The sequence below is a fragment of the Selaginella moellendorffii genome, unplaced genomic scaffold, assembly GCF_000143415.4.
Source record: "Selaginella moellendorffii unplaced genomic scaffold, v1.0 SELMOscaffold_0, whole genome shotgun sequence".
Taxonomy (NCBI): domain Eukaryota; kingdom Viridiplantae; phylum Streptophyta; class Lycopodiopsida; order Selaginellales; family Selaginellaceae; genus Selaginella; species Selaginella moellendorffii.
In genome coordinates this window covers 1,452,363-1,575,991 of record NW_003314261.1, presented here as the reverse complement: position 1 = coordinate 1,575,991, position 123,629 = coordinate 1,452,363, and the positions used below count along the sequence as shown (strand labels likewise).

Genomic DNA, 123,629 nt, shown 5'->3' with positions numbered 1-123,629 from the left:
CAAGGACTTTAACTGAGGACGAGCTGATTTACTTGAGAGCTCAGTTCTTACTATTGGAGCCCAGTAAGAATGGTCGCGTGTCCCTAGAGAACTTCAGAATGGTACTTATTTTACATTTTTCGATTCCCTCGCGTTATAAACTTTTTCTCATGGTGCGCAGGCTTTGGCTAAGCATTCCACCGATGCCATGAAAGAAGCGAGGCTGTTTGAGATGCTGTCTTCGGTTCGTGTAGAATTATAGATTATGCATATTCTTTTCTCGGACTCCTGTTAACCTTTCACTGCTGGTCGGCTGCAGATGGATGCCTTGGCTTCAAGAAAAATGGATTTCTACGAGTTCTGTGCCGCAACCATCAGCGTTTACCAGCTTGAAGCGTTGGATCGCTGGGAGCGACACGCTCGATCAGCATACGAGATATTCAACCGGGAAGGCAATCGATCACTTACAGTCGAGGAGCTTGCAAAGGTACGCTTAGCATTCCTCTCGTGTTTGCGAAGTAAACTCCGCGTAACTTTCACAGGAACTGGGACTATCTCCAAACTCGCCAGCGCACGTTTCACTCCACGAATGGCTCAGGCCCGTGGATGGCAAGCTCAGCTTCTACGGGTTCACGAAGCTCTTACACGGAGTGAGCCCCCGCTTAAGTTCCAGGCCGAGATAGACGACGCCTCCCATTTCGATTTTTTCTCCGCAATTTCTGACACACTGGAGCAATGGTGGATCGTCAAAGATACCATCCCAAATTCACAGGTTCTTCGTCCTATTTTCCAACTCTTTGATTTTTGGGAATGTAGCAACTGTTGAGAGCTTTCCTTCCTGTCCTTACGTTTGCTCTCCATTCAGAGCAGTGGAATATCCAGCAAAACTTGTTATCTGGGGTCCAGTCCAGGAAGAGCGTGGCACGAAAAAAATGGTTTAGATCCGCCCGTGTTCTTCACTTTGGATTCAACACGGAATTCACAAACAACTCTCGGCAGCTCGACTGTGTCAAGATATTTCTCTTTTGACTTGTCAAATGATACGGCGGGTTCTAGACCACAGCCGCACGATCGAATTTTTATCGTACGGACGTGGACATCGTGGCCGTTGTCTAAGTCAAACCCCGTCTCTTCAAGGACTACGAGGGCAAAGTCGAAGCACACGCGATTGGGTTCCGCGTTGTGAGATCCGGTCATGACATGGCCGCCACAAAACGTACGCGTAGAAGGTACAACGACAAAGTTTTGAAAGGGCAAATATCTCGACAGGAGTATATTCCCCGGCGCACTGGAGTATATGCCCGTAGGGGGACCTCCTTCCTGGGATAAGACCTCGGGATCCACGATGGGTTTGAGAGGGTGCGCGTTCTCCAGGGCTAGGCTAGGCTAGGGATGCCGAGCGATCGATCGATGCGCGAGTAAGGCGGCGAAATCTGGGAGCGCGTCAATCGGCGTGGCGGAGCTGCATTGTGATCCTTGGCAGAGCAGCGGCGGCGCTGGGTATTTAGGGGATTTGGCGCTCGATCCGGCCAGAGCATGGCCGGGAGCTGGGGCAGCGGCGCCTATCTTTTCGCAATGCAGATCCTCGTCGCCATTCTCGCCATGTCGGTCGCTCTCTCCGCCGCGGACGCTGGCGCTGCTCCTCGGCACAGCAACGCGTACGCGACGATGATGTACATGGGGACGCCCCGGGATTACGAGTTCTTCGTGGCGATCAGGGTCATGATGCAGTCCCTGGCGCGGCACAAGGCCGATGCCGATCTGATCGTCATCGCCTCGACGACTGTGCCGCCGCGCTGGATTCGCACGCTGTAAGTGTCTATCGATCCGATCCCTGGCGAAATATCGCTCGATCTGGCAGCTGAAAATCGTTTGCTCTCCCTTTGCCAGGAACAAAGAGGGCGTCAAGGTTGTCTCGGTCACCGATATCCCAAATCCATACAAGGGGATGGATGGATTCAACGATCGGTTCATGTTCACGCTCAACAAAATCTACGCGTGGTCTCTCACAGACTACGAGAGAGTGGTGATGCTCGACGCCGATAACATGTTCTTGCACAACACGGACGAGCTCTTCCAGTGCGGGGAGTTTTGCGCGTGCTTCATCAATCCCTGCTACTTCCACACGGGCCTTTTCGTTCTCAAGGTACGCAAGCGCGATCATAAATGCGTTGGAGGCAGTGAAGTTTGCTTCTTAGATCTCTTTGTTTTGTGTGTGTGTCTGTGTCTGTGTCTGATAGTTTCGCTTTGGCAGCCTTCCAACGAGACGTTCCAGGACATGCTCGAGGTCATAAAGGAGGGAAGAGAGAACAACGATGGCGCCGATCAGGGGCTTTTGACAGCCTACTTCAGTGATCTTTTGGAAAGGCCACTGTTCACCCCTCCCCGAAATGGATCGAAATTGGACGGCTTGTATCGTCTTCCTCTCGGATACCAAATGGACGCTTCATATTACTGTAAGTCCGGCTGTGGTTGTTTTTTTTTTCTTCTCTAGTTTTTTTGTTTGGTGCGCTGGCTGGCGTGCTGGATCTTTCATGTACTTATCCTTTACGTTACCAGATTTGCGTCTCAAGTGGAATGTCCCATGCGGGCCAAACAGCGTAATCACATTTCCAAGCATTCCACTACTCAAGCCATGGTATTGGTGGGCCTGGCCGGTCCTTCCTCTTGGACTATCGTGGCATGAGCAGCGAAGAAAATCCATCGGGTATGTATGGAATTTTTTGTCAATAGTGCTGGTACTTACACCGATACGATATATATCAGATATGGTACCGAGATTCCGATCCTGGCAGCGGAAGCCATTTTCTACCTCATAACCATGACTGTCTCGTTAGTCATACGCCGCAGATTTTCGTCCTCCGAGAAAGTCCCCCTCAAATCGTGCCTAGGTAGGTGTCCTTGTCCCGATCTAACACAATTCTTTTATCGCCTAGTTGCCAAGCTGTCCCCGGTTGTCGCCATTGTTATGTGCTTCGTCCTTCCATTCTTTGTCATCCCGACTACAGTTCATCCTGTGATGGGCTGGAGTGTTCTCCTTCTCGGTTCTCTTTCCTACTTGGTCATCACTGCAAACGTCTTCCAGTTGCCAGTCTTTCCCACCATGACTCCCTGGGTCGGTATCGCTGGTGTCCTCGTCGTCATGGCCTTGCCGGTCTACGAGAATGGGATCGTGAGAAGCCTCGCCATTGGAACTTATGCGTTCCTTGCGGCGCCCTTCTTGTGGTGGGCTTTGAGAGAAGTCGTGGCTAGCAGGGAGGTGGGGTTTGCGAGAGAGCCGCTCATGGCCTATGGGAGGCAAGAGCCGCAGCAGTCAGCCGAGATGATGAAGCTTTGTTGATTGATGGAGTGAAGAAAAGGCGGCGGCACGACGACGAGAGCGACGAGAACTGCTGCTGCTGCTGCTACTACTACTACTACTTCTGCGACGATCAGAATTATATCCAGGTTCGGAGGGAGGTGTGTTTTTGTCGTAGCGGCATTTTTCTTTTACTGATTTTCTCTCTAACCATTTTGACACGGCTAACTACAAAGTGAAGGGAGGAGATAGAAAGAGAGAGAGAGGGGAGAGCTCCCAGCACTGTACGTGTGCTCGCTGGTGAGATTTGCTCCTTAAAGAGCCTGCTTGCCTTTGCAGGGGAATGTTTCAGGCACTTATGGTCCGATAGCGAAAAGAAAAAGCTTTAATTTTGTTCTCTCTCTCTCTCCGTCTCCGTCGTTGTTTGGTGTTTCGGAAACAATGCCGCGACTTGCGAGGTTGGTTGGCTGTTTGTTTGTCCATCTAGCTTTAACAATTGTTTTGTGTGTTTTTGCTTTCTTTTTTCAGGGAGCGAGAGCGTCCTCGATGCGCGGAAGAATCAAATAAGACTTAGTACCAGTGACAGGTATGGCACGCATTTGATCCGCTCGCTCGCTCATGAGATTCAAGTCACGACGAGATCGTGATCCTTGCAGGTACGAAGTAGCCCACGCAGAGGGAGCTCGGAACCAAGGCAGGCTAAATGTAAGAGACGAGAGACCAGCTCTTAGACTAATTGTTTTCTCCAGGAAAGCACAGCGTTGCTTGCTTGATGTAAGCCGTGGAATATAAATCGGTAATCGCGCGCATGCGTGGGATGAGACGGTTGGAAAACGACGGGAGGAGCGACTGCCGTATAAGATCGCCGCCCCCGGCTGCCACGCTGATCTCTCCTGCTAACACTGCTTTTTCCTTTTGGCTTTTCTTCAAGTTCTAAACAGTGAGCGATAGCGTGATCAGTTTTCACGATTGCAAGCTTGATTCAGACGAAAGGATGAAGTTTTTAAGTCACATATTGGCAGGTTTCTAGAGCTGTTGTTATATAAGTTCCTGCATCATTTTCCGTCCTCTGGGATGTTTGGAATTTTCAAATTGAGAAAAAAAGGACATATTTCCATAGCTTTTGCCATTGCTTTTTTGGGTTAGGTGTACTTTCCAGAACAAGAAAATAGCATTAAAGACAAGGAAGTGAAATGTTTGAGGTGAATAAGGTTGTGTATATGTTAAAAATGGCAGTTAATAATCTAGATTGCAAGCTTTTACTAATAAATATTTCAATTGCAAAATTTTTGGAGGTTATGGAGTATTCATCTTAAGAATTTTCATATAACTTACTTGTGGGAGAAGGTTAATCAACAATCTACATACAAACTCCATTATCACATTTGAGTTGTTAGGTTTGTTATAAGCCCTCGAAATTTGTTTGGAGATGCAATAGCACTAGGGATTGTGGGAGCCAATCTTTGTATACACCGACAGCTATGATCCCCTCACTCTGCTAGAGATGTATATGCAAGACCTAATATCCTTGGGTTGCCACCTGAATGCAAATATCATCCAAACGATTGTTTGGCTTGTGAGAACATCACTTATTCCAGTTCATTTTTGTAAGGTCAAAGGGCACTATGACATCATTGGAAATCAAGTTGTAGATGAGTTAGCAAAGATTAGTGCACATTTACTTGTAGGAAGATCACAATTTATTAACACTATAGTTGAGTCACCATATAGTCAAAAACAAAGTTATTCATGGCCTTAACAATTTGTGATTTATTAAAAAAAAACAAACAAAAAAACAATTAAATATGAGGTCCAATTATACGGCTATAATGCCGTATACTAATATTAATGTAGTGGGATTTTGGTAGTTGTCAGATTGGTTTCAATCCAGATCACTTATTCCTCTATATAAGCTAAGATTTTTGGGTTAATTGATATACACATTTTTTATATTCTGTTTTTTATATTCTATACATTTACATTGGTGGAGTTGAATGGCACCTTTGATTGTCCTTAAAGAGTGCTTGAATTTGGGATTTTTGTTTAAATCTAGCTTTTGCATTATTTAAATCTCCTTTTCATTCTAGCTTGTTCCATTTCATTTCTTTCACTCTTTTCTTTTCATACATCTTCATGGCAAAGCATCAGTCTCCTCCTCCTTTGACTTTGGAGTAGTAGTTGGTGCAATTGTTCGATACTAGTTGCATAACCAAACTTAGTTGATGGTGGCATTCATGGCACGTGGTATAGCTCCTTCTGCTCTTGGTGCCGATCCTTGGGTTCGGCCAAAGTTCTTTCATAAGAATCCTAGGGAGAATGTGCATCATTGGTTTGATCACTTTATGGTGATTGCCACATATAATTCTTGGGATGGTGTTTAATGTTTGTGTGAGTTTCCCACTTGTCTCCAAGGGACAACACTGTAGTAGTACAATGGTTTGAGTGCAACCACTTGTAGGGATTGGAATATTCTCCTAATACTTTTTCAAATGCGCATTTGGACATACTGATGATTGTGATGATGCCTTCCAACAATTGCATTATCTTTATCAAAGATCATTTGAGTTTGTGATGCAATTTGGTGTTTACTTTTGAAGCCTCTTGCTTCATGCAAAGCTAAATATGTTAGAGTGGATTAACCTGGGAATGTTATGGCCAGCACTTCATCAAGATCTTGTACAACTTATGCATGCACTTGTTCTAGCCACCCTTGACAATGCCCTTTGTTTGACACAACATTATAAGATGTCCTTACCTCCATTTCTTGCTACACATCCTTCAGCTCCACTTCATGTGGGAGATGGTCTTATTCCAATGAAGGTTGATGTTGCTACTGCTTGAGTTCAAGGATAAGGGGAGGATATAGTCATGGCTATGATGTTTGTTGTTGAGTGTGTGATAAAGTTGGTCACATTTATTGACATTGTTGGCGTTTTTTGGATTGGCAGCCTCTATTTCCTAGGTGGAGACTTTGGTGTTAATAATGTCCTATTGATGCTGTTGTAGTGGAAGGTTTAAACACCTAAATGCATCCAAGAAATGAGGTGTCGTACAAGTAACAAAGGGACCTTGCATAAATAAGTCAGTGACCCTTTCATCTTTCTTTCAGAAGTATCATCAAGGGGTTCACTCGGCACAAATTCATTTAGTGTTTACTTTCATAACTCATTTTTATAACAAGAGATTTCCTATTATTCTCTCCATTTTAGTTAATATAAGTTCAAGTTTATCTTCTATTGCTCTACCTGTTGCCACATGTTTCCATCTACATTTGCGTCATGTGGTAGAGCCAATTTTTATTTTTTATGGAAACAGTCATACACATGCATGTGCATGGGATGACGTGGATCTAATTGTGTATAAGCGATCTCGAACTTGAGTTGCAGTCATTGTAAATGGTGCTAAGTCAAAGTTTTGACTTTATCCTTGGTATAGATTGGTTATAGTGCACTCATGCCAAGTGTGACTTTGAGGCTTCTCCCCTTTGTCTCATACTTCTTTATATTTTATCCATTCCTCTCACTTTCGTACCTCTTTATCCCTCTACTTTTACTTTTATTTCCATTACTTTTGTCTCCCTATTATTTCGTCCTATATTTTCGTTTTGTTCTGCTCTTCCTTTTTTTGATCCCTTCAACTTCACCAGCTCATGAAGGAGTATGCCGATCTCTTTGAATTTAACCTATCATCTGGGGTTAAGATTGCCATACATCATTTGATTCTAACTAGGGATGTGTCAAGACCCCCAACAAGATTAAGACTGGAAAATGCAAAAGATAAAGAGAAAAGCTAGTGGAAACAAAGAAGAGGCCTTAGACTGGTGTTGATTCAAATTGTGGAGAAGTGGAATAAGACTAACCTATATATACTATATGTTGATGAAGCTCCACCACTCTTGGATCGAGGACGGCCTAAATATAGCTGAGGTCGAGGAGGTGCCACATCATCATTAGGAATGTGGCTCAAGACTTAGGAATCGTATAGGAAATCAGAGAGTTAGGAATAGGGAAGAGTCTCGAGAGTCAGAAATAGGGAAGTGTTTCGAGAATAAGGAATGTAGTCTGCAGGTCAGGAATCCAGTGAGATTCAGGAATGTGGTATGAATTGGGGAATTCCTAACAGCACCCCCTCCTCAAGAACGAGTGGAACGAGGACGTGAATGAGAATGAAGAGGAGGATGAGATGGGCGGCCAGAGACGGGAGATAGAGAAAAAGAATGAGGGCTGGGACGAGAAGGATAGCGGCGGTGGAAGTCTTGAACAAGGTCAGGAGAATGAATCAGGTTGTCCGCAGGTTCCCAAGTGCATTCTTCAGGTTCATAACCTTTCCAGTTGACCAGATAGTAGAGTTTAGATCGTGAGATCTTGGAATCAAGGATGTCCTGAACCTCGTACTCAGACCCATCCTCGAGCTGCACTGGTGAAGGCGGAGGAATGACCCAATTTGGAATAGGACTGGGAATATAAGGCTCAAGGAGAGAGGAGTGAAAAATGGGGTGAATTTGATAGGAGGAGGGAAGTGCAAGGCGATAAGTAACAGAATTAATGATAGTAGTGATAGGGAAAGGACCGAGGCGTTTGAAATCGAGTTTGGGACATGGCCTGGTGGTGGAGATATTTTGCCTGAAGAGCCAGACTTTATCCCCAATATTGTAAGGGGGACAATCCTGACGATGGGCATTGGCAAATGTTTTATGAGATTCCTGAGCACGATGGAGGTGGAAGGAGATGGAGTTGTGGATTTCCTGGAGGTTGGAGACAAATGTCTCAGAGCGGGGATTTGAATGAGCGGATTCGGATGGAGAAGGAAGTGAGAGATTGAATTGGGGATTTCGGCCAGAGTTCGTAAAGAAGGGGGAAACTCGAAGAGAGGAGTGGACAGAGTTGTTATAGGAGAACTCAGCAAGTGGAAGGATATCGAACCAGTCATGCTGATGATATTTGATGAAGCACCTCAGGAATTGTTCTAACGTCTGAATCATTCGCTCAGACTGTCCATCAGTTTGAGGATGATACGCCAAAGAGAGGTTGGCCTTCACTCCAAGCAGCTGCAAAAACCGTTGCCAGAAATAAGAGATGAACTGAGGTCCCCGATCCAAAACCACATCTGCAGAAATCCTATGAAGTCAGAAAATTTCCCTAAATACTAGTTTTTCCATGTCCTCGCCCGAAAACTCCTTGGTACACGGCAGGAAGTGCGCCATCTTTGTGAAGCGATCCACCACGACTAAAATGCTGTTGAAGCCTCAAGAACTCGGAAGATCACTCAAGAAATCCATGGAGATGAATTCCCAAGGACCTGAAGGGACCGGGAGGGAATGAAGCAAACCTGAAGGAAGGTGGCGAGGTACCTTATTTCGGGCGCAAGTGTCACAAGAGGTAACAAAAGTTTTGATGTAGCCGTCTATGTGAGGCCACCAAAAGTCCTGTGCAACCAGCTGATAGGTCTTTGTGATGCCGAAGTGACCAGCAATCGGGCTATCGTGGCACGCCATCAGGACCAACCTTCGAGCATCACCTTTAGGAACGTAAAGCTGCTCCCCACATTACAACAAGCCATCTAAGAACTCGAACTCGTCAAATCGCCGGCAGTCGAGAGTCACTGGCTGTCCAGCCTGAAGATGGGGAAAAATGTCGCTGGCGAGGTCATCCGATTGAAGATCGTTTCTGATCGCATCCATCAAGGAGGAGTCCTGAGGGGCTAGGGAAATTGCCATAACTTGAAGCCGATCAGGACCAAGGATAACTTGATCCTGTTGATCGAAGGCAGGATTACCAGGCCTGAGACTAAGATAGGAGAGCCTTGAAAGAGCATCAGGAAGGCCTTGAAGCTTTCCAGGTCTGTACTTGATAACAAAGTCAAACCAACTTAGGAATTGTGCCCACCTTGCTTGACGGCGGCTCAAAACTCGGGAAGTGGCAAAGTACTTGAGATTTTTGTGATCCATCCAGACTGTTGTTTGATGGCCCGCCCCCTCCAAGAAACGGTGCCACTCTCCAAAGGAATCCACGATGGCAAGGAGCTCCTTGTTGTGGATTTTGTAATTGATCTCCGCAGGCTGGAATTTCCGAGAATGGAAAGCGACTGGATAAAGTTTGTGATCCGCTCCGAGTTGAGACAGCACAGCATTGATGGCAAAGTCGGAGGCATCAGCCTTGATGAAGAAAGGTTGTGAGGGATCCGTGTGGATCAAGACAGGAGCAGAACTGAAGGCCACCTTGAGTGTGTCAAAGGCCTGCTGGGCAGCAGCAGACCAAGAGAAGGGAACATCCTTGCAAGTGAGATGTGTGAGAGGAAGGACAATGTTAGAGTAGTGATCAATGAATTTGCGGTAGAAGTTGGCGATGCCAAGGAAAACCTGAACGTCTGACATTGATTGTGGAGGCTCCCATTCGAGAATAATCTTGACTTTGGTAGGATCCATCGTGATACCCTCAAGAGTGACAATGTACCCAAGGAACTCCACAGACTGCTAATCAAAAAAACATTTCTCAAGCTTTGCATATAGGCCGTGTTCTCACAACTTTGCCAGCACCTTGCATACATGTTTGTCATGCTCCTCCTTAGTTTTTGAGTAGATCAGGATGTCATTGTAGTGCACATGGTTTTGACCCTTTATCCTATGGTGATTTACCATAGGATAACACCACGAAGCGGAACCTAAACCCTCTTTGTGCCATGTGACAAATGCCACGAGTCACATGCCATGTGTCCAAAGGAACGTGGTGTGGAACCCATTCAGGGCCTTGGGCCACTGAATGAAGGAACGGTGCCAAACTCCCAAGCATGGAGCCAAGGAGTGACGGAACCGAACCACGGAGCAACTTTCAAGCGTACAGCCCAAGGAGCAAAGGGACAGAAGCCCAGAGCGACTTGGAACGGTCCTAGAGCAACCAGCATCCCAATGCCAGGACCAGCACGCAAAATGGAGCCAAACGGAGTCTGGCACTATTTCGGCATACCGGTGGCCTAACGTGAGGATATGGGTACTCCACCAGCTAACATGGAATGGAACTTAGGCTTAGACCCAAGCTGGATGCTGAACAAGGACAGGCACGCAAGTGGGAGCTAAACTATGCCTCAGGTTGGTCGGCCATGCTCGGCCTACCCACTATCCCTACTATACATTTGGAACCCCCCCCCCCCCCTTATGGAACACATGCTTTGGGCTTTCACCCCAAGCATCCCTTAGTACCAGGAGTTAGTCTCTGGGACAAGTTTCAAACTTACGAAATATGGAATGTCCTTAGATTGTGAATTTGGATACGGGACGAACACCATTGTGTTCAGGCTGATCTCTACATTCCGTAGATATGCCAAATGAGCAAATCTGGACACTTTCCATAAATAGCATTTGGGACCGAAATGAGACTAACACAAAAGGCATGATAGCGAGGGTGTTTGGTAGACACGGTAAACTATTATGTAGCGATATTGAGGGACCAATCTCAATACGCGACTGTTTTGTCAAGCCAGTGCAAGATAGAGCAAAAGAGAACTAACAAGCCGGGCCAAGTATGCTCAGCTAAATAGACACTTAGGAATTCCTTCCTTATGCTCATCCGGCCAAGTACAAATGCAAAGTCCAGTTTACTAACACTTGAACAAGAGGGACTAATAAAGGGTCTAACAATACTGACCTCCTGCTATCGTGGCAGTAAGGTAAGAGTGTCCGTAAGGACTGGTCGACAAGTAACTTTCGATACCCGAAGTCACATGCGCGACACTCTCCCCCCCTAGGGAAGATCGACGTCCTCGTTGATACATACTCAAGTCTAGAATACTGCCAAGGAAATAACTCCAGAAAAAGTTCACGGTACTCACACTATGTGAGAAATGCACCAACTTAAATGAGTTAGGGGGCAACCTCTTTGTCTAATGCAGATGCACTACCAACTCAGACACCTTCCAGCTATCGCCGACAAGGAAATGACCAACGGAATCAGCCACCCTTGCTGCTCTGGGTGTCACCCAGCTACAAAAGTGTGATACGCCCCTACCCACAGGTGGCATAGAGAGAGAAGCCAAAGGCCCCAATCCTTCTGAGCAAAGAAACCAAACCCGTCGGTAAGGTTTAAATAGACTACTGTAAACAGGTAGTTAGAGTTGTTTACATGGTCACGCCCTTTCAACGAAATAAGGAACATCGACAGAGAAGCGGGTTATGTGACTAGTCGACAGTAGCTACCCCATGACTAGAGATTTCACCATGCACATGAAGTGCTGAAGCCAGTTTGCCCATTACTGGCCCAAACTCAAATATCATTATATGGACTATATCAAAGTCATAGATAATGATATCGTAGAGTCGTAATTATCAGTGAATAAAGCTTAAATTAGAACACAAAAGTATTCCAAGTAAGTTATCATCCAATAAACCAGTATTATAGTATAGGAACCACCAAGATCACTATTATTGGACAACATAGGATTCACCATCCAACAAAATTCAATAGCAAGAATATCATTAAGTAAAGTCAATGATGAAACTTAACTACCAAAAATGGCAGATAGCATGCCAAACAACTCACAAAACACAACTCAAGGAACACAAAGTATTATTGACTAACAAGCACAAAGCTTGTGAATGTATCACCTGAAGGAGATAACATCCTAATCTATCAGAACTAACTCGAGCAACAATCAATAAAACATAATGAATGTGGTAAAACCAACAAACACTTAATTATCTAACCATTGCACCAGCCAAACTGAATAGATCCTGGTCAACAATACCAAGGAACTTAAGTTGCCTAAGTAAGTGCCAATAACATCCTACTGATGTCTTAAACCCAAAAGACCAATCCAAAGCAAACCACAAAGAACATGTGGTATTGCATAAAAGCCATAAGCCATTAAAAAGATCAACTAACCATCATGAAATATCATCAATCATCCCATCAATAAAGAGATGTAGAATCATTGGCTAAGAAGGAATCCACCATCCCAAAGAACGGCAAATCATTCTATACCAACAATAATCAAGCAAAATTTTTTGACAAGGATAATCAACTATCCTAGATGATAGTCAATCATCACTAATGATTGTTAGATGCAAAAGCTAACTTTAACATTAAAGCTAATGAGCTAAAATGCCTTTCCTAACAACTTCAAACAAATGGAATAATGAGCATAAAAACTCAAGGAACCAAGAACTTGAAGAAGCCTATAGCTAAGTCTTGCCTAACAATGATCACAAGTTCCGCATAAACTAACTTTAATGCTAAAGAGAAATCATGGTACAACCCACAATATCCCCCTCAACACATCCATAAGTTAAACTTCATAATGCCAAAGCTAATGAAGAGTATGTCTGCATCAATCCAAAAGCTAAGTACAACGAAGCTATGCTCAACAAGTGATCACTAAATGATCCTCCATGAATCCATCTATAGAAAACGTAACTCACTTTATAACAAGCACAAGAAGAATCATCAATGATCAACATATTCTAATTCAAATCCAAGGACTCAAATTTTCTAATATCAATCACTAACTCTTTCTCTCGTAAAGTTAGTATAGTCCACGATTAAATCACTTTTCAAGGAAAAGCCAAAACTCAACCTCTACTAAATAATCTCGTTTAGAATATAACTAACTCAACTTGCCACTCAGTTCGTTTGAACATCAACACAGTTGCTAACTAGCAAATGTATGAATGCCAACAATACAAAGAAGCCAAATCATCAACACTATCTTTATCAAGACTAATGAAACTCAATGTCAATCCTTCGAAGAGATATCTCATTTCACTCGAATCTTAATATCAATATTGTCAACAACAAGGCATCACTTCAGTGCCACCAACACCATAACAAAGTTAGAAGAAAGCACGAGTGAATCACCACTCAAAGCGCTCTAACAACCAAGTTAACTAAGGTCAAAGATACCTTAATCAGTATTCGAGACCAACCCTTTAGCAAAACTCAGTTATAGATAACACTTCATCAAGGAGTGATTCACCACGTCCAAGACTCAATGAAATCCAACACTACAGACTAGATGTAACCAAATGATATCAACAGAGGTAGAGTCGATATGTCAATATGAAAAACTCATGTAAGTCTAACGACATAATCCTCCGCAACACCATCCGATAAAGCAAGCCCATCTTTGCTAAATCATCATCGAGCAAAGCAAGTGTCAAGTAGTCCTCGACAAAATCTACAAGCATTCATTAATTGTAAAGCAATTAACAATCACTCCTCAACTTGCCTTCACAAGTCCCAACACTAAACTCATGTCATCAAGTTATATACTTGTCCAACATGAACGTGATACCCCAGGTACGAGATAAAAGTTCATAGACAAGCACAAACTAAATGACCACTCGAATCCAACTTAACCGCAATAAGCTCACTAATGCATTTAGCTAATAGCTCTAAGCATGCCTTGAAGAGGCTAGCTATGCGTAATCAACACTTAGTCGAAACTAAAGTGAAGACCACAAGATGGACTTATACCGGTACACAACCTCCTCATAGACAAAGCTTTAGTATGGGTACCAACATCTCAACTCAAACAACTAAGTTAGACATCACCATCTTTAGCCAAGGCATAGGGCCACCAAGACCAAGTCAAGATTAGTGAGAGCTCACTACTCTCATAGAGTTTATCGAAATGCAAGATGCAACCTGCCACTAAGCACAACGCTACAAAAGAAAGGCACAAGGGTCACCTTTCTTAGAAAAGTGCAACGGCCACTTTTCTACACCAACTCCAGACTCTATCCAACTTATTTGCTTTAGCTTCAAAAGTCAGCATCCCTTTCGGGTTGCATCATACAAACTACATACTAAGGTCTAAGTTAACCGAAGTCAACTCCAACCTTTTCACTAGTTTGTACTGGCTTACGAAAACGGAATGGTTTTTGGGCAAAGTGATCAATAGATCAACCATTGGAAAAGTCTAAGAAAATTTGTGGAAAATTTTCCATCCTAGAGAAAGAATGACTCTCAGTCCAGGATTGCAAATTTTTAAGATTCAACTAACATCCTCTTACAAACAACTTCACATAGGTTCACCTCAACACAAACTCTCATGACTCATAGTATGCTTAAGCTTCGAACATCTTTACCCATACTTCCGACATCCAACACAGACATCCGCAAATGCAAAGTGAACATCCAAGGCTTAATCACGAAGACCACATCTCTAGATATCCAAATTGCATTAACACTCTTCTTTAACCACCTTCAAGATCCAATGTGAAGCTTAATACACTAACAAAAAAAATGACATGGAAAATCAAGGTCTAAGGAAAATTCCTCATTACTCTAAATAACAATGCCACTTCCACTAACACAAGTGCTAGTGATCTCAATGCCTCAACTACACACCTTCTCCATCTAACAATTTACTCCAAGTGTTAACGGATCAACCGATGAGCTATAGCAAATGAATGCTACAACCCTTTTCCAACACCACATGGGCAAACTCTTAAGGAGCAATAGCAAAATTCCACGGAAAAGAATTGAGCATTGTAACTGTAGCGCACGTGGTTTTGACCCTTTATCCTATGGTGATTTACCATAGGATAACACCACGAAGCGGAACCTAAACCCTCTTTGTGCCACGTGACAGATGCCACGTGTCACATGCCACGTGTCCATGCCACGTGTCCATAGGAACCCGAGGTTCAGGGCCTTGGGCCACTGAACGAAGGAACGGTGCCAAACTCCCAAGCGTGACGCCAAGGAGTGATGGAACCGAACCACGGAGCAACTCCCGAGCATACAGCCCAAGGAGCGAAGGGACAGGGGCCTGGAGCGACTTGGAACAGTCCTAGAGCAACCAGCATCCCAATGCCAGGACCAGCACGCAAAACGGAGCCAAACGGAGTCTGGCGCTATTTCGGCATACCGGTGGCCTAACGCGAGGACATGGGTACTCCACCAGCTAGCATGGAATGGAACTTGGGCTTAGACCCAAGCCGGACGCAGAACAAGGACAGGCACGCAAGCGGGAGCTAGACTATGCCTCAGGTTGGTCGGCCATGCCCAACCTACCCACTATCCCTACTATACATTTGGAACCCCCCATAGCCCCCCCCCCTTGAGGAACACACGCTTTGGGCTTTCACCCCAAGCCTCCCTTAGTATCAGGAGTTAGTCTCTGGGACAAGCTCGAAACTTACTAAATATGGAATGTCCCTAGATTGTGAATTTGGACACGGGACAAACACCATTGTGTTCAGGCCGACCTCTACATTCCGTAGATATGCCAAATGAGCAAATCTAGACACTTTCCATAAATAGCATTTGGGACCGAAATGAGACTAACACAAAGGGCATGATAGCGAGGGTGTTTGGCAGACACGGTAAGCTATCATCCAGCGATATTGAGGGACCAATCTCAATACGCGAGGGTTCTTGTCAAGCCAGTACAAGACAGAGCAAAAGAGAACTAAAAGCCAGGCCGAGTATGCTCAGCTAGAAACACATAGGAGTTCCTACCTTATGTCCATCTGGCTAAGTACAGGTGCTAAGCCCAGTAAACTAACACTTGAACAAGAGGGGCTAATAAAGGGAACCAGCAATACCGACCTCCTGCCATCGTGGCAGTAAGGTAAAAGTGTCCGTAAGGACTAGCCGACAGGTAACTTTCGATACCTGAAGTCACATTCGCGACACTCTCCCCCCCTTGGGAAAATCGACGTCCTCGTCGATGCATACTCGAGTCTAGAATACCGCCAAGGAAACAACTCCAGAAAAAGTTCACGGTACTCACACTATGTGAGAAATGCACCAACTTAAATGAGTTAGGGAGCAACCTCTTTGTCTAACGCGGATGCGCTACCAGCTCAGACACCTTCCGGCCGTCACCGACAAGGAAATGACCAACGGAGTCAGCCACCCTTGCTGCTCTGGGTGTCACCCAGCTACAAAAGTGTGATACACCCTGCCCGCAGGGACATAGAGAGAGAAGCCAGAGGCCCCAACCCTCCTGAGCAAAGAAACCAAACCCGTCGGTAAGGTTTAGATAGACTACTGTCAACAGGCAGGTAGAGTTGTTTACACGGTCACGCCCTTTCACAGAATAAGGAACATCGACAGAGAGGCGGGTTATGTGACCAGTCGACAGTAGCTACCCCATGACTAGAGATTTCACCATGCACACGAAGTGCCGAAGCCAGTCTGCCGATACTGGCCCAAACTCAAAGAGCAATAGATGGACAATATCAAAGTCAGAGACAATGATTTCTGAGAAGCTTAATTACTAGTGATCTTTATATCTTAGAGTAGAACACAAAAGTATTCTAAGCAAGTTATCATCCGATAAACCAGTAGTATTGTAGATAGGAACCACCAAGATCATCATAATTTGGCAAACACAGGAATGACCATCCAACAAAATTCAATAGCTAGTATATCATCAAGGAAACTCAATGATGAAACTTAACTACCGAAGATAGTAGACAGTAAGCCAACAACTTACTAAAGAGAACTCAAAGAACACAAAGTATCATTGACTAACAAGCACAATGCTCGCGAATGTATCACCCAAAGGAAATAACATTCAAATCTATCAAAACTAACTCGAGCAACAACCAACAGAAGAGAATGAATGTGGTAAGACCAACAAACACTCATGCCTGCCAACTATCACAAAAGCCAATCTGAATAGATCCCAGCCAACAATACCAAGGAACTCAAGTTGCCTAAGCAAGTGTCAGCAACATCCTACTGATGTCTCAAACCCAAGAGACCAATCCAGAGCAAACCACAAAGAACATGTGGTATTGCGAAAAGCCAAAAGCCATCAAAGAGAACAACTAACTATCATGAAAGATCGTCAATCAGCTCATCAATGTAGTGATGTATAATCATCGTTGAAGAAAGAATCTACCATCCCGAAGAATAGCAAATAATTCCAAACCAACAATAATCAAGCAAAACTTGTGATAAGGACAATTAACTACCCTAGATGATAGTCAATCATCACCAATGATTGCCAGATGCAAAAACCAACTTCAACATCGAAGCTAATGAGCCAAAATGCCTTCCCCAACAACTTCTAACAAATGGAACAATGAGCACAAAACTCAAGAACCAAAAGCTCAAAGAAGCCTATAACTAAGTCTTGCCTAATAATGATCACGAGTCTCATAGAAGCTAACTTCAATGCTAAAGAAGAAATCATGGTGCAACCCACAATATCTTCCTCAACACATCCATAAGCCAAACTTCATAATGCCAAAGCTAATGAAGAGCATTTCTGCATCAATCCAAAAGCTAAGCATAACGAAGCTATGCTTAACAAGTGATCATCAAACGATCCTCCATGAATCCATCTATAGCAAGACGTAACTCACTTCATAACAAGCTCAAAAAGAATCATTAATGATTGCTATATTCCGAACTCAAATCCAGCAAGGACTCAACATTCTAATATCGATCACTAACTCTTCTTCTCGTAGAGTTAGCATAGTCCACGACTAAATCACTTTTCAAGGAAAAGCTAAAGCTCAACCCTCTACTAAATAATCTCGTCTAGAACACAACTAACTCAACTTGCCACTCAGTTCATTTGAACGTCAACACAGTTGTTAACTAGCAAATGCACGAATGCCAACAACACAAAGCTATAGCCAAATCATCAACACTATATTCATCAAGACTAATGAAACTCAATATCAATCCTTGGAAGGATATCTCATTTCACTCGAATCTCAATGTCAACAACATCAATGACAAGGTATCACTTTAATGCCATCAACATCAGGACAAAGCTAGAAGAAAGCAAGAGTGAATCACCACTCAAAACTTCCTAGCAACCAAGCTAACCACAGTCGAAGATACCTTAGTGTGTATCCAAGACCAATCCTTCAGCAATACTCAGTTTCAGATACACATCATCAAGGAGTGATTCACCACGTCCAAGACTCAATGAAATCTAACACTACGGACTAGACGTAACCAAATGATATCAACAGAGGTAGAGTCGACAAGCTAATATGAAAAACTCATGTAAGTCTAACGACACGATCCTCCGCAACACCACCTGGTAAAGCAAGCCCATCACTGCTAAATCATCATCGAGCAAAGCAAGTGTCAACAGTCCTTGATGAAGTCTACAAGTAATCACTAGTCGCAAAGCAACTAACAATCACTCTTCAACTTACGTTTACAAGACCCAAACACCAACTCTTTGTCATCAAGTTATATACTTGTCCAACATGAACGTATACCCCAGGTACGAGATAAAAGTTCATAGACAAGCACAAACTAAATGACCACTCGAATCCAACTCAACCGCAATAAGCCCACTAATGCATTTAGTCAATAGCTCTGAGCATGCCTTGAAGAGGCTAGCTATGTGATCAACACTCAGTCGAAACTAAAGTGAAGACCATGAGATGGACTCATATCAGTACACAACCTCCTCATAGACAAAGCTATAGTACGGGTACCAACATCTCAACCTCAAACAACTAAGTTGGACATCACCATCCTCAGCCAAGGTGCAGGGCCACTAAGACCAAGTCAAGATCAGTGAGAGCTCACTACTCTCATAGAGTTTAACGTAATGCAAGGTGCAAATTGCCACCAAGCACAACGCTACAAAAGAAAGGCACAAGGGTCACCTTTCTTAGAAAAGCGCAACAGCCACTTTTCTACACCAACTCTAGACTCTATCCAACTCAATTGCTTTAGCCCCAAAAGTTAGCATCCCTTTCGGGTCGCATCATACAAACTACCTACTAAGATCTAAGCCAACCGAAGTCAACTCCAACCCTTTCACTAGTTTGTACTGGCTTACGAAAACGGAATGGTTTTCGAGCAAAGTGACCAACAGATCAGCCATTGGAGAAGTCTAAGAAAATTTGTGGAAAATTTCCATCCTAGAGAAAGAATGACTCTCAGTCCAGGATTGCAAACTTTCAAGACTCAACCAACTTCATCCTACAAACAACTTCACATAGGTTCACCTCAACACAAGTTCTCATGACCAACAATATGCTTAAGCATCGAACATCTTTGCCCATTTAACCGATATCCAACACCGACATCCGCAAAGTGCTAAATGAATATCTAAAACTTGATCACGAAGACCACATCTTTGGATATCCACATTGCACTAACACTCTTCTTCAATCACCTTCAAGATTCAATGTGAAGTCAAAACACTAACAAGAAAAATGACATGGAAAATCAAGCTCTAAGGAAAATTCCTCATCACTCGAATCAACAATGCCACTTCCACTAACACAAGTGCTAGCGATGTCAATGCATCAACCTCACACCTTCTCCATCCAATAATCTACTCCAAGTGCTAACGGATCAATAGATGAGCTATAGCAAATGAATGCTACAACCCATTCCCAACACCTTATGGGCAAACCCTCAAGGAAACAAGGTACCAACATAAGCTTAGCATAATGAACCACCATCGAGAATCCAGTCAAAGCTACTACAATGCTACTTCGTGCAAGTAGACTAGCTTCTCCATCAACCACTTTGGGGGTTGATCATCGTTTATCCAAGCAACTTGGTAAACACATTGTTCACTATCACATGGATATGGTATAAATCACAATGACTTGATCATCAATCAAGCAACACTATGAGCAATGCCTATGTCACTACTACAAAGGTTTATGTGAATATCAAGTGCTAACTCGATTCGACAAAATGCAACATAAATGCCACACTTCACCAATAGAGGTTTACGACACCCAACACCACTAACTTTTGTTCACAACACAGACAAGCTCATGCCACTCTCTTTCCGACCAATCTCAAAACTAATCCAACACCAAGCTACTCAAGGAGCAATAGCAAGGTTCCCTGGAAAAGAATTGAGCACTGCAACCCCAGTCTTCCATAGCAAGCTTAGACAAAATGGTATAACGTTTCACCGCTATCCATCCCACAACTCACCATTTGTAAGACCATCATTTCCAACATGCATCAAGGTAGGGACTCTTGATTGCATAATGTAAACACAAGCAATGAGTTAACACCTCGTTGCAAATCATCTCTCCAAGAAGAGAAGATGATTTACGTATTTGATCCTCCGTCCTCGATGACTCTCTTTTCGGTCTCATCTTTGACCAAACCTCAAGCTTGCTTTCGCACTGCCTTCAGTTCAACCCAAGAAAAGTTTATGAGAGAGCACGGCAATGATTACTTGAACCAATAGACTATTCCCTACAGTCTTGATTGATCCACTTATAATCATACCTAGGAAGGATCCACTAGTGCCGTGCTAAACAGCTACGGACCAGCCTATTTGCCACTCATAGCAAACCCAGGGAGGTTTGCTTTCACCCGCGGTACATGGAACAACTCATGGAACCACCGATAGGCTAACATTAATCCTGCCAACTCAAAGTGTAACCTCGAGTTGCTAATGTGCCTCACTCACGAGCCCAAGCTCAAACTCGTGTGAACGGAACAACTCAAATCCATCTTATGAGCCCAAGAGCAAGCTCACATAATTACGGTACAAGAAGGTAACCAAATCCATACCCAAGGAACAATTGCGAAACCTTTGCACCCAAACGTGTACCCACTCGGATCATCGTTTTCATCTCTGCGTATGCAACGAGACTAGTTGCCCAATCTCATTGAATAGTACTCGCTGAGACTCATTCTCTGATACCAAATGTAGCGCACGTGGTTTTGACCCTTTATCCTATGGTGATTTACCATAGGATAACACCACGAAGCGGAACCTAAACCCTCTTTGTGCCACGTGACAGATGCCACGTGTCACATGCCACGTGTCCATGCCACGTGTCCATAGGAACCCGAGGTTCAGGGCCTTGGGCCACTGAACGAAGGAACGGTGCCAAACTCCCAAGCGTGACGCCAAGGAGTGATGGAACCGAACCACGGAGCAACTCCCGAGCATACAGCCCAAGGAGCGTAGGGACAGGGGCCTGGAGCGACTTGGAACAGTCCTAGAGCAACCAGCATCCCAATGCCAGGACCAGCACGCAAAACGGAGCCAAACGGAGTCTGGCGCTATTTCGGCATACCGGTGGCCTAACGCGAGGACATGGGTACTCCACCAGCTAGCATGGAATGGAACTTGGGCTTAGACCCAAGCCGGACGCAGAACAAGGACAGGCACGCAAGCGGGAGCTAGACTATGCCTCAGGTTGGTCGGCCATGCCCGACCTACCCACTATCCCTACTATACATTTGGAACCCCCCATAGCCCCCCCCCCTTGAGGAACACACGCTTTGGGCTTTCACCCCAAGCCTCCCTTAGTATCAGGAGTTAGTCTCTGGGACAAGCTCGAAACTTACTAAATATGGAATGTCCCTAGATTGTGAATTTGGACACGGGACAAACACCATTGTGTTCAGGCCGACCTCTACATTCCGTAGATATGCCAAATGAGCAAATCTAGACACTTTCCATAAATAGCATTTGGGACCGAAATGAGACTAACACAAAGGGCATGATAGCGAGGGTGTTTGGCAGACACGGTAAGCTATCATCCAGCGATATTGAGGGACCAATCTCAATACGCGAGGGTTCTTGTCAAGCCAGTGCAAGACAGAGCAAAAGAGAACTAAAAGCCAGGCCGAGTATGCTCAGCTAGAAACACATAGGAGTTCCTACCTTATGTCCATCTGGCTAAGTACAGGTGCTAAGCCCAGTAAACTAACACTTGAACAAGAGGGGCTAATAAAGGGAACCAGCAATACCGACCTCCTGCCATCGTGGCAGTAAGGTAAGAGTGTCCGTAAGGACTAGCCGACAGGTAACTTTCGATACCTGAAGTCACATTCGCGACAGTAACCCAAGTCTTCCAATAGCAAGCCTAGACAAAATGGTATAGCACTTCACTACTATCCATCCCACAACTCACCACTTGTAAGACCACCATAACCAACATGCATCAAGGTAGGGACTCTTGGTTGCATATTGTGAACATGAGCAATGAGTCAACACCTCGTTGCAAACCATCTCTCCAGAAGAGAAGATAATTTACATGTTTGATCCTTCGTCCCTGACGACTCTCTTTTCGGTCTCATCTTTGACTAAACCTCAAGTTTGCTTTTGCACTGCCTTCAGTCCAATCCAAGAAAAGTTTATGAGAGAGCACGGCAATGATTACTTGAACCAATAGACTAATCCCTACAGTCTTGATTGATCTACTCATAATCATGCTTAGGAAGGATCCACTAGTGCCGTGCTAAACAGCTACGGACCAGCCTATTTGCCACTCATAACAAACCCAAGGAAGGTTAACTTTCACCCATGGTATATGGAACAACTCATGGAACCACCGATAGGCTAACATTAATCCTACCAACTCAAAATGTAACCTCGAGTTGCTAATGTGCCTCACTCACGAGCCCAAGCTCAAACTCGTGCAAACGGAACAACTCAGTCCACCCTATGAGCCCAAGAGCAAGCTCACATAATATGGAACAAAAAGGTACAAAACCTATCCCAAGGAACCAATGCAAAGTCTTTGCACCAAAACGTGTACCCACTCGGATCATCGTTTTCATCTCTGAGTATGCAACGAGACTAGTTGCCCAATTTCATTGGATAGTTCTCACCGAGACTCATGCTCTGATACCAAATGTAGCGCACGTGGTTTTGACCCTTTATACTATGGTGATTTACCATAGGATAACACCACGAAGCGGAACCTAAACCCTCTTTGTGCCATGTGACAGATGCCACATGTCACATGCCACGTGTCCAAAGGAATGTGGTGTGGAACCCGAGGTTCAGGGTCTTGGGCCATTGAACGAAGGAACGGTGCCAAACTCCCAAGCATGGAGCATTATGTAGCGATATTGAGGGACTAATCTCAATACGCGAGGGTTCTTGTCAAGCTAGTGCAAGATAGAGCAAAAGAGAACTAACAAGCCGGGCCAAGTATGCTCAGCTAAATAGACACTTAGGAATTCCTTCCTTATGCTCATCCGGCCAAGTACAAATGCAAAGTCCAGTTTACTAACACTTGAACAAGAGGGACTAATAAAGGGTCTAGCAATACCGACCTCCTGCCATCGTGGCAGTAAGGTAAGAGTGTCCATAAGGACTGGTCGACAGGTAGCTTTCGATACCCGAAGTCACATGCGCGATAGTCATCGAGGTAGATGATCACCATCTGATCAAGAAACTCCTGAAAGACGTCGTTTGCCATGTGTTGGAAAACTGCTGGAGCATTTGTCAAGCCAAATGGCATGACAGTGTATTTGAAGTGGCCATAGCGGGTTCGGAACGCAGTCTTCCATTCATCACCAGGCCAGATCCGGATTAGGTTGTATGCTCCACGGAGGTCGATCTTGGTGAAGAAGCGGGCACCGCCGAGGCGTTCCAATAGGTCCGAGATCAGGGGCAGCGGATAACGCTTCCGAACAGTCACTTTGTTCAAACCTTGGTAGTCGATGACTAGCCGGAAACTCCCATCCTTCTTCCAGATGGAGATTGCGAATGCTAAATGTACCCCGAGGCAAGGTTCTCATCCACGTACTCTTTGAGGGCCTTAAGCTCGGACGGGGATAACCCATAGATAGGCCCCTACGGAGGTGACGCTCCTTCCTATAAATCAATGGGACAGTCATAAGGCCGATGAACAGGTAGTACACTAGCTTTTTTCTTGTCAAACACATCCCCAAAATCATGATACTTCTTAGGAAGACTGACAGGAGAAACATGCAAAGCAAAAAGGAAAATAGGTTCTTCATGAAGGAGTTCTTTCATAGTGATTGTGGAGATAAGAGGAGGCGTATGACTAAATGGAATTATGAGACGAAGATACTGTCCAGTGTAAGATGGAAGAGAGGAAAAAGAAGAGGGTGAAAACTTCGTAGAGTCAAGAACAGAACCCCAATTTGAGTTTAGGGAACTTTTTCTGATTCGGACTCGATGAACAGCAGAGGAAGCCGGGAAGACCGAGCACCACAGAGGAGGATTTGCTGTTGATGATGTTGAAGGCGATATTGGTGACAGTGGACCCGATTTGTACTCGAACAAACAACGTTTCCCTAAGTCCAGAAGATGGAGACACAAAATGCCCGCCGATGCCTTAAACCCTCAGATCCCGTATAGTAGAAGAAAGAGGAACGTGATGTCGGGCAGCAAAGTTTGTGTCCATGAAGCAGGAAGTTGCACCCGAGTCCAGTAGCACCAGAGCCTTGAGTCCTAATTGTTCGGTGAAAGAAAAGAGACATGGGACGCGGAAGTTGCGGGAATTGGTGGTGGCTTTGATAAAAGGTGGTGAGGAGCTTGATAAAGAAGAAAAGTGATTTTTATTCGGGGAGTCCAAACAGACAACTCCTACTCTGTTTGGACAGGGTCATTTCCCGACTGCAACAAAGGTGGATTTTGAGGCAGAGTGAACTCGAGCAGTCGGGGAGGCTTCTTGGGACACATACCTGCTTTGTGATTAGGATCAGCACAGTAGAAGCAAAGATTATGAGATATTCGACGTTGTTTCTCAGTAGGACTCAACTTCCCTTTGATGAGTTGGGGAGTACCAGAAATATCCATTGGGACCAGAGCAGTAGGTTCAGGAGCATGCCCCAAAGACTCAAGCTGGGATTCCTGAGTCTGGGACGGAAAAACAGTGGCGCGGCGACTTTCCTGATGACGCTCAAAGAGACGATTGTCACATCGAACAGCTTTATTGATGGTGTCCGACAGGTCCTTGGGATCCTCCATGGTGAGCAACAAATCCTTGACACCGTTGTTGAGGCCAAAACGAAATTGGTCAATCAGGGCCCGCTCATCCCAGTGAGTGTCCAAGGCAAGGAGTTGGAACTCTGCAGTGTAGATTGAGGCAGGACGAGACCCCTGAGAGAGATGTCTCATCTTTGTGGTAGCAGCCCGAACCCGATCTGTCTCGCCAAAACATGCTTCAAGCTTCTCTTTGAACAATTTAAGATCCATCAGCTCCGGAACCACGACCCCTTTCATGCTCTTCTCCAGAAGAGGAGAAAACCATGACAAAGCTGCACCTTCGAGCAACGTCCTAATCGCACCAATTTGAGACTTGGGAGTGGGGTACCGCCGATGTTGAAGTGCGAAGATCAGCTCCATCTGGTTCAGGAATCCGCGAAGCTCTGAATGCTTGCCTGAAAATTTCACCGGGAAACTCACCTTCGGTTCAGGAACTTTGCTGGATCCTTGAGCCGAAAGTGAAGCAAGCTCTTGCTACATGCGAAGAAGGGTCGCCTTCAGCTCGGTATTCTCAAATTGGATTTTTGCAAGGACTTCAGCAAAGAAATCAGGATGGCTTGGAGACTCCATCGGCAGAAAGAAAGAAAAAGGGGGAAAAAAGGCAATGGCAGTCAAACAATCAAAACGTGTTAAAGGAAAAAAAAATGAAAAAACACAATCTGAATCAAATTGTCAAGACCCCCAACAAGATCAAGACTGGAAAATGCAAAAGACAAAGAGAAAAGCTAGTGGAAACAAAGAAGAGGCCTTAGACTGGTGTTGATTCAGATTGTGGAGAAATGGAACAAGGCTAACCTATATATACTATAGGTACCACTCTTGGATCGAGGACGGCCTAAATATAGCTGAGGTCAAGGAGGGGCCACATCATCATCAAGAATGTGACTCAAGACTTAGGAATCGTAGAGGAAATCAGAGAGTCAGGAATAGGGAAGAGTCTCGAGAGTCAGGAATAGGGAAGTGTCTCGAGAATCAGGAATGTGGTCTGCAGGTCAGGAATCTAGCGAGATTCAGGAATTTGGTATGAATTGGGGAATTCCTAACAGGATGTTTGTCCAATCAAAGTTCTTGTTCATCGTTAGTCACCCAAAGAGATCAAGATTTTATATGCAAACGTCAAGAAGATGTTCGAAAAGGGTGTTATTCAAAAGTCATAGATTCCTTAGGCATGTGAACCTCATCTTGTGATGAAGACTGATGAGAGTATTTGTTTTTACATCGACTATCATTTGTTAAATGAAGTGATGATCCTGAATATGTACCCTCTTCCTCACACAGCTGATCTCTTGGATCGTCTAGGGAGAAGTCATTGGTTCATCAAGCTAGATCTTACTTTTGGGTACTAGCAAATACTGATAGCTAAAGAAGATATTCCTAAGACTGCTTTTTGTATATCATTTTAATTGTATGAGTTCTTGGTGATGCAATTTGGTTTGAATAATGCTCTAGTAACTTTTCAATAGATGATAGATAAGGTTTTTTGCGATATGTTGGAGGTGATTGTTGACTTCATTAATGATTTCCTGATCCACTCAAAGGGGATGTGAGAGGAACACGTCTATGATGTTTATAAAGTGCTAGATCAACTACGGGAAGTTGGTTTAAAGTTAAAGCAGTTGCAATGTGTGTTTGGGTTCAAAGACATAATTTATCTTGGGTATTGTATTTCTCATGAGGGTTTGCAAGTTTACCTTGACAAACTTGTGGCTGTTCTAAATTTCCCTACTCTGAAGTATATGAATAATGTGCAATGCTTCTTAAACATGTAATATCTCAATCGTTTTGTGGATCATCTTTTTGATTCCACTACACTATTGCAAGCATTGCTGAAGTCATCAATGTCAATTTTCATCTTGTTTATAGACTGTAATTGGGCATTCATGGATCTCAAGATTGGTGCACATTTACTTCCAGGACAATCACAGTTTATTAACAATGTAGTTGAGTCACAATATGGTCAACAGCAAAGCTATTCATGCCCTCAACAATTTGTGATTTACTGAAAAAATAGCAAAAAAAAAAAAAACCATTAGCCAAATTTTGTTTGTAAAATGAAGATTAAAACTTTCTAAATGTTAATCTACTTAAGCATTAAAGTAACAACATTAAGCTTGTTTTCACTGCTTCCTTGGTGGTAATGAATGCTTAGCCCAGTCTACTGACGGGATTGCAAAACCAAGCAATCCCATCAGTAGACCTCACAAATGAAAACTCTCACCATTGATGTGTAGAAAAATCCATCCTCGCTCATCCACCTCTTTTCAAGCGTGCTCCCGGTCATTTCGAGCGAGCGTAAAGAGCTTTGTTGAGCGTTCTGGGATCATCGACCCACTTGAGCAAGTAAGCTCCTCCTGGAGAGATACATGACTGTGAATCTCCCAAAGTAAAAAGAGAGAAATGCATGAAAAAAAGTGGTACTTTTGTGATCTCCATCTTTGTAAATGCAAACCTTGTCTCTGGGTGGAGTGAAAGTCGGGAAACCGTCCATTTGTACGAAACTGGTGCTGTGCAGTCACGTCCCCAACACTTTGATGCTGCTCGACACAAAGACTCTGCACTCTGTGTTGTGGATGCGGCTCAGTAACATCGAGATCGACTCTCCGGCCGAGAGCAGCAGCCACACAAGTACGTTCTCGCCCACTCACAGGTGGTGAGGAGGTCCGACTTTGGCAAGAACGACACTATATGGTTCAACGTCAACTCATCTCAGAAGCTTGCTGAGTCCCGGTTTTTTTTCCCCAGTTTCCTTACATTGCTTGTGGACCAGCTTGGACAGCAGCAATCACTTGTTAGTAGCCTTAAGAAATGCTCATATGCTTTCAGAGTGTGGGGAACTATATACGTGGGGAAAGAATCGCGACTACCAGCTCGGAATTCCTGGACTTAAGGATGAGCAACTAGATCCAGTTCCGGTACAATTTCCACAGGCTCTTCATGACAAAACTCCGGTAGAAGTGTTGCGTGTTTGTTGTGGAGCTAATCACGTACGATTGTCACGTGGCAGGCACTCAATACGTGGCAAGCACGAGAATCTGCCACATCCGCGACGCTTTCCCATGACGTGGCAATACATAAGGATTCTTCTTCTTCCCGGCGCGGCTGGATCGATCTCGAGGAGGTGTTGGGCGCTTCAGGTACGCTGACAGATCGACTGTCGATCGATCGCTTTCGCGAGTTCTGGGCGTGATTATTCCAGAACCAGGCGCAGCGGAAGCTGAGCAATGGCTACGCAGGTTTTATGTCGTGGCTCGCGAGCCGGAACGATGATGGCGATCCATCGGCGGTGCGCATTGGGACTTCGCGAGAATCTGGCAGGCAGGTCGAGTATCGGTTTTAGTTTTTTCCTTTTGATTCATTGATGAGTCTATGGCGCAGGGGATAATGTTGGTTCTTGTTTACGTCCAGATGATAGCTCCTGGTGATCTTCCTGACCAGCTCAGCACGGTTTTGCCCAGCACTGTTAAGCCGTGGACCAAACTTGCTCTTATTGTCCTCATGGAACGCTACAAAGGCCAGGCAAGTTTACTCTCAACATTTTCGTCTTCGCTTTGCTAAATCTTTCTCGTCAGTATGGGCACCATACATCTCGTGTCTTCCTCAACCAGCGGAGCTCGACAACACGGGTACTGGACTATCGAGTTTTTGTTTCTCAAAGTTTTCAAGTGCGTAGTTTCGTTGGGAGGACACCGAGCTAAGTTACTTGAGGGCGAGCCCTTTATACGGCAAGGCTCGTGAGCGGCTGGAAATGATAACAACTGAGTTTGGCCAAGTGCAAAACGTAAGTACTTCGGGTAGTTTTCTATTTTGCAAGCTTTCATTCACTTAGTTTTTTTACTGTTTTTTTCTTTTCCGAATGGTTTTATTCAAGGGGGAAATTTTTTACTTTGATGCTTGAAGGATTTTTGTACCTGTGTACTGGAGCAGGCACTTGATGTTTGGCCTCAACTATTCGGTAAAGTGTCTCTTGAAGACTTGAAGCATGTATACGCCACAGGTACAGGAAGCAAGCTTGTTTCTTGCTAGTTTTGTTCGTCCTGCCTTTGCTGCAGTTTTTTCTCGTTCACTAGCCATTGGAGAGGACTCGACATTAGTAATGCTATGTCTCTCTTTATTTCTGTTTACGTCCTTGTGTACATTATAACGCGGCGTTAGCAGATACCAATGCTCGATTTTTTCAACCACAACGCAACCAGCTTTGCGAAGCTCTAATTTAACGGGCTTCTCAACTACGCAGTTGTAAGATACGCCTGAAGTTCTTTCTTTTTCTTTTCCGTACCACAAGCAGGTTACAGAGGACAGAGACTATGCTGAAAACGATCAGGTAGAGGCAGTGGTCTTTGTTTTGTTTTCATGTTTCATTCGGCTTCGCAGATTTGGATAAACTATGGTGATCTTTCAAACGCAGAGCTTGCACTTGATTATGGCTTCACTGTGCCTTCACTGAAAATCCGTATGACGAGGTAGGTAATGAGCGTGCTAAGAGGTGTGGTGCTGAATCACTTTTCACAAACCGCAGACTGATCTATTGACGCAATTCCCGGAAATGAACACGATAATTGAAGATCAACTCGGCGGAAACACGCTGTAAAACACATTCCTTTTTCTTTGAAGAGACACATTGTTTGTGCTTCTCAGGGGTCAAAAACCACTTCAAGGTTCTCCTGTGTGCCTGGAAGTAGCACGGCGAATCGAGACGCATGAAAAATCAATCCTGGTTGGGCCCTTCTCTCGAGCTTGTATCGTTTTAACACCTTCTGGCAGGAACTAAATCAACACTCATGGAGGTCGAGAAGTAGACAGCTTCTAGCTGCCGCGTCCTAGATGGTGAGCTGACGTGAAGCATTTCGGCTGGATGGCACACGCCAGGCATAACTTTGGGAGACAAGATCTTTTTCTGGTTTTGTGAAGGCCTTGTTTTTCTCCAGGAAAGCACAGCGTTGCTTGATGTAAGCCGTGGAATATAAATCGGTAAGCGCGTGCATGCGTCGGATGAGGCGGTTGGAAAACGACGGGAGGAGCGAGTGCCGTATAAGATCGCCGCCCCCGGCTGCCATGCTGATCTCTCCTGCTAACGCTGCTTTTTCCTTCTGGCTTTTCTTCAAGTTCTAAACAGCGAGCAATAGCATGATCAGCTTTCCTGATTGCAGGCTCAATCCAGACGAAAGGATGAAGTTTCTAAGTCGTATTGGTAGGTTTCTAGAGCTGTTGGTCTATTGGATTGTGCATCATCTTCGACGCTTCAAATTTCCAAATTAAAGCATTATTTCCATAGCTTATATAAAATGCCATTGCCTTTTTGGGTTAGGTATACTTTCCAGAACAGGAAGAGAGCATTAAAGGCGAGCAAGTGAAATATGTTTGAGGTGGACAAGGTCGTGCGTATGCGGGAAATGGTAGCTAGCGATCATGGATTGCAAGCTTTTACTGATGGATCTTTCAAGCGCGGAGTTTTCGGAGGTTATAGAGTGTTTATCCCGAGAGTTTCTATGCGACTCGCTTGTGGAAGAAGGGCAAATGACAACTTACATACAAGCTCCACTATCATGTTTGAGCTGTTGGGTTTGATGCGAGCACTCGAAATCTGTTTGGAGATGGAATGGCGCTGGGGATTGTGGGAGCCAGTCTTTGTATACACGGACAGTTATAACTCTTTGACGCTGCTGGAGATGTATGTGCAAGATCCAATAGCCCTGGGTTGCCACCCAAATGCAGATATCATCCAGACGATAGTTTGGCTTGCAGGAACATCACTTGTTCCAGTTCATTTTTGTAAGGTGAAGGGGCACTACAACATTGCTGGAAATCAGGTTGCAGATGAGTTAGCTAAGATTGGTGCACATTTACTTCCAGGACAATCACAGTTTATTAACACTGTAGTTGAGTCACAATATGGTCAACAGCAAAGCTATTCACGCCCTCAACAATTTGCGATTTACTGACAAAAATAGCAAAAAAAAGAAAAAACCCATTAGCCAAATTTTGTTTGTAAAATGAAGATTAAAACTTTCTAAATATTAATCTACTTAAGCATTAAAGTAACAACATTAAGCTTGTTCCTTGGTGGTAATTAATGCTTAGCCCAGTCTACTGACAGGATTGCAAAACCAAGCAATCCCATCAGTAGACCTCACAAATGAAAACTCTCACCATTGATGTGTAGAAAAATCCATCCTCGCTCATCCACCTCTTTTCAAGCGTGCTCCCAGTCATTTCGAGCGAGCATAAAGAGCCTTGTTGAGCATTCTGGGATCATCGACCCACTTGAGCAAGCTAGCTCCTCCTGGAGAGATACATGACTGTGAATCTGCCAAAGTAAAAAGAGACAAATGCATGAACAAAAGTGGTACTTTTGTGATCTCCATCTTTGTAAATGCAAACCTTGTCTCTGGGTGGAGTGAAAGTCAGGAAACCGTCCATTTGTACGAAACTGGTGTTGTGCAGTCACGTCCCCAACAGTTTGATGCTGCTCAACACAAAGACTCTGCGCTCTGTGTTGTGGATGCGGCTCAGTAACATCGAGATCGACTCTCCGGCCAAGAGCAGCAGCCACACAAGTACGTTCTTGCCCACTCACAGGTGGTGAGGAGGTCCGACTTTGGCAAGAACAACACCATATGGTTCAACGTCAACTCATCTCGGAAGCATGCTGCATCCCAGTTTTTTTTCCCCAGTTTCCTTACATTGCTTGTGGACCAGCTTGGACAGCAGCAATCACTTGTTAGTAGCCTTAAGAAATGCTCATATGCTTTCAGAGTGTGGGGAACTATATACGTGGGGAAAGAATCGCAACTACCAGCTCGGAATTCCTGGACTTAAGGATGAGCAACTAGATCCAGTTCCGGTACAATTTCCACAGGCTCTTCATGACAAAACTCCGGTAGAAGTGTTGGGTGTTTGTTGTGGAGCTAATCACGGGGTTTGTAGCTCATACGATTGCCACGTGGCAGGCACTCAATACGTGGCAAGCACGAGAATCTGCCACATCAGCGACGCTTTCCCATGACGTGGCAATACATATGTTTTGGTTTTGGAGAGGAGAAATGTGGGCCGCCCAGGATTCTTCTTCTTCCCGGCGCGGCTGGATCGATCTCGAGGAGCTGTTGGGCGCTTCAGGTACGCTGACAGATCGACTGTCGATCGATCGCTTTCGCGAGTTCTGGGCTTGATTATTCCAGAACCAGGCGCCGCGGAAGCTGAGCAATGGCTACGCAGGTTTTATGTCGTGGCTCGCGAGCCGGAACGATGATGGCGATCCATCGGCGGTGCGCATTGGGACTTCGCGAGAATCTGGCGGGCAGGTCGAGTATCGGTTTTTAGTTTTTTCCTTTTGATTCATTGATGAGTCTATGGCGCAGGGGATAATGTTGGTTCTTGTTTACGTCCAGATGATAGCTCCTAGCGATCTTCCTGACCAGCTCAGCACGGTTTTGCCCAGCACTGTTAAGCCGTGGACCAAACTTGCTCTTATTGTCCTCATGGAACGCTACAAAGGCCAGGCAAGTTTACTCTCAACATTTTCGTCTTCGCTTTGCTAAATCTTTCTCGTCAGTATGGGCACCATACATCTCGTGTCTTCCTCAACCAGCGGAGCTCGACAACACGGGTACTGGACTATCGAGTTTTTGTTTCTCAAAGTTTTCAAGTGCGTAGTTTCGTTGGGAGGACACCGAGCTAAGTTACTTGAGGGCGAGCCCTTTATACGGCAAGGCTCGTGAGCGGCTGGAAATGATAACAACTGAGTTTGGCCAAGTGCAAAACGTAAGTACTTCGGGTAGTTTTCTATTTTGCAAGCTTTCATTCACTTAGTTTTTTTACTGTTTTTTTCTTTTCCGAATGGTTTTATTCAAGGGGGAAATTTTTTACTTTGATGCTTGAAGGATTTTTGTACCTGTGTACTGGAGCAGGCACTTGATGTTTGGCCTCAACTATTCGGTAAAGTGTCTCTTGAAGACTTGAAGCATGTATACGCCACAGGTACAGGAAGCAAGCTTGTTTCTTGCTAGTTTTGTTCGTCCTTCCTTTGCTGCAGTTTTTTCTCGTTCACTAGCCATTGGAGAGGACTCGACATTAGTAATGGTATGTCTCCCTTTAATTCTGTTTACGTCCTTGTGTACATTATAACGCGGCGTTAGCAGATACCAATGCTCGATTTTTTCAACCACAACGCAACCAGCTTTGCGAAGCTCTCATTTAACGGGCTTCTCAACTACGCAGTTGTAAGATACGCCTGAAGTTCTTTCTTTTTCCTTTCCGTACCACAAGCAGGTTACAGCGGACAGAGACTATGCTGAAAACGATCAGGTAGAGGCAGTGGTCTTTGTTTTGTTTTCATGTTTCATTCGGCTTCGCAGATTTGGATAAACTATGGTGATCTTTCAAACGCAGAGCTTGCACTTGATTATGGCTTCACTGTGCCTGAAAATCCGTATGACGAGGTAATGAGCGTGCTAAGAGGTGTGGTGCTGAATCACTTTTCACAAACCGCAGACTGAGCTATTGACGCAATTCCCGGAAATGAACACGATAATTAAAGATCAACTTGGCGGAAACACGCTGTAAAACACATTCCTTTTTCTTTGAAGAGACACATTGTTTGTGCTTCTCAGGGGTCAAAAACCACTTCAAGGTTCTCCTGTGTGCCTGGAAGTAGCACGGCGAATCGAGACGCATGAAAAATCAATCCTGGTTGGGCCCTTCTCTCGAGCTTGTATCGTTTTAACACCGTCTGGCAGGAACTAAATCAACACTCATGGAGGTCGAGAAGTAGACAGCTTCTAGCTGCCGCGTCCTAGATGGTGAGCTGACGTGAAGCATTTCGGCTGGATGGCACACGCCAGGCATAACTTTGGGAGACAAGATCTTTTTCTGGTTTTGTGAAGGCCTTGTTTTTCTCCAGGAAAGCACAGCGTTGCTTGGTGTAAGCCGTGGAATATAAATCGGTAAGCGCGTGCATGCGTCGGATGAGGCGGTTGGAAAACGACGGGAGGAGCGACTGCCATATAAGATCGCCGCCCCCGGCTGCCATGCTGATCTCTCCTGCTAACGCTGCTTTTTTCCTTCTTACTTTTCTTCAAGTTCTAAACAGCAAGCGATAGTGTGATCAGCTTTCCTGATTGCAGGCTCGATCCAGATGAAAGGATGAAGTTTCTAAGTCGTATTGGCAGGTTTCTAGAGCTGTTGGTCTATCGGATCGTGCATCATCTTCGTCCTCAGGGACGCTTCGAATTTCCAAATTAAAGCATTATTTCCATAGCTTATATAAAATGCCATTGCCTTTTTGGGTTAGGTATACTTTCCAGAACAGGAAGAGAGCAACAAGTGAAATATGTTTGAGGTGGACAAAGTCGTGCGTACGCGAGAAATGGTAGCCAGCGATCATGGATTGCAGGCTTTTACTGACGGATCCTTCAAACGCGGAGTTTTCGGAGGTTATGGAGTGTTTATCCCGAGAGTTTCCATGCGACTCGCTTGTGGAAGAAGGGCAAACGACAACTTACATACAAGCTCCATTATCACGTTTGAGTTGTTAGGTTTGATGCGAGCCCTCGAAATCTGCTTGGAGATGGAATGGCGCTGGGGATTGTGGGAGCCAATCTTTGTATACACCGACAGTTATGACTCCTTGACGCTGCTGGAGATGTATGTGCAAGATCCAATAGCCCTGGGTCGCCACCCAAATGCAGATATCATCCAGACGATAGTTTGGCTTGCAGGAACATCACTTGTTCCAGTTCATTTTTGTAAGGTGAAGGGGCATTACGACATCGCTGAAAATCAGGTTGCAGATGAGTTAGCTAAGATTGGTGCACATTTACTTCCAGGACAATCACAGTTTATTAACACTGTAGTTGAGTCACAATATGGTCAACAGCAAAGCTATTCATGCCCTCAACAATTTGCGATTTACTGAAAAAAAAAAGCAAAAAAAAAAAACCATTAGCCAAATTTAGTTTGTAAAATGAAGATTAAAACTTTCTAAATGTAAATTTTCTTGAGCATTGCTTCCTTGGTGGTAATTAATGCTTAGCCCTTTAAATTTTAAACCACAAACTCTAACCACCTTTGAATGTAGCTGGACTTTCCTAGGGCAATGCTGGCATCAATGCATTATAGCACAGCTCTGTCGAGGTTTCCAGGCAATGATTTTGGGTGGCGGGGTGGTGTATTAGCTCAGCCTTGCATTCTGTTGTCTGCCATCGTTTGTAGCACTTTTTCCAGCTCAGATCAATCGATCAAAGCAGCAGTGTCGACGTACACATCTTGCTGCCTAAAACTCTCAAGGAAAAGTTGCTCAATGACACCTCCTTCACTCACTACTTTAGTGACAAAAGAGACCTCTAGCTGGTTGTGCAGGAACAAGTGTGAAAATGTGAATAAGATCTTCGTAACCAAACACTTTGGATTCCTGAGAGAAGAAAACTAACATTATTGAACTTATGGAGTTTGCCTCCAGAAAATTTTCAAGATTGCCGTGCACGTTTCTGCTTGATACGTGGAGCAAGTTAGTATTCATTGTTGAATCTCCGTGTTGATCAAGGATGTTGATCAAGGAATCAGCACACATAAGGCTTGAGATATACTTGTGGAGAAGTATACTCTACCTCAGGATACAAAGCAGTGGCTTCAATATCATCCGGAGCCAACTCGAAGCACATAGCTCCATTGTAAAAAACGTGATAGATGCGCGTCCACACCTCTCTGAGCTGCAATGGAGTTTGAGCATCTGCAAAACCAAACAATCCCGTCAGTAGACCTCGCAAATGAAAGCTCTCACCGTTGATGTGTAGAAGAACCTCCTCCTCACTCATCCACCTCTTTTCAAGGGTGCTGCCGGTCATTTCTTCCCACAATGCTACTTGCTCGTTCATTGTCAAGGCGTTTCCGGGAGGGCGAACGTAAAGAGCCTTGTTGAGTGTTCTGGGATCATCGACCGACTTGAGCAAGTAAGTTGCGAGGTCCTCCTCGGAGATATACATGACTGTGAATCCGCCAAAGTAAAAAGAGACAAATGCATGATCTAGAAACAACAAAACTGGTACCTTTGTGATCTCCATCTTTGTAAATGCAAACCTTGTCTCTGGGTGGAGTGAAAGTCGGGAAACCGTCCATTTGTACGAAACTGGCGAGCATGAGCCCCATGATACAGTTCGCCATGAAAAACGTATGAGGAATTCCTGCTGCTTCGATGGCTCTCCGGATAGCTACCTTGTCCCTATACATGGGGCTCTCGGGAATGGACTGGTCCTTGCAGATCCTATCCGCGTCCATCCCAAACTCGGAGGGGTAGAACTTCTGGAGAAGACAACTGTGTAAGTCGGGATTCACTTGAAAACCGTAAACTTCACCTTGATGTTTCCAGCTTCTTTCACGGCTCTGATGAGATCGTACTGGAGCTTTAGTTGATCTTCCCCAAGAGCGCAGATCACAACATCGACTTGCTGTAATATTCGCACAAGATCCTCTCGGTCTTCCAGAAAGCACTGGTTTCCAAAAAGCAGAAATGTAAGTGAACCAACACCAAGTAACTGATGATAGCTAGTACGGTGTAAATCGTTGCTCCGGCTTTTCTTAGCCCAACCAGGAACCGGACTTTATCAACATGTTTTGACACCTGAAACTCACCCCAGAGATCAAAGAAGAAATATAGATAGCTTGAAAGTACCTGTGGACGAACTAGTATACTAGTTGGATGACCCGATTGAATACTAGCAGTAGCGATGTACTTGCCGATGTATCCCGTAGCTCCAACGATCAGAATCCTGCTCTTGGGCTCCATACTCACTCAAAATCAAAACCAAATGGAAGAATCATCACAGTGTAAGCCTTCTTCATAGTGGAGCTGACATCCAGGATTATCACCTTACCATCGCGTCTTTGTTTACGAATTCCAATGTTACAAGCTCTGTGTTACCTGAGCTGGTTTGGGTCTCGAAACAATACAAACCCCGTGATTAGCTCCACAAGAAACACCCAACACTTCTACTGGAGTTTTCTCATGAAGAGCCTGTGGAAATTGTACCAAAACGGGATCTAGTTGCTCATCCTTAAGTCCAGGAATTCCGAGCTGGTAGTCGCGATTCTTTCCCCACGTATATAGATCCCCATTCTCTGAAAGCATATGAGCATTTCTTGCAAGAAAAAAAGAAAACGCGTCCTAGATGGTGAGCTGAGAGTTTTAAAGAGCGTGAAGCATTTCGGCTGGATGGCACACGCCAGGCATAACTTTGGGAGACAAGATCTTTTTCTGGTTTTGTGAAGGCCTTGTTTTTCTCCAGGAAAGCACAGCGTTGCTTGATGTAAGGCGTGGAATATAAATCGGTAAGCGCGTGCATGCGTCGGATGAGGTGGTTGGAAAACGACGGGAGGAGCGACTGCCGTATAAGATTGCCACCCCCGGCTCCCATGCTGATCTCTCCTGCTAACGCTGCTTTTTCCTTCTGGCTTTTCTTCAAGTTCTAAACAGCGAGCGATAGCGTGATCAGCTTTCCTGATTGCAGGCTCGATCCAGACGAAAGGATGAAGTTTCTAAGTCATATTGGTAGGTTTCTAGAGCTGTTGGTCTATCGGATCGTGCATCATCTTCGTCCTCAGGGACGCTTCGAATTTCCAAATTAAAGCATTATTTCCATAGCTTATATAAAATGCCATTGCCTTTTTGGGTCAGGTATACTTTCCAGAACAGGAAGAGAGCATTAAAGGCGAGCAAGTGAAATATGTTTGAGGTGGACAAAGTCGTGCGTACGCGGGAAATGGTAGCTAGCGATCATGGATTGCAAGCTTTTACTGACGGATCTTTCAAGCGCGGAGTTTTCGGAGGTTATGGAGTGTTTATCCCGAGAGTTTCCATGCGACTCGCTTGTGGAAGAAGGGCAAACGACAACTTACATACAAGCTCCACTATCACGTTTGAGCTGTTAGGTTTGATGCGAGCACTTGAAATCTGTTTGGAGATGGAATGGCACTGGGGATTGTGGGAGCCAGTCTTTGTATACACTGACAGTTATGACTCCTTGATGCTGCTGGAGATGTATGTGCAAGATCCAATAGCCCTGGGTCGCCACCCAAATGCAAATATCATCCAGACGATAGTTTGGCTTGCAGGAACATCATTTGTTCCAGTTCATTTTTGTAAGGTGAAGGGGCACTACGACATTGCTGGAAATCAGGTTGCAGATGAGTTAGCTAAGATTGGTGCACATTTACTTCCAGGACAATCACAGTTTATTAACACTGTAGTTGAGTCACAATATGGTCAACAGCAAAGCTATTCACGCCCTCAACAATTTGCGATTTACTGAAAAAAATAGCAAAAAAAAAAAAAACCCATTAGCCAAATTTTGTTTGTAAAATGAAGATTAAAACTTTCTAAATATTAATCTACTTAAGCATTAAAGTAACAACATTAAGCTTGTTCCTTGGTGGTAATTAATGCTTAGCCCAGTCTACTGACGGGATTGCAAAACCAAGCAATCCCATCAGTAGACCTCACAAATGAAAACTCTCACCATTGATGTGTGGAAAAATCCATCCTCGCTCATCCACCTCTTTTCAAGTGTGCTCCCGGTCATTTCGAGCGAGCGTAAAGAGCCTTGTTGAGCGTTCTGGGATCATCGACCCACTTGAGCAAGCTAGCTCCTCCTGGAGAGATACATGACTGTGAATCTGCCAAAGTAAAAAGAGACAAATGCATGAACAAAAGTGGTACTTTTGTGATCTCCATCTTTGTAAATGCAAACCTTGTCTCTGGGTGGAGTGAAAGTCAGGAAACCGTCCATTTGTACGAAACTGGTGCTGTGCAGTCACGTCCCCAACACTTTGATGCTGCTCAACACAAAGACTCTGCGCTCTGTGTTGTGGATGCGGCTCAGTAACATCGAGATCGACTCTCCGGCCAAGAGCAGCAGCCACACAAGTACGTTCTTGCCCACTCACAGGTGGTGAGGAGGTCCGACTTTGGCAAGAACGACACCATATGGTTCAACGTCAACTCATCTCGGAAGCGTGCTGTGTCCCGGTTTTTTTTCCCCAGTTTCCTTACATTGCTTGTGGACCAGCTTGGACAGCAGCAATCACTTGTTAGTACCCTTAAGAAATGCTCATATGCTTTCAGAGTGTGGGGAACTATATACGTGGGGAAAGAATCGCGACTACCAGCTCGGAATTCCTGGACTTAAGGATGAGCAACTAGATCCAGTTCCGGTACAATTTCCACAGGCTCTTCATGACAAAACTCCGGTAGAAGTGTTGGGTGTTTCTTGTGGAGCTAATCACGGGGTTTGTAGCGCATACAACTGCCACGTGGCAGGCACTCAATACGTGGCAGCACGAGAATCTGCCACATCAGCGACGCTTTCCCATGACGTGGCAATACATATGTTTTGGTTTTGGAGAGGAGAAATGTGGGCCGCCCAGGATTCTTCTTCTTCCCGGCGCGGCTGGATCGATCTCGAGGAGCTGTTGGGCGCTTCAGGTACGCTGACAGATCGACTGTCGATCGATCGTTTTCGCGAGTTCTGGGCTTGATTATTCCAGAACCAGGCGCAGCGGAAGCTGAGCAATTGCTACGCAGGTTTTATGTCGTGGCTCGCGAGCCGGAACGATGATGGCGATCCATCGGCGGTGCGCATTGGGACTTCGCGAGAATCTGGCGGGCAGGTCGAGTATCGGTTTTTAGTTTTTTCCTTTTGATTCATTGATGAGTCTATGGCGCAGGGGATAATGTTGGTTCTTGTTTACGTCCAGATGATAGCTCCTAGTGATCTTCCTGACCAGCTCAGCACGGTTTTGCCCAGCACTGTTAAGCCGTGGACCAAACTTGCTCTTATTGTCCTCATGGAACGCTACAAAGGCCAGGCAAGTTTACTCTCAACATTTTCGTCTTCGCTTTGCTAAATCTTTCTCGTCAGTATGGGCACCATACATCTCGTGTCTTCCTCAACCAGCGGAGCTCGACAACACGGGTACTGGACTATCGAGTTTTTGTTTCTCAAAGTTTTCAAGTGCGTAGTTTCGTTGGGAGGACACCGAGCTAAGTTACTTGAGGGCGAGCCCTTTATACGGCAAGGCTCGTGAGCGGCTGGAAATGATAACAACTGAGTTTGGCCAAGTGCAAAACGTAAGTACTTCGGGTAGTTTTCTATTTTGCAAGCTTTCATTCACTTAGTTTTTTTACTGTTTTTTTCTTTTCCGAATGGTTTTATTCAAGGGGGAAATTTTTTACTTTGATGCTTGAAGGATTTTTGTACCTGTGTACTGGAGCAGGCACTTGATGTTTGGCCTCAACTATTCGGTAAAGTGTCTCTTGAAGACTTGAAGCATGTATACGCCACAGGTACAGGAAGCAAGCTTGTTTCTTGCTAGTTTTGTTCGTCCTTCCTTTGCTGCAGTTTTTTCTCGTTCACTAGCCATTGGAGAGGACTCGACATTAGTAATGGTATGTCTCCCTTTAATTCTGTTTACGTCCTTGTGTACATTATAACGCGGCGTTAGCAGATACCAATGCTCGATTTTTTCAACCACAACGCAACCAGCTTTGCGAAGCTCTCATTTAACGGGCTTCTCAACTACGCAGTTGTAAGATACGCCTGAAGTTCTTTCTTTTTCCTTTCCGTACCACAAGCAGGTTACAGCGGACAGAGACTATGCTGAAAACGATCAGGTAGAGGCAGTGGTCTTTGTTTTGTTTTCATGTTTCATTCGGCTTCGCAGATTTGGATAAACTATGGTGATCTTTCAAACGCAGAGCTTGCACTTGATTATGGCTTCACTGTGCCTGAAAATCCGTATGACGAGGTAATGAGCGTGCTAAGAGGTGTGGTGCTGAATCACTTTTCACAAACCGCAGACTGAGCTATTGACGCAATTCCCGGAAATGAACACGATAATTAAAGATCAACTTGGCGGAAACACGCTGTAAAACACATTCCTTTTTCTTTGAAGAGACACATTGTTTGTGCTTCTCAGGGGTCAAAAACCACTTCAAGGTTCTCCTGTGTGCCTGGAAGTAGCACGGCGAATCGAGACGCATGAAAAATCAATCCTGGTTGGGCCCTAACACCGTCTGGCAGGAACTAAATCAACACTCATGGAGGTCGAGAAGTAGACAACTTCTAGCTGCCGCGTCCTAGATGGTGAGCTGAGAGTTTTAAAGAGCGTGAAGCATTTCGGCTGAATGGCACATGCCAGGCATAACTTTGGGAGACAAGATCTTTTTCTGGTTTTGTGAAGGCCTTGTTTTTCTCCAGGAAAGCACAGCGTTGCTTGGTGTAAGCCGTGGAATATAAATCGGTAAGCGCGTGCATGCGTCGGATGAGGCGGTTGGAAAACGACGGGAGGAGCAACTGCCGTATAAGATCGCCGCCCCCGGCTGCCATGCTGATCTCTCCTGCTAACGCTGCTTTTTCCTTCTGGCTTTTCTTCAAGTTCTAAACAGCGAGCGATAGCGTGACCAGCTTTCCTGATTGCAGGCTCGATCCAGACGAAAGGTTGAAGTTTCTAAGTCGTATTGGCAGGTTTCTAGGGCTGTTGGTCTATCGGAACGTGCATCATCTTCGTCCTCAGGGACGCTTCGAATTTCCAAATTAAAGCATTATTTCCATAGCTTATATAAAATGCGATTGCCTTTTTGGGTTAGGTATACTTTCCAGAACAGGAAGAGAGCATTAAAGGCAAGCAAGTGAAATATGTTTGAGGTGGACAAGGTCGTGCGTACTCAAGAAATGGTAGCCAGCGATCATGGATTGCAGGCTTTTACTGACGGATCCTTCAAACGCGGGGTTTTCGGAGGTTATGGAGTGTTTATCCCGAGAGTTTCCATGCGACTCGCTTGTGGAAGAAGGGCAAACGACAACTTACATACAAGCTCCACTATCACGTTTGAGCTGTTGGGTTTGATGCGAGCCCTCGAAATCTGTTTAGAGATGGAATGGCGCTGGGGATTGTGGGAGCCAGTCTTTGTATACACCGACAGTTATGACTCCTTGACACTGCTGGAGATGTATGTGCAAGATCCAATAGCCCTGGGTCGCCACCCAAATGCAGATATCATCCAGACGATAGTTTGGCTTGCAGGAACATCACTTGTTCCAGTTCATTTTTGTAAGGTGAAGGGGCATTACGACATCGCTGGAAATCAGGTTGCAGATGAGTTAGCTAAGATTGGTGCACATTTACTTCCAGGACAATCACAGTTTATTAACACTGTAGTTGAGTCACAATATGGTCAGCAGCAAAGCTATTCACGCCCTCAACAATTTGTGATTTACTGAAAAACAAAAAGCAAAAAAAAAAACCATTAGCCAAATTTTGTTTGTAAAATGAAGATTAAAACTTTCTAAATGCTAATTTTCTTGAGCATTGCTTCCTTGGTGGTAAGTAATGCTTAGCTTTTTAAATTTTAGACCACAAGCTCTACGTAGCTGGACTTTCCTGGGGCAATGCTGGCATCAATGCATTATAGCACAGCTCTGTGGAGGTTTCCAGGCAATGATTTTGGGTGGCGGGGTGGTGCATTAGCTCAGTCTTGCATTCTCTTGTCTGCCATCGTTTGTAGCACTTTTTCCAGCTCAGATCAATCGATCAAAGCAGCAGTGTCGACGTACACATCTTGCTGCCTAAAACTCTCAAGGAAAAGTTGCTCAATGACACCTCCTTCACTCACTACTTTAGTGACAAAAGAGACCTCTAGCTGGTTGTGCAGGAACAAGTGTGAAAATGTGAATAAGATCTTCGTAACCAAACACTTTGGATTCCTGAGAGAAGAAAACTAACATTATTGAACTTATGGAGTTTGCCTCCAGAACATTTTCAAGATTGCCGTGCACGTTTCTGCTTGATACGTGGAGCAAGTTAGTATTCATTGTTGAAGCTCCGTGTTGATCAAGGATGTTGATCAAGGAATCAGCACACATAAGGCTTGAGATATACTTGTGGAGAAGTATACTCTACCTCAGGATACAAAGCAGTGGCTTCAATATCATCCGGAGCCAACTCGAAGCACATAGCTCCATTGTAAAAAACGTGATAGATGCGCGTCCACACCTCTCTGAGCTGCAATGGAGTTTGAGCATCTGCAAAACCAAACAATCCCGTCAGTAGACCTCGCAAATGAAAGCTCTCACCGTTGATGTGTAGAAGAACCTCCTCCTCACTCATCCACCTCTTTTCAAGGGTGCTGCCGGTCATTTCTTCCCACAATGCTACTTGCTCGTTCATTGTCAAGGCGTTTCCGGGAGGGCGAACGTAAAGAGCCTTGTTGAGTGTTCTGGGATCATCGACCGACTTGAGCAAGTAAGTTGCGAGGTCCTCCTCGGAGATATACATGACTGTGAATCCGCCAAAGTAAAAAGAGACAAATGCATGATCTAGAAACAACAAAACTGGTACCTTTGTGATCTCCATCTTTGTAAATGCAAACCTTGTCTCTGGGTGGAGTGAAAGTCGGGAAACCGTCCATTTGTACGAAACTGGCGAGCATGAGCCCCATGATACAGTTCGCCATGAAAAACGTATGAGGAATTCCTGCTGCTTCGATGGCTCTCCGGATAGCTACCTTGTCCCTATACATGGGGCTCTCGGGAATGGACTGGTCCTTGCAGATCCTATCCGCGTCCATCCCAAACTCGGAGGGGTAGAACTTCTGGAGAAGACAACTGTGTAAGTCGGGATTCACTTGAAAACCGTAAACTTCACCTTGATGTTTCCAGCTTCTTTCACGGCTCTGATGAGATCGTACTGGAGCTTTAGTTGATCTTCCCCAAGAGCGCAGATCACAACATCGACTTGCTGTAATATTCGCACAAGATCCTCTCGGTCTTCCAGAAAGCACTGGTTTCCAAAAAGCAGAAATGTAAGTGAACCAACACCAAGTAACTGATGATAGCTAGTACGGTGTAAATCGTTGCTCCGGCTTTTCTTAGCCCAACCAGGAACCGGACTTTATCAACATGTTTTGACACCTGAAACTCACCCCAGAGATCAAAGAAGAAATATAGATAGCTTGAAAGTACCTGTGGACGAACTAGTATACTAGTTGGATGACCCGATTGAATACTAGCAGTAGCGATGTACTTGCCGATGTATCCCGTAGCTCCAACGATCAGAATCCTGCTCTTGGGCTCCATACTCACTCAAAATCAAAACCAAATGGAAGAATCATCACAGTGTAAGCCTTCTTCATAGTGGAGCTGACATCCAGGATTATCACCTTACCATCGCGTCTTTGTTTACGAATTCCAATGTTACAAGCTCTGTGTTACCTGAGCTGGTTTGGGTCTCGAAACAATACAAACCCCGTGATTAGCTCCACAAGAAACACCCAACACTTCTACCGGAGTTTTCTCATGAAGAGCCTGTGGAAATTGTACCAAAACGGGATCTAGTTGCTCATCCTTAAGTCCAGGAATTCCGAGCTGGTAGTCGCGATTCTTTCCCCACGTATATAGATCCCCATTCTCTGAAAGCATATGAGCATTTCTTGCAAGAAAAAAAGAAAACGCGTCCTAGATGGTGAGCTGAGAGTTTTAAAGAGCGTGAAGCATTTCGGCTGGATGGCACACGCCAGGCATAACTTTGGGAGACAAGATCTTTTTCTGGTTTTGTGAAGGCCTTGTTTTTCTCCAGGAAAGCACAGCGTTGCTTGGTGTAAGCCGTGGAATATAAATCGGTAAGCGCGTGCATGCGTCGGATGAGGCGGTTGGAAAACGACAGGAGGAGCGACTGCCATATAAGATCGCCGCCCCCGGCTGCCATGCTGATCTCTCCTGCTAACGCTGCTTTTTTCCTTCTGGCTTTTCTTCAAGTTCTAAACAGCAAGCGATAGTGTGATCAGCTTTCCTGATTGCAGGCTCGATCCAGACGAAAGGATGAAGTTTCTAAGTCGCATTGGCAGGTTTCTAGAGCTGTTGGTCTATCGGATCGTGCATCATCTTCGTCCTCAGGGACACTTCGAATTTCCAAATTAAAACATTATTTCCATAGCTTATATAAAATGCGATTGCCTTTTTGGGTTAGGTATACTTTTCAGAACAGGAAGAGAGCATTAAAGGCGAGCAAGTGAAATATGTTTGAGGTGGACAAGGTCATGCGTACGTGGGAAATGGTAGCTAGCGATCATGGATTACAAGCTTTTACTGATGGATCTTTCAAGCGCAGAGTTTTCGGAGGTTATGGAGTGTTTATCTCGAGAGTTTCTATGCGACTCGCTTGTGGAAGAAGGGCAAACGACAACTTACATACAAGTTCCTCCACTATCACGTTTGAGCTGTTGGGTTTGATGCGAGCCCTTGAAATTTGTTTGGAGATGGAATGGCACTGGGGATTGTGGGAGCCAGTCTTTGTATACACCGACAGTTATGACTCCTTGACGCTGCTGGAGATGTATGTGCAAGATCCAATAGCCCTGGGTCACCACCCAAATGCAGATATCATCCAGACGATTGTTTGGCTTGCAGGAACATCATTTGTTCCAGTTCATTTTTGTAAGGTGAAGGGGCACTATGACATCGTTGGAAATCAGGTTGCGGATGAGTTAGCTAAGATTGGTGCACATTTACTTCCAGGACAATCACAGTTTATTAACACTGTAGTTGAGTCACAATATGGTCAACAGCAAAGCTATTCATGCCTTCAACAATTTGCAATTTACTGAAAAAAATAGCAAAAAAAAAAAAAAAAACCCATTAGCCAAATTTTGTTTGTAAAATGAAGATTAAAACTTTCTAAATATTAGTCTACTTAAGCATTAAAGTAACAACATTAAGCTTGTTTACACTGCTTCCTTGGTAATTAATACTTAGCCCAGTCTACTGACGGGATTGCAAAACCAAGCAATCCCATCAGTAGACCTCACAAATGAAAACTCTCACCATTGATGTGTAGAAGAATCCATCCTCGCTCATCCACCTCTTTTCAAGCGTGCTCCCGGTCATTCGAGCGAGCGTAAAGAGCCTTGTTGAGCGTTCTGGGATCATCGACCGACTTGAGCAAGCTAGCTCCTCCTGGAGAGATACATGACTGTGAATCTGCCAAAGTAAAAAGAGACAAATGCATGAACAAAAGTGGTACTTTTGTGATCTCCATCTTTGTAAATGCAAACCTTGTCTCTGGGTGGAGTGAAAGTCGGGAAACCGTCCATTTGTACGAAACTGGTGCTGTGCAGTCACGTCCCCAACACTTTGATGCTGCTCGACACAAAGACTCTGCGCTCTGTGTTGTGGATGCGGCTCAGTAACATCGAGATTGACTCTCCGGCCGAGAGCAGCAGCCACACAAGTACGTTCTTGCCCACTCACAGGTGGTGAGGAGGTCCGACTTTGGCAAGAACGACACCATATGGTTCAACATCAACTCATCTCGGAAGCTTGCTGCGTCGCGGTTTTTTTTCCCCAGTTTCCTTACATTGCTTGTCGACCAGCTTGGACAGCAGCAATCACTTGTTAGTAGCCTTAAGAAATGCTCATATGCTTTCAGAGTGTGGGGAACTATATACGTGGGGAAAGAATCGCGACTACCAGCTCGGAATTCCTGGACTTAAGGATGAGCAACTAGATCCAGTTCCGGTACAATTTCCACAGGCTCTTCATGACAAAACTCCGGTAGAAGTGTTGGGTGTTTGTTGTGGAGCTAATCACGGGGTTTGTAGCTCATACGATTGCCACGTGGCAGGCACTCAATACGTGGCAAGCACGAGAATCTGCCACATCAGCGACGCTTTCCCATGACGTGGCAATACATATGTTTTGGTTTTGGAGAGGAGAAATGTAGGCCGCCCAGGATTCTTCTTCTTCCCGGCGCGGCTGGATCGATCTCGAGGAGCTGTTGGGCGCTTCAGGTACGCTGACAGATCGACTGTGGATCGATCGCTTTCGCGAGTTCTGGGCGTGATTATTCCAGAACCAGGCGCAGCGGAAGCTGAGCAATGGCTACGCAGGTTTTATGTCGTGGCTCGCGAGCCGGAACGATGATGGCGATCCATCGGCGGTGCGCATTGGGACTTCGCGAGAATCTGGCGGGCAGGTCGAGTATCGGTTTTTAGTTTTTTCCTTTTGATTCATTGATGAGTCTATGGCGCAGGGGATAATGTTGGTTCTTGTTTACGTCCAGATGATAGCTCCTAGCGATCTTCCTGACCAGCTCAGCACGGTTTTGCCCAGCACTGTTAAGCCGTGGACCAAACTTGCTCTTATTGTCCTCATGGAACGCTACAAAGGCCAGGCAAGTTTACTCTCAACATTTTCGTCTTCGCTTTGCTAAATCTTTCTCGTCAGTATGGGCACCATACATCTCGTGTCTTCCTCAACCAGCGGAGCTCGACAACACGGTACTGGACTATCGAGTTTTTGTTTCTCAAAGTTTTCAAGTGCGTAGTTTCGTTGGGAGGACACCGAGCTAAGTTACTTGAGGGCGAGCCCTTTATACGGCAAGGCTCGTGAGCGGCTGGAAATGATAACAACTGAGTTTGGCCAAGTGCAAAACGTAAGTACTTCGGGTAGTTTTCTATTTTGCAAGCTTTCATTCACTTAGTTTTCTTACTGTTTTTTTTCTTTTCCGAATGGTTTTATTCAAGGAGGAAATTTTTTACTTTGATGCTTGAAGGACTTTTGTACCTGTGTACTGGAGCAGGCACTTGATGTTTGGCCTCAACTATTCGGTAAGGTGTCTCTTGAAGACTTGAAGCATGTATACGCCACAGGTACAGGAAGCAAGCTTGTTTCTTGCTAGTTTTGTTCGTCCTGCCTTTGCTGCAGTTTTTTCTCGTTCACTAGCCATTGGAGAGGACTCGACAACATTAGTAATGCTATGTCTCCCTTTATTTCTGTTTACGTCCTTGTGTACATTATTATAACGCGGCGTTAGCAGATACCAATGCTCGATTTTTTCAACCACAACGCAACCAGCTTTGCGAAGCTCTCATTTAACGGGCTTCTCAACTACGCAGTTGTAAGATACGCCTGAAGTTCTTTCTTTTTCTTTTCCGTACCACAAGCAGGTTACAGCGGACAGAGACTATGCTGAAAACGATCAGGTAGAGGCAGTGGTCTTTGTTTTGTTTTCATGTTTCATTCGGCTTCGCAGATTTGGATAAACTATGGTGATCTTTCAAACGCAGAGCTTGCACTTGATTATGGCTTCACTGTGCCTTCACTGAAAATCCGTATGACGAGGTAGGTAATGAGCGTGCTAAGAGGTGTGGTGCTGAATCACTTTTCACAAACCGCAGACTGATCTATTGACGCAATTCCCGGAAATGAACACGATAATTGAAGATCAACTCGGCGGAAACACGCTGTAAAACACATTCCTTTTTCTTTGAAGAGACACATTGTTTGTGCTTCTCAGGGGTCAAAAACCACTTCAAGGTTCTCCTGTGTGCCTGGAAGTAGCACGGCGAATCGAGACGCATGAAAAATCAATCCTGGTTGGGCCCTTCTCTCGAGCTTGTATCGTTTTAACACCTTCTGGCAGGAACTAAATCAACACTCATGGAGGTCGAGAAGTAGACACCTTCTAGCTGCCGCGTCCTAGATGGTGAGCTGACGTGAAGCATTTCGGCTGGATGGCACACGCCAGGCATAACTTTGGGAGACAAGATCTTTTTCTGGTTTTGTGAAGGCCTTGTTTTTCTCCAGGAAAGCACAGCGTTGCTTGATGTAAGCCGTGGAATATAAATCGGTAAGCGCGTGCATGCGTCGGATGAGGCGGTTGGAAAACGACGGGAGGAGCGAGTGCCGTATAAGATCGCCGCCCCCGGCTGCCATGCTGATCTCTCCTGCTAACGCTGCTTTTTCCTTCTGGCTTTTCTTCAAGTTCTAAACAGCGAGCGATAGCGTGATCAGCTTTCCTGATTGCAGGCTCGATCCAGACGAAAGGATGAAGTTTCTAAGTCGCATTGGCAGGTTTCTAGGGCTGTTGGTCTATCGGATCGTGCATCATCTTCGACGCTTCGAATTTCCAAATTAAAGCATTATTTCCATAGCTTATATAAAATGCCATTGCCTTTTTGGGTTAGGTATACTTTCCAGAACAGGAAGAGAGCATTAAAGGTGAGCAAGTGAAATATGTTTGAGGTGGACAAGGTCGTGCGTACGCGGGAAATGGTAGCCAGCGATCATGGATTGCAGGCTTTTACCGATGGATCTTTCAAGCGTGGGGTTTTCGGAGGTTATGGAGTGTTTATCCCGAGAGTTTCCATGCGACTCGCTTGTGGAAGAAGGGCAAACGACAACTTACATACAAGCTCCACTATCACGTTTGAGCTGTTGGGTTTGATGCGAGCCCTCGAAATCTGTTTAGAGATGGAATGGCGCTGGGGATTGTGGGAGCCAATCTTTGTATACACCGACAGTTATGACTCCTTGACGCTGCTGGAGATGTATGTGCAAGATCCAATAGCCCTGGGTCGCCATCCAAATGCAGATATCATCCAGACGATAGTTTGGCTTGCAGGAACATCACTTGTTCCAGTTCATTTTTGTAAGGTGAAGGGGCACTACGACATCGCTGGAAATCAAGTTGCAGATGAGTTAGCTAAGATTGGTGCACATTTACTTCCAGGACAATCACAGTTTATTAACACTGTAGTTGAGTCACAATATGGTCAGCAGCAAAGCTATTCACGCCCTCAACAATTTGTGATTTACTGAAAAAAAAAAAGCAAAAAAAAAAACCATTAGCCAAATTTTGTTTGTAAAATGAAGATTAAAACTTTCTAAATGTTAATTTTCTTGAGCATTGCTTCCTTGGTGGTAAGTAATGCTTAGCCCTTTAAATTTTAGACCACAAGCTCTACGTAGCTGGACTTTCCTGGGGCAATGCTGGCATCAATGCATTATAGCACAGCTCTGTGGAGGTTTCCAGGCAATGATTTTGGGTGGCGGGGTGGTGCATTAGCTCAGTCTTGCATTCTCTTGTCTGCCATCGTTTGTAGCACTTTTTCCAGCTCAGATCAATCGATCAAAGCAGCAGTGTCGACGTACACATCTTGCTGCCTAAAACTCTCAAGGAAAAGTTGCTCAATGACACCTCCTTCACTCACTACTTTAGTGACAAAAGAGACCTCTAGCTGGTTGTGCAGGAACAAGTGTGAAAATGTGAATAAGATCTTCGTAACCAAACACTTTGGATTCCTGAGAGAAGAAAACTAACATTATTGAACTTATGGAGTTTGCCTCCAGAACATTTTCAAGATTGCCGTGCAAGTTTCTGCTTGATACGTGGAGCAAGTTAGTATTCATTGTTGAAGCTCCGTGTTGATCAAGGATGTTGATCAGGGAATCAGCACGCATAAGGCTTGAGATATACTTGTGGAGAAGTATACTCTACCTCAGGATACAAAGCAGTGACTTCAATATCATCAGGAGCCAACTCGAAGCACATAGCTCCATTGTAAAAAACGTGATAGATGCGCGTCCACACCTCTCTGAGCTGCAATGGAGTTTGAGCGTCTGCAAAACCAAACAATCCCGTCAGTAGACCTCGCAAATGAAAGCTCTCACCGTTGATGTGTAGAAGAACCTCCTCCTCACTCATCCACCTCTTTTCAAGGGTGCTGCCGGTCATTTCTTCCCACAATGCTACTTGCTCGTTCATTGTCAAGGCGTTTCCGGGAGGGCGAACGTAAAGAGCCTTGTTGAGTGTTCTGGGATCATCGACCGACTTGAGCAAGTAAGTTGCGAGGTCCTCCTCGGAGATATACATGACTGTGAATCCGCCAAAGTAAAAAGAGACAAATGCATGATCTAGAAACAACAAAACTGGTACCTTTGTGATCTCCATCTTTGTAAATGCAAACCTTGTCTCTGGGTGGAGTGAAAGTCGGGAAACCGTCCATTTGTACGAAACTGGCGAGCATGAGCCCCATGATACAGTTCGCCATGAAAAACGTATGAGGAATTCCTGCTGCTTCGATGGCTCTCCGGATAGCTACCTTGTCCCTATACATGGGGCTCTCGGGAATGGACTGGTCCTTGCAGATCCTATCCGCGTCCATCCCAAACTCGGAGGGGTAGAACTTCTGGAGAAGACAACTGTGTAAGTCGGGATTCACTTGAAAACCGTAAACTTCACCTTGATGTTTCCAGCTTCTTTCACGGCTCTGATGAGATCGTACTGGAGCTTTAGTTGATCTTCCCCAAGAGCGCAGATCACAACATCGACTTGCTGTAATATTCGCACAAGATCCTCTCGGTCTTCCAGAAAGCACTGGTTTCCAAAAAGCAGAAATGTAAGTGAACCAACACCAAGTAACTGATGATAGCTAGTACGGTGTAAATCGTTGCTCCGGCTTTTCTTAGCCCAACCAGGAACCGGACTTTATCAACATGTTTTGACACCTGAAGCTCACCCCAGAGATCAAAGAAGAAATATAGATAGCTTGAAAGTACCTGTGGACGAACTAGTATACTAGTTGGATGACCCGATTGAATACTAGCAGTAGCGATGTACTTGCCGATGTATCCCGTAGCTCCAACGATCAGAATCCTGCTCTTGGGCTCCATACTCACTCAAAATCAAACCAAATGGAAGAATCATCACAGTGTAAGCCTTCTTCATAGTGGAGCTGACATCCAGGATTATCACCTTACCATCGCGTCTTTGTTTACGAATTCCAATGTTACAAGCTCTGTGTTACCTGAGCTGGTTTGGGTCTCGAAACAATACAAACCCCGTGATTAGCTCCACAAGAAACACCCAACACTTCTACCGGAGTTTTCTCATGAAGAGCCTGTGGAAATTGTACCAAAACGGGATCTAGTTGCTCATCCTTAAGTCCAGGAATTCCGAGCTGGTAGTCGCGATTCTTTCCCCACGTATATAGATCCCCATTCTCTGAAAGCATATGAGCATTTCTGGCAAGAAAAAAAGAAAACGCTACTAACCAGTGATTGCTGCTGTCCAAGCCGGTCCGCAAGCAATGTAAGTGCATGTTTTATCAGCCATAGCCTCGACAATAGCCGGCTCTTTCCCGTTTTCCAAAGTCCCATGACCAAGTTGGCCATTTCCACCATATCCCCATGTAATCACTTTCCCGTCCTCTTAAGCGAAACAAGTAGAATGTTACGTACCAACAAGAAAAATCCAAGGCAAGAACTTACGAGTGAGAGCAGCAGCATGGAATCCACCACAAGCTACTTGCACTAGAGTCACATCTTCCAGAGCGGCTACAACCTTGGGCTTCCAGTTATTCGCTCTCGTTCCATGGCCAAGCTCATGGTTTGCATTCCCTGAACAGAATCAACACTAGTCTCCCCAGTTTTCAGGAAAAGAAAAATATACCTCCCCAGGACCATAATTGTCCCGACTTAGTGAGAGCCATTGTGAAAAATCCCCCGCAATAAACCAAGGCGATGGGAACGTCTAGCGCTTGGACCTTCGTCGGCCTGCTCAATGCACCTTCGTCCATGATGTCCGGGTTTCCATGCCCGAGCCTTCCTTCACCCTCGTCTCTTCCCCATGTGTAAAGCTCGCCTTTACAGAAGAAAGAAGAAGAAAACAATCAGACTTGCTCAAGAAAAAAGAGAACTTTGCTTACCACTTTCCGTGACTGCGGCGGTGTGCGATCCCCCGGCCGAAACGTGAACTATCCTGTCTTTCCACGGGCCCTCCAACAATCTGGGAAGAAGCTCTCGCTCGTATGATCCATGGCCTAGAGCACCAAAAGCCCCGTACCCCCTGCAAGCTTTGGCATCAACACATCTCAAGCGCAAGAACAAGAAAAGAAGAAATCAAAAACCAAGGATGATCTCACGTACCATGTATACACATTTCCAACTTCTGTGAGAGCGATGTTGTGCAATCCTCCAGCGCTCGCCATTTGGACCCTCTTGATCCTGGGATTCACGTAAGGCTTGTACTGGTTAAACTCCGTGTCTATGCCCAGCCTTCCACCATCGCCCTTCCCCCACACAAAAACATCCTGCTCGGCGAAGAGCACCGAATGGAAGAGCCCGCAAGTCACTCCAACGTTTCCCAGCCGGGGCTTGGCCTTCTCCACAAAGAGCGATGGATCCACGCCACCACCACCGCCACCACCACCGGCGGCGGCCCTCTTAAAAACACCACACCTCTCAAGCACATCCAGCCTCACCTCCTCGGCCTGCGCGGCCACTTCCATGTCCACCGGCATTCTCCCCTGGATTGGAGCCATCCCTGTGAATGCCGCGAGCTTGAGCGTGGAGATTAGCACCGGCAGCTTCTCCGTGTCCTCGGATCCATGTCCGACTTGCCCGTGAGTCCCCCGCCCCCACGCCCATACCTCCAGCTCCGCCGGCTCGCCGCTGCTCACTCGATCCGCCAGATATCCTATCCGCCGCCGCTGGAGCGATCGAAATGCGAGGTGTGATGGCGCTGCTCGCCGCAGCATCGCGCTCCACGCCATCGAGAACCCTAAAACCCTAAACCCCCCCACTCGACGATATTCGTAGAATATGCCCTTTAAACCCTAAAACCCTTGGGGCATTTTTAGGGTTTATGGCGCTCGATGGCGCGGAGGTGGCTGCTGTGCGCGATTCTGAGGCCAGCGCGTGGCTGGATGCGTCGCCGGAGCTTGTGAGCAGTGCCAGATCTTTCTCCGAGCAGATATTCGCGCTCGCTGTCACGTATTTTCCCAGGAATCCGCTACGCCGGCTGCTTACGCAGGGATTCGACGCCGAGCAGATATGGCAGCAGATCGAGATCCAGGATCGCCAGCTTCTTGCGTCCGTGAGGAGGCAGATCAGGGATTTGGAGAAGGTGGACGCTGCCGGGGATTTTTTTGGATTGGGAAATGCTGTTACTGAGGAGCAAGAGAACGGAAAGGCGGAGGCTAGTGATGATTCTCTTAGTGAGGAGGACAAGGAAAATGAGGGAGAGGAAGTGTCTGATGAAGAGGAGGAAGAGGCGGAGGCTGGAGTGTCGAATGTTTTGGAGGACAAGTTCTTGAAGCTCAAGGATATGGATAGATTTTTGCTGGATGCTGAGGAAGACTACCAACGGGGGGACGAGGCTCCTGAAAAGGATGAAGAGGAGGATGACGAGGAGGATGACGAGGAGGATGACGAGGACGATGGTGCGGATTCTGACGACGGAGATAAAGATATAAGGTAACTCGATATTGATTTTCTCTTGCTGAGACCTTTGTAGATACGAGGATTTCTATGGAAAGATCAAGAGCAAGGAAAAGAGCCAAGTTAAAGATCATGACAAGGAACAAGAAGAAGAACCAGGCGATGATGACGATGATGATGATGAACAAGGGGAAGATGAAGAAGAAGAGGTTAATGAAGAGGACGAAGGACAACAAGAACAAGGACGTAAAAGCGAGAGGGTGCAAGAAAAATCTTCGCATGAAAAACAACTGGAGAAGACACAAAAGCGTATCGAGCTGCTGGAAAAGGCTAACATGGATCCAAAAGACTGGACAATGCGTGGAGAGGTAATTTCACGCATGTTTTTCCATGTTTCTGATACAAGTTCTCCTAGATTACGGCAGCCAAACGACCCAAGAACAGCGCGCTTGAAGCTGATTTGGATTTCGAGCATAACGCGCGACCTGCACCTGTAATCACCGAAGAAGTCACGACTTCTCTCGAAGATCTCATTCGGCGTCGTATCATTGACGTACGCCTTTCTTTTCGCAAAGGCTTCAACGCTTAAAACTGTATTTTGTTTCAGGGCCTGTTCGATGATGTTGAAAGGAAGCAAAAACTACCAGATGTGCCTCTTGCGCAAAAGATGGAAATCGTAAGTCGATTGTGTGTTCTAAGCGTACAAGTCTAACGTCGAAACTTCTAATTTCTTACAGGATGAAAGCAAAAGCACGAAGGGATTGGGTGAATTATACGAGGTATTTATCAACGTGAAACTTCCTGCAATCTTTTGATCTGTTTCGTTTTTTCTTGTTTCAGGAGGAATACATGCAATCTGCAGGGCTTGCATCAGCTCCGGAAACCGAAGCAGATAAACTGAAACAAGAGGTTTTGTTCTCTTTCACTCATTGTGGCTGTTACCTACTCTCTGCTAATGCAGGCAAGAGATGTGTTTAAAAGGTTATGCATAAAACTGGATGCGCTGGCTCACTTCCATTTCGCTCCAAAACCTGTAAGGACTTCTTCGTGATATCATGTGGCTAAGGCTGGCTGTGCAGGTGATAGAAGACATGGCTGTCAAAGATGTTCCAGCGCTTGCTATGGAAGAGGTGTGTTTGCGTTTTAAAAGTGCTTGAGACTGAGCTCTATGGTTTCTCTAGGTGGCGCCTGTATTCGTTTCGGACGCATCGATGTTAGCCCCGGAGGAGATGTTTAGCGGTAAAGGAGCAGTAAAAGACGAGAAGGAGCTCGACAAAGGCGATAGGAAGAGGAGGCGTGCCTCAAAGAAGCGTAAATATAAAGGTGGGATGGTGTCATATCGCAGGAATATGATGTTCTTACGCAAAGTGTTTCAGCTCAACAAAAAGCCCAAGCTCTGCCTAAAAGGCCTCGAACGGATGACAAAACTGAAGAACAGCTTTCCGCAGCTCCTAAGAAGAAGCAAACTTCCGACTTCGTGAAATCTGCCAAGGTGAGAATTCGCAAGTTTGCAGGCTTGTATTGAGCGTCGTGTTAATTCTGCAGGTTTTTGCGGAGCTTGACCGGCAAAAAACTCAGCCCGCTGCCAAAGCTAAGATTGAAAAATCGATGCAACCTTCCTCTTTCAAGCTCTAGCCAGTGATCACCTTTGGTAAGAAGCGTTTTTCGCTAGCAATCTGCTCTAACTCTTGTTATTCTGATAAGGCATTAAAATATACGTGGAATGGCTCGCAATTTTCCGAGGCTTTCGTCAAGCTTTCCTCTGATCACTCCTACGCTGAGTGGTCAGAACGAAAGAATTCTAGGTAGCTTTGAGCAATCCAAAAGGATCTTAGACAAAAATGTAAAAGTCACAGGATGGAACTAGATGCCAAAGTTATGCCTGGCGAGTGCCATCCAGCCGATGCTTCACGCTCTTTAAAACTCTCAGCTCACCATCTAGGACGGCTGCAGCTAGAAGTTGTCTACTTCTCGACCTCCATGAGTGTTGATTTAGTTCCTGCGAGACAGTGTTAAAACGATAAAAGCTCGAGAGAAGGGCCCAACCAGGATTGATTTTTCATGCGTCTCGATTCGCCGTGCTACTTCCAGGCACACAGGAGAACCATGAAGTGGTTTTTGACCCCTGAGAAGCACAAACAATTAGTCTCTTCAAAGAAAAAGGAATGTTTTACGGCGTGTTTCCGCCAAGTTGATCTTTAAGTATCGTGTTCATTTCCGGGAATTGCGTCAATAGATCAGTCTGCAGTTTGTGAAAAGTGATTCAGCAACACACCTCTTAGCACGCTCATTACCTCGTCATACGGATTTTCAGGCACAGTGAAGCCATAATCAAGTGCAAGCTCTGCGTTTGAAAGATCACCATAGTTTATCCAAATCTGCGAAGCCGAATGAAACATGAAAACAAAACAAAGACCACTGCCTCTACCTGATCGTTTTCAGTATAGGCTCTGTCCGCTGTAACCTGCTTGTGGTAAGGAAAAGAAAAAGAAAGAACTTCACGCGTATCTTACAACTGCGTAGTTCAGAAGCCCGTTAAAGGAGAGCTTCGCAAAGCTGGTTGCGTTGTGATTGAAAAAATCGAGCATTGGTATCTGCTAACGCCGCGTTATAATGTACACAAGGAAGTAAACAGAAATAAAAAGAGACATACCATTACTAATGTCGAGTCCTCTCCAATGGCTAGTGAACGAGAAAAAACTGCAAAGGAAGGACGAACAAAACTAGCAAGAAACAAGCTTGCTTCCTGTACCTGTGGCGTATACATGCTTGAAGTCTTCAAGAGAAACTTTACCGAATAGTTGAGGCCAAACATTAAGTGCCTGCTCAAGTACACAGGCAAGTACGTTAGAAACGCTTACAAAAATCCTTCAAGCATCAAAGTAAAAAAGTCCTTGAAACCATTTGGAAAAGAAAAAAACAGTAAAAAAGAAGTGAATGAAAGCTTGCAAAATAGAAAACTACCCCAAGTACTTACGTTTTGCACTTGGCCAAACTCAGTTGTTATCATTTCCAGCCGCTCACGAGTCTTGCCGTATAAAGGGCTCGCCTTCAAGTAACTTAGCTCGGTGTCCTCCCAAAGAAACTACGCACTTGAAAATTTTGAGAAACAAAAACTCGATAGTCCAGTACCGTGTTGTCGAGCTCCGCTGGTTGAGGAAGACACGAGATGTATGGTGCCCATACTGACGACTGGAGCTCTTGCAAGAAAGATTTAGCAAAGCGAAGACGAAAATGTTGAGAGTAAACTTGCCTGGCCTTTGTAGCGTTCCATGAGGACAATAAGAGCAAGTTTGGTCCACGGCTTAACAGTGCTGGGCAAAACCATGCTGAGCTCGTCAGGAAGATCACTAGGAGCTATCATCTGGGCGTAAACAAGAACCAACATTAAGTGGAAAAGAAGAAAGGACCAAACAACACAGACCAAGTCTAGAGAAATTTCCAGCACGCGTTCTCCCGCACGAACTGGACGGCTCGCAAACAATCCCCTGCGTCATAGACTCATCAATGAATCAAAAGGACAAAAATAAAACCACGAACTCCACTGCTACTCGACCTGCCTGCCAGATTCTTGCGATGTCCCAATGCGCACCGCCGATAGATCGCCGTCATCGTTCCGGCTCGCGAGCCACGACATAAACCCTGCGTAGCCATTGCTCAGCTTCCGGGGCGCCTGGTTCTGGAATGATCAAGCCAAGAACTCGCGAAAGCGATCGACAATCGATCTATCAGCGTACCTGAAGCGCGCAAAACCTCCTCGAGATCGATCCAGCCACGCCGGGAAGAATAAGAATCCTGGGCGGCGCCACCGGCGCCCACATTTCTCCTCTCCAAAAATATAGGTTTATTACCACGTCACTGCAATGCCACGTCATGGGTAAAGAGTAGCTGATGTGGCATATTCCCGTGTTTGCCACGTGGCGTTCTACACTTTCTTGGCGTGTAATTTAGGGCATGATGGAGAGCAAGAAGCGCAAGGCGGAGGAGGATCCGGGCGGCGATGCCGGCGGAGTTGAGCAGCCGGATCTCGATAGCGCCGACGTTCTCAAGCTCCTGGAGCCGCTGGATCGCGGCGCCATGCACTACATCCTCCAGATTTCTTGCTTGCAGCACCCGGCTGTTCTGGAAGAGGTCCGGAGGTACGTGGACAGGGATCCCGCGCACCGCAAGCTCTTCGTGCGGGGATTGGGCTGGGACACCACCGCCGAGACGCTCAAGGGCGTCTTCTCGCAATCCGGGGAGGTGGACGAGGCCGTGATCATCCGGGACAAGGCCACGCAAAAGAGCCGGGGATTCGGCTTCGTCAGTTTCAAGCATATGGATGGAGCTCTCCGCGCGCTCAAGGAGCCGAGCAAGAGGATCGATGGAAGAATGACCGCTTGCCAGTTCGCGTCAACCTCTTCTTCCTCCACTCCTTGCTCTTCGATCACTCCATCCATCAATCCTCCTCCGCCGAGGCCATTCATCGAAGACGTCTCCACCAGGAAGATCTACGTCGGGAGCGTTCCAGTGGGGACGAGCGCGGACAAGGTGCTGGCCATCTTCTCCCAGTTTGGAGAGATCGCCGAGGGTCCGCTGGGATTCGACCGCTCCACTGGAGCTTCCAAGGGATTCGCGCTCATCATCTACAGAACCTCCGAGGGAGCGCGCAAGGCGCTGCTGGATCCTTTCAAGACGATCGATGGCCACCAAGTTCACTGCAAGCTCGCCGCCGAGGGGCTGGCCAAGCAGCAGCAAATCAAGCACGATCAAGCGTCCATGGATCATCACCACCATCAAGCCATGCGGCCTTTGATGGCTCCAGCGATCGCTCACAACACCATGAAACAAGCTCCTCATCCTCTCGTCAACTATCACTACGCCCAAGCTCCTCCGCCATCTTCGAGGGCGGGGTCATACAACTATCCGGCAGCGTTTGGAGGACAAGCCGCCTGTCAGGGACAGTATTATGGGATTCACCCCGGCTATGGAGTTTCGTATCCCGCAAGTGCAGTTCCAGTGGCGAGCGTTCCATCGGGTTACAGCGGTACGTGATTTACAAACAAAGATCACACTTTCTAGCAATAGTTTTGGTTCTTGGTTCGGACTGACTTAAAACAAGTTGGTTCTCTCTCCAGTGTAACAACAATTTTATTCTTTTTAAAAAGATAATTTTAGTTCAATTTTTTGTTCTTTTGTCAAAATGCATTTGAAGATACTCTTGACGTAGTGATCCAATGCCATGTTAAACAATTCGCATCTGGAAGATCTAGCTCACCAAGGTAATACCGTTATCATCATTATTAGAATTGCGATTGCTGATTGATTTCAGCAAATACCGGGATCAAGATCTCCTCTCGCTTCCACTAGATCTGATCCAACACGCTATCTTCCACTAGGTCCAACTTGTGTTGGATCTTACCGCTCATAAGTTCATACCAATTGGAGTTCCAGAACATGGCAGCTCTCGTGGTAACTCTTTTGATTGTGCTGCTCCCTCTCCTATTGTGGTGGCTTCGCATCTATCAGAGCAAGAAAAATGTAGCGCCAGGGCCTTTAGCGATTCCACTTTTGGGCCATCTTCACATGCTGGGAAGGCATCCACACAAAGCCCTCTCTAGTCTCTCCAAGAAGTTTGGATCTGTCATGAGCATCAATCTAGGCTCTGTTCCAACGCTTGTAATCTCTTCTCCAGATGCTGCAAAAACCATTCTCTCCACGCAGGACATCGTCTTTGCATCCAGGCCAAGGACTGCCGCTGCCAAGTTTATCTTCTTCAACGCAAGGGATATGGTGTGGTGCGAGTATGGATCGTACTGGAGGACAATGAAGAAGGTTAGTACTCTGGAGCTCTTCACGGCCAAGAGGGTGGAGGAGTCAAAGAAGCTGAGGATGGAAGAGATTTCTCGTCTTGTGACCTCTATTGCTCGGGAGGGTGACAATGGAAGGGTTGCTATTGACATGAATGCCAAATTGTCAATGACCAACATGAACTTGGTGAGTTTCATGGCATTCAGCCGGAAGTTTGAGGAATCCTCGTTTGTAGAGCTCTTGCAAGAGGCGATTGGTCTTGTGACTGGTTTTGTTCCCAGTGATTACTTCCCCTATCTCGGCTGGATGGATGATTACCTGGGCACTGTTCCAAAGATGAAAGCCGTACAGGGCAAGCTTGACACGATATTCCAGGCAATCATCGACGAGCACAGATGCGTAAATGCGGAGAAACAACGAGCTCCAGATCTTGTCGATGTGCTGCTCTCGCTGGATGAAGTAGATGACAATGATCGCAAGGGCATGATCATGGTGAGTCAAAGAACATGGATCGTTGAACAACATTTCTTTGAAAATCTCACCTTTCTTTGCTTCTAGGATATGTTTGGTGGTGGCGTCGACACCGCTTCCATCACCACTGAGTGGGCTCTCTCAGAACTCATACGCAATCCAGCTTGCATGCTCAAAGCCCAGCGCGAGATTGACCAGGCCGTGGGGTTTGACCGAGCCGTGAACGAAGATGATCTCCTCAACCTCGGCTACGTTAGAGCGATTGCCAAGGAGACCTTCCGCTTGCACCCGCCGGTCCCGCTGCTGGTCCCGCACGAGTCAACGCAAGAGTGTCTGGTCAACGGACTCCGCATTCCCGCCAGAACCAGGGCCACGGTCAACGTGTGGTCAATCGGGAGGGATCCAAGGTGGTGGGAGCGTCCGGAGATGTTTGATCCGGACAGGTTTGCTGCGAGGAGTGTGATTGATGTCAAAGGGCAGCACTTTGAGCTTCTTCCGTTTGGATCTGGGCGGAGGATGTGCCCGGCGATGGGCTTGGGATTGGCCATGGTTGAACTCTCACTTGCGAGGTTGATCCAGGGATTCGAGTGGAATTTGCCAGCAGGACTGCAAGAGCTGAATATGGAGGAGGAATTTGGGGTGACGCTCCGGAAGAGAGTGCATCTGAGTGCTCTTGCAATGCCCCGTTTGAAGGCAGAGCTTTACGTTTAGAATGTAATTTGGTTTCCCATCCGTATATCTGTAACTTTGAAAGTTAATCGAGAAAATATCGAAGCTCTTGAAGATTGGCAGGACGGCTGGTTTTCACGATGAATCAAGCGCATACATAAATAATTTTCTTATGTTTAATCATTCACTTGCAGACTAATCCTAAGATATGTCCTTCTCGATCTTCTTCAAAGTGGTGTTTGAGCTACAAAACAAGAGGATACAGAAGAAGTAACAAGAAGAACCAGATTTCAAGCAGTCCAGGAACAAGGTTTTACGCTAATCAAATTAGTAAATTTGGGATTTGAGCCAGAAGCTAGAGTGGGAAATTTGAGACAAGCGTCTCTCCAAGCTTAACTGAATCATTTTATTGTCTGCGTATAAAACCCTCGTAAGTATGAGACTGGTGTATTGAGATAAGCTGCTTGGATGATAGTTGCCGCCGTTCACCGGCCAACATTATTGGTTGTGGTGGTTGTGGCCTCCCCCATTGCTTGAATCTTGTCCTCACACGTGTAATTGGGGAGTGGAGCTCCAAAGTCCAAGTTGGCGTTTCCCAGCTTGACATTTTGGAAGGTAAACTCGCCATGTTGCAAAAGGCAAAGATCAGTCATTTTCCATTTATTGGACACCTTACTTTCGTGCCATAAAAAACATTCAGCTTTCGTACCAATGGAAGACATGGCAGCCCTCATTGTAGCTCTTTTGATTGTGCTACTCCCATTATTATGGTGGTGGCTTTGCAGCAAGAAAAATGTAGCCCCAGGGCCTTTGGCGATCCCACTCTTGGGCCATCTTCACTTGCTGGGAAGGCATCCACACAAATCCCTCTGTAGTCTCTCCAAGAAATATGGATCTGTCATGAGCATCGATCTAGGCTCTGTTTCAACGCTTGTAATCTCTTCTCCAGATGCTGCAAAAGCCATTCTCTCCACGCAGGACATCTTCTTTGCATCCAGGCCAAGGACTGCTGCTGCCAAGCATATCTTCTTCAACGCAAGGGATATGGTGTGGTGCGAGTATGGATCTTACTGGAGGACAATGAAGAAGGTTTGTACTCTGGAGCTCTTCACTGCCAAGAGGGTGGAGGAGTCAAAGAAGCTGAGGGTGGAAGAGATTTCTCGTCTTGTGACCTCTATTGCTCGGGAGGGTGACAATGGAAGGGTTGCGATTGACATGAATGCCAAATTATCAATGACCAACATGAACTTGGTGAGTTTCATGGCATTCAGCCGGAGGTTTGAGGAATCCTCGTTTGTGGAGCTCTTGCAAGAGGCGATTGGTCTTGTGACTGGTTTTGTTCCCAGTGATTACTTCCCCTATCTCGGCTGGATGGATGATTATCTGGGCACTGTTCCAAAGATGAAAGCCGTGCAGGGCAAACTTGACAAGATATTCCAGGCAATCATCGACGAGCACAGATGCGTAAATGCGGAGAAACAACGAGCTCCAGATCTTGTCGATGTGCTGCTCTCGCTGGATGAAGTAGATGACAATGATCGAAAGGGCCTGATCATGGTGAGTGAAAGTCCTAAGATCTTCAGAAAATATCATCTTTTCTTGCTTCTAGGATATGTTTGGTGCTGGCGTCGACACCGCTTCCATCACCACGGAGTGGGCCCTCTCAGAACTCATACGCAATCCAGCTTGCATGCTCAAAGCCCAGCGCGAGATTGACCAGGCCGTGGGGTTTGACCGAGCCGTGAACGAAGATGATCTCCTCAACCTCGGCTACGTTAGAGCGATTGCCAAGGAGACCTTCCGCTTGCACCCGCCGGTCCCGCTGCTGGTCCCGCACGAGTCAACGCAAGAGTGTCTGGTCAACGGACTCCGCGTTCCCGCCAGAACCAGGGCCACGGTCAACGTGTGGTCAATCGGGAGGGACCCAAGGTGGTGGGAGCGTCCGGAGGTGTTTGATCCGGACAGGTTTGCTGCAAGGAGTGCGATTGATGTCAAAGGGCAGCATTTCGAGCTGCTTCCATTTGGATCCGGGCGGAGGATGTGCCCAGGGATGGGCTTGGGATTGGCCATGGTGGAGCTCTCCCTGGCGAGGTTGATCCAGGGATTTGAGTGGACTTTAGCACCAAAACTGCAAAAGCTGGATATGGAGGAGGAGTTTGGGATGACGCTCCGGAGGAGAGTGCCTCTCAGAGCTCTTGCAATTCCCCGTATGAAGGCAGAGCTTTATGGAGGGATATGCTAGTATATTCTAGCTGCCATAAGCAAAATTAAATCCATTAAAGTCTTTTAAAAGGTAAGTAAAAAAGCTTTTGTTTAGGGTTCTATTGCGGCAATGGGCTGGAAAGAATCGGACTTGGTGGTGGATTTGGATCCTCCGGATGAAGAGTGCCCGATCTGCATCAGCTCGCTCCAAGGTGATGAGGTCGTCGTCGAGCTCTCTCGATGCAACCATCACTTCCACCACAAATGCGTCACATCTTGGTTCCGCTCTCGCCCTAGCTGCCCAACTTGCCTCCGTCCGTACGGGATCTTCACTGGAACCCAGCCCCGGGGATCCATGTTCGTACAGACGCAGAGCGATTGGAGCTGTGCAGGGTTTCCATTGCACGGTGTTATCACGATTAATTACCGCTTCCCAAATGGAATCCAGGTTATTTATTCATTTTCTTTCTATTATTATATTATTATTATTATTGTTATTATAGGGGCCAGAGCATCCCAATCCTGGGTATCACTACAAAGGGACTGTACGAACGGCATTTTTGCCTGATAATGAAGAAGGGCGAGATATATTGAGGCTCTTGAAGATAGCATGGGAGCGAAAGCTGGTTTTCACTGTGGGGACGTCAATTACCACAGGTTTAAGTAACTGTGTAATGTAAGTGAGTTTTTTTCTTACCATTTAAACTTATAATTAAAATGCAGCTGGAATGGCATCCACCACAAGACTCAGTACGAAGGCACATACGGATATGTAAGGAATTTTCTTTTGTTTACTTAGGTGATGTTTGGTAAATTTTCTTGCAGCCAGATGCGACTTATCTCAGTAGAGTAAGGCAGGAACTCGCTGCATTGGGCGTTTTTTAACGTAAAACTCTAGCTGCCACGTGGACGGTTGCAATTCAAACTCAAATGCATAGTGAAGAGAAGAGAATATTCTTCAGGATTTTAGGGTTTGAGAAGGGCTTTAGTATGGAGGAGCGATGGCGCGCGCCCGAGTGGCTCTATCCGTGCTTGATCGCCGGATCGGGATGTGCTCTAGCGCTGCGGGCTTCGATCGCCAGGAAATATGGCGCCGCGCCTCGCCTTTCACCTACATTCGTTGCGTTCCAGAGGAGGTTTTTTCAAGTTTTCTTGCTGGCTTTAGGTAAATTTCCAATCTTTCTGCGAGCAAAGGATGAAGCAAGTAATCGATGTTTCTTTTGCAGTGGCCCATGGTTTCCAAAATGTGTATGTAGAAGCTCTGTACAAGAGCTATGGATTGCAGAGAAAGGAAATAGCTCGTCTTCTCCTGTTTGGTCACGCAGCAGCAATTTTTGTAGGGACAATTGTGGCAGTTTCAGCGGATTCCTTGTAAGCTTTTGTCGATTTTTTATTTTTCTTCCGGATTAGAGGAGAATAGTTTTTGCTGCCAGAGGACGAAAGCAAGTATGCCTTGCGTATGCGGTCTTTACGGTGATTGAGTCTGTTCTAAAGCAATGGGGACACCTCTACGCTCTTTGCCTTGCGAGGATTTTCAACGGGTTGGCCTCGTCGGTGCTGCCTTGCGTTTTTGAGACATGGATGATCTCAGAGCATGAAAGGGTACTGTAAACTGTAAAACTCAAAACTAGACTGTCTTTAACGTCTCGTTTCAGCATGGTTTTCGTCAAGAATGGATGGTGGAAACGTTCCTGATGATGAGTTTTGGCGGAGCTATCGCTTCACTTGGTACCACCGCTGTTGCAAACTTTTTCGTCACCAACTTGGGTTGGAAGCTAGGAGCACCATCTGTTCTCTCCGCCGGTGCCGCAGTTATTCTTTTTCTTTTCGTTTCGAGATCCTGGGATGAGAACTGGGGTGAGGAGAGTCAAGGAAAAATCTCCAAGCCGTTGCTCCTTCCATTTCGCGGTCAGTGGTTTTTCGCTTGTTTGTTTTTTTTCTTATTCGAGACACTTTTCTTACGCAGACAAAAAAGTCGTGACTTTGGGACTCGTACAAGGAGTTTTTGACGTATCAGTGGCCGTTTTCTGGCTTCTCTGGGTGCCGACGATAGTGGTATGTGTTTTGGTTTTCCTTTTTCGCTTTGTTGTAGGAGAAAAACAGTTTATTTTACAGGCCGATGGTCGAGAGATTTATGTTGGATCGATATATGCTTGCTTGATGGCCTCTGTTATGGTGGGGACTAGTATTGCTGCTTTCCTTTCATCCTTCCCGTTGCTCACACCTGAGAGATCTCTTGCTCTTGTGCTGGCTATTGCAAGTATCTGCTTATTAGTCCCGGCCTACGATTACCAGGTAGAAACTTTAATATGTTTCCATTTTCCGCAGTGGCTAAGCTTTTGCTCTGCGTTGCAGGAGATTCCAGTGTTGGTGGCGACGTTCTGTGTGTTTCACATATGCGTCGGGATAGCTACGCCTTTGCTAGCTTGCTTTCGAGCCTCGTAAGTAGTTCTCGAGATCGTCTTACGTGGCGAAAACCTCTTGCTATTCTCTGTGTAGATATATCTCCAGTTCTCGTCGAGCAGGAGTTTATGCCATTTACCGTGTTCCAACTGACTTGGCACTCATTCTTTTTCTAACTCAGGTGGGTGAAAGGTTTTATCCTATCGATATTTCCTTTACAAGTCTTTGGTGCTTTTGCAGGGCTCAATCCGTCAGGCATGGGATAATAGCACCATCCTTTACACATGCGGTTTAGCAAATCTTGCAGCCGCGGGAGGGGTGCTTGCGCTGACAAACTCTTGGAAGAAACTCTAGAAAACCATTTGTACGGTAAGAACACTTCCAAGCTTTTTTTTTCCTAGTTTTCCTCTTCCTGCGAAATCTAAGCTCCACTTATTCCGGGATTTCTTATTGACAGGAACTTCTCTCTATCTACACGGTTGCTTGACGCTGGAGAAACTGGAATTTACAGTCGATGAAGCTCTCTCTCTCTCAATCCTCGTTGAGCGGGACAAGGACGAGGATGACAGAGCTGTAACTTATCATAGGATAGATTTGAGCGTTGAGAAGCGGGCTGTACTGCGCGTATGCTGTTGCCAAATCGGGGATGTCGTCGGCTAGAAAGTCGTAAGGGGCGGGCTTGCTCGAGTCTACCACTGGCTGCCATTTGAAGCCTGGCCTTTCCGGGAGAGTGACCAGCACTGGCAGATGGCTCGTGTTAAATGCAATGTAAAGCTCTCGCTTCTTCGCATCCACCTGCGAGAATGTCAATAGCTGTGTAAGGAAGTATGAGAACTTAAGAGAGCCTACCAGTGAAAATGCGACGAAACGGCTGGTTTCGGACCAATCTGGAGTCTCTGGAACAACGCCGTGCCACTCCAGGCGCTCGGCTGTTGGGAAATCTCCAAGTCCAAGCGACTCGGATTGCCTGTGAAAGATGTTTAGTGTCTCATATGAGAATGGATGCCGCTAACTTGCCTTCTAAAGTTGAACAGATGGCGTGAGAACCGGAAGAGACCGGTTGGATCCGTTCGCAATTTATCCCACCTGAAATAGTTTATCTACACGAAGCACATCTTTTGCACAAACTCGTTAACACCGGGAGTGGAAACAATGGATGGAATTCTTACAGCATTGTCGTGGCAGTACGTGTTGTTGTTCCCTCCTTTTGTATGTGCGTACTCATCGCCCATTGTTACCATAGGTACACCCTGTGAAGCAGCTTGTTTGGCGTTGGAAGGAAGCAGCCACTTTAGCTTACCTGAGAGACCATAAGAGCTACCAGAAAATTCCTCAGCTGCCTGTGCCTTAGGCGGCGCACACGAATGCTAACGAGCTCGCCTTCCTGCCATGGAAAACCGTCCGTTATTGCAATGTTTCGCATTTGCCACCATCCCTACCTCTCCGCAATTCCAACTGTTGTTATGAGTTTCCCCATCGTTGTTGCTCTCCCCGTTCGCTATGTTGTGCTTCGAGTTGTACGACACAAGGTCAAGTAGTGTAAATCCATCATGAGCAGTTACAAAGTTGACGCTGTGCCATGGTTTTCTGCCTCCGTCCTGAAAGTAGAGAGTTTCATGGTGGGAACTATAGACTCCCAAGTACCTGATATAAGTGCGGCGAGCCACACAAGCACTGTGCGAATGCCCCAGCCAATCCATCAGTTCCTTTGATAAAAAGGCGCACAGTATCTCGATACTGAAATGAAAAATGTGGAAACGCATGTAAGAAAACCAGGGAAATCACCTGTCCATTCCATTCAGACCAGATTCCCCAGTGAGGAAAATTTCCCACTTGATAAAGACCTCCTGAATCCCATGCTTCAGCAATTAGCTGCCGGTACAAAAAGCTGTTGAGAAAGTGTACAATGAAAATTACAAGCACGGACCTTCACTCCTCTCAGAACGGGATCGTTACTTATCATATCGATAAGTGGAGGTTCACTCAGTGGCGTGCCTGTTGTCACAGAATCTCCATCCACGTCCTCGCTAGTGCCAAAAACATTTGCTTTATCCCAAAGACTAGAGGAGATTTGACAAAGGTTAGATTCTCCTGAAAACATCAAGATTGGGACGTACCTACTTGCGCGGGTTAGTATGGACGCTAGATCAAAACGAAAACCATCAATGTGCATCTCCAGCACCCAGTACCTAAAACATTTAGATTTGTTACTTTGTGATTCACGTCGTTCAAACCATCAAATACCTCAGACAATCAACAATAAATCGCCTGACCACAGGATGGTTGCAATTGAATGTGTTCCCGCATCCAGAATAATTATAGAATTCTCCCTATAGAAACAAGTAAACCCAGTTTGTTTTATAGAAGGTGTAACTATCAACCTTGGGCGCAGTCATGTAATAGACACGGTTATCCAATCCCCGAAAAGAAATAATCGGTCCCATTTCATTTCCTTCAGCAGTATGATTGAAAACTACATCCATAAAAACCTGTGAAGTATCTCGGTCAGTACAAAATCCACGGACAATGCATATACCTCTATGCCAAGCTTGTGCGCCTCCCTTACAAAAGTTTTAAACTCTTTAATCGCATCACGACCACAGTTTTGTATTCCAGACGAAGCATATCTCGTCATTGGAGAAAAGAAATTGATGGTCGAGTAGCCCCAGTAGTTCATCCTGAGAGGCAAACGAACTGCATCACTATAAGGTAATGAAGCAATGCAACAACTTACTTGTGATCACCCATCACGGGATTGTACGAATAGTATTCTAGCTCATTAAACTCGTGAATCGGCATCAGTTCTATCGCGTTGATACCCAAGTCCTGTAGCATCCCCATGTTAGTCCTTGAAACCTTCTCAAACAACCATATACCTTCAAATGTGGCAGCTTCTCCAGGGCTCCGAGGTATGTCCCAGGAAAATCCACATTACTTGATGGATGCTGCGTAAAACCACGCATATGAAGCTCATATATTATAAGATCCTTTTGTTTGTGACGCGGAGGCGAATCCCCTTGCCAATCAAACTGAAACAAAACAGAAAGCTTGTAGAACAATGCAAGATTTGGCAAACTCTACCTCGTCGTTTAACTGCGGAACCATCCCGGCCATCTGAGGCCAGCAGCTGTTTCCAGGTCCTAAAGCTCCGTATTTTCCCCGACTAACTACAGCCTGCAGCACCAAAAAACTCCTGTCAAATCTATTCATCTCTTCATTCCTTACCTTAGCATAAGGATCTACAAGAATTCGAGACAAATCGTAGCAGCACCCCTCCTCCAGACTGAATTTCCCATTTAGCCGGTATCCATACAGCAAATTTGGACATACGTCTGGGAGATAGACATGCCACACATCTCCAGTCCTGTTAAAAACTGGATGGAGAGGAAATTCTTTACTAACTCGGCCCTGCAAACAAAAAGAGTAAAAACCAAGTCGATGGAAGCACAAGAGCAATGCCCATACCTTTTGCAAATCTTCCTCGGTGAACAAACACAAGGACACAGCGATCGCGCCGCTAGAATGCACAGAGAAATTTACACCCCCTTCCACGGGCGTAGCGCCGAAAGGAAGGGGTCTCCCTCGCTTGGGCGACCCTGCCAATTTCTTCACATCCACGCTCTCCGACGAGCTGTAACTGGACGTGCTCGTCTCCATCGCGCGGCACGAGACGACGGGATCACCGCCATTGCAATGCCTCCACCAAGAAATCTTACCCCTGCAATGCCAACCCCTAGCCAGATTCACGCAATGCGGGGGCGCCCGATCGCTGCAAGACGCGGCCGCGGCATCGCCTCGATGACAGACCCTAGGAGCATCCGGCGAGGCACTGGGAATGGCGCCTGAGACAATCGCCGGCGCCATCGCCATAGCTCAAAAACAATGTTCCTCACATGTGGAAAAGCAAACCCTTTATACCAAACCCTGAGAAAATATTCCGTCACACTTAACAGAATATCCTTACCTGGTAGTTGCCACATGACATGCCAGCACTGGATAAACTCAATGCAAAAAAACAAATTATGGTAAAAACGATTTCTTATTCTTTTGGGTTTTTAGCAGCGAGCATCAAAAAACAAAAAAAAAAACTCTTTAGAGAATTTATAGAGTCAGATCCTTGGGGTTCTCGATGATCTTCGCTAGTGTCTGCAAAAATGCTGCTACGTCCGCGCCATAGATGATCCTGTGATCCGCAGTGATGTTCACCTGTGCGAAAGATTCGATCAAGACTGCTAAAGTTTCTAAAACCTAAGATACAAACCTGCATTTGGTTCTTGATTCCAAAGAGACCATCTGAAGTTGCCACAACAGTTGGAGCAGAAGCTCCCACAGCCATAATCGCTCCCTGGGAAAGTTTCGAGATGAATCAGGGATTGTTGATCCAAGGAAGAACTTACCGTGCCGGGTGGGAGAATCGCGTCAAACCTATCAACGCCAAACATCCCCAGGTTTGACAAAGTGAAAGTTCCTGTCGAAATCATCAAAGAAAGTTGTCAAAGTCACTAGTTTGTCAACACCAACCTGAGTTGTACTCGCTGGGCTGGAGTTGTTTCGCGCGAGCCTTGTCAACGAGCTCTTTCCACTTCCGTGATAGACTGTAGATATCCAGCTGCACCACCAACACACAAGACTATGAACTCGAAAACGAGGAATAGAAAGATTTTTGCGTACCTTGTCGGCGTCTTGCAGAACGGGGGTGATAAGTCCGCCGTCAATCGCTACTGCAACGGCGATGTTGATGCTGGCGTTGTACGTGAAGCTCTTCCCATCCTTGCAGCTAGCGTTCATCACGGGGTGCTGTGCTACCGCCAAAGCCACGGCCTTGGCCAAGAGAGCGGACATGGTCACTCCCTTGGATTTGATCTACAAAACAACAGTCACAAAAAGCATCGAGTCGAAACTATGGCTTACCTTCTTGTAGAGCGCGTCGAGAGCGTCGGTGGTGATCGTGTATCCCACTCTGAAAGTTGGAACTGAGAGGCTCTCCACCATATTCTTGGAGACTGCCGCTTGCATGCCAGTGAAAGGAACGGTCGATCCCAGCGGAACTGGGGCTGGAGCAGCCGCTGGAGCCGACGAAACTGGAGAAGGAGCGGCGGTCACCGGAGCGGCAGTGACAGCAGCTGCTGTAACAGGAGCTTTTCCAGTGGATGCTTCGACATCAGCTCCAGTGATCCTGCCCGAGGGACCAGTTCCAGCGACAGCAGCCAGATCCACCTTGAGTTCCTTGGCAAGCTTCTTCGCGTATGGCGTAGCCACTATCCTCGTTCCTCCTTGCGACGCAGGATGAGATGAAACCACAGGAGTGGCAGCAGCCACAGCAGGAGCTGGAGCTGCCGAGGGTGGCGGCGGCGGCGGTGGTGGCGACGAGACTGGAGCAGCGGGAGCAATGGAATCAATCGCTGCTGGAGGCGGAGCAGGAGGAGGAGCACTTCCAGACGACGCTGCAAACTTCGCCTTTGCTTCGGCAACTTCGTCCAAGCTCTCGGCGAGAATTCCAATCGCAGCGCCCACGGGAGCCACTTCTCCCTCTCCCACAACGATGGAGGCCAAGTAGCCATCGTAGAACGTCTCCACGTCCATGTCGGCCTTGTCCGATTCCACCACCACAACGCTCTCGCCTTTGCTCAGCTTGTCGCCCTCGGCCTTCATCCACGACACAATCTTCCCCTCGGTCATGGTGGAGCTGAGCGCCGGCATGAAGATCTCCCGGATTTTGGCCTGGACGCGCAAGCTCCTGCGAGATCTCCTCGACGGCCTGGCCGACGGCGCCGCTGCTGCCGCGGATGGGACGCCATCTCCCAGGAATCGAGATTTTCGCGAAATCTCTTCGAAAGAAGGCGCTGCCACGGACGCTGCTCCCGCAATTGCGGCCATGGTTGGAACTTGGATCGATCTACGCACAGCCAACATGCATTGCTCGCAAAAAGCCACAGGAAATGGAAGAATGGAGCTTACCTGTGGAAGAATGGACGCCAAGAACACGCTTTGCTTAGCTTGCTCGCCTCAAACCCTATATAAGAGTGTCATGCGATTAGTAGCGCTGCTCATTCGTCCCGGAGAATCCGTCGGCCTGGCTCCATCCTGACCGTCCAAGTTATTCCTCATTAAACTAATTAAAAATGATTTAAATGTATTTGTTATACTAAGTAATAAGCTTTAAGCAAAACCTATGGATGTTCTTGTTCTTCGTGGTTTCGCGCTCTCCGCAGGGTTTGTTTGTTTCATTCTAGGGATTTCTCTGAGGTGCGTCTTGATCCTTAGATCCCAGAGGGCTAGCATCAATTTCCATCAGCGGCCATGGCGGAGGGGATCTAGATCGGCGCTCAAGTCCGGTAATACGTTTCTTTCCCTTGCTGCGCATTGCGATCGTCAGGGTGTTCATAGATTTCCAGGGATGGATGCAAATGCTGCTCCATTCTCCAGAGAGCTCGAGAATGCGTCGGATTTCGCGGCCATTTCAAGCAATGGATTGGTCTCAATCTGTGGCTTTGGTTCCCTTCTTTCTGGTAAGTCATTCTTTCATTCCTTTTCTTTTTATCTAACTTTGAGCTGTGCGTTTAGAAAAGAGTGCTCGCTCCACGTTTCCCAGGCTTCTCAATTTCCGACCTGGAGTCGTCAAAAACTTTCGACGGATCTTTGCGCACATCGCTCCAATATTTCTGGAACGCGGCATCGCGAATGTTGAAACAAAGGTAGGAAACACTATCTACGTAGAACTTTTTTCGATAACGTTTTTCTTTCTTCACAACTTTTGCTGGTTATATTTGTTCCTCACAGGAAATGTCGAGCTTGAGCGTGGAGCCATGCATTGGGGAGTCCATAGTCGTCACTGTCTTCGAAATCTCTCTGCTTGAGGTAGACATTCGTTTCGGATCTCTGTGAGTTCGTTTTCTTTTTTTCTTATTGCAGGTTCCGGCTTTCATACAGCGGGAACACGAGTTTCGGTTTCTCGAAGTAAGTCTCGGGTGATTCAACCGGCCTTTGTTTTACGTATTTGTTTTTCTCTCTTTAGGTGGCCGTTGTCAACTCTTCTGAAGAAAATGCGATTCATCTCTGTAAGGCTGTGAGTATTCTGACGGTATCTGGAAGATCCCTGAGCTTATTTGAGCAACCAGGTGATTTGTGCCAAGTACAGCGACGAGGAATACTTGTCCATTCGCTGCCAAGGTGACAGTTACCTGTTGGGACACCTTTCTGAAACGAAACATGCGACACTGGATTGTAGGAAACAAGGACGTCTTCTACGAACGCTATGGAAAGCATGGAATCCAGCAGATATGGCGTGATGACATACTCCCTTGCCGACTCTATCTTCATCATTGGTATGAGCAGTCTCTTTTCTCATTTCTTACATTTCGTTGGTGCCAGTGTTCTAGCAGCGAAAAATCTTGGGCAGGATGCATTCGAAAGCTTCTTAGACCACACTTACCTCGGGGACCGAAGAACAAGAATACGAGAGTACTTGGACGCTCATCCGGGTATAATGAAAGAACAGCCTCCGGAACATCTCCGTGATCGTTATGGAGGCTAGGTGCGCCCGCCATTTCTCCATTCGCGTAAGATAGTCCTGACTTTGTTCTTCGCAGGCTATCAGCATTTTGTACAAAGCGATGGACATGATCGGGTCCTTTTCTTTGGACGAACGTGAAGATCACAGACCATGCGCAAAAGACCATAAGAATGGAAGATTTCGAGCTTACCTGAAAGAACTATTAACGTATTCTATAATTCACCGATTTCATCCAGCCTTTGCTTTTACTTAGCATGCAGCCAAGAACCATTGCTTGCGGGTTCCGGAGCTTAGCATGAGCAACACAGCGCGAATCACCACTCCATTCTTGCCAACGCGCTGTCTAAAGCAACCTGTCCGACAGCGAATCTCTCTCCCTCTTGGAGCTCTGTGATCTCCCAGGCTCTGAAACCTCACAATTTGTGTGGAATTCCCAGGAATGCTCCCATAATTTCTCAAGGCACAGCTCCAGTGCAGCGCAGAGATTGGTCATCGAGAGAGAGAGTCCAAGAGTTGACTAGAGCACTTTTCTAAAGAGAGGAGAGGTCAATGGCAATGCTGCTAACACAAATAATTACTTTTTAAAGGTAATGATACATTATCAATACTCACTGTTAAATTTATGGAAATGGTTTTGAGCCTAATGGTTCAAACTTCCTAAAATTTGGCCCTTAATGTTAAGGGTAAGCGTAGACCTAGGGCACTATTAAGAATTGGTAGAAGTTTCTTGTAGAACATTCTGAAAATACAGCTTACGTTAGATTTGACTCAGGATCGGCAAGTATGGGCCGTTAACTCTTGTGCCTACCACACGCTTTGCACGCTTCCGCAAAGTGGATTGGAATCCACGCTCAAGTCCGCAGAGGAAACACGACTTGGCTGCCGTCATTGTGGTGGGCAATTGTTAGCTCGCAGCTAGGGTTTGGAAGTTCCAAGCGCCGAGGTAGAGGGATCAGGGCTTGCAAGCAGCAGCGATGGCGTGCGACAGTAGCACGATCGCCGAGGGCGTGGAGCGATGCCCATTCCTGAGGAACATTGGCGAGCCGACCTCGTTCAATTTCAGCAGCTTTGCTCCCATCAAGTTCCCCAACCCGGTAAGCGCCTCGAGATTCTGGAAATTTAGCTCGGGATCTGAAAATTTTGCCCCCCTCTTCTTCAGCTGCGCGGATCGAGAGGGCCAATTTTTGAGGATGGCCCTGGTTTCGACACCGCATTTCGACTGTTCCACGGCAAGGATGGTGTGATTCCGCTCTCCCGGAACAAGGCTGACGATGGCGCCGAGACCCTGGAAGTCCCCAAGATGGGCTTCCATCCACTGGCGGCATCCGCGGCTACCATAAGTCTCTCCTCGTTTGGAGCCGGGAGATTTAATTTTGACGCGTTCATGGCCAAGCAACAGAAGAAAAAGAAGGAGCGCAAGGAGTCTGAATCGAAACAAAACAAGGTACACTTTCTTTTCTTCCTTGGGAGTGCTGTGGTGTGATTTCTTGTTTTCCTTGGATTGCTCCTTTGCTTGCTCCTTTGCTTTGTTTTCTTCGTTTTGATTCATCAAATTACTGCACCTTTGCATTTCATTTCCTGTCATCGTTGGCTCTCTGATAATGTTCTTCACGATTTTTTATTTTTTTTTCTTCGTCCTTCTGATGATTCAGTGAAACATATTTTCAGGACCATCTTCACGAAGCTCTTGGCTCCGAGTGGCTGGCAACTGGGAACTGCCCGATCGCACGCTCTTGTCGAGCAGTAAGTGGAGTGCTACCTCTCGTCGCAAAGTGGTTCAAACCACCCTCAGGGATGAAGTACCGGTGTCCACCAGCTATCGTCGCCGCTCGAGCCGCCCTGGCGAGAACTGCGTTCGCAAAGAACTTGAGGCCTCAACCATTGCCATCCAAACTCCTGGCAATCGGCCTCCTGGGGATGGCAACCAACGTGCCGCTGGGGGTCTGGCGCGAACACACAAAGAAGTTCTCTCCGGAGTGGTTCGTCGCGGTCCATGCAGCGGTGCCATTCATTGCTATGATGAGAAAGGCCGTCAACATGCCGAAGCTCGCTATGGCTTTCACTATCGGGGCATCCATCCTGGGACAAGTGATTGGCTCTCGCGCCGAGAGGATCCGGCTAGCACAGGCGAAGCTGGCTGCAAACGGTCCGGGGGTGGTGACAGAGATTTGCTTATCTCGTGACAACAACAGAGCTTCTTCGACGATTGCTAGAGGCAAAAGCTCTAGTCCTCCTGCTCTACTAGTTGGAGACCGAAGCTCCGCTTCTGGTTCTGGAGGGGAAGCGGAAGAACAGATTGATTCGCTCAACCATCAGTGCGCGAAGCTGGTCTGGGACGAGTTTAAGTCGCCAGTGTCAAGAACAGTCGATGCGTTTTAAAAGCTTTCGGTGCGGGCTGGTGAGAATAAAAAAGTTTCTGCTTCAAACCAAACGAGGTCTGTGCTTCGTTTTTTTCTTTCTTCTTTCCACATTGCAATAATTCAAGCAAAAATTGTGATTGTTTTTAAAGCTTCTGGTGTGTATTGTATTTTACCGTGTCAGTAGAAACGTGCTGATTTAACTCTTCCAAAGGGAGGTATGTTTGACTCTTCGTTTATTTCTTACCTCTTGTGCCCCGTTTCCTTTCCGGGTTTAGGCGATGGAGAACGAGCAGCTCCTGCTTGAGAAGCTCGAGAGCTCGAGCTGGAGTCCCGGTGAGGCTCAGGATAAAGTTCTGGCCGAGATCCTGGAGAAGAATGCCGCCACAGACTACTTCAACAGGCATGGATTGCGAGCAGCAACCAAGGAGGTGTTTCGGCAGAGAGCGCCGGTCATTGAGTACGAAGACATCAAGGATGAGATCAATCGAATTGCCGACGGCGAGGCCTCTACTTTGCTCTGTGCGAATCCTATCGCGGATATGTTCACGAGGTAAGCTTATCTCTAGTTTTTGTCGATTTCGCAAAGACTTTGTGGTAGCTCTGGGACCTCCGGCGGGGCTCACAAGCTGTTCCCGAAAGTGGAGGGACACTATGCTGTGTCGAAATACTTCTTTGATCTTGCAACCGCTCTTCTCAACAGGTGTTCGTCGTCATTTTCCTCCAAAGTTTATGATTGTTTGTTCCTTCGAATCTGTAGGGACTTGCCTGGACTGAGAACCGGAAAGGCTTTGTACTTCTTATACGTGAGAAGTGGCCGCAAGACTCCTGGAGGGCTTCCAGCTTATCCAGCACTGACGGGATACTACAACAGTCTAGAGTTCCGCAACCGGCCTTTCGATCCAAGCAACGACTACACAAGCCCCATGGAGGTGATACTTTGCACGGACAGCGTGCAAGCCTCCTACTGCCACTTGCTGTGTGGTTTGATCCACGCCCGAGACGTGACGAAGCTGGGCTGCTTCTTTGCGTCGGCGCTCGTGAGGTCGATAAGGTGCCTCGAAGCCTGGTGGCAGGAGCTTTCCAGGGACATACGAACGGGAACTTTGTCCGAGAGAGTTGTGGATCCGGCTTGCAGAGAAGCCGTGGAGAAGATCTTAAGGCCGGATCCAGAGCTTGCGAACGTGATCGACGAGGCGTGCTCGAGTGGAAGCTTGAAAGGAATCGTCCGGAAGCTGTGGCCCAGTGCCAAAGCTATCGACACAGTCGTCACCGGTGCTATGGAGCAGTATGTTGGAGAAGTCGACTATCTCACCGACGGCCTGCCAATAGCGTCGATGATCTACGCGTCCTCGGAGTCTTTCTTTGGAGTGAATCTCAAGCCGCTTTGCGAGCCGTCCCAGATCTCCTACATGTTTCTGCCCGAGACCTCCTACTACGAGTTTCTGCCGGTGGCTCGATCGGAGGAGAAAGTTTCTCGTGAAGAGCCCGTGGAACTCGTTGATGTGGAACAAGGCCACGAGTACGAGCTTGTGATCACGACAAACGCTGGTATAGTTTCCAGTTCATTGTCTTGGCTTGTATCTTTATCTTTTCTGGCTCTTTCCATCAGGATTGTACAGATATCGCATGGGTGACGTTCTTAGAGTCGAGGGCTTCCACAACAAAGCTCCGCTCTTCAGCTTCGTCTGCCGGAGGAACGTTCTACTTAGCATCGACTCGGACAAAACGGACGAGAAGGAGCTCCAGACCGCAGTCATGAACGCGTTTGCGGCATTGCGAAATGGCGTCACGAGCAAGGAGGGGGAGGCAATAAGATTGACGGACTACACCAGCTATGCCGACCTCTCCTCCAATCCTCCGCACTACGTGATTTACTGGGAGCTGTCCAGCGCGCTTCACTTGGAACCGGAAAAGGCAGGAGAGTGCTGCTACAAGATGGAAGAATCACTGAGCGTGGTGTATCACAGGGGGAGGATGGAGAGATCCATTGGAGCTCTGGAGATGAGGCTTGTGACACCAGGGACTTTCAATCGAATCGCTGATGATGCCGCATCCAGGGGTGGAAGTGTTTCTCAATTCAAGCTGCCAAGGTGTATCAAGAAAAATGCGACCAGGATGCTGGAAATCGTGGAGAGTGGTGTATACCAGCAGTACTTCAGTCCAAGAGCACCGGAGTATTAATATTATTTTGATTGTTTGATCGTAAAAACTCTAAAAATTACAGCAAATTTTATTATTATACTCAAGTGCTAGCAACTATCGTACTATAAACTGCATAGCACACAACTGTTGTCAAGCGTCAGTAGAATATATGATCAATAGTTTCATCACCTTAACTTAGAAAACACTAACAAGAGAGTTCAGAGTAATACACTGAAATTCAAATGCTTAAAATCCCACTTTATTTGCTATTTTTTCTACATTTTTAACCTTTATTTAGTATATTGATTTTGAATAAGCATCTATAAAATTGTAGCTGTCACAATGCCACTAATATAATTCAGTATAGTACCTTTATTTGTTATAAAGCTGTGTATCTTTAAATAAATCTCATAAGTTAACTTTTTATATAGAATTTGAATAGGAAACAAAATAAAATGATATATATCAGGTAGTAAATGACTTAGTTTAAAATATTTAAATAACCCATCTAAAAACCAAGTATTATGTCTAGGGAATAATAAAATTATGCATATCTATTAGCTCAAAAACCCTAGTTTATATATAGGAGTGAGTGGTCCAAATTAAAACCAATCCAACAGCTACTAAAATCCCACTATGCTAATTATAATATACGGCATTGTAACCATACACTTGAATCTCATATCATCCCTACCATCAACAGGAGGCATTGGTGGATTTGTAGATGGTATCAGTTATTCCTAATCCCTTTGTACAAAATATTTCAACTGTTGCACATGCACAATTTTTGGAGGATTAACTTACTTGACATTATGCCATATCTCATAAACGTGTGGTCTAACTTGCCACAATACTTGATATGGCCCTTTTCACTAAGCAAGGAGCCTTTTAGATAAACTATGTATCATAAGATGGGGAAAATAGACTAACACCAAGTCATCCACTTTGTACTCTGTAGGTGAACAATGATGTGAATTGTAGTGTCGTTATTGTCCCACTTGTATGTGGCTTAGGTATTTAGTAGACTCTATTTGGACAAGTGGAAGAATGCTCATCAAAAACTGATCCCACGACCTAGCATCGGTAGCTCGTGGCAATTGCAAAGGTAAACCCAACTCCGTTGGTAATATTGGATCATGACCATATAGGAGTTTATATAGTGAAACACCAATATAATTTTGCACCCTTGTGACATATGTATATTGAAAAAACAGTAAATAACCATCCCAATCCGAATGCTGAAAGTTCATATACTTAACGATCATCCCTTTGAATGTTTGAACAAGCCATTCCACTAAACCGTCTGACTATGGATAATAAACACTCATGAAAGTGTGGTGTATTCCCAACCAAGATGTCAAAACATGAAATGCCTTAACTATAAATATGGGACCATTACCGAAAGAATCCGCTCCGGAGAAGAATGCTAGAACACCACTTCATTAAGGAGGAAGTATCTAACAGTAGTTCCAGAGGCACTAGCAAGAGCACCAATTTTCACCTAACAAGTCAAGTAGTTAGAAGCAATAATAACATACTCACTACCAAAAGTCGATCATGGAAAAGGTCCTATAAGATCAAATGCCACCAACTCAAACGAATGGGAAACTGCAATTGACTCCAATCATCCTTCTGCAGTATAAAGGGGAGTATTACGTGCTTAATACTAAACGCATTTATACATATACCGGATAACATCACATCGCATCTTTAGCTAATAGAAAGATCTGTGCAGCTTCTTGGTCATATGATGATGTCCCATATGCCCACCTAAAATAGGAGAATCATAGTATGCATGGAAAAATCGTGGAATAAACATTGAAGGCACCACCAGCCATAAATGATCATCAAAATCCATCCCCATAAAATAAAAAAAGTTGTTTTTAAGGCGATATTAAGAACTTAAATGCCGGAATGGTAAGTCGTCAGCAAGTGATGTAGGATTCTCAAACCCTTCTTGAAGCTTTCGAATTCACAACTTAATCTTTTGAGCCTCACGAACTTCATCAAAAGAAGGTAGATCTTGCTTTGTATCTTATGGACACTGAACATCAAGAATAGCAACTGTTGATAGCACAGAATTCTTGTGTAGAAAATCTGTAGATGCTAGAACAACAAGCTCGTTAAAAACATAAAAAGAAAGCGAAGAAGGAAGAAGAGCTCAAGAAAGGGAATTAGCATCAGCTATAGAACTCCCCGGGCAATGAACAACATCAAAATTATATATCTGAATCTTCAAAGCCCACCGAGCAATACGATCAACCAAGTTCTTCCGCTTCAATAATGATGTAATAATAGCATGATTACCTTGTAACAACGTCTAAGAACGATATTTGGCTCAATATTTGGAGCCTCGCGAACCTCATCAAAGAGAAGGTAGATCTTATTCTGCACATTGTGGACATTAAATGTCAAGTATAACAACCGTCGACGGTACAGAATCCTTGTTTAAAAAATTCACAGATGCTGGAATAACAAGCTCATCAGAAATATGAGAAGAGAGTGAAGAAGGAAGAGGAGTTCAAGAAAGAGTATCAGCATCAGTCATAAAACTCCCTGGGCAATGAACAACATCAAAATTATATATCTAAAATTTCAAAGCCCACCAAGCAATACGATTAACCAGGTTCTTCCATTTCAATAATCCTTAGGACTGCTATGGTGTGATTTCTTTGTTTTGATTCATCAAATTACTGTAACTTTGCATTCATTTCCTGTCATTGTCATGAATTTTTTTTTTTTCCTTCTTCTTCCTTCTGATGATTCAATGAAACATTTTCAAGACCATCTTCACGAAGCTCTTGGCTCCGAGTGGCTGGCAACTGGGAACTGCCCAATCGCACGCTCTGGAGTGCTACCTCTCGTCACAAAGTGGTTCAAACCACCCTCAGGGATGAAGTACCGGTGTCCACCGGCTATCATCGCCACTCAAGCCACCCTGTTCGCAAAGAACTTGAGGCCTCAACCATTGCCATCCAAACTCCTGGCAATCGGCCTCCTGGGGATGGCAACCAACATGCCGCTGGGGGTCTGGTGCGAACACACAAAGAAGTTCTCTCTGAAGTGGTTCGTTGCGGTCCATGCAGCAGTGCCATTCATTGCTATGATGAGAAAGGCTGTCAACATGACAAAGCTCGCTATGGCTTTCACTATCGGGGCATCCATCCTGGGACAGGTGATTGGCTCTCGCGCCGAGAGGATCCGGCTAGCACAGGCGAAGCTGGCTGCAAACGGTCCGGGGGTGGTGACAGAGATTTGCTTATCTCATGACAACAATAGAGCTTCTTCGACGATTGCTGGAGGCAAAAGCTCTAGTCCTCCTGCTCTACTAGTTGGAGACCGAAGCTCCGGCTCTAGTGCTGGAGGGGAAGCGGGAGAACAGATTGATTCGCTCAACCATCAGTGCGCGAAGCTGGTCTGGGACGAGTTTAAGTCGCCAGTGTCAAGAACAGTCGATGCGTTTTAAAAGCTTTGGGTGCGGGCTGGTGAGAATAAAAAAGTTTCTGCTTCAAACCAAACGAGGTCTGTGCTTCGTATTTTTCTTTTGTTTTCACATTGTAATAATTCAAGCAGTGATTGTTTCAAAAGCTTCTGGTGCGTATTGTATTTAACTATGTTAGTAGAAACATGCTGATTTAACACTTCCAAATGAGGTCTGTGCTTCGTTTTTTTCTTTCTTCTTTTCCCATAGCAATAATTCAAGCAGACATTGTGATTGTTTCAAAAGCTTCTGGTGTGTATTGTATTTTACTATGTTAGTAGAAACGTGCTGATTTAACACTTCCAAACGAAGTCTGTGCTTCGTTTTTTTCTTTCTTCTTTTCACATAGCAATAATTCAAGCAGACATTGTGATTGTTTCAAAAGCTTCTGGTGTGTATTGTATTTTACTATGTTAGTAGAAACGTGCTGATTTAACACTTGCAAACGGAGGTATATTTGACTCTTCTTTTATTTCTTACCTCTTGTGCCTTTCCGGGTTTAGACGATGGAGAACGAGCAGCTCCTGCTTGAGAAGCTCGAGAGCTCGAGCTGGAGTCCCGGTGAGGCTCAGGATAAAGTTCTGGCCGAGATCCTGGAGAAGAATGCCGCCACAGACTACTTCAATAGGCATGGATTGCGAGCAGCAACCAAGGAGGTGTTTCGGCAGAGAGCGCCGGTCATTGAGTACGAAGACATCAAGGATGAGATCAATCGAATTGCCGACGGCGAGGCCTCTACTTTGCTCTCTGCGAATCCTATCACGGATATGTTCACGAGGTAAGTTTATCTCTAGTTTGTCGATTTTGCAAAGATCTTTTGGCAGCTCTGGGACCTCCGGCGGGGCTCACAAGCTGTTCCCGAAAGCGGAGGGACACTATGCTGTGTCGGATTACTTCTTTGATCTTGCCACCGCTCTGCTCAACAGGTATTCGTCGTCATTTTCCTCCAAAGCTTATGATTGTTTGTTCCTTCGAATCTGTAGGGACTTGCCTGGACTGAGGACCGGCAAAGCTTTGTACTTCTTATACGTGAGAAGTGGCCGCAAGACTCCTGGAGGACTTCCAGCTTATCCAGCACTGACGGGATACTACAACAGTCCAGAGTTCCGCAACTGGCTTTTCGATCCAAGCAACGATTATACAAGCCCCCTGGAGGTGATACTTTGCACGGACAGCGTGCAAGCCTCCTACTGCCACTTGCTGTGTGGTTTGATCCACGCCCGAGACGTGACGAAGCTGGGCTGCTTCTTTGCGTCGGCGCTCGTGAGGTCGATAAGGTGCCTCGAAGCCTGGTGGCAGGAGCTTTCCAGGGACATACGAACGGGAACTTTGTCCGAGAGAGTTGTGGATCCGGCTTGCAGAGAAGCCGTGGAGAAGATCTTAAGGCCGGATCCAGAGCTTGCGAACGTGATCGACGAGGCGTGCTTGAGTGGAAGCTTGAAAGGAATCGTCCGGAAGCTGTGGCCCAGTGCCAAAGCTATCGACACAGTCGTCACCGGTGCTATGGAGCAGTATGTTGGAGAAGTCGACTATCTCACCGACGGCCTGCCAATAGCATCCATGATCTACGCGTCCTCGGAGTCTTTCTTTGGAGTGAATCTCAAGCCGCTTTGCGATCCGTCCCAGATCTCCTACATGTTTCTGCCCGAGACGTCCTACTACGAGTTTCTGCCGGTGGCTCGATCGGAGGAGAAAGCTTCTCGTGAAGAGCCCGTGGAACTCGTTGATGTGGAACAAGGCCACGAGTACGAGCTTGTGATCACGACAAACGCTGGTATAGTTTCCAGTTCATTGTCTTGGCTTGTATCTTTATCTTTTCTGGCTCTTTCCATCAGGATTGTACAGATATCGCATGGGTGACGTTCTTAGAGTCGAGGGCTTCCACAACAAAGCTCCGCTCTTCAGCTTCGTCTGCCGGAGGAACGTTCTACTTAGCATCGACTCGGACAAAACGGACGAGAAGGAGCTCCAGACCGCAGTCATGAACGCGTTTGCGGCATTGCGAAATGGCGTCACGAGCAAGGAGGGGGAGGCAATAAGATTGACGGACTACACCAGCTATGCCGACCTCTCCTCCAATCCTCCGCACTACGTGATTTACTGGGAGCTGTCCAGCGAGCTTCACTTGGAACCGGAAAAGGCAGGAGAGTGCTGCTACAAGATGGAAGAATCACTGAGCGTGGTGTATCACAGGGGGAGGATGGAGAGATCCATTGGAGCTCTGGAGCTGAGGCTTGTGACACCAGGGACTTTCAATCGAATCGCTGATGATGCCGCATCCAGGGGTGGAAGTGTTTCTCAATTCAAGCTGCCAAGGTGTATCAAGAAAAATGCGACCAGGATGCTGGAAATCGTGGAGAGTGGTGTATACCAGCAGTACTTCAGTCCAAGAGCACCGGAGTATTAATATTATTTTGATTGTTTGATCGTAAAAACTCTAAAAATTACAGCAAATTTTATTATTATACTCAAGTGCTAGCAACTATCCTACTATGCATAGCACACAACTGTTGACAAAGCGTCAATAGAATATATTGTTAATAGTTTTACTTTAAGTTAGAAAACACTAACAATCTCTCTCTTTCTCTGTGTGTGTGTGTATGTGTGAAAGAGAGAGAGAGAGAGAAAATGAGAGAGAGAGAGAGAAAATGAGAGAGAGAGAGAGTTTAAAGCAATACATTGAAATTCAAATCCACTTTATTTACTATTGTTTTTCTACATTTTTTAGTATTTTGGTTTTGAAAAAAACGTCCAGAAAACTGTAGCTCTCACAATGCCACTAATATAATTGAATATAATACTATTATTTGTTACAAAGCTGTATATCTTTAAATAAATCTCAAAAGTTAACTTTTCATATAGAACTTGAATAGGAAACAAAATAAAATGATATATGTGAGGTAGTAAATGACTTAGTTTAAAATATCTAAATAACCCATCTAAAAACCAATCACTATGTGTTGAAACTACAATATCATTTACAATTAAATCTCCAGATAATATGAATGGATTATAAAGGCCATATTTTTTTACCACATAAATATCTAAAAATACTTAAATAAGTACAAGAAAAAAATATAAGTTTTCTTACCTGTTATATTGTAAGGTATAATCTTTCCTGATTTTTCATCTAATGCTAATAAAACATCAGTTAATATAACATCATTAGCATATTTGTAAATAGTTGATTTTGAATCTAAAGATAAAACTATTAGTGGCCATAATAACTATTTCAAACATACTTACATATAACAGGTATATAATGAAATGAAGATAACTCAATGCTTTTTCTATTACTAATATCAATATGAATAAACTCTTTATAGGCTTTAAGATCTTGGTGTCCAAAAGCATATATATCAGAATAATCTATAATACCTTTTTTATTTTGAATTGCAACCTACCCATATTAACATCACCATCAAAGGCAAGAACTAAAGCTCTATAAAACTACAAACCTTATCACCAATAGAAATATCCTTCACTTGCTTTGTTTTACCATTATAAAGTTTTATAATAGCATCAGCTATTACAAAAAAACAATGTATTCTTAAAACAAGAAAAGGAGTAAAATTACCTGGAAAACAACTTGGACGTACATAACAATTAAAGTTCCTGCATTCATAACCTTTTATGCAATCTTCATCTTTTGTACATGGATCAACTTGAGTTTTAATTAATGGTAAAACATTAAGAACTAGTGATAAAGAGAAAAGAAAACCATTCATTTTTTAAGTCTATGAAAACTGATATATAACTGGTGACTATATATAGATTGGTTGGTTTTTGTTATTTTATGGACTTTTTAATAAACCTGTTATTATATTTGCTAGGTCAATTTCAATGTCTTCTTGTAGAAGATGTCCACCCTGAAAATAATATATTAAAACTAATGTTGAAATATTTGCTATACCTTGTCTAAAGTGATTAGTTTAAATTGGAACTCCTCACAAAAGGTTTTGAGTGATTTATAATTTAGCCATCTGTCGTTCAAACCACCAATAAAATATATAGGTGTTTCCCAGTTTTTAGACGTTAATAAAGATCGAACTGATAAAATTGAATCCTATAGCCAAATGTTTAGCAAGAATATATTTATTCATTAGAGAAATGCATTACCTTTAACTCTTTTTTAAAACTTTTAATCACAGACTTTAGTGCAAATCCAGCTGATCCTGATGATAAATATGGCTTTCTATAAACCATTTTATCCTCCTCTGTTATAGCATAATAACTTATTCTTGACATAGCACCATCACTTGCTTTAAAAGGATCCTGACATAAGCAAATCTTTATAGCTAGAAAGCTCTTGTAATTCTAGTTTACCTGGGAAAATATATCACCTAAGAATAAATTTGTAAATTCTAAGAGATTTGATGGTAAAGCACTGTGTTCTTTAGATACCTGTATAAGAAATAATAAATGAAATAATGTTTTGTGTTTCTTGATTACTTACTGGTGGATTAATCATGATAAGTTTAACTATTTTGAAAGGATTTGCGCTAATATATTCTACGACTGGAGGTGTAAAATGTCCCTGTCTTAAAAAGCTTTAAAAAATCCTTTTAAAAAGATTTAGTGTTTAGTTACCTGAGCAACTATAGAAATTTGGTTTGATTTTAATCGATCCACCAAACAGCTAAGCGCATTTGTATACTCTGCAGGTTTTAAGAAAAAACAAAAACAGTCTACAAAATTAAAAACAGTCTATGTTCATTACCTTGAGTTGTATAATTAAATCCATTACCATATAATGGTTTGTCCGAGAATCCAAAGCCTATCCATGATGATAGAACAGAAGACATAACTATATAACTTACCCAACCAATCAACTGCTATAACGTGATAATCTTTGGCAAGTATAGAAATAACATGTCTAAAAGAATAAGCCTGAAAATCTACATATGTTAGCTCGTCCTAAGTAATACACCATCACCTGCGAACATAAACCATGTAAAAGCAGTATTGTGTGATTATTATTTGTCCCTTCTTCAACGTAAAACCATCTGAGAAATATCTAATTAATGACTGTTAAAACCATCTATGCTAACCTCACCGATACTCATTTGAAGATATTTGAGATTGTGCACCCAATTTCATACCAAACAAAGGTTCTTTCACTGTGTTTGATGATCCTTGAGGAGAGTATGCATACATCTGCAGTATGTAAAAATATTTAATAATTAGCTTAAGCTTAACTACGAAAACAGAATTAACTTACAAAATCACCACGTGCCCACCAGTCATCTGTTTTATCTCTTTCATCCGAATATTTTCCTACATTATTGTAAGAAAATTTATCCCTGAAAAAGAAGAACAAGAACAAGAACAAGAAGACTTACCACCATAGAAAGAAAAGCCATCTCCTTTAGATTGAGGTGCAATCTCCTAAAAGGAGGGTTTTCTCTTCTATTTGAAGACTGGAAGTCTACAGGCTTACCCCATCATCTGCATATAGAGCATTCACTCTTGAGAAAGAGAAAGATTTCCTCTTCAATTTCTTCTTCACCGTAGATGGGTTGAGAATCTGTGCGCCATGGAAGGAACCCAATTGCACAGCCAGGCTCCCCATACTCATATCTAAAATCTACAGCGCATAGAGTTCACACAAGCACATATAAGAATCTAAGATTTAGTTTATAGAATCAAAGTTTTACATTTCTAATGCTAAATTCCAGAGTTGGGACTTGAAATGTTTCTTGGAGATCATCAGAGACTTAAATAGAGTAGAAAAATCACAGTGGGTCTCATTTTCGTTTTGCAGGCACTGTGCCTCATCACTTGATCTTCTCCATTGTGATATCCATCAGAGACTTAAATAGAAAAACAATCATCCTTGATTTTCATCCACTTTTTCTCATCACTTGGGAAAAGAAAGACCAAGAGCACTGGCGGCTACTACTACTATCACACCCTAAAGGCTAAAACCTATTCCCAAGCCCTAACTTAGGTTGCTTTTATGTGGGCAAATATTCTTCCCAGGAGCTCGTCCTCTCGCGATGAAATGGGGGCGATCTCGGGCGCTGCCGCCAATGCAGCGCGATCCAAGCTGCCGCCGCTGCTGGATTTGCGCCTGGATCGGAAGGTATACAGGCCAGGTGATGCTGTCACCGCTACGGTCGAGATTTCCAACCCTGCCAGCGCTTCCGATTGCGGCGACTTGATTTTGGTGGAAGAATTTGCCGTGGAGGTGAGAGGGACGGAGAAACTCGATCCGCAATGGATCGTCACTCCAAAGCCTCCCGGATCGAAGCAAAAGAGAGGTTCGTGCCTGGCGAATTTGCAAATTTTTTAAACCTCTTCACAGGCGAACGGATCTTTCTGGAATCTTGCGGACCTTTGGTTAGTGGCGTCTTCGTCGAGGGCGGATTGACGAGATCATGTAAGTTTTGGTTTCCCTGTGGTGAAGCGATTAAAAATGTCGAGTGTCTTTTAAGTCGTGAATTTGCTTAGATCTTGTACGCACGGTTCTACCAAAGCTTCTTCCTCCGTCCTTCAGAGGCACAGCGGTACGATACTTTTACCATCTCACCGCAACTATTCGGTGGAAATTTGTTGCCACTGAAAATGGTAGTTCATCGGTACAAGCTGCTCTTCCGCTGGTATGTAATGTTTTATTTTCCTAATATGAGAACGCTGGAACCATGTGTAGGAGAAGCGCATTCCCATAACCGTTTGGACGATGCCTAACAACAGTGGACTTTCAGCTGAGCTCAACGAAAGCCATAAAAATGGCGGTCAGTTCTTTTTGGACTTGTCAAGCAATCTCGTTAAAACAAGTGTCTCAATGCACAGGCATTGTTCCATCGTCTCTTGTGGAGGCAGAATTGCAGTGGAAAGAAAATAGCGCCTACTCAGAATGGGTGAGTTGACTACAATGCCCACTAGTTGAAGTCTTGGCAAATGCAACGTTTTTATCTGGCAGACGGGGACGGCTAGTACTTTCTCAGGTTTAGAAGACGATATATCTAGTCAAGGATCCGAAAGTGTTTCCCATAGCCCGAAGGGAAGTCTGGAGAACAACTTTGATCGGCTGGTGCTCCAGTCTCCTGCATTGACTCCAAGGACGCAGCCGAGAAGCGAAGAGTCAAATCGACCAGCATTGAAGAAGCAGATATTGATGGCATCTTTTGCAGACGAAATCCCGAGTAAGTTACTGGAAGTTTGTTGTCGTGTTTTGTTTTGAGATCTATCTTTGCAGAACATTCTCAAAGGACACTGGACACATCGCTCTCTGGGAATTGGAGCCCATGGAATCGGTTCCCGATGGACGGTTTTCCAAGTGAGCAAGAGGATGACTCGAAAACCGACTCCTCCCCAGGTGAATCTATTTTCGGAGGCGTCAAACTAGAAGTTGAGCTGTTTCTTTCAGGCCACGTGAAGGGGAAAGCCTACAACATCAGGCTTGGCAATCAGGTTCTTGTGCGTATTTCACCCAAGAATCCTGATGCGGTTCATTACTTTGGAGACACTGTAAGTGCACACTTTCTCTCTCTCGTTTTTGACGTTACTCGTTGCAGATTGCTGGGGTTATCAGCTTTCCAGAAGAAAGTGATTCTCGAAAGTGCTTAGAGGTGAGAGAGAGAATGATTGTGAAGTATCCAGCTGTAACAAGAGAAGAATGCAGGTCTCAGTCGTGCTGGAGATTCGCGAAGTACTCAACGTTTTGCATTTGCATCCTTCCCGGAAGAACTCGCAAGTCATATCCAAGGTACTGTTTGACTTTCCTTTCTTGTTGTAGCCTTCTCACGCTAGACAATTAACGCTAAACGATGCACAGATTCAATCCGAGTATCACGAAGTTGTCGCGGATGTTTCACAAACGCACTTCCTTTTCTCCATCCCTCTAGATGGCCCGGCTTCCTTCTCGACTCCTCACGTCACGGTACAGTGGGTTCTTCGTTTCGAGTTCGTGGCCACTCCAGGGAATGTTGAGTGGTCGAAGTACGCACATCCCCTCGAGATCAAAGACAGGGAGACGGGAGAGTGGACGCTGCCCATCACTGTTCATGCTCCACTGCCCCGGACGCACGGAGTAAGGAAGGACAGGCCAGTAGCTTCACTGAGAGATTTTTGGCTTCAATCCCCCAAGGCATCGGACTGGGTTGGCACTCCGCTGGGCTCACCGATTTTAGCCGGCCCGTCCAACGGTCACTTCTGAGGAAATAGAGAATGTCTATTTCTTTTTTCTCCAGAGAATGTGTCCTCGTCTAAGAGTTCGTGGTGTGTCACCAAATAGCCTTTGTTGAAGCTCTTGGCATTTAGTAACTGGTATCTTGTCCTTCAAGTAGATCGCCCGACGCTAACATGTTTCCCAAGGATATTTACTTGTAAAAAATTATTTTGTAAAAATAGAGTCTTTCTTGTGTAAGAAAAAACTCACTTTAATTCATTATTCTTCTAAAACATCTAAGAATGACAAGTTTTCTGGACCGTGATCAATTATTGAAACAAACAATATCTCGAAAAGTCTTTCCAATGACATCATCCAACCCATGCTAATATAAGATAAGACCAAAAATAAAAATTTGGTCAAGTTTTTCAGTTTGCAGTTTAGGTCACCCACTACTGTCAATTTGATTCTATCTCACGGTTCACCACAGCTCCAAAACTTGACATTTATAACACCCAACTCTAGAACCTGGCTGATAGTGTGCTGCTCTTGCTGAATGATTGTGTTATTGTCCAGGAAGGTTTTCGTTAGTTCTGGTTGCTGATGTGGCCTATAGGGATCGTTTATAAGAGGAATAGAAGGGCACTCTCCAATCCCATAGCTACACTTGAGCTTCACCTCTGTGCTGGCATGATTGACATTTGGCCTGATTGTGCCAAGGGATTGGGAAGGAGAACTTATGCATTGGTGATTGAATCTATATTCATCTTGGCTTTGTATGCTTTGACCTCAAACAAAGGCGAGTGGATTTCTTTCTTTCTTTCTCTTTCTCATGTGCTTGGAGACAAGCTCTAGCTTATTACTGCTTGAGATGAAAGCTAACAAAAGTAGTGCTACAGTAACTTAGTCATAGGGGAGGCATGTTTAATGCAAAACAAGATTGAGTAGTAACCTGGCTTTTCATCTAGTGAGTGAGCATAAGTTGAATATTTGCAAATTTCACATTTGGTCCTGCAAAGCAGGATACAATGCTTAAATTACATCTGAAGAAACTATATGTCTTTACATTGGATTTGCATAGAAGAAAACTTCAATGCTTTATAGAAGTTTTATCTATACATGATACTTAATGCTTTTACTTTTTGGCCTGAGCAAGAAAAACATTAATCGTGGAGTTTTCATTTGCAGGAATGTCTATTCTTTTAAGACATTTATAAGATGATAATGTTTACAATATCTCTTGTAAAGACTAGAAAAAGTCTTAAACAAATATAAGAGGATGATATAGCTGATCTAGGAAAGTTATCATGTAATTACAATTGCTCAACCATGCTTTTTTACTTGATTTGCTTCTAATAAAAATTATTCTTCAAATGTTAGAATATTGGATCAAAAATAAAAATAAAAAATAGATAGTGAATAAATAAATATTGCAAATGTAGATATTATTATTTTATAGTTGTATCATATAGTAATATTAAATGTATATTAAAACCACAGAAAACCAATATAAATCTTTAGATTGAGCTATTTGAAAAGCATTAAATATATATAGATGTTGTCTTTTAATTGTATAAACATAAATTATTTATTTAATTTTGTTTTTACTTACTATTGAGTTATGCTATAAGAGGAAAAAAAGAGACTATGTGGATAAATAATTTTTAAAGATGTGATTTACTTGTTTATTTTCATTATTCACATCTCAAGTGTAAAAGGAAAAATAGTAAATTATCTTATATATATATCTTGATATATACTTTTTTTACTTCTTTAGCTATGACAATCAAAACATAATTGTAAATTTTGAGGGAAGGTACAACTCCAAAGAGAAGGTGTATCTGGGGTTAATGGCATGGCAAAAAGATTGTAATATACTGTAAAATATATCAATTTAAAACACATGTGTTCTTGAATTTTTTAAATACATATGTGTGATTAATAAAATAATCTTTTGGATCTAACTTTTTTTCAAGGTATAGGCATGCATTGGTGATTTGGCAAAGTTGAGATTAGTGCTAAGTATGCAATTTTGTAACACTATGTAAAATTAAATTTCATATCAGTTTATTTGGTATGTTAGTACGGTTTAAGCATTGGTGAAGGGCTTGTAATAAAGTGTGAACTGGATTTTGAGTGCCTTTTAAAAGCTATTACCATGCATCTGAGGCATTTTATATAAAGAGGGTAATAAAAAGCACTTTATGAGTGAGTGGTTTTGCAATAAATAAAAAAGATTTTGGTTATATAAATGTTAAATTAAAGGAAGGCTACAAAATAAGAAATCTTAACTTTATTTAGAATGGATTGGTGCATATTGCACTATTAAAGCTCGGAAGAGGTGTATCCTCTCAAGAGTGTTGTTACAAGTGTTTTTTAAAGAGTTTCTCTTATAATATGAGAACTTTATGATATGTAAGATTATATATGTTAATGGCAAATTAAAAGATGTTGGATATAGAGTTAGCTGTTACATTAATCTATATTTGCCCAAAACAAATTTTGTGAAGGAGATTAAAGTTGATTCTTTATGTGTTTTTCAATGTGGAGTTATCCATGGAGCTTTAGTGAATTTACAATAAATTTCCCCCACCACATAAAATTCAGTCTTGATGCAACATATTGCAAGCTAGAGTCTTGGCACATCTATTTAGATGGAATCATTAATACCACTATGTGTTTAAAATTTCTAAATAATACCACACACTTTGTGTTATTTATTTACATAGGGAGCCACTATATCACAAGCATACTCATGTTAATGAACAAGAGAGGATAAACTATTTATAAATGCTATTGTTAAACAATTTTATAATTTTGCTAGCCAAAACACATATATAAAGATTAAATGGGGGAGTTCAATAGGGCCTAATGTGTGAAGGCCATAATGTAATATTTATATATGATTCTTAAGTTCATAACTAGGTGAAATTAAATCTTTCTTTTATGTAGCAATAATAATGTATTTATGGTGGATCAAACACTTTTGGAGTGATGTGTGGTGCAAGATGGCTTGTAACTTGAAAATGATGACTCTGACTATATATTGCTATTCCCCTATTGACATAAAGACTTATGGCTTACTTGAAGTCCCTTATATTGAATTTATACAACACCTTCACAAATATGTGAACCTGCATATAATGCCCAATCTAACAAGGACATATGAATGAGTGTAAGATAGAAATCTCTAAGCCCCAAAATGGAGCTAAAAGTTTGTTGAGTGGCAGTGGTTGAAGTAGAAGTCCAACAAACATAACATATTTAAACTAAAAGCTTTGATTTAGAATGTTGAGAGCAAGAGAAAAACTCCCAAAAAAATGTTCAATAAATAAGTATAAAGTGATCAATAAGTAAGTTTCTTAAAAGAGATATAAGAAGGACTGACACATGATAAGTGTTGTGATACGTGAAAGTGTTAGGACTAAGTCTGAGACCAAGTCCAAGATAGAGTTCAAGACCAAGTCTAAGATTAAATCCAAAATCAATTTTGAAATCAAAACCGATATAAAGATCAAGACTGGGTCGAAGATGAAGTCCAAGGCCAAGTCTGAGATGGAGGCCAAGACCAAGTCTAAGTCCAAGATTGAGACCAAGACCAAGGCTAAGACTAAGACTAAATCCATATGGTGGTGATGATATGAACATTGAAGAGTCTAAAGCTAAAATAAACATAGATGAACAAGTGAAGTGACATGGTGAAGAGTTCAAGAGTTAACTCTAGCTCTCCCAAAAGATCAAATAATCGATACTCCTAATTCAAGTGTGAGTGGCACTACTTATTTAGATACTTGGTATGGCTCATTCTAGCTAAATGGGTAAGGCACCTCAATAGCAAAAGATGGGGGTAGTACCTATGAAGATCTCATTAAGCTATAGTGTTTTAAAATATCGTCCCAAAGTTTTAAATTGTGAAAAAAAAGAAGAATGGTCCCTTTGCCTAGTGACTAAGAGTATAATCACATAGTGATGAAGTCCCAAAGGTTAATGGGATTTAGTGGCTGAGCCATCATGCTCTATCTTAATGGCAGTGTTGGTGAGCATTGGGATTTGGTGAGGATTAAAAAAATGATATTGAGAGATGGTGTTCTTTATATCTAGGGGTGTCTTAAAGATGTTAAAGTGTGGTTATAGGATAACTATATATGGACAGATGACCTAGTTTTGGAAAGATAGGACTATGGTATAGGTGGTTTTAGACTACCAATGAGATATAAAAGAACAAACATAACCTTAATATAATGAGTTGAGATATTGATAGTATCTTTGGGTGTTTGAAGTAGAATCAAACATGTAAATTAAGTGCAAAGTCAAAGTGGCTTTAAGATTACCTTTGAGGGTTAACAAGTTTCCCAACTTGGAATAAAGATTTATAAAGGTTGTGAATGATACTCCTCCAAGTGGTTAAAGGCATCATTAAGTGACTAAAGTAGAATAAAAAAATTAATCACTTACAATAAACATAGAACAAGTGATTTAAAGCCAAGATTCAAGAGATCAAGATGTCCTTATCCTTGGTGGTGGCTAGGGTTTGGACAAACTAGCAAAATACACTAATGAAATTTTATAAAGATCCAATGGTTCAAGAGTTTTGATTGATTTTAGGTTTTGGAGTTTTGGGTATGAAGAGATCAAAGGAAAGGACACTTTATTATGTATTTTGACAAGAACCCTTATATTACATGTAAAGGATATTATTCTTCACAAGTATCTCCACCTTTAGATTGTTCACATAGGTTCAATTGGCAATGGAACACATTGACAATATACTGAAGTTCCAATTTTTATAATATGGTTGTGTTGGCTGATTCTTTTCTTGCCTTGGTCATGGCTTCACCACGATCAAGGCACTCGGAACACTACAAATTGATATTTAAGGTATTAATTGATGTTTGAAGTGCTTTGAAGGGCATAACAAATTACATCATACTAGCTTGCTATGGAAATCTAGCTTTAGCCCAGATTTGTAGTTCACCTTTGGTCATGAACTTTAGATAGATAGAGACAAAGGTATATCTATATTGGTATAAGGTTGTGGAATTGGCATAGCAATAATACACTTGCATGGCTTGATGGGAAGTTGGAAACAATGATCCCAGTTGAAGGGGATTAGCCACAGCAATGAGGAGTGGATTCCATAGCATCAACAATATCACTGTTAGTGGAGATTGTATGCTCCTCTTGATTTCACGACACCATGGGATTCAGGAGTATACATCTTCAAGGACTCTTTGTATCCTAAGAAATTGTATGTGCTATACAGATGGAGAACAAGTAAGTATGGTGTATCTCAATTGATTTCAAGATAACTCAAGTTTTTTATGGAGTTTAAGTCATATGTTCCCTCTCAAGTTCAAGTTCAGCTCAAGTCCATCATATTGGTACAATGATGGCACACTCACACTAGAGAAATACGAGGCTAGAAATGATGGATAAGATATAAAGCTTACAACCAATAATGATTTCAAGGTGCAGATTTGTAGACTATGGATCTGCATGGCACAAAATTAGACTATAGTTTCATAATCCTCCCTCTTATTACCCAATCTCTTTGAATTACTCTATACCAATGTTTTAGCATGTCAAAACTAACATCTCTATAGTTTTTTAGAGGATAAATATGACAAGCCCCATTGACAAGGACACATGGATATTGCACTACACTTGTCTTAGCAAAATATTTTTAAAAAAATAAGTGCAAAACAAGATGATGACATGAATTTTATTTACAACTTCTAATACATGTTTAGTGTAGTGTAGGTGTGCCTTTCACCTTGAAAGACATTGTCACACTAAATAATAATAAAGTGTACCAAAATTCTAGTTTGGTCCCTCTTAATAAGGTACGCATGCAAGGTCTTTCTTGATTGTCAATGCATTTAGTGGTTTATTTTTTCTAGGAGTTACTACACCTTTGCAATTGCATGTACAAAAGGTTTTGAGTTTGAACACAAGGTCATGTTGCACCTCACAGTCATGCTAGAGGTTGGACATATGTCTCATAGCACCCTTCCCATGCATATGTATTTGTAGCATACTGCTAGTACAATAAAGAGAGGCATGTCTTGAGGCCATGTTATATATAAAAGAGAGTTTTCATAGTTATATGTCATTATATTATTGTTGCATAAACTCTGTAAAATTATTGTATAATAAACCCTACAAAAGTGTTGTCACATAAATCCCACAAAAGTGTTTTAATCATATTATATCTTGCCTAAACCACTCTAATATTCACCACCTCAACCAAATACTTATCAAAAAGACCGTATGAGAGTTAGATGGATGTCTTCAACATCCATGGCTTAGAGTTGAGCGAGATTCCTTAAAATATTCCACTGTTGGAATATTCTAGGAGTGTGAGGTGCAAGGGTATATTCCCCTTCTTCCTCATTTTCTAGGCAATGAGTTCACATAAAAGAGATATTCAAGCAGGATTTCAAAGTATAAAAAAGTGTTCTCTCCACTGTCGAGAGCCTTCCCTCTTAACACATTCACCCCCTTAGGCTAGAGAAAAATAGTAATATCTAAACTCAAGAGCTTCTTCACACAACCTGCAGCTGCTAGGGTGAAGCACTATCTCACATATGCAGCTCTACAAGTCCCTATTGGCTAGCTAGAAGAATGCAATTGCAATTTTGGTTCTCCAACCAAGGATGACTTGGGCAAATGCTTCGAGGAGTCTGCAAAACATTGAGGCTATATGGAGCAAGAGAGTGGAAATGTTATAGGCTATATACACTTCAAAAGCTCCAAATGATGCCAAGGTGGCAAAACTATATGCAAAAGGGAAAAACTCTCTCAGACTTGCCAAGAATCAATATGCTTGTTGCTTGGAGATGGGCCACTAACTCAAGATTCCATTGCTCCAAAACCTAGCAAGGCTGATGAGGAGTTTTACAATGCAAAGGCAATTATAGCATAGCTCCTAGACTCTAGTTATACTAATCTTTTGGGCAATAAAAAGAGTGTTATCAACTAAGCATTGGCAAACCTGGTCTTCATTTAAGCGACAATACCTTTATCCCAGTGGAAGGCATTGGCTCTCACTTGATCGTCACCAAGATATGTGATCAAACTGCAGCGGTTACTGCTGTAGCATTCGATGCAAATCAGCATTTGATTAGAGTTGCATGCATTGACATTACTACTGAGAAGCTTATCAGCAAGCTCAGCAGAGCTGTTGTTCAAGAAGAAGTGTCTACACGGAGCTTCTATTCTTTAGAGAATGTAAAGCCTCTCCCTCTCACCCAACCAGAGAACTTGTCGCTGACATTACCAGCAGGTCTCGAATGGAACTATTATCAACTGTTTTGCCTGCAAAGAGATTTTTTTGACACTGACCACATATTTCATGTGTGGCGATTATTGGCAGTTGGTGGCATTGCTGGTATTTGCGTGGGAGCGGCAGTTCTTGCTTCTGCTGTAGTTTTCTTGTAAGTGCTGCAAATTCCCCTCGCCTACCACGAGTGAAACTCCCATCGGGGCTGAACAAGACTGGTCCGGATCTGCCAAAATCGCCACAGAAAAGAAAATTGGTCACCAAACATAACTGGTTGAAAGAGAGTCTTGCTTCGTTTGCTTCCTGTACAACAGAAACTTGGCCGAGCCTGCGATTAAACTTATTAGCAACAATGACTTCGTCCCTTTAAAAATCAATGGACGTCTGTTGAAGTCAATTGAAGCTCCAACCCGAAGTTGCCTCGTCTCCTATGAGAATGGGTGATGTTGGCAATACGTAAGTCCACACGGTTTGGGCTAGCTTTGATCTGGTCGCATAAAAATCAACAAGATGTTGGTTCGCTTGCTTCCAGGAGCTTGAGAAAATCAACGCCACCACTTTTGCAGGTTTGAGCGAATGCAGGACTATCTCTTGCTTAGATCCGCCTTTTTAGGAGTCTTGTCTTTGCTGCTAGCAAACGCTCAAGATAACATCAAAACGGTGCTGGACGAGACCGACTTCCAGGTCCAGGCAATCGCGAATCAAGCAATCTTAAATCGAGCCAGTACTTGTGGTAAGCTCTTGAAGCTCAGACTCAAACAACTTTGTAGAGCATTGTCACAGGAAGTCTAGCGGATTGCTCACTCAACACTTGCACAAGGCGCCCTTGCTGGCCGCAATCCAAGGATGAGATCCAAAAGCTCTCTTGCTTTGGAGTATTCCACAATGGACAGGCAAATGGAACTTGCCAGAGCTTAAGCGTTTCAAGTCAAAGAACATATCTCAGGTATTTAGTTTGTCAATTTACAGCTTTGACTTGAGATGTTGATATGATCATCCAGAGTCCCACCCGATGCTCCGGAGAAAGATCGAGATTTTCAGACGGTCTTGTGTGCTCAGAAATCTCTAGATAAGAAGCTACAACAGGCCTGGGATAACACGAGGAAGTTCTCCCTTGGCTGGGCATTCTTTGGAGGGATTGAAGGATACTTGTATGTTTACCCAGGCCGGGTAAGTGCACACTAAGCATTTCTTCCCTGCAAGCGAGAGCTTATAAATGTGTTCATATTGACAGGACTATGTCGACAGTTGGCAGTGTGATATTTACGATCCAAGACTCAGGCCATGGTTTCTCAATGCTTTGGCGGTCCAAAAATCGCTCTACATTCTCTTGGACACCTCCGCTTCCATGAGCAATCCCACTGGAGTTTTATCGTCCCAAACCCGCTTTAATGTTGCAAATAACATCATTAAAAGGCTGCTAAACACCTTCACGAATGGAGATCAAGTGGCTGTGTCAACGATTGGTGGTGAGAAAATCGGAGCTCCAGTTATGTTTTTCATCAGAGACTAGGATAACTTCTGATCATGAGGTTCTGAAATCCAGGTTTCCGTAGTTCTTGGCGTCCAGGAAACCTCTTTGGATCTGGCTGGAATCTCTTCCCTCAAAGATTCCATAAGCAACACAAGTGTTACAAACTCAGCCAGTAACATAAAGAACGGGCTGCAAGCAGCACTTGATTTCTTCAACACCAGCTCCAACTTGAATGTAAGATGCTTTTCGTGTGATAATCACAAGAAATCACATTGGTTTCTTCAACTTTCCAAATCCCAGGTCATAATCCTCTTCACAGATGGACAGTTTGTCACCCCTGGCAATTTCAACTTCACCCAACTGAGCCCAGTTTTGGCACAGCTGAACGCGAGAGGTGTTGTAGTGTTTGTCTACAGAATCGGGTCCTTCACAACCAACGATGCCACTTTCCAGCACATGCAGAGCAGCCTCAACATGAGCTACGAGGTCATCAACGACGACAAAAACCCGCTGCTCAAGGTCCACAGCTATTTCGACTACATTGCATGGCTTCGCTTTGTTGCTGTCAACAAGAAACCAGTTTGGGCGAGTTTGTATACCGATTCTGTTGGCCTTGGCAATGTGACAACTTCCATCTTTCCAGGTTTGTATAGTACTATTATTTATTACTCTGCTTCTTCTTAGTAATTATTTTAATTTCATGCAGCTTTTGATGCAAATCAACAGTTGATTGGAGTTGCACGTATAGATGTTCTTGCTGATGGGCTAATCGCGGAGCTTGGCCAGCCTACAGTTGAGAAAGCTATATCTAAACGATACTTTGATCCTTCACAGCAAAAGCCTCTTCCTCTCGCTCTGACAGTTACGTACAAATTTTTGGAACTTTTGTTTTGTTTTTCAGTTGAGAGAAATTTGATTTTGCAGCTCGCCAATGCGACTATCAGCTGTGACTTCCATGGCAGCCTGGCTCCAATCTGTCCAAGAGGCGACTTTTCCACGTCCATGAGGGAGTTTATATGTTGTGGAGCTTGTGCTGTTACAGCCAGTGCTTCTCCTCCTCATCCCGCAAAGAAGCTAACGAGAAAAGTAAGTGCTGGTATTGCTGTGGGCGGAGTGGTCACCACTTGTGCCTTCTTCGTTTCTGCCGCGTTTTTGTGTCGCAAGTGCCACAAAGCTCCAGCAACTGGAAGTGATAATGACCAACCTCAAGAACTGGACTGGGTGGTTCCAATGAGATCTCCTCAAAAAGAAAACTTGTAATCTTACTCCTCGGACCCTTCCAAAACTATATTATAATGGGATTTTGATTAATTCTCTTAATCATGTATATAAATTTATATATTAAAAAGTAATAAAATCAATATACAATCCAAATTACAATCATTCCAGATGTCAATCACTAAAGAAGTATTTTAGTTAATACTTCTAAAATTATCATAATGGAGTTAAATTTCTGTAGATCCATGGTGTATATATACTTGGTATAGTCAAACAATTTTTAATTAGACTAAACATTTTTTGTTTTCTAGAAACACAAGTGTTGCATTTGTTGTATTAGCCTAAGGGTGAGCATGAAGATGAGGACATTGCTTTCAAAAGTGGTTTGCATCACGATAATATATGTAAAGGTGGTTTTCAATTTAATATTTTTATTCAGCCTTGGAAAGACATTATTGAGATGTAGCTCCAATCTCCATTAAAATTGCACCTTGTTCATATGCTAATTGGGGTTATTAGACAGATTATGGTTATTGGGGTTATAAAACAAAAGTTTAATGATGATATTTTAATTGCTTTTTTTGCAATCAATTGTCACAATGAATAGTAAAATCAATGGTAGTCATGAAGATGTTGGATTTAAATGAGAAAGCATGAGATTTTTTACATTGTCATGAAAGCCAAGTGGGAAATATTCCTTGAGGGTTACATTATCCCATGAAATATTAATGGTGACTATCAAAAACTCTAATATATAGGTAGATGTAGATTTAGAGCCTTAGCATCATTACTACAATTTATTGATGGTGGTAACTCTAGATCAATATTGTTAAATATGTTGATGTTAAAAATCTTGAATAACATAATCATTATTTTTAGAAAGGGTGAAGAAACAAGAAAGGGGCATCTTAATAAGAAAAACTTTATTCAAGCCCATACAAAAAGTCAGAGTGGAATATTAGTTAGGTTACATAGTGATTTGGAGCATAACTTAAAAAAGCTATGGAAGTTGAATTGCCATCAGTTTTGCTTGCATACTAACATTTTACTCTAAATTAACAAATTGTTATTAGTTGAATAATATGTTGAGGTTATAAGTGGAGATTGCTCCAACATTAAATTTGATATAACTTTCATTGTCTAGAAATTAAACTAGTCTATAAATCTATTTTGGGTATACATACATACTAATCTCAAATGGCATAACAGATAAATATAAGTTTGCAATTTGATTCTTGTCATAGCCAATAATAATGAATATACTTCTAAGAGATGACAAATATATAACACTAGATTATAGAGCATATTTGTTGTGAATGTGATTTCAAGTATCAAATTATACTTTTCAACCAATCCTTACAGACATTCTCTCTTTATTGCCACAATAGTAAGATATCATTATTATTTTCTTTATAGTTCTCACTTAAGTTAATTAAGAAACTGATTAATATATGTGTTTTTAAATCAAATAAACATAAAGTAGAAAATCCTATATATGTCTTGTTGAGCATACTTAGCTCAGTTTGAGAAACTCAAACCATTGGTTTGCACTTACTAATATTAAGAACCCTTATGATATTGAGTTTAGACCTTTAATATTGCTACATGATAATTTACCATGTCTATAACACACCCTTGTTATCATGGCTCATGTGTTGGTCCTATTTTGGTTCTATATACTATGGTAAGTGTCTAAATTTTTTCAAGAGGCATATTTATGGAATGTAGAAAGTGTATTAAATCTCATGGTTTTGATCCTACACCATTCCATATTTAGTAAATTGTCAAGGTTGCCCTAAAGATTAACTTTTGAGATTGGGGTAAAGCCCAAAGCATGCATTCCTCAAAAGGGGGAGGTGGGTGTTATGGGTAGTTTCAAATGTATAATAGAGATAGTGGTTGAAAACATAGTTGCCCATTTGAGACATTAATTTAGCTCCTATTAGGCTGTGTCGCTCTTTGTTTTACGTCTAACTTAAGTCTAAGCCTAAGCTTCATATTGCTCTAGTTGGTGGGTACCCTCCTCCTCATGTTAAGCCATTGGTATGCCAAAATTGCATTTGTCTAACATTGTTTTGCATACATATGCTAAATATAAGGAGTTGGTGCTCATAAAGGATATTAAGTGCATACCAAACTTTTATTTTATAGGGCAATAGGCTTAAAAGTTTGGCTTTAAATTCAAGTGCACTATATTTGGTATCAAAATTATCTCAATGATTTCTATCCAACTTTTGTCGGAATTTTTAACTCTAGTTGCATACGTAAAGACTTTTGTAATAGATTCAAAGTGACATGTGTAGGATTAGTTAGATTGCATCATCCAATAAGAATCTTATATGCATATTCACTTATTGATAAATGTATATATGTAATTGATAAGATGGCAAAAAGAAATTGTACATGGTGCTAAAACCTCTAAACAAGCAAATCAAAAGGAGGAAACTCATTTTGAAAATGCTAAGGAAAAGGCTGAGGTTAAATCAAAAGAGGAAAAGCTTAAGGTTATAGTGCTATAGTGTATAGCTCAAGATATTGAGATTGAGAATTTGTAAGAAGTTTGTAAATTGAAGGAGAACAAAAAGAAAAAGAAAAAAGTTGATGCAACAAAATTAGCTAAACTTAAGAAACCAAACTCCTCTTCAAACTTTAAGGATGATAAAGTTTTATAATTGCCTCAAGCCCTTGAAACCACCTAATTTCAGAGGTATGTAAAACTATTAGGTTTTGGAAGACTAAGTCTATAATATGGAAAATTATTTCATAATAGTATATGTAGATGATCATATAAAAGTTGCATGTATGTTGTCCTTTCTCACTAATCAAACAAAAAGAAGATATAATTTTTTCCAATAGCTCTTCAAGCTTTTGAATGTATTGGAAATCCATATAAACTTTACAATATCTATGGGGAAAAAAAAAAGAAAATCAAAGAAATTCTAATGGTATATAGTTTCAATTCTTTATACATTTAAGACATTTTTATTTTCCAAATTTACTTAGTTATCAAATGTAAATATTTGTTTAGAAGCTAAAAAGTTAAATACATTCAAAGAAAGGTTCCATAATTTTCCAGGTGAATTCTTTTCGTGAAGAGGAGTTGGAGGAACTCTCATTGACAACACGCCATATGACAGTAGCATACTATTTATTGTTTTTTTCATTCACTTAGCTCTTTTATAGGTCCGTCCTGTATCCCTAATAACACAACGAGGCATTGTGGGTATCTTGACTTCTTATATTCAAACAAAAGATCATATAATCTACATTTACTTCTTGGGATAAAGCATTTAATGTGTGAATGAACATGAAAAATAAAAAAAGTGGTGATATATTACTTAATTAAATAGAATGAAAGCTTTTTTTGTCTTTTATCTTTCATTTGAAAAACAAATTTTATTTCTACCTTTTCATATGAAAAGAAAAAAAAAACCTTCTAAAAAAAAGGAAATAAACCTTTCAAATTTTGGCATAAAGAATCACATCAGACATCATGTGTGATATCAATAACAATGACCTATGCCATTGCTACTTTGAAAGCTGATGTTAATCAGTGATGCCAAATGAAGGACATTGGCCAGGTCTCCTACTTTCTTAAACATGTAATAATAGCCATGCTGAATAAAAAGTCGTCAGCAAGAGGAAACAAAGAAATTTATAATGTCCTCATAGTCATCTCTGGCATGCCTTACCAGCCAGAGCTTCTTTTCCCTCATAGAGATTTGCAAGCAGCACATAAGTAGCTGAGTTTCCAGGCTCCAGATCAAAGACACGCTCAGCCGCATATTGTCCCAGCTCAATGTTACGGTGGATCACACACGCTCCAAGCAGAGAGCCCCACTCTCCAACATCAGGAACAAAAGGCATGCAATTTATAAGGTCAATGGCCCTTTGAAACCGTCCCGCTCGTCCCAAAACATCCACCATTGCAGTGTAATGCTCCTTGATCGTCTTGAGCTTATGATCCATGGTTAACAAGCGGAAAAACTTCCAGCCCTCTTCAACCATACCTTTGAAGCTGCAAGCCTTGATGGTGGACACGAATATGATCTCGTCAGGCTCGATGCCCTCAGCTTCAAGGGCTCGGAAGAGATCCAGACACTCGCTACTGTAGCCATAGTTGCAAAATGTTCCAACCATTGTGCTCCATGAAACGAGGTCGTGCTTGGGGATGCGATCAAACAGCCTTTTAGCTCCATCAATATCCCCATCTTGCGAGAGCCCTGCAACGAGGCAATTGGAAGACGCTACATCCTGCGCGGGCATGGCATAGAACATTCGCTTGGCATCCTGGATATACCCATTTTGGGCATATGCCGCCACCATTGCATTGAGTGCCACGACACTATAGTCGGGCATCTTGTCGAACAAAACCTTTGCTTCCTCCACTCCCTTGTTTTGCGCAATCGCCCACACCATCGCCGTCCATGACACTATGTTTTTTTCAGGCATGGAGTTAAAGACTCGCTCCACTCCATCAAACTCCCCATTCGTGGCAAATCCCGACAGCATAATACTCCACGAGAACATGTCCCTCACGGGCATGGCATCAAACATGGCCTTGGCCTGTGGAACATTCCCGCTGTCGCAATAAGCCTGGATCATCGCGTTCCACGACACCAGGTTTCTCTCCAGCACAGAGTCAAACATTGACTTGGCGGTCTGGAGCTGACCGGCCTGCGCGTACCCGGCAATCATCGTCGTCCAGGAAACAACACTCCACACAGGCATCGCGTCAAACAGCTTCTTGGCGCGGTCAATGCTGGCCGGCGTGTAAGCCGCCAGCATTGTGTTCCAGACCACCACGTCCCTGTGTTCCAGCTGCTCAAACAGGAGCTCCGCCTCTTCCAAACGCCCGCCTGCCACGTAGGCCTGAATCATCGCATTGTGAGCAACCGGATCTCGGTCGGGCATGGAGTCGAAGATGGCGCGAGCTTCCGCCAGATGCCCATTCTGAGCATATGCCGACAGCATCCCGGTCCACGTGACCACGTTCCGCTGCGGCATCCGGTCAAACATTGACTTGACGGTCTCCAGGTCTCCGTCTAGGGAACACGCGCGGACCATAATATTCCACGACCAGAGGTCGCGTCGTGGCATGTGGCGGAACTCGCGGCTGGCCTCTTCCAAATGCCCGCTCGCGGCATACGCATTGATGATTGCGTTCCACGAGGCGACATCTTTGTCGGGCATGGAGTCAAACACTCTCTTTGCTTTTTGCAGTAGGCCCTTTTGAGCGTAGACCGTGATCATCGAGTTCCAGGACACGATGGTCCTCTCCGGCATCTCCGCAAAGAGCTTCTCAGATTCCTCCAGATTCCCTGCCTGGGCATATGCCGCGATCATAGCGCTCATGGTGATGACGTCCCACGCTGGCATCGTTTCAAACATTTTCTTTGCCGAGGCCACATCGCTACGGCGGACATACGCCGCGATCATAGTGTTCCACGACACAGCGTTTTGGAAAGGCATCTCGCGAAACAGCGTCATTGCGCTGGCAAGATCCCCATGCTCGGTATATCCCAACAGCATTGTCGTGTAAGTCACTGTGTTCCTTGCCGGCATCTTCTGAAAGAGCTCATTGGCGTCTCGCACGCGACCTTGCCGGGAGTAGGCCGCAATGATTCCATTCCACGACACCACATCTCTGTCTTCCATCTTATCGAACAAAGCGCGTGCGTCGTCAAGATGCCCTGCCTGGGCATATGCGGTAACGATGATATTCCACGAATACACATTAGGGTTCTCCATCTTGTCGAAGATGGTGCGCGCTTCCTCGGGGCTGCCGCATTTCCCGTACATGTCCATGAGCAGATTGTCGAGAAAGGCATCGTCCTTGAGCTGGCTTTTGAGAATCAAGGAGTGCAAGAGCCTGCCCTCTTTCAAATTCTTGGTGGCGATGCAAGTTTTGACAAGGTTGGCGTAGACACTTTGGATGTTGGCCTTGTCAACTTCCTTGAGCTTTAAACGCTGCTGGAGCTCTGCTACTCCTTGTAAACAAGAGGACATGAAGAAGAAGCTCTATCAATCATCTCACCTGTGATTGAAATACTCGGAACAAAATCTCAGGATCAAGATTTTCAGCTTAACAAGATCTTTCTAGGACCAAGATTTTCCGAATAGATCCAAAAGACAATTGGATTCTTTTAAGGATTTCTTTCAATGATCGATCCTTCTTGAGTAATCGATCACTTAAGCCTGTAGATAATCATAGATGATGGGCTCTTCTTCAAGAGCTCAAGCTGTTCTTGTACCACATGATCCCCTCTCCAGCGGCATCCGGCTCCACGAACACGCAATCCTTGTACTCCCTCCAGATCGCAACCAGGACTGGAGTTTTATCGCACAAGTAGTAGCGCCCAAGCACCGATCTCACAGCCGCGGTGGCCTCCTGGGCGTGATAGTGCGGCATGCTCGAGAAGAAATGGTGGACGACGTGAGTGTCGGTGATGTGGTGGAAGATCGTGTTGAGAATCCCATAATCCCTGTCCACCGTGACGAGCGCGCCGCGAATCCAATCCCACTCCGAGTCCGCGTAGTGCGGGAGCGCGACGTGAGTGTGCTGGAGGTACGTGATCGTCACGAGCCATGCATTGACGATCATGAGAGGGACGCCATAGACCTTGAGCAGCCACACGAATCCCGCGCTCCAGCCCAGGTAGATCAGCCCCGCGGACACCGCCAGCAAGCCCAGATCGCTGGCCACGATCTGGAGCTTCTCCCGCCGGTTGAAGATCGGGGAGTTTGGATCGAAGTGGCTGGCCAAGCGCGGGTACTTCCGGCCCGAGACGTTGAGGAGGAGATAGCTCGGCCAGCCGAGCGTGAGCATGAAGATGATGGAGAAGATCCGGCCGGGAGTGTGCTGGAGGAATGGCGTCAATGCGCTGAGGCCATCCTTCTCCTTGGGGACGAACACCTCGTCGCGATGGATGCTGCCATTGTTTGCGTGGTGGCGGGCGTGGCTGTACTTCCACGAGAAGAATGGGACGAGCAAGCACGAGTGGATCACGAATCCCACCGCGTTGTCCACGGCCGCGTAGTCGCTGAATGCGCGGTGGCCGCATTCGTGGGCGATGACCCACAATCCGGTAGCCACGCAGCCCTGCGCGATCCAGTAAGCCCCCCAGAGCATCCACTGGAAGATCCCCGGCGGCGCTACGATCTCCACGAACCTGGTGAGGTAGAAGAGGATCGCGACGCCCAGGAGGTCCGCCAGGAGGTACGCCGAGGATCGCAGCAGCGATCGCTGGAAGCAGTGCTTGGGCACGGCCTTTTTGATGTCGCCCAGCGAGAAAGGGGGCTTTCCGGTGGGGACTCGATCCAGGAGCTTGGCATCACACTCCATGGCGCTAGAGCCCTAGAAATCCCCTCCTGCGCGAAACAATCCGGGCGCCGCCCAGAAAAAGATCGAATTTGGAAAGAATGTGGGCTTGCTACCGCTACTGCTGCTGCTAGCGAATGATTGATCGATGGATCCACGCCACAGCCCCGGCGGTAGCACAGCCCTCTCTCTCCCCCCAACGCAATCGAATCGAAGAGCCCTAAAGGTACTGTCGGGGACAGAAGCCCATGATGGGCCGCGAACAAATAGAGCTCTCCAGTTGGATCCAACGGCTGTGGCGTGTAACTGTCCACCCAATAGCCCACTGCCACGTGCGCCATTCTTACACACCGCGTTTCTCGAGCAGATCTTTTTTCTACGAAAACGAGGATCACGGGGCGGCAAAGTAACTGTAGCAATTATTACACAAGAAACATCACTTGGGAAATATTTTTCTCTCTTCTACGTTCTTCATCGTTTTGTTTTTTACAATGTTAAAAGGTAGTACTTGGGTGATCATGATCAGAACTTTGATAGGCATTTCTGGAAGAACACAAAGATGACGAAGATTAAGAAAAGAGAGATTTTTCTTTTTTTTTTCTAGAAAATCCGCCTCTTTGCTTACCGAGAGGAACCAGCAGATGAGTATAACGATGAGGATCAAGCCGGTGAGCCCAGCAGCCGCTTGAACCCACCATCCGAAGCTCTTCTTGCCCGACAAGCTTTGATCGTGATCGTGGTCGTGAGAGTCGCGGTCATAGTAGCCTGGAGGAGCGTAGTACTCGAGACACTTCCGAGTCGTGCAGCAATTCGAGCCTGTGCAGTAGCCATTCTGGCCGCAGCAAGTGTCCGTGGAGCAGTCGGAGCTTCCCAGCGATGGATTGCATCTGGTTATCACCTGGCCGGCAACGAACACGAGCGAGGCCTGTGGTTTCTGGAAACTTACGAGCACTGTCAGCGACATGGCGGCGGCAACGATCGCTGGGAGTCGTCCTTTGCTGCTCATTCTTTTCCAGAGCGGCCTGAGCGAGTGCCTCGAGCTTTCTTGCGGCCCCTGGGGTGAAGATAATGTATAGATGTTCCTGGAACACACACCAGAGAAAGTAAGTCTTGGAGAACATCACTTGTTTCAATGATTTACCTGTAGGTCGAATAGAATGAAAGAAAAGCAAAGGTGCATATAGCTTTACCTCGGGAATCTTGTCACATAGTGGCAGCTGAGATCATCCTCGGTCCTCTGTCACATATCTTTCTTTGAATATAAACGTCAGTGGCAGAATCATTTCGTACAGCAACATCCACTTTGACAGAAGAAAGATGTCACGTAACAAGAGGAATTGTTTTACCATCGTCAACAGCAGGATTCGAACCTGCGAGGGTGAAACCCAACAGATTTCAATGTTGACATCTTTGCTAACGAGAAGGAAAAAAGAAATCTAACCTGAGTTTTAAGCTGAGACACCCTGCATGAACGCCAAGCTCTTCTCGAGTTCCTGAGACATAAGCGTCGCGACTTCCACCTGGGAACACAAATACTTGTTGTGTACAGGCGAGAAAGTTATGGAAAAAGCTTACTTTGACTTCCCATCTCCTAATATCCTTCCAGAGCTTCCCAGCTTTGTCTTGTGTCCGCATATAGTCCATAGCGGTTGGCTGAACAGGCCCGTCTTGGTCTTGGATAGCGGTTAACACAGCTTCGTGGAGCTTCATCTGAAAGGTGTTGCTTTAGAAAGAACAGGACTCGCAAAATACGTACTCTTTGAGATTTTTCTGTGACAATGTTGTCCTTGGCAGACTTTATAACCGGCACTCGATCCCGAAGGCAGTTCTTGAGCTCAATTCCTCTATCATATGCATTTGTTAGCTCCTTTTGAGTTTCATTCATAGCCTGGGAACCAGAAGCAAGTGCGGAAGAACACTATTCCAACATCCATACATACCTTCATAGAGCCCTTCATCACACTTTTGAGGCTTTGTATTCCATTATCTCGTTCCCTCGTACGACTATTAAGCTCGTGGTTTAGAATCTTGATCTGGTCGAAATCCACAACGTGCAGAATGTCCTTGAGGTCCTTCTTAGAGGCAAACTGAGTTTCAAGCTCCGTTATTTCTGCCTGTAAGCTGCTGTTCTTCGCTTTGATAGAGTTCCTGACCACCACCCGCTTTCGAAGCTTCTCTTCAATAAAACTGTAGCAAACAATTCAATCTTTAGAGTGGTTCTCGCTGAGAAAAGTTAGAAAAGATTCCAAATTTTACCTGAGAATGTCTTGTGAATACGACTTGTTAGCTGGATTGAGTTGCGCCAGCAGCAGAACATCTCTGTAAAAGTCGGACTTTTCCTTCCTTACTTCGGCGATGGCCATCTTTGCCTCCTTGAGTATCGCCCGGTAGTCATCAAGAACTCGTTCATTCTCACTGCGCATCTTGTCAAGGTGTTGCTCCAGGAACCGGCATTCTTCTTCAGCAATCTCACACTTCTCCTCCATGCTCATCGGTACTGGCGCCTCGGGTGCTACTGCTGGCCCCGCCGCCGCGGTAAACCTCACGGTACTTCTCGCGGAGCTCGGAGAGGAGCCTCTGGATGATAGGCTGCTCCGTGAAGTCGAGTCCGATCCATTATTTTCACGCTCCTCTGCGGCTTTCTCCAGGTGGAGTTCCATGCTTCCTTTCCAAGACACCACCACACGCTGCTCAAAAAACCACATTGAAGTTAGACATGATCAATCTCGAGGAAGAAACAAAAAAGAGAGAATAGATGATAAGCAGCTCTTCATACGTTTGCAAGCAAGCATTCTCAAGAAAAGATCATTGGAGAAAGAACTTTCGGCAGGAAATCCAAATCTCAAACGCAAGATCATTACATAGATAGAATAGATGATAAGCAGCTCGTTTCACGTTTGCAACCAAGCATTCTCAAGACAAGATCATTGGAGCAAGAGATGTAGGGCAGGAAATCGGCATTTACTTCTCCCAAATCTCAAGATCACTTACCGCAAGGTGTTCCGTGAGCATCGTGTTCTCTACCCGGACCAGATCCTGGCGCATCTGGAGCGCCTTCAGCTCCCTGATCCTCTCCTCCACCTCGAGATTGTCCATCTTTAGCGATTCCGCACACTGATTTTTCCCTCCTAGGGTTTATAGCCAAACAGTTTAAAAACGAAGAACCTTTAACCCGCTGGCGCCAATACCGACGCGACACGTGTCATTCTGGTATCTAGCAAAATATGTGAAAACCTAAACCCTCGAAATTTTGGCTAGGCTGTCGCGATGCATTTCTCCGAGAGCGATTGGATCGCGTGCTGCGGCAGCTCCAAATTCGCCAAGGAGATGGCCAAGGTCGGGCCTTTCAAGAATCTCGCCGAGGCGATCGAGATGTCGCGGCAGATATGGTGGAATCAGGTCTGTGCTCGATCCTTTGGGCGAGATCTTGAGGATTATCAGCGCAGGTGGATGTTCCTGGATGGCTGGAAGCTTTTGGAGCTCATCCAAGGATTGGAGCGCTCAGCAGCAAGTCCACAACAGAGTAATGCGTGAAATTTCTTTCTTATCCCTTTTATTTGTATCTTTTTTAGCTGGTGTGCCGAGGAGCAAGCTACAGCACTGAGCAGTGCAAATGATCGAGCACTCAAGGTAGTGAGAATCTTTCTTCTTTTTCTATCTTTTTTCTTCGTATCCTTTGTTGGCTAGCTTGATAGGGACTTATATGACGTTCTAGGATCTAGCCGAGTGGAATCGGCTCTACGAATCAAAATTTGGCTTCGTGTTCCTTGTCTGTGCAACTGGAAAGAGTAGCTCGGAAATTTTGCAGCTTCTCAAGGTGTGCTATTCTTTCCTTGATCTTTGCTTTGAGCTTTGTTTTACTTCTCAAGGGACGAATCACAAATAGACCCTTGGTTGAGCTCCAAGTTGCTGCAAACGAACAACAAAAGATCACAGAACTACGGTTGTCAAAGCTCGTCTCACAGAACACTGCTCCTGGTAATGTACTAGTCTTTTATCTTTTCTCGAGAACCAGATCCAGCTAGAGATTTGCCTCTTGTTTCTAGGCGGTGACGAGAACACTTCCAAGTTGAGCCTTTCGGAGCAGAGACTTGATCATGAAAAACCTCTCGGCTCTCCTCTAAGCCGCGAAGAATCTGGTACTTTTCGGACTGGTAACATAGATTTTTGTTTCTTCGTTTCGCTTCGAGTGTCGTACCACATTCTCTTAACTAAACTCGCCGTGCCTGTTCCTATAGGTGACGCAAAAGCTGACGGACGGCTCAGCAAGATCGAAGCTCACGTCTCTGGTCAGCAGCCGCAACCATCTCTCCGCCCCCCAATCACAACGCACGTCTTGGACGTTTCGCTGGGAAGACCAGCTGCCGGCTTGGAAATCTCGCTGGAGCGTCTCGAGGACACGTCTTGGATGCCGCTGGGAACATCGGTGACAAACCAGGATGGGCGCTCGGGTCCTCTAATGCAAGCCTCGGAGCGAGTCGCCGCTGGAGTTTACAGGCTGACTTTCAACACTGGCAAGTATCTCTCCTCCACGGCGAGCAGCGCCGGCGCTGGGCCATTCTATCCTTACGTTTGCATCATCTTTGACATCAAGCCGCCACAGGAGTTCCAGCACTTTCACGTCCCTTTGCTGCTGTCGCCCTTCAGCTTCACGACTTACCGAGGAAGCTGAGAGCTTGGGAGAACTTTGTTCTCGTTCATACAAAACTATGGCTTGACATTGTCGACCGGTGGGCGCTGGAGGTGATGCTTTGTGACTTTCTGGAAGGCCATTGCCAGTGCCAAAACCTGTGAAGCTCTCACGATATAAATAAATGGTCTCTGGAAAGATCTGTTTGCTTACCTCCGAGTCGCCGTATGGTCGGGCATAGATCCCCGCGGTCACTGTGGTTCTCCGCCGAGTTCCTTCCGGCGGTGGATTTTGAATGCTTTTCAAGCCGGCTGGGATGATGGCCACTGGCATTCCCACGAGATTGCCCACGGCAACTTTCTCCCAGTCTGTAGCGTTTCCTACAAATGCGTCGATGCCTTTCAGCGCTTCTAGCACCTCGGAGATGAGCTTGTGACGTGCTCGCTGTGCCTGCGAAAGTTCATACGTTAGAAGCTACAACAAGAAAACGAGAAGAACGAAGGGGAGTTCTTGTCTACCTGGATGTAATCGACTGCCGAGATGAGACGCGCTCGTCGGAGCTCAACTGGCCACTGATCCTGTGCTTCGTACGCGTCGTCCAGGCCAGCGCGCTGCCAGTGATCGAAATGTGCCAGCATATCGACATCCATGGTGAAGTTCAGAATCTGCTGCGCGGAGTCGACGCTGTATTTTAGATCGAATGGTACCATCTTCACACCTTGCTCTTTTAAGATACGCACCACCTGGGAAACATAGAAAGTTTTTAACGAAACGCTTTGGAACACTTACTTCCATCTCTGCATCCGGCAAATAGCCGACAGTCAGCTTCTTCACATCAATCGAGAACGGATCCTTTAGCTTGATGTTCTTCGAGGAGAGATCGCGAGGATCTTTTCCACGTAGTACATCTAGCACGATAGTACAATCCTCGATGCTTCTACTAAACGGACCGATCTTATCCTGCCAAACACCAACTTAGAATACCGAAAACAAAAAAAACATACACACACAAGCACGTATACTTACCAGGCTCTCTGATAGGCTCATAATTTGCCATCGGCTCACCATTCCGAATGTTGGCCTGAAGGCCGTCACTCCAGTTCGAGCAGCAGGATAAGATATTGAGCCTGCTGTCTCCGATCCAATAGCAAAAGGAATGGTTCCTGCAAAGCAAAAAAAACTAAAACCAGCAAAATCACCGAACTCAACGAACCAGCAGATGTGGCCGCGGCAGGTCCGCAAGAAGATCCAGTTGAAAATTCCTCAATATTCCAGGGATTTCTTGTCCGACCTCCAAACCAGACATCGTCGTAAGCAAGGGAACCAGTAGCCAGTTTCGCTATTAGCACAGCTCCAGCCTCTTTGAGTCTGCCAAAACTCTTTGCTTTAACAGCAATGCAAGACTGATCACAAACCTGGTATAAACAAATGCTTCCTCGTTGAAGAACTGGTCCTTAAAACTTGTGCTTCCCCAAGTGGTTCTGTACCCTGGAACCGCAATTATGTCCTTCAAACCATAAGGAATTCCGTGCAATGGTCCTGCCAACGAGTTAGTTAACTATTTCTTCCATGCGCAAAAGAACTGCTAACCCAGATAAGTTCCTTGCTGTAGTAGTTTGTCAGCCGCTAACGCTTGCTCTTGTGCTAGCTCCTCTGTATATGTTACAACAGCTTTGAGAGTACTGTCATACCTGTGTAGCAAAAGAAACTTCATTGTCTAGCCTTCGTAGAAGAGTTCGGATTACCTCTTCAGGCGTTCAGAAAAAACTTTCACAAGTTCCACTGAGGTCACCTTCTTGCTCTTGAGGAGTGCCCCGAGCTCGAGAATCTTGTACAAAAAGAAAAGAAAACACGCTGTTAGATGGAAACCAGAACATTCTTGCAAGAACTTACGGTCATGAAAGCGAGGTCCTCGTCTGTAGAAGGCCGAGTAATGCCTGCAGCAAGTGAAGGGTAGGAAAACTTCGTGTCCGGACCCGTAAAGTCTGCCTCGTTCATACTTGGATCAAAGACTAGCACGGGGGCATTCGTTAGTCCGCCATCCGGATAACCAACCTGGTTCCTATTCTTTTGAAAGCCAGGAATGTTCAAGGCTTTGGCTCCTTCGGCCATTTCTTGCCTCTGTGCCGTAGAACCAGTTAACGTTAGCCAGAAAATAAAAGATATTGATTCCCAACCTTTGTAACGTTGAAAAAGTCGGCATCTGTGAGTTTGAGAGCGCTTAAAACAGCCTCAGCATCCAGCGAGACATCGGAGGATAAACCACTTTCCGGATCAACGCTTCCCAATACATTATCTATCAGATGCATCATTCCGTTTCCAACACGTACGTTTGCCACGATAACAGCAGCATTTCCAATGCTTGCATGGCCAGTCTCATTCTTAACGAGCTGAGAATCAGAAGCAACACTTACTCCAACCACAAAAGCAAAGGAAAAATCCATACCTTTTCCACAGAGTCTCCGAGAAAGTGAAGAAATGACTCCTTTGCAGAACTATCCAGTGACAAATTACCATCGACCACTGAAAGAAGAGTTGAGCATGAGAAAGGACGAAAAGAAAACACCACCGTGATTTAGAAGCAACTTGTTGAGGCTTGTAGAAGAGAGGAGCTGATCGAGAGACAAACAACGATTCACGTTGTAGTGGTTTGTAACGCACGGAAGAAGCCTTTTGTGCAAAACACTCTCGAAAGCACTATCTGTTGGTGCAAAGAGAGTGAGGCACTTCTCATGGTCGGACATAAAATCCCTGAGCTTCGCTCTCTCAATTGCCTGCCTCAAAATTCTCTGCCAAGAACAAATTTTGTGAGCCGATGATGCAAAAGAAAGAACCACCTTACCAGGTTGGAATACTCGGAGATCTCCGAGAAGATTGTAGGAGCGCCCGCCGCCTTGAGATTGCGCGTGAGATTGGCGATGAACCCAGACGCTGCGGCTGTCACTGCCAGGACGAAAACCAGCACATTTGAGGCAAATCGAGGACTAATCAGGAATTCAACGCAGCGCTGCTTTGGCGAGCGATCCATTGGCGACACTGTAGCGATTGACTGACCTAAACAGCATCAAAGAAGAGAAAAGAAATGTGGCCTCACTTGTTTTGTCCGCCGCCCTAGGGCTCATTTCCCGCCATTTATAAGGTACAAGTGGAGCAGTAATAATAGAAAGATTATTAGAGTAAGCATATTCGAGAATCTCTTAACTTAGACACGGAATATGCACTGTCGTTTAAAAACTTTGCTGATTTTGTCGGTCCTGTTTCTTCATTAATGGCATTAAATTCGGGTCTCCTTCACTCGCTTAATTCCTTGCCTTCGAGTTCTAACAGGCAGAAAGGATGTTCTTCAAACAATCACACATGAGATGAAAGATTGAGCAATGGTTCTTCTTTCCAGATTAGTTTTTGTGGCACTTTTGTACCTTCATGCGCATTCCCTGGGCGACATTGAAGCCGTGCTGGATGAAGCAGCGTTCCAGGTACAAGAGATTGCTAGGCAGGCCATTTCAAATCGGGAGAATGCTTGCGGTATAGTAAAGAGCTGCACAAGAATGCTAGTATTATTGATTGATCGTTTCTCGTCTCAGGATCTCTATCCCAATGTACAATCGAAAATTGCTCAAGGCACACTTGTAGACCGCAGTCCAGGGATGAGATCCAATCTCTCTCGTGCGTCAATGTGGGTCATAATCTAGATTGCTCCACTCCGACTAATGGGACATGCCAGAGCTTGAGCGTCTCGAGCAAGAGATCATACATTAGGTTCTCTCCATTTTTGATCTGTCACAGAACTTCTTTGGGGTTTTCACAGGCTCTCACCATCGGCATTGGAGAGTGACACTGATGTTAAGATTGCTATCTGTGCCCAAAAGTCCCTGGATCGTAAACTTCAACTCGCATGGAAAAGCACCAGCAAAGTCTGTCATGGCTGGGTTTTTTTTGGAGGCGCCGAAGGATACTTGTACATCTATCCAGGCAGGGTAAGCTCCATGATTTTATTTAATCTCCATCTGTACTATGGTTTAGGACTATACCGACGATCATCAATGCAAAGTCTATGATCCAAGGAAAAGGCCATGGTATGTGCATGCCTTGGCGGTGGTGAAATCACTCTACATTGTTTTAGACACATCGTCGTCCATGAGCATTTCCATCGGCCCTTTGTCATCTCAAAGCCGCCTAGCAGTGGCCAAGGGGATTCTGGACGAGCTTCTCGACACTCTTACCAATGGGGACCAAGTAATTGTGTCAGATATGAATGGAGGCAAACCATTTGGAGGAAAACCAGTAAGTATCTCATCCTATTATTTATTAATTTCTATGAGTTTTCATTTTCCAGGTCTCGGTTTCACTTGAGGGCTTGGAGACATCCTTCGATCATGCTGGAATCTCAGCTCTCAAAAACGCAATAAGCAATGCAAGAGCGGACAAATTACAAACCGATATTAAGAAAGCATTCGTCGGGGCTCTTGACTTCTTCAACTCAAGCTCAAACTTGAATGTACGTAAACTCGAGCTCTTTCGTTAGTTAATTGCAACAATTTTCCAGGTTATACTCCTCTTAACAGATGGCCAATTTGCCAACCATGTCAACCTGACGGATTTAGATCCAATCTTCAAGCAGCTTAACGAGAAAAACGTTGTCGTTTTCGTGTACAGGATTGGTTTCTACATTTCCAACGATGAAACTTTCCAGAGAATGCAATTCAGCCTCAACATAAGCTTCGAAGCAGTAAAAGATGAAACCAATCCTCTCATGAAGATACGCAGCTACTTGGACTATTTAGCTTGGCTCCGTTTTAGCAGTGTCAACAGAAAGCCAGTGTGGGTGCCATTATATGCTGATTCAGGTGGTCGCAATGTTACAAGCTCGATCTTGCCAGGTAAAAAGAAAACCACGAAAACGGTGTTTCTGGGTATTGTAACTTTGTTTTCTAGCTTTTGATGCCACCCAACGATTGATCGGAGTTGCCTGCATCGATATTGTCACCGACGATCTCATCAACAGCTTGGGTCTTGCAGTCGTTCAAGAGGCTGTCTCTAAGAGAAGCCCGGGTCCATCTCTAGAGCAAAAACCTCTCACATTGAAAAGTTCTCACCCAGTAAGCTTTGACAATCTTCCAGAGAATGATCTTATTTATAATCCTTTGTTTCACAGGTTCTAGAGGCAACCACAGGGTGTGATTTTGCTGGTTCGCTGACTCCAATCTGTCCAAGACAGGAGTTCTCCACACCAATGGCTGACTTTATATGTTGCGGAGCAAACTGTTCTAGCAGTAACGTCACTGCGACTTCTTCTTTGGGAAAGCATTACAGGATTGGCGAGACAATTGGTATTGTTGTAGGATCCATGGCTGCTCTAGCTGTTGCTCTTGCTGGGATTTACTATGCTTGCTGGCGAACAAAGCCGTGCCCGGATCCAACTCAAGGATTGGAGGAACAAAACGGGGACGATTGGGTGATCCCGTCACGAAGGATAAAAGCTAGATCGGGACGAGGAGCTACCACCTCTTGATCCCTTCATGAAGGATAACGGGATGAGGAGTTACCACCTCTTGATCTCATCAAGGTTGCTAAGATTTAAAGATTTGTTTAAATTTATTTTCATAAAACAAATGTTACAAGATTGATTTGTGTAATGCCTACAATCTCATTTGCATTTAAAAAGGTGATGAGTGGAAACAACTCCCCCCACCAGTATATCACTGGAATTATGTTGACAAAGTTAAAGGTAAAAAATTCCTGGCCTCTTATGGAATATATGCCATTTATAGTAGTGTAGTTTGGCAAGAGAGGCAAAAAATAGATTTTTGGAACTTTTTGGTTTGCTTAAGCAAATCTAGGACTGGGATATACCTAGAATATACTTGAATATTCTAGGATTTTCTACAATTTAACGGTTCTTATTCATTTAGATTAATTTTGTATTTATAATTTATAAACTTTCTTAAACACTTCTTAGTATATTCTATTTTATTCTACCATCTAATTGGTTGATATGCAATAAAATTAATCTTGTGTTTATAAATTATAAATATGTTTATAATTATAAACTTTTATTTGATCATAAGTAGGAATAACACTACTATTAAGCAAACCAAACATTGCTACATGCAATGCATAACAAATTATTAAATCATAGAGATAAAACCTATCTTCTATGACCTGTCTGTGCTAAGAAGAAAAGCTAGTGAGAAATTCTTAATTAACTAAGATTAGAAGAATTGACATATGGTGCCAAGATTGCACAAATGCACATAAATAAATTCACATGCAAACAGAAGGATTGCCAATGTTATCAAGGTTAAGTTGGATCCAATTGTTAAGTTAGTTAACTTACTTGGTTAAGTTGGATTAACTTATATATATAGAAGATCCATCGTGCAATTCTTGGTGAGTGATGTTAAATCTTTTATTTACTTACATAGACAAGAAAAAACTTTTTAAGCATGCATAAGTTAAAGAAATCATTTTTTTGCAACTTGAAACTGATTGCTATGGTCTTATAATAGTTTTGGCAACAAGAAGTAAAGATATCATTGTACAACTTTTATAATGGAAAATTATGGGAATTGGGCATGAAAAGAATTCAGCTCTAGTGTGGATTAAATGGTCTGTGCTAGGAATATTTGATCACATTATAATCTATATAAAAAACTATATAATGTACGAGATCTAGAAAACTATTTGGATAATCATTTTAAACAATGTCTCAGTGAATAAATTTCTATGCATTGCATGTAATAATGTTTGGTTTGCTTAATAGTAGTGTTATTCTTACTTATTAATCCAATCAATTAAATAAGTTTTATAATTATAAGCATGTTTTTAATTTATAAACACATGATTAATCTTATTGCATATCAACCATTAGATGGTAGAATAAAATAAAATATACTAAGAAATGCTTAAGAAATTTTATAAATTATAAATAAGTGTATAATTTATAAATACAAGATTAATTTAAATGAATAATAACTGTTAGATGGTAGAATATCCTAGAATATCCAAGAATATTCTAGGTATATTCACTACCATCTCAGTCCCTGCTTAAGCAAACCAAAAATAATTCCAAACTATACATTATTTGTGTACAGTTTCTCATTCTTTGGACATTCCTTACACACTTCTCGTACAATTCCAAAAGCTGTAATTTCTAGTTGACTACCATAAAACATGAAAGAAGCAGAAAAAAAAAGTTCCATATATATTTTAAAGCTTTTTTCTCACTATTGAAGGATATCCAGAGGAGATTAATACTTGTTTTCTTATATAATCATATGGTTATTTTTCACTCTATATAGTTTTCACATAATTTTTTACATACAAAAGTTACCACATGGATAACCATACACTAATTTGCATTTAACATAAAAAAAACCATAAAATCCAAAATTCACATTAGTAGGCTTATTGTATATAACTGGGATAGTGATCACCAACACTTGGCTTGTTACATCTTGGCTAGTTGAGCAATCAACTAGGAGTATAGCTACACTACTCTTCTTGTGTTAAAACTTTTTATAAATATAAACATCACTACACTATGATACACCTATTTTGGTCACATATATTAGCTAGGACTTTCATAGTATGTGGAAAAGGAGGGGATGTCATTTGTAATATAGCAGTAAACATTGAGTAAGTTTAATGGATAAAATCATAACTGTTAGATTAAAAAATATTCTAGAATATGCTTGAATATTTGGAGTTTTGATACGACAATGAAGTTGACTTAGTGAAAAAAATTACAAGAATATAAACGAAAATTAATGATATATTCTTTATATAAGGCTTCTATCTTGTAATAATTTTCTTATACACTTAAGAAATGAGTAATTTCTTTATTTATGGGTTTTTAATTATATGTCTTATGTCCTTTACTAAATCTCAACTTGATCCATGTACAAAAGATTCAGATTGTATTTCAGGTCATCACTGCAAAGATTCTAATTGTGTTAAAAACAAAAAATGTTTTCCAGGTATGGTTTACTTTATCATATAAATTCATAATTATAATATCGAGGATGCTATCTTAAGACTTTCTAATGGTAAAAGACGAAAAATAAAGGATATTTCTATAGGAGATAAGGTCTGTAATATTATTGACCTTGGTCACTTAATCTTAATTTTAACTATTGTAATTAGGTTTCAATTTGAAATAGAGATGGCAAGCTGATATCATAAAGATATTGTGGCTTATGATGAATTTATCCATATTAATACTGAGAATAATAAGAGTATTGACTTATCCACATTGTATTTCATACCAACTAAAAGTAAGAATTCTTAATTACTATTCTAATACTCTATTTTAGATTCAAAATCAATATTTTATAAATATGTAAATGATATTACTTTAGCTGATATATTATTAGCTTTGGATGAGCAACCAGGGGATTTATTACCTCACAATATAACAGGTAAATACACGTAACATTTTTTTACTTTTAATGTACTTGTTTTACAGAGATTAATATTATAAAAAAGTATGGCCTTTACAATCCAGTTACATTATCAGGTGATTTAATTATAAATGATATTGTAGTATGAACTCATAGTGACTGGTTTTTAGATGGTATATTTGGATATTTAAAATTAAGTTATTTATTACTTGATGTGTATCATATTGTATTATTCCCTATTCAACTCTTATATAGGAATTCAACTATAGATATTTATTTGCAAATATACAGCTTTATAACAAGCAATGACACCATGATTAATAACATTCGTTCTGTTATGGTAACTACAGTTTTATGGATGTTCATTTGGAAAAAGAAATACTGAAAATAAAGAAATTAAATATAAATAATATAATATATAATTATTATAATGTAATTAATAAAGTAAAATTAAAGACTCCTCTCTAAGGGATTTTAGTATTCTCTATACTTTTCTTGCTAATAATTTTCTGTACCATATAGTAATGCTGTGAGGAAAAATTAATTTATATTTATCAATTCTTAAAATCATATGTAACTCATTCTTACTAAATAATCTTAAATTTGAAAGTATATAAGGATAATATTCTTGTGGCATTTTGAATCTTGCTTCATTGTCTTAGATTTTTTTATATATACTACTTAACTACAAGTTTCTAAAATAAAATTCTAGACAACATAAAGATGGAGGTAATAAAAATATATTTCCTAAGCTGTCATATTCAATCAATCAATTATGCCAAATATAATGCTCAGCTTTTGCTCTTGGGTGAGCCATCTCTCACTAGAATTTTCCTATACAAGAGTCATCAACCATCTATTGTTCCAAAGATCTCAACCATAGTATATAATCTTTTTTATAGTCAGAATTTATATTTGTATTGAGTTTTTTTTTTCTAAATACTCTTGAATGGGATTAATTGTTGCTTGAGCACAAGGATTAAAGAAAGATATCATTGAGATTCTATACAAACTATGATTTACTAGGAATAATAATCTTGAGTACTCCATTAATTATAAATATTAAGCACAATTTATGTGTGTATAGAATGGAATACATATTTATTTAGCCTAAAAACCCTAGCTTTTATACAGTGGTCCAAATTGAAACCAATTTAATAATTATCAAAATCCACTATGTTAATATTAGTATATAGCATTGTAGCTTTACATCTAGACCTTAGATCATCCCCTCCTTTAGAAAAATTAGAAGGTAGTTAGAGTCTCTTGGTTGATAGGCCAAAATCTTGAGCAACATTAGAAAGAGGTATTAGTGGATGTATAAATTTACTCCTAATCCTTCTGTATGAAATGTTTAAGCCATTGCACATGCATAACTTTTAGAAGATAGGTTTATTGAATGTAGTGTCAAGCCTTATAAACTTGTAGTCAAACTTACTACAATACTCAATATAATCCTTTTTACTAAGCAAGAAGCCCCTTAAATAAACCATATACTATAAAATTTGGAAAATAAACCAATATTAAATCATCCACTTTGTACTCTATAAATAGATGATGATAAGAGTTATAGTATAGTTATTGTCCCACTTATATGCAACCCTAAGTGTTCAGTAAACTCTACTTGAACTAGTGGAAGAATACTTATGAAGTATTGATCCCATAACTTAGCATCAATAGCTCATGATAATACAAATCTAAACTCAACTCTATTGACAATATCATATTATATCATATAAAATTTTATATAATGAAGCACCAATGAAAATTTATACCCCAATAACATATACATATTTGTCGCGAATATAACTTCAGGTATCGAAAGTTATCTATCGGCCAATCCTTACAGACACTCTTTCCTTACTGCTACAATGGCAAGAGGTCAGTATTGCTGATTCCCTTTATCAGCCCCTCATGTTCAAGTGTTAGTTTACTGAGCTTAGCACCTGTACTTAGCCAGATGGACATAAGGTAGGAACTCCTATGTGTTTCTAGCTGAGCATACTCGGCCTGGCTGTAGCGCATGTGATCATGGGATGAGATTTGGATATACTGTCACCATGGATCCTTGGAACCTTGGGGGATAAATGGGGATAAAATAGCCACTAAGGGCTCTCTCATCAAGCAATTGCCCCTTTTCCAGTTGGCTTAAGGGGAGAGAGATAAGGTGCGCTACAGTTGTATCGGAGCAAATAGCACGGGTTCGATTCCCATTGATTAGTGGCTACTTAAAAAGTATAATATACCCTTGAGCAAGGTATATTCTTACCCCTAAATTTGAAATCGTACGTATTAGGCATCCATGTGTACGTCCTTCCTCTTGTGTGGAGTATCCATGGACGAAGGTATCCACCGTGGGACTGCGGTATGGGTGGATGACTAATTGCCTCACATGGAATAGCTGGTCTACACAATGGAAGCCCTACATTTGAAATTGCACGTATGCCTCACATGGAATAGCTGGTCTACACAATGGAAGCCCTAAATTTGAAATCGCACGTATTAAACATCCATGCGTACGTCCTTCCTCTTGTGTGGAGTATCCACGGACGAAGGTATCCACCGTGGGACTGCGGTACGGGTGGATGACTAATTGCCTCACATGGAATAGCTGGTCTACACAATGGAAGGATTGGTAGATTGAGTGCGAAAATGGAGGTGTTGGTTCCCCTTGGCTAAGTAGGGGTTGTTAGTCAATAGTCAATGAGAACATTGACATCTCTGAAGGGGGGGGTGAGTATAAAACATGTGATCATGGGATGAGATTTGGATATACTGTCACCGTGGATTTTTGGAACCTTGGGGGATAAATGGGGATAAAATAGCCACTAAAGGCTTTCTCATCAAACAATTGCCCCTTTTCCAGTTGGCTTAAGGGGAGAGAGATAAGGTGCGCTACATTGGCTCTTAGTTCTCTTTTGCTCTGTCTTGCACTGGCTTGACAAGAACCCTCATATATTGAGATTGGTCCCTCAATATCACTGATGATAGCTTACTGTGTTTGCCAAACACCCTTGCTATCATGCCCTTTGTGTTAGTCTCATTCCAGTCCCAAATACTATTTATGGAAAGTGTCTAGATTTGCTCATTTGGCATATCTACGGAATGTAGAGATTGTCCTGAACACAATGGTGTTCGTCCCGTATCCAAATTTGCATTCTAGCACCATTCCATATTTAGTAAGTTTCAAGCTTGTTCCAGAGACTAACTCCTGATACTAAGGGAGGCTTGGGGTGAAAGCCCAAAGCGTGTGTTCCTTAAGGTGGGGGGGGGGGATATGGGGGGTTCCAAATGTATAGTAGGGTGTAAGCCACAAATTTTTCCTTTCCAATTTGCCAGCTTACCTCGTCTATCCAGCCAACTCTGCCTTGGCTTGTGCTAAGTTCCCTTGCCAAGGTTCTCGCATATGGTACCAGCTCCTACTTGGTCCTACTTGGTTTCAGCTACTCACTGCATGAGCAACGGAGTGTTAGCCATCCATTTACAGATTCCCAAATCTCTCCCAATCCCCCTCCCCGGGTTAGACTGGACTTAAGGTTCGGCTACACTCCCCGCAGGCACAAGTAGCCAAGCACACCAAGCCTCCAGATTCCTAACACCCCTTGGTACCACAAGACTTGATCATGGGATCCTCTAAATCCCAAGCCTTGGGTGCAACACTTGCTTCGGGACGTCGGGGCGAAACACCGTGGCCTAATGGCCCGGTATGAGTACCTCTACCCCCCCCCCCCCCCACTTCCATCCCGAAGGGAAGGCCCAAGCCCCTAGGAAGGGCAAGGACCAATGAGCCACAAGGTACTCAAGTGGGGCACCACTCCACATGAGCCGGGAGCACCGCAGTCGGTTTCCCTTTCGGGAGTGGGAGCTGCTCTTGAGCACTTCCTTGGGTGGCCCCTCCAGCACCACCCAAGCCCATGCTCACTCCCACCCAAGGCCCCTCGGCCCCAATCTCAACCTTAAGTCAGTTTGGAAGCACCACTGGAGAGTTCCTTCAAGACTGGTTCCTGGACCTCACTATCCCTACTATACTTTTGGAACCCCCTGCAGCCCCCCCCCCCCCCCCTAGGAGACGCACGCTTTGGGCTTTCACCCCTTGAGCTGTATTAGTATTTAGACTTAGTCTCAGAATCGATCTCGGACTCAATCTCGGACCCGACTTCGGACTCGGTCCCGGAC

At 44.1% G+C, this 123,629-nt stretch overlaps 31 protein-coding genes and 3 long non-coding RNA genes across 45 annotated transcripts in view; 22 read left to right on the top strand and 12 right to left on the bottom strand.

The window, feature by feature from the left end:
- Positions 1-977, top strand: part of LOC9633567 (CDPK-related kinase 5) — a 3,570-nt gene extending 2,593 nt beyond the window's left edge. The window contains exons 8-11 of the mRNA XM_002960789.2: positions 1-101; positions 161-223; positions 299-466; positions 522-977. The exon at positions 1-101 is cut by the window's left edge and continues 7 nt beyond it. Coding sequence (XP_002960835.1) covers positions 1-101; positions 161-223; positions 299-466; positions 522-662 — 473 coding nt within the window. The 3' untranslated portion in view covers positions 663-977. The remainder of the gene's footprint in view (positions 102-160; positions 224-298; positions 467-521) is intronic.
- Positions 978-1,280: 303 nt separating this feature from the next.
- LOC9633566 (putative glucuronosyltransferase PGSIP8) lies at positions 1,281-3,676 on the top strand. The gene is made up of 5 exons (XM_002960788.2): positions 1,281-1,790; positions 1,870-2,125; positions 2,234-2,435; positions 2,539-2,686; positions 2,746-3,676. The coding sequence occupies exons 1-5, from the start codon at positions 1,516-1,518 to the stop codon at positions 3,317-3,319; spliced, it is 1,455 nt and encodes a 484-aa protein (XP_002960834.2). The 5' UTR covers positions 1,281-1,515; the 3' UTR covers positions 3,320-3,676.
- A 24,338-nt stretch (positions 3,677-28,014) lies between these two features.
- LOC112344167 lies at positions 28,015-28,454 on the top strand. Of its 2 annotated transcripts, none has more exons than XR_002991618.1 (3): positions 28,015-28,074; positions 28,137-28,259; positions 28,346-28,454. It is a non-coding gene; the product is annotated as an uncharacterized LOC112344167 (long non-coding RNA). The 2 variants fall into 2 exon arrangements; XR_002991617.1 differs by having other exon boundaries at positions 28,016-28,074; positions 28,143-28,259.
- Positions 28,455-28,509: 55 nt separating this feature from the next.
- LOC9663144 lies at positions 28,510-30,033 on the top strand. 3 transcript variants are annotated; one of them, XR_002991616.1, is made up of 6 exons: positions 28,510-28,718; positions 28,865-28,934; positions 28,990-29,261; positions 29,312-29,400; positions 29,457-29,654; positions 29,702-30,033. It is a non-coding gene; the product is annotated as an uncharacterized LOC9663144 (long non-coding RNA). The 3 variants fall into 3 exon arrangements; XR_002991615.1 differs by having other exon boundaries at positions 28,838-28,934; XR_002991613.1 differs by having other exon boundaries at positions 28,809-28,934.
- A 2,355-nt stretch (positions 30,034-32,388) lies between these two features.
- On the top strand, positions 32,389-34,204 carry LOC9633565 (fructose-bisphosphate aldolase-lysine N-methyltransferase, chloroplastic). Its single transcript, XM_024668439.1, has 11 exons — positions 32,389-32,436; positions 32,490-32,542; positions 32,591-32,698; positions 32,818-32,914; positions 32,970-33,016; positions 33,073-33,156; positions 33,206-33,241; positions 33,292-33,375; positions 33,428-33,495; positions 33,547-33,625; positions 33,673-34,204. The coding sequence occupies exons 3-11, from the start codon at positions 32,666-32,668 to the stop codon at positions 33,730-33,732; spliced, it is 588 nt and encodes a 195-aa protein (XP_024524207.1). The 5' UTR covers positions 32,389-32,436; positions 32,490-32,542; positions 32,591-32,665; the 3' UTR covers positions 33,733-34,204.
- A 1,289-nt stretch (positions 34,205-35,493) lies between these two features.
- LOC9663143 (bifunctional pinoresinol-lariciresinol reductase 1) lies at positions 35,494-36,924 on the bottom strand. The gene is made up of 6 exons (XM_024668403.1): positions 36,603-36,924; positions 36,483-36,551; positions 36,286-36,420; positions 35,980-36,232; positions 35,715-35,918; positions 35,494-35,663 (listed from the first exon to the last, which is right to left on the bottom strand). Exons 1-6 carry the CDS (start codon positions 36,714-36,716, stop codon positions 35,494-35,496), a joined length of 945 nt encoding a protein of 314 aa, XP_024524171.1. The 5' UTR covers positions 36,717-36,924.
- Positions 36,925-39,745: 2,821 nt separating this feature from the next.
- Positions 39,746-48,925, top strand: LOC9633564. Its single transcript, XM_024668432.1, has 11 exons — positions 39,746-39,793; positions 39,847-39,899; positions 39,948-40,055; positions 40,175-40,271; positions 40,327-40,373; positions 40,430-40,513; positions 40,563-40,598; positions 40,649-40,732; positions 48,159-48,226; positions 48,278-48,356; positions 48,404-48,925. The coding sequence occupies exons 3-11, from the start codon at positions 40,023-40,025 to the stop codon at positions 48,461-48,463; spliced, it is 588 nt and encodes a 195-aa protein (XP_024524200.1). The 5' UTR covers positions 39,746-39,793; positions 39,847-39,899; positions 39,948-40,022; the 3' UTR covers positions 48,464-48,925.
- LOC9663142 (bifunctional pinoresinol-lariciresinol reductase 1) lies at positions 42,662-44,407 on the bottom strand. 2 transcript variants are annotated; one of them, XM_024668386.1, is made up of 6 exons: positions 43,948-44,407; positions 43,828-43,896; positions 43,631-43,765; positions 43,325-43,577; positions 43,060-43,263; positions 42,662-43,008 (listed from the first exon to the last, which is right to left on the bottom strand). In XM_024668386.1, the coding sequence occupies exons 1-6, from the start codon at positions 44,059-44,061 to the stop codon at positions 42,839-42,841; spliced, it is 945 nt and encodes a 314-aa protein (XP_024524154.1). In that variant the 5' UTR covers positions 44,062-44,407; the 3' UTR covers positions 42,662-42,838. The 2 variants fall into 2 exon arrangements, with proteins under 2 accessions (XP_024524154.1, XP_024524144.1); XM_024668376.1 differs by having other exon boundaries at positions 42,662-43,263.
- LOC9663141 lies at positions 46,684-47,150 on the top strand. Of its 2 annotated transcripts, none has more exons than XR_002991619.1 (3): positions 46,684-46,769; positions 46,869-46,954; positions 47,012-47,150. It is a non-coding gene; the product is annotated as an uncharacterized LOC9663141 (long non-coding RNA). The 2 variants fall into 2 exon arrangements; XR_002991620.1 differs by having other exon boundaries at positions 46,832-46,954.
- A 1,110-nt stretch (positions 48,926-50,035) lies between the features above and the next one.
- On the bottom strand, positions 50,036-51,481 carry LOC9633563 (bifunctional pinoresinol-lariciresinol reductase 1). Its single transcript, XM_024668394.1, has 6 exons — positions 51,322-51,481; positions 51,202-51,270; positions 51,005-51,139; positions 50,699-50,951; positions 50,434-50,637; positions 50,036-50,382 (listed from the first exon to the last, which is right to left on the bottom strand). Exons 1-6 carry the CDS (start codon positions 51,433-51,435, stop codon positions 50,213-50,215), a joined length of 945 nt encoding a protein of 314 aa, XP_024524162.1. The 5' UTR covers positions 51,436-51,481; the 3' UTR covers positions 50,036-50,212.
- Positions 51,482-51,510: 29 nt separating this feature from the next.
- Positions 51,511-53,313, bottom strand: LOC9663140 (ultraviolet-B receptor UVR8). Its single transcript, XM_024668366.1, has 6 exons — positions 52,690-53,313; positions 52,470-52,609; positions 52,214-52,405; positions 52,033-52,161; positions 51,817-51,972; positions 51,511-51,766 (listed from the first exon to the last, which is right to left on the bottom strand). Exons 1-6 carry the CDS (start codon positions 53,298-53,300, stop codon positions 51,552-51,554), a joined length of 1,443 nt encoding a protein of 480 aa, XP_024524134.1. The 5' UTR covers positions 53,301-53,313; the 3' UTR covers positions 51,511-51,551.
- A 90-nt stretch (positions 53,314-53,403) lies between these two features.
- LOC9633562 (U3 small nucleolar ribonucleoprotein protein MPP10) lies at positions 53,404-55,921 on the top strand. The gene is made up of 12 exons (XM_024674161.1): positions 53,404-54,018; positions 54,059-54,350; positions 54,398-54,535; positions 54,590-54,658; positions 54,720-54,761; positions 54,823-54,891; positions 54,944-55,015; positions 55,062-55,112; positions 55,164-55,305; positions 55,359-55,474; positions 55,528-55,633; positions 55,687-55,921. The coding sequence occupies exons 1-11, from the start codon at positions 53,408-53,410 to the stop codon at positions 55,615-55,617; spliced, it is 1,692 nt and encodes a 563-aa protein (XP_024529929.1). The 5' UTR covers positions 53,404-53,407; the 3' UTR covers positions 55,618-55,633; positions 55,687-55,921.
- LOC9633561 (fructose-bisphosphate aldolase-lysine N-methyltransferase, chloroplastic) lies at positions 55,793-57,809 on the bottom strand. Of its 2 annotated transcripts, none has more exons than XM_002960113.2 (14): positions 57,720-57,809; positions 57,543-57,661; positions 57,407-57,470; positions 57,236-57,346; positions 57,115-57,174; positions 56,960-57,067; positions 56,735-56,804; positions 56,636-56,682; positions 56,496-56,576; positions 56,411-56,446; positions 56,277-56,360; positions 56,157-56,224; positions 56,029-56,107; positions 55,793-55,981 (listed from the first exon to the last, which is right to left on the bottom strand). In XM_002960113.2, the coding sequence occupies exons 1-14, from the start codon at positions 57,801-57,803 to the stop codon at positions 55,859-55,861; spliced, it is 1,134 nt and encodes a 377-aa protein (XP_002960159.1). In that variant the 5' UTR covers positions 57,804-57,809; the 3' UTR covers positions 55,793-55,858. The 2 variants fall into 2 exon arrangements, with proteins under 2 accessions (XP_002960159.1, XP_024529939.1); XM_024674171.1 differs by having other exon boundaries at positions 57,543-57,655.
- Positions 57,810-58,014: 205 nt separating this feature from the next.
- Positions 58,015-59,037, top strand: LOC9663139 (UBP1-associated protein 2C). The gene has a single exon (XM_002960782.2). It carries the CDS (start codon positions 58,060-58,062, stop codon positions 59,014-59,016), a length of 957 nt encoding a protein of 318 aa, XP_002960828.2. The 5' UTR covers positions 58,015-58,059; the 3' UTR covers positions 59,017-59,037.
- A 300-nt stretch (positions 59,038-59,337) lies between these two features.
- On the top strand, positions 59,338-61,037 carry LOC112347238 (cytochrome P450 71A1-like). Its single transcript, XM_024677829.1, has 2 exons — positions 59,338-60,264; positions 60,331-61,037. Exons 1-2 carry the CDS (start codon positions 59,419-59,421, stop codon positions 60,952-60,954), a joined length of 1,470 nt encoding a protein of 489 aa, XP_024533597.1. The 5' UTR covers positions 59,338-59,418; the 3' UTR covers positions 60,955-61,037.
- A 514-nt stretch (positions 61,038-61,551) lies between these two features.
- Positions 61,552-63,234, top strand: LOC112346550 (cytochrome P450 71A1-like). Its single transcript, XM_024675787.1, has 2 exons — positions 61,552-62,469; positions 62,522-63,234. The coding sequence occupies exons 1-2, from the start codon at positions 61,624-61,626 to the stop codon at positions 63,152-63,154; spliced, it is 1,479 nt and encodes a 492-aa protein (XP_024531555.1). The 5' UTR covers positions 61,552-61,623; the 3' UTR covers positions 63,155-63,234.
- On the top strand, positions 63,220-64,078 carry LOC9663138 (probable E3 ubiquitin-protein ligase DTX3). The gene is made up of 4 exons (XM_002960781.2): positions 63,220-63,562; positions 63,618-63,790; positions 63,838-63,886; positions 63,940-64,078. Exons 1-4 carry the CDS (start codon positions 63,245-63,247, stop codon positions 63,997-63,999), a joined length of 600 nt encoding a protein of 199 aa, XP_002960827.1. The 5' UTR covers positions 63,220-63,244; the 3' UTR covers positions 64,000-64,078.
- On the top strand, positions 64,005-66,356 carry LOC112346552 (molybdate-anion transporter-like). Its single transcript, XM_024675793.1, has 10 exons — positions 64,005-64,279; positions 64,341-64,485; positions 64,548-64,716; positions 64,770-65,022; positions 65,081-65,169; positions 65,230-65,409; positions 65,470-65,555; positions 65,614-65,698; positions 65,758-65,886; positions 65,975-66,356. The coding sequence occupies exons 1-9, from the start codon at positions 64,045-64,047 to the stop codon at positions 65,869-65,871; spliced, it is 1,356 nt and encodes a 451-aa protein (XP_024531561.1). The 5' UTR covers positions 64,005-64,044; the 3' UTR covers positions 65,872-65,886; positions 65,975-66,356.
- LOC9633560 (isoamylase 1, chloroplastic) lies at positions 65,905-69,419 on the bottom strand. The gene is made up of 18 exons (XM_024675767.1): positions 68,983-69,419; positions 68,743-68,925; positions 68,599-68,691; positions 68,394-68,546; positions 68,252-68,343; positions 68,054-68,195; positions 67,899-68,006; positions 67,762-67,847; positions 67,635-67,706; positions 67,445-67,577; positions 67,303-67,389; positions 67,162-67,254; positions 66,957-67,115; positions 66,818-66,901; positions 66,687-66,767; positions 66,535-66,617; positions 66,367-66,484; positions 65,905-66,312 (listed from the first exon to the last, which is right to left on the bottom strand). Exons 1-18 carry the CDS (start codon positions 69,385-69,387, stop codon positions 66,049-66,051), a joined length of 2,436 nt encoding a protein of 811 aa, XP_024531535.1. The 5' UTR covers positions 69,388-69,419; the 3' UTR covers positions 65,905-66,048.
- A 118-nt stretch (positions 69,420-69,537) lies between these two features.
- Positions 69,538-71,568, bottom strand: LOC9633559 (dihydrolipoyllysine-residue acetyltransferase component 5 of pyruvate dehydrogenase complex, chloroplastic). The gene is made up of 7 exons (XM_002960111.2): positions 71,476-71,568; positions 70,429-71,413; positions 70,189-70,380; positions 70,039-70,126; positions 69,915-69,985; positions 69,779-69,862; positions 69,538-69,723 (listed from the first exon to the last, which is right to left on the bottom strand). The coding sequence occupies exons 2-7, from the start codon at positions 71,392-71,394 to the stop codon at positions 69,619-69,621; spliced, it is 1,506 nt and encodes a 501-aa protein (XP_002960157.1). The 5' UTR covers positions 71,395-71,413; positions 71,476-71,568; the 3' UTR covers positions 69,538-69,618.
- A 126-nt stretch (positions 71,569-71,694) lies between these two features.
- LOC9633558 lies at positions 71,695-73,268 on the top strand. Its single transcript, XM_024675804.1, has 11 exons — positions 71,695-71,730; positions 71,782-71,852; positions 71,913-72,026; positions 72,082-72,212; positions 72,298-72,375; positions 72,430-72,474; positions 72,533-72,583; positions 72,636-72,687; positions 72,746-72,842; positions 72,889-73,051; positions 73,107-73,268. Exons 3-10 carry the CDS (start codon positions 71,915-71,917, stop codon positions 73,049-73,051), a joined length of 729 nt encoding a protein of 242 aa, XP_024531572.1. The 5' UTR covers positions 71,695-71,730; positions 71,782-71,852; positions 71,913-71,914; the 3' UTR covers positions 73,107-73,268.
- Positions 73,269-73,821: 553 nt separating this feature from the next.
- Positions 73,822-75,538, top strand: LOC9633557. Its single transcript, XM_024675797.1, has 3 exons — positions 73,822-74,124; positions 74,190-74,474; positions 74,699-75,538. Exons 1-3 carry the CDS (start codon positions 74,005-74,007, stop codon positions 75,407-75,409), a joined length of 1,116 nt encoding a protein of 371 aa, XP_024531565.1. The 5' UTR covers positions 73,822-74,004; the 3' UTR covers positions 75,410-75,538.
- A 34-nt stretch (positions 75,539-75,572) lies between these two features.
- Positions 75,573-77,636, top strand: LOC9633556 (indole-3-acetic acid-amido synthetase GH3.6). Its single transcript, XM_002960778.2, has 4 exons — positions 75,573-75,940; positions 75,989-76,090; positions 76,148-76,938; positions 77,000-77,636. Exons 1-4 carry the CDS (start codon positions 75,669-75,671, stop codon positions 77,569-77,571), a joined length of 1,737 nt encoding a protein of 578 aa, XP_002960824.1. The 5' UTR covers positions 75,573-75,668; the 3' UTR covers positions 77,572-77,636.
- Positions 77,637-80,299: 2,663 nt separating this feature from the next.
- Positions 80,300-80,998, top strand: LOC9663137. Its single transcript, XM_002960777.1, has one exon. The coding sequence runs from the start codon at positions 80,300-80,302 to the stop codon at positions 80,996-80,998; it is 699 nt and encodes a 232-aa protein (XP_002960823.1).
- A 449-nt stretch (positions 80,999-81,447) lies between these two features.
- LOC9633555 (indole-3-acetic acid-amido synthetase GH3.6) lies at positions 81,448-83,485 on the top strand. Its single transcript, XM_024675778.1, has 5 exons — positions 81,448-81,464; positions 81,517-81,791; positions 81,838-81,939; positions 81,997-82,787; positions 82,849-83,485. The coding sequence occupies exons 2-5, from the start codon at positions 81,520-81,522 to the stop codon at positions 83,418-83,420; spliced, it is 1,737 nt and encodes a 578-aa protein (XP_024531546.1). The 5' UTR covers positions 81,448-81,464; positions 81,517-81,519; the 3' UTR covers positions 83,421-83,485.
- A 1,299-nt stretch (positions 83,486-84,784) lies between these two features.
- Positions 84,785-86,681, bottom strand: LOC9633554 (haloalkane dehalogenase). 3 transcript variants are annotated; one of them, XM_024674744.1, is made up of 13 exons: positions 86,454-86,681; positions 86,356-86,401; positions 86,235-86,290; positions 86,070-86,170; positions 85,950-86,019; positions 85,834-85,903; positions 85,734-85,790; positions 85,604-85,671; positions 85,470-85,550; positions 85,340-85,417; positions 85,133-85,288; positions 84,927-85,079; positions 84,785-84,882 (listed from the first exon to the last, which is right to left on the bottom strand). In XM_024674744.1, exons 1-13 carry the CDS (start codon positions 86,589-86,591, stop codon positions 84,808-84,810), a joined length of 1,149 nt encoding a protein of 382 aa, XP_024530512.1. In that variant the 5' UTR covers positions 86,592-86,681; the 3' UTR covers positions 84,785-84,807. The 3 variants fall into 3 exon arrangements, with proteins under 3 accessions (XP_024530512.1, XP_024530515.1, XP_024530522.1); XM_024674747.1 differs by lacking the exon at positions 84,785-84,882 and having other exon boundaries at positions 84,946-85,063; XM_024674754.1 differs by lacking the exons at positions 84,785-84,882; positions 84,927-85,079; positions 85,133-85,288 and having other exon boundaries at positions 85,343-85,417; positions 85,470-85,563.
- A 281-nt stretch (positions 86,682-86,962) lies between these two features.
- LOC9663136 lies at positions 86,963-89,281 on the top strand. The gene is made up of 11 exons (XM_024674735.1): positions 86,963-87,276; positions 87,321-87,395; positions 87,467-87,615; positions 87,666-87,750; positions 87,809-87,876; positions 87,939-88,161; positions 88,215-88,334; positions 88,386-88,486; positions 88,534-88,587; positions 88,641-88,724; positions 88,794-89,281. The coding sequence occupies exons 1-11, from the start codon at positions 86,973-86,975 to the stop codon at positions 89,172-89,174; spliced, it is 1,644 nt and encodes a 547-aa protein (XP_024530503.1). The 5' UTR covers positions 86,963-86,972; the 3' UTR covers positions 89,175-89,281.
- A 7,673-nt stretch (positions 89,282-96,954) lies between these two features.
- On the top strand, positions 96,955-99,177 carry LOC9663135 (voltage-dependent calcium channel subunit alpha-2/delta-1). The gene is made up of 8 exons (XM_024673301.1): positions 96,955-97,141; positions 97,192-97,354; positions 97,410-97,578; positions 97,643-97,897; positions 97,955-98,116; positions 98,183-98,525; positions 98,589-98,743; positions 98,807-99,177. Exons 1-8 carry the CDS (start codon positions 96,985-96,987, stop codon positions 99,140-99,142), a joined length of 1,740 nt encoding a protein of 579 aa, XP_024529069.1. The 5' UTR covers positions 96,955-96,984; the 3' UTR covers positions 99,143-99,177.
- Positions 99,178-102,772: 3,595 nt separating this feature from the next.
- Positions 102,773-105,109, bottom strand: LOC112342025 (pentatricopeptide repeat-containing protein At3g09040, mitochondrial-like). Its single transcript, XM_024663436.1, has one exon. It carries the CDS (start codon positions 105,107-105,109, stop codon positions 102,773-102,775), a length of 2,337 nt encoding a protein of 778 aa, XP_024519204.1.
- A 113-nt stretch (positions 105,110-105,222) lies between these two features.
- Positions 105,223-106,681, bottom strand: LOC9633553 (delta(12)-acyl-lipid-desaturase). Its single transcript, XM_002960109.2, has one exon. It carries the CDS (start codon positions 106,443-106,445, stop codon positions 105,330-105,332), a length of 1,116 nt encoding a protein of 371 aa, XP_002960155.1. The 5' UTR covers positions 106,446-106,681; the 3' UTR covers positions 105,223-105,329.
- A 143-nt stretch (positions 106,682-106,824) lies between these two features.
- LOC9663134 (coiled-coil domain-containing protein 113) lies at positions 106,825-109,535 on the bottom strand. 3 transcript variants are annotated; one of them, XM_024671301.1, is made up of 9 exons: positions 109,413-109,535; positions 108,678-109,108; positions 108,362-108,608; positions 108,178-108,309; positions 107,997-108,131; positions 107,863-107,941; positions 107,563-107,791; positions 107,047-107,503; positions 106,825-106,964 (listed from the first exon to the last, which is right to left on the bottom strand). In XM_024671301.1, exons 1-6 carry the CDS (start codon positions 109,515-109,517, stop codon positions 107,870-107,872), a joined length of 1,122 nt encoding a protein of 373 aa, XP_024527069.1. In that variant the 5' UTR covers positions 109,518-109,535; the 3' UTR covers positions 106,825-106,964; positions 107,047-107,503; positions 107,563-107,791; positions 107,863-107,869. The 3 variants fall into 3 exon arrangements, with proteins under 3 accessions (XP_024527069.1, XP_024527062.1, XP_024527074.1); XM_024671294.1 differs by having other exon boundaries at positions 106,825-107,503; XM_024671306.1 differs by having other exon boundaries at positions 106,825-107,503; positions 107,612-107,791.
- Positions 109,536-109,678: 143 nt separating this feature from the next.
- LOC9633552 (uric acid degradation bifunctional protein TTL) lies at positions 109,679-111,263 on the top strand. Of its 2 annotated transcripts, none has more exons than XM_024674806.1 (6): positions 109,679-109,820; positions 109,868-109,944; positions 109,994-110,051; positions 110,137-110,238; positions 110,291-110,399; positions 110,468-111,263. In XM_024674806.1, the coding sequence occupies exons 1-6, from the start codon at positions 109,689-109,691 to the stop codon at positions 111,091-111,093; spliced, it is 1,104 nt and encodes a 367-aa protein (XP_024530574.1). In that variant the 5' UTR covers positions 109,679-109,688; the 3' UTR covers positions 111,094-111,263. The 2 variants fall into 2 exon arrangements, with proteins under 2 accessions (XP_024530574.1, XP_024530568.1); XM_024674800.1 differs by having other exon boundaries at positions 109,994-110,054.
- Positions 111,098-114,123, bottom strand: LOC9633551 (glutamyl-tRNA(Gln) amidotransferase subunit A). Its single transcript, XM_002960107.2, has 14 exons — positions 113,894-114,123; positions 113,621-113,840; positions 113,498-113,574; positions 113,229-113,441; positions 112,945-113,172; positions 112,797-112,879; positions 112,642-112,742; positions 112,467-112,590; positions 112,265-112,419; positions 112,078-112,214; positions 111,841-112,011; positions 111,570-111,794; positions 111,265-111,501; positions 111,098-111,209 (listed from the first exon to the last, which is right to left on the bottom strand). The coding sequence occupies exons 1-14, from the start codon at positions 114,077-114,079 to the stop codon at positions 111,129-111,131; spliced, it is 2,238 nt and encodes a 745-aa protein (XP_002960153.2). The 5' UTR covers positions 114,080-114,123; the 3' UTR covers positions 111,098-111,128.
- Positions 114,124-114,391: 268 nt separating this feature from the next.
- Positions 114,392-116,687, top strand: LOC9633550 (voltage-dependent calcium channel subunit alpha-2/delta-4). Its single transcript, XM_024677844.1, has 8 exons — positions 114,392-114,576; positions 114,636-114,810; positions 114,860-115,028; positions 115,075-115,335; positions 115,388-115,549; positions 115,598-115,931; positions 115,987-116,150; positions 116,207-116,687. The coding sequence occupies exons 1-8, from the start codon at positions 114,429-114,431 to the stop codon at positions 116,561-116,563; spliced, it is 1,770 nt and encodes a 589-aa protein (XP_024533612.1). The 5' UTR covers positions 114,392-114,428; the 3' UTR covers positions 116,564-116,687.
- Positions 116,688-123,629: the final 6,942 nt, after the last annotated feature.

Coding starts and splice junctions, on each gene's coding strand:
- LOC112347238 (XM_024677829.1), top strand. CDS start 59,419: ATGGCAGCTCTCGTGGTAACTCTTTTGATTGTGCTGCTCCCTCTCCTA. Junction 60,265..60,330: donor ATCGCAAGGGCATGATCATG/GTGAGTCAAAGA, acceptor CTTTGCTTCTAG/GATATGTTTGGTGGTGGCGT.
- LOC9633554 (XM_024674744.1), bottom strand. CDS start 86,591: ATGAGTATGGGGAGCCTGGCTGTGCAATTGGGTTCCTTCCATGGCGCA. Junction 86,291..86,355: donor TGGCTTTTCTTTCTATGGTG/GTAAGTCTTCTT, acceptor ACAATAATGTAG/GAAAATATTCGGATGAAAGA. Junction 85,551..85,603: donor AAATTTCTATAGTTGCTCAG/GTAACTAAACAC, acceptor TTTTTAAGACAG/GGACATTTTACACCTCCAGT.
- LOC9633563 (XM_024668394.1), bottom strand. CDS start 51,435: ATGGAGCCCAAGAGCAGGATTCTGATCGTTGGAGCTACGGGATACATC. Junction 50,638..50,698: donor CAAAGATGGAGATCACAAAG/GTACCAGTTTTG, acceptor GCGGATTCACAG/TCATGTATATCTCCGAGGAG. Junction 50,383..50,433: donor GGTTCTTCTACACATCAACG/GTGAGAGCTTTC, acceptor TTGGTTTTGCAG/ACGCTCAAACTCCATTGCAG.
- LOC9663136 (XM_024674735.1), top strand. CDS start 86,973: ATGTGGGCAAATATTCTTCCCAGGAGCTCGTCCTCTCGCGATGAAATG. Junction 88,162..88,214: donor TTTTGCAGACGAAATCCCGA/GTAAGTTACTGG, acceptor CTATCTTTGCAG/AACATTCTCAAAGGACACTG. Junction 88,487..88,533: donor TTCATTACTTTGGAGACACT/GTAAGTGCACAC, acceptor TACTCGTTGCAG/ATTGCTGGGGTTATCAGCTT.
- LOC112346550 (XM_024675787.1), top strand. CDS start 61,624: ATGGAAGACATGGCAGCCCTCATTGTAGCTCTTTTGATTGTGCTACTC. Junction 62,470..62,521: donor ATCGAAAGGGCCTGATCATG/GTGAGTGAAAGT, acceptor TCTTGCTTCTAG/GATATGTTTGGTGCTGGCGT.
- LOC9633556 (XM_002960778.2), top strand. CDS start 75,669: ATGGAGAACGAGCAGCTCCTGCTTGAGAAGCTCGAGAGCTCGAGCTGG. Junction 75,941..75,988: donor ATCGCGGATATGTTCACGAG/GTAAGCTTATCT, acceptor ACTTTGTGGTAG/CTCTGGGACCTCCGGCGGGG. Junction 76,091..76,147: donor GCAACCGCTCTTCTCAACAG/GTGTTCGTCGTC, acceptor TCGAATCTGTAG/GGACTTGCCTGGACTGAGAA.
- LOC9663143 (XM_024668403.1), bottom strand. CDS start 36,716: ATGGAGCCCAAGAGCAGGATTCTGATCGTTGGAGCTACGGGATACATC. Junction 36,552..36,602: donor GTATACTAGTTCGTCCACAG/GTACTTTCAAGC, acceptor GGTGAGTTTCAG/GTGTCAAAACATGTTGATAA. Junction 36,233..36,285: donor AAGAAGCTGGAAACATCAAG/GTGAAGTTTACG, acceptor TGTCTTCTCCAG/AAGTTCTACCCCTCCGAGTT.
- LOC9633562 (XM_024674161.1), top strand. CDS start 53,408: ATGGCGCTCGATGGCGCGGAGGTGGCTGCTGTGCGCGATTCTGAGGCC. Junction 54,659..54,719: donor TTGCGCAAAAGATGGAAATC/GTAAGTCGATTG, acceptor AATTTCTTACAG/GATGAAAGCAAAAGCACGAA. Junction 55,306..55,358: donor AAAGAAGCGTAAATATAAAG/GTGGGATGGTGT, acceptor AAAGTGTTTCAG/CTCAACAAAAAGCCCAAGCT.
- LOC9663137 (XM_002960777.1), top strand. CDS start 80,300: ATGAAACATTTTCAAGACCATCTTCACGAAGCTCTTGGCTCCGAGTGG.
- LOC9633553 (XM_002960109.2), bottom strand. CDS start 106,445: ATGGAGTGTGATGCCAAGCTCCTGGATCGAGTCCCCACCGGAAAGCCC.
- LOC9633551 (XM_002960107.2), bottom strand. CDS start 114,079: ATGGATCGCTCGCCAAAGCAGCGCTGCGTTGAATTCCTGATTAGTCCT. Junction 112,743..112,796: donor TTTTCTGAACGCCTGAAGAG/GTAATCCGAACT, acceptor TTTGCTACACAG/GTATGACAGTACTCTCAAAG. Junction 111,210..111,264: donor GACCATACGGCGACTCGGAG/GTAAGCAAACAG, acceptor AGAGCTTCACAG/GTTTTGGCACTGGCAATGGC.
- LOC9633565 (XM_024668439.1), top strand. CDS start 32,666: ATGATAACAACTGAGTTTGGCCAAGTGCAAAAC. Junction 33,242..33,291: donor ACTATGCTGAAAACGATCAG/GTAGAGGCAGTG, acceptor TCGGCTTCGCAG/ATTTGGATAAACTATGGTGA. Junction 33,376..33,427: donor CTGAAAATCCGTATGACGAG/GTAATGAGCGTG, acceptor CACAAACCGCAG/ACTGAGCTATTGACGCAATT.
- LOC9633557 (XM_024675797.1), top strand. CDS start 74,005: ATGGCGTGCGACAGTAGCACGATCGCCGAGGGCGTGGAGCGATGCCCA. Junction 74,125..74,189: donor CCATCAAGTTCCCCAACCCG/GTAAGCGCCTCG, acceptor CCTCTTCTTCAG/CTGCGCGGATCGAGAGGGCC. Junction 74,475..74,698: donor CTGAATCGAAACAAAACAAG/GTACACTTTCTT, acceptor ACATATTTTCAG/GACCATCTTCACGAAGCTCT.
- LOC9663138 (XM_002960781.2), top strand. CDS start 63,245: ATGGGCTGGAAAGAATCGGACTTGGTGGTGGATTTGGATCCTCCGGAT. Junction 63,563..63,617: donor GCTTCCCAAATGGAATCCAG/GTTATTTATTCA, acceptor TTGTTATTATAG/GGGCCAGAGCATCCCAATCC. Junction 63,791..63,837: donor GGTTTAAGTAACTGTGTAAT/GTAAGTGAGTTT, acceptor ATTAAAATGCAG/CTGGAATGGCATCCACCACA.
- LOC112346552 (XM_024675793.1), top strand. CDS start 64,045: ATGCATAGTGAAGAGAAGAGAATATTCTTCAGGATTTTAGGGTTTGAG. Junction 64,280..64,340: donor AGTTTTCTTGCTGGCTTTAG/GTAAATTTCCAA, acceptor TTTCTTTTGCAG/TGGCCCATGGTTTCCAAAAT. Junction 65,170..65,229: donor TCTGGGTGCCGACGATAGTG/GTATGTGTTTTG, acceptor TTTATTTTACAG/GCCGATGGTCGAGAGATTTA.
- LOC9633559 (XM_002960111.2), bottom strand. CDS start 71,394: ATGGCCGCAATTGCGGGAGCAGCGTCCGTGGCAGCGCCTTCTTTCGAA. Junction 69,986..70,038: donor GCCCAGCGAGTACAACTCAG/GTTGGTGTTGAC, acceptor TGATTTCGACAG/GAACTTTCACTTTGTCAAAC. Junction 69,724..69,778: donor GAATCAAGAACCAAATGCAG/GTTTGTATCTTA, acceptor TCTTTCGCACAG/GTGAACATCACTGCGGATCA.
- LOC9633560 (XM_024675767.1), bottom strand. CDS start 69,387: ATGGCGATGGCGCCGGCGATTGTCTCAGGCGCCATTCCCAGTGCCTCG. Junction 67,578..67,634: donor ATACTAACCCGCGCAAGTAG/GTACGTCCCAAT, acceptor AATCTCCTCTAG/TCTTTGGGATAAAGCAAATG. Junction 67,116..67,161: donor GCTCGCCGCACTTATATCAG/GTACTTGGGAGT, acceptor CTCTACTTTCAG/GACGGAGGCAGAAAACCATG.
- LOC9633552 (XM_024674800.1), top strand. CDS start 109,689: ATGCATTTCTCCGAGAGCGATTGGATCGCGTGCTGCGGCAGCTCCAAA. Junction 110,055..110,136: donor ATGATCGAGCACTCAAGGTA/GTGAGAATCTTT, acceptor ATGACGTTCTAG/GATCTAGCCGAGTGGAATCG. Junction 110,400..110,467: donor CTCACAGAACACTGCTCCTG/GTAATGTACTAG, acceptor TCTTGTTTCTAG/GCGGTGACGAGAACACTTCC.
- LOC9663135 (XM_024673301.1), top strand. CDS start 96,985: ATGCAGGACTATCTCTTGCTTAGATCCGCCTTTTTAGGAGTCTTGTCT. Junction 97,579..97,642: donor TGTATGTTTACCCAGGCCGG/GTAAGTGCACAC, acceptor TCATATTGACAG/GACTATGTCGACAGTTGGCA. Junction 98,117..98,182: donor ACACCAGCTCCAACTTGAAT/GTAAGATGCTTT, acceptor TCCAAATCCCAG/GTCATAATCCTCTTCACAGA.
- LOC9633564 (XM_024668432.1), top strand. CDS start 40,023: ATGATAACAACTGAGTTTGGCCAAGTGCAAAAC. Junction 40,272..40,326: donor GAAGCATGTATACGCCACAG/GTACAGGAAGCA, acceptor CCTTTGCTGCAG/TTTTTTCTCGTTCACTAGCC. Junction 48,227..48,277: donor CAACTCGGCGGAAACACGCT/GTAAAACACATT, acceptor TGTGCTTCTCAG/GGGTCAAAAACCACTTCAAG.
- LOC9633555 (XM_024675778.1), top strand. CDS start 81,520: ATGGAGAACGAGCAGCTCCTGCTTGAGAAGCTCGAGAGCTCGAGCTGG. Junction 81,792..81,837: donor ATCACGGATATGTTCACGAG/GTAAGTTTATCT, acceptor ATCTTTTGGCAG/CTCTGGGACCTCCGGCGGGG. Junction 82,788..82,848: donor TGTGATCACGACAAACGCTG/GTATAGTTTCCA, acceptor TCTTTCCATCAG/GATTGTACAGATATCGCATG.
- LOC9663139 (XM_002960782.2), top strand. CDS start 58,060: ATGCACTACATCCTCCAGATTTCTTGCTTGCAGCACCCGGCTGTTCTG.
- LOC9663142 (XM_024668376.1), bottom strand. CDS start 44,061: ATGGAGCCCAAGAGCAGGATTCTGATCGTTGGAGCTACGGGATACATC. Junction 43,897..43,947: donor GTATACTAGTTCGTCCACAG/GTACTTTCAAGC, acceptor GGTGAGTTTCAG/GTGTCAAAACATGTTGATAA. Junction 43,578..43,630: donor AAGAAGCTGGAAACATCAAG/GTGAAGTTTACG, acceptor TGTCTTCTCCAG/AAGTTCTACCCCTCCGAGTT.
- LOC9663140 (XM_024668366.1), bottom strand. CDS start 53,300: ATGCTGCGGCGAGCAGCGCCATCACACCTCGCATTTCGATCGCTCCAG. Junction 51,973..52,032: donor CCATGCTGCTGCTCTCACTC/GTAAGTTCTTGC, acceptor GTTTCGCTTAAG/AGGACGGGAAAGTGATTACA. Junction 51,767..51,816: donor TTGGACAGCAGCAATCACTG/GTTAGTAGCGTT, acceptor ATATGCTTTCAG/AGAATGGGGATCTATATACG.
- LOC9633550 (XM_024677844.1), top strand. CDS start 114,429: ATGGTTCTTCTTTCCAGATTAGTTTTTGTGGCACTTTTGTACCTTCAT. Junction 115,029..115,074: donor TGTACATCTATCCAGGCAGG/GTAAGCTCCATG, acceptor ACTATGGTTTAG/GACTATACCGACGATCATCA. Junction 115,336..115,387: donor AACCATTTGGAGGAAAACCA/GTAAGTATCTCA, acceptor TTCATTTTCCAG/GTCTCGGTTTCACTTGAGGG.
- LOC112342025 (XM_024663436.1), bottom strand. CDS start 105,109: ATGTCCTCTTGTTTACAAGGAGTAGCAGAGCTCCAGCAGCGTTTAAAG.
- LOC9633561 (XM_002960113.2), bottom strand. CDS start 57,803: ATGTGGGCGCCGGTGGCGCCGCCCAGGATTCTTATTCTTCCCGGCGTG. Junction 57,175..57,235: donor TGGAACGCTACAAAGGCCAG/GCAAGTTTACTC, acceptor CAAGAGCTCCAG/TCGTCAGTATGGGCACCATA. Junction 56,683..56,734: donor CAAGCATGTATACGCCACAG/GTACAGGAAGCA, acceptor CTTCCTTTGCAG/TTTTTTCTCGTTCACTAGCC.
- LOC9633566 (XM_002960788.2), top strand. CDS start 1,516: ATGGCCGGGAGCTGGGGCAGCGGCGCCTATCTTTTCGCAATGCAGATC. Junction 2,126..2,233: donor CGGGCCTTTTCGTTCTCAAG/GTACGCAAGCGC, acceptor TCGCTTTGGCAG/CCTTCCAACGAGACGTTCCA. Junction 2,436..2,538: donor AATGGACGCTTCATATTACT/GTAAGTCCGGCT, acceptor TTACGTTACCAG/ATTTGCGTCTCAAGTGGAAT.
- LOC9633558 (XM_024675804.1), top strand. CDS start 71,915: ATGGATGCAAATGCTGCTCCATTCTCCAGAGAGCTCGAGAATGCGTCG. Junction 72,688..72,745: donor CTTGTCCATTCGCTGCCAAG/GTGACAGTTACC, acceptor ACTGGATTGTAG/GAAACAAGGACGTCTTCTAC. Junction 72,843..72,888: donor CGACTCTATCTTCATCATTG/GTATGAGCAGTC, acceptor CGTTGGTGCCAG/TGTTCTAGCAGCGAAAAATC.
- LOC9663134 (XM_024671294.1), bottom strand. CDS start 109,517: ATGGACAATCTCGAGGTGGAGGAGAGGATCAGGGAGCTGAAGGCGCTC. Junction 108,132..108,177: donor TCACAGAAAAATCTCAAAGA/GTACGTATTTTG, acceptor AACACCTTTCAG/ATGAAGCTCCACGAAGCTGT. Junction 107,942..107,996: donor TTAGGAGATGGGAAGTCAAA/GTAAGCTTTTTC, acceptor TTGTGTTCCCAG/GTGGAAGTCGCGACGCTTAT.